The sequence below is a fragment of the Cyprinus carpio genome, chromosome B13, assembly GCF_018340385.1.
Source record: "Cyprinus carpio isolate SPL01 chromosome B13, ASM1834038v1, whole genome shotgun sequence".
Taxonomy (NCBI): domain Eukaryota; kingdom Metazoa; phylum Chordata; class Actinopteri; order Cypriniformes; family Cyprinidae; genus Cyprinus; species Cyprinus carpio.
In genome coordinates, this window is record NC_056609.1 from 30,100,106 (window position 1) to 30,243,649 (window position 143,544).

The window sequence follows — 143,544 nt, forward strand, 5'->3', positions numbered from 1 at the left end:
GTGATTAGACTGGATGTACATGTGACACTGAAGGCTGGAGTAATGATGCTGAAAATTCAGATTTGCATCACAGGAATAAATTATTTTTTAAAAGTATATTCAAATAGAAAACTATTATTTTAAGTTGTAATAATATATCACATTATTACTGTTTTGGGGGGTCTGTATTTTTTGATCAAATAAATGCAGGCTTGATGAGCAGAAGAAACTTCTTTCAAAAACATTAAAAATAGTAATGTTTCCAAACTTTTGACCTGTACTGTATATATATTTACTTTGATAGTCCACTTTAGACATTCTACTAACAGTAAGTAACTTTTTTCATTTTATTTTAAAATAAATGTCAACTAGCAGTCATTAGCGTATTAGTAGACTAGTAGTAGACTGGTAGTCTGCTAAATATCTTCTAACACTTTATTTTTGATAAGTCCACAACATTCTGACTATGAGAAACTTTGCAAGTATATGTCAACTTATTCTACTAACCCTAAACCTAACCTAACAGTCTACTCTGAGAGATAGTAAAACATGTAGCTGCAAATTAATGAGAATTAGTTGAATGTAGTTGCAAAGGTACTTTTAGTAATAGAACGTCTAAAGTGGACTATATCAAAAAAGTGTAACCATATTTTTTATTATAACTGCATATGTTTTCTGCAACATTTTAACTGCTTTATGTTAGACAATAGTTATGTCACTGAAATTAATTAATTCATTAATTATTCATGATTTCCCTAAAACAAAACAAAAAATAAAACTAAATACCCAAAATAAAATAAAATATACCCTAAAATTAAATTAAATTCTCTAAAATAAAAACAAAACACACATACACACAAAAAATTATTTCCTTAAAATGATAAAAAAAAATATTTCCTTGCCCATTGATGAAGCTGTACAGGCTTCTATATAAAGATAATTTGTGTGCTTCAACTTTGTGTATCTTAATTATATTTGTGTGTTATGAATGAGGCCCCAGGTTTTTCGTTCTCTTATTTGTACGATCCCCAGAATAATCCTGTACGATGAATGATGCAGGAAAGAGCTTGTGATGGTACAAAAAAAGTTCCTTTCTTAAATCCTAGCGTTGGAGTTCGGTCGAACTACACGGTAGTTTCGTTTTTCGTTGGTTCTGTGGGTTTATTTGCGTTTATTCCCAGTGCTGTCGGATGGATAAATTCGTTTGATTTCGTTATGATTTTCTGGTTGGTGTGTGAGTGTGTGCAGCTCTATATGCGCGTGATGCAAATCGTCCTCCGCGAGTTTCCCGCACAGAAAGCTCTCACCCGCGTCGAGGAGCTCGTCTTTTGCGCAGCACATGTGATGATGGTGGCAGAGCGTGAGCGCCTCGTGAGGGCAAACTTCGTGAGCTAAGTGGCAAATGTGGGCGTGTGGGCTGTTAGCGCGCGAGCTGTGCACGCTTGAGGCGTCCGCTCCAGAGGGAACGCGCAACGCTAGTTCACGTTGGCGCCTTGTTTTAGTCCTGACGGGTTTGGAGCAGCGGTGCAATCGCACGGCGGGTCGGTAACCATCATGGAGAAGCACATGCGCGCTTGTTTCATCTTCTAGGAGCTGTTGCGTATGCAGAGCGGCGCAACATGGCGAAACCGGCGTCAGGCAGGTCACGTGATTTTGCCCAGCGGCGCGACATGCACAGTGAACAGGTTTCCCACCATCTAGATGGCAGTGGGTGTGGGCGTCGCCGTTTATGTTGAGTTTGTCGGGCGTGGCCGTGATGATGTGGGCGTGGCATGCATTTGAGGGGCGCCGCCCGGGACAGCATGCGCACCAGCAGTGCCAGACATCATCGCGTTTTGCACAATGATGAATCAGTATGAACAACCCGAGTGTGACAGAAAACGCCCCGTATAAACAGCTGAAGATCATATCCAGAAAGTGGCCTTGCGAAACAGCAAGTGCGCCGAACGTCCACGTGGCTGTGAATAAAAACAGCGTGAACGCCGCCGTCCGCAGCTGGGCTTTAAACGAGTGTTCGTTGGCCAGCGTGGATGGGTTGATGAGCCCCGGGCAGCCACCGTGACACTGACCACTCGCCGGCTCCCCCTGGTGGACATCAGAGAGCCGCTGCTGCTCCTCGCTCGCTGCCTTCAGCTCGTATTTCCGCTCGGGGTGTTTGCGCAGCTGGATGATGGTGCACAAGAAGTAGACGCAGGTCACTAGGACGATGAAGGCCACAGGCCATAGAAGGCGCCCAGACTCGGCTCCCATGCCATCCAACAGCTGCAAACACAGGAGATTAACATTACTGAACATGTTTGCATTCATGCTAGGATCATTAAACACAAAGGAAAAATCAGTTTTGTCAGAAATCAGATCAGAGCGATGCGTTAAAACTCAAAGCCAACGCAGAGAAGAAAGGACAAAATTAGAAAAAAGATGAGAAAACATGTATGATATTACTCCAAAATTGCTAGAGTTTTGCTTGAAATGTCTTTGACATTAAACCAGATGTTAGTTAGATCTAAACCTGTTTATAGTGTTAAATATATATAAATATAAAAATAAAATATAAATATAAATTGTTGCTAAATAAGTACTGAAATACTAAAACTAAAATAAAAATACTTTAAAAAAAACTAAACCTGAAAAATAAAAACAAAAGATATTTAAAATTATTAATTAAACTAATTAAATCTGTAATAAACATGCCTTTGATTATTTTATTCAGATTTTTACTGTATTTTACTACTGAAATTAAACCAACTAAAATACAAAGGGACTTTTTAGAAATATATCTGAAAACTAATAGAATGAAAAATTCAAAAACAAATCCTGAACTCATTGCAAAATCTAATTCAAAATATTAGTAAAAACTAACAGCTGCAAACACAGGAAATCAACATTTCTGAACATGTTTTCATGCATGCTATTTTATTGAGGATCATATTCGGGGTGGTTACTCAACATTCCAGATTTTGAGCATTTTGACAGCAGTGACACTGACATCGGATTAGAACAAAACGAACTGAACTGAGATGAATAATGACACTACTGTGATTTGTAGAGCTGCTCAAATCGAATTTGTTTCATAATTGATGAAGTTTGCAACAACTGATACATATACAATCTGCAATGATACAGATAAATTAAATGAATGAAAATGCAAAATAGAGTTGTTATTGTGCTGTTATTGTTAACTTAAACTTAAAAATTGTTTTCTTTAATTGAAATAAAGCTAAAATAAAATAAAATAAAATTTGATGAACTTAACCCTAATGAAAATGAAATAGAAATGTTTCCTTGTCGAGTACCAAAATGATTAAATCGGAAATGAAAATAAAGCTATATAGAATATAAACAACTAATAAAATCACGAAATTACTAAAACGAAAAATGAAGATGAAAACTAACAAATTGAATTGAATTTGTTTCTATAACTGATCAATTTAGCAGATTGTATATTTATCAGGTCACAAAGATGCAAGTGAATTAATTAAGATACAAAATAGAAAAGCGTTCTCAGTTGTTGTTGTTTTTGAACTAAAAACTTAAAAATTGTTTTCAGTAATTGAAATAAAGCAGGGGGAAAAATATTAGATGAAAAAAAAAAAAAAAAAAACAATTCAATTCACACAAAAACTTAACCCTAATGAAAAAAAAGAAATGTTGACTCCACGACTAACTGAAATAAACTTTAATATTAAAGTTGAAATATTAAAATGCCTAAATCTGAAATAAAAATAAAGCTATAGAGAAATAAAAAATAAATAAAAATAAAACGAATAAAAATTACAAAAGCACATAGCAAAATTTTAACAAAAATGAAAATGAAAATTGAACATAAAAAAATAGTACATAAATAACTAAAATCTTCCTAGAGGTATTTTAATGCATGCAAGAATGCAACCAAATATTACATAATAAAAGTTTAAGAATCAGTCATAGTGACTGAGCATTACTCTGAATGGAGGCTCGAGGTTCGGGTTCCATTCAGAGTCTGTGTTGGTTACAGATTTACATGCACGTGTCATTCAATTCATTTGAGCAGTTTGGCCATATTTAATATTTAGTATGATACTTTTGAGTCACTCATATATATATGAAAGAGTGTCAAACACATCGGACTGATTTAGCTGCTACTTGCTCACAGAACGGCGTCAGCCTCCGCTGCTACGTAGTTCTCGTAGTTATCGATGTTGATGGCTGCTGTGATGCCGCAGATGATGAAGGGAACTCCTTCACTCACCTAAATAAAACCTGCAAACACAAACCACACAAAACAAATGATTCACATGCTCTCCTGCTTAATGCGGTTTCATCATGATGATGCTAAAAATACAGCATCGGGTTTCATCAAAACCCTGGAGAAACAGTGATGAGAGCAACGTTTTATGAGGGATTTATTTGACCTGTCAGGAAACTGTTTTTGAGAAGAAGACTTAAACACAAAGGAAAATCAGTTTCTACAGAAATCAGATCAGAGCGATGTGAAAACCCAAAGCCAATGCAGTAGACAGACAAAATTAGAAAAAGATGAGAAAACGTGTGTGAGCAGAAATGCTAGAGTTTGCTTTAAATGTCTGTGACAATAAACTAGATTTTTAAAGTTAGATATAAACATGTTTATAGTGTTAACTAAATATAAATTTTAGATGAAAAAAATTGTTGCCTCTGCTAAATAGTACTAAAAACTAACTGAAATTAAACTGAAACAAAAAACTTTTATTGTCTTATAAAAATATTTTTATTGTTTAAAAAAGAAACCTGAAATATAAAAACAAAATATATTTCAAAATATTAATAAAAAACATTTATTTATTCAAAGAAAAAAATGTGACAAACATGCATTTGATTATTTTTATTCAGATTTTTACTGTATTTAACTACTTGCATTGAAATTAAACAGGCCAAAAAAGTCATGGCCTAATGGTTAGAGAGTTTTGACTCCTAACGCCTAGAGGTTGTGGGTTTGAGTCTCGGGCCGGCAATACCACCACGACTGAGGGCGCCGCAGGAAAAATGATGCCCACTGCTCCGGGTGTGTGTTCACGGTGTGTGTGTGCACTTTGGATGGGTTAAATGCAGAGCACGAATTCTGAACTCTTTACATCTAATGTAAAGAAAAGATGAAATTGATATATGAATATGAATAAAAACTTATAAAATGAATAAATAAAACTTTAATAATAATAATTCATATAAAGTAATTAAAATATGTTTCTTCCTTCCAATCTTTAAGTAGAAAACAGTTTGAAAAAATGCCTTTGATTATTTTAATAAAATTTTACTGTATTTTACTATTTGCATTAAACATTTTGACTGTACTTAACTACAGTTTGGTTAAAAATACAAATACATGAATAGAAAACCTACCAAAATATTATAATTTACTAATAATCTTGTAATCATTTACTTATGTTACTTCAAAACCTGTATGACTTTCGTTCTTGATTTTTCACATGAAGATACTGAGCGATAAATACACAGCTCTTATTCATGTAAACAAATGAAAGCGAATGAGGACCCAGAATGCCGCTCTTCACGCTCCAGGGCTTTTACAAGCACATCTCCATGAATCAGCTGAAAGACATTGAAAAATTGAGGAAGGAAGTACTATGACCTGGCGGAAGGTCGATGCTGATAGGATGCACAAGCTGATGTGATTGTGTGTGTGTGTGTGAAATTGATTTCCATTCACTGCTCCTGTCACAGATGACATTAAAGTCAATCACATGAGATCTGCACAGCAAGCAAAGATACACCAGCATCAGCACAATTATCTACTTTCAGAAACAAACACACACACACACACACAACAACACACACCCACACACCCGGTCTTATGGGAGTGAACTACATGCATGCTCTCCAGAATACTACAAGCAAATGAGTGTAATTTCAGGCGGTGTTATGACATCTCAATAGGATCCCGGCGCTCGTGTTTGGGGAGATTAAACTTGAACGGCCGTCCCTCTGAGCACAGATGCGCGGTTTAGTCCAAACACACTGAATAATTATGAAATTATCCAACGTTTGAAGAAAAAGCTGTCTGCTGTGTGATACAGAATGCTGCCGTTTAGAAAACTGAAAACAAATCTCACACAGTCTCTTCTGCTCACCCAGGCTGATCAAAAACCCAGTAAAAATTGTGAAATATTATCCAATTTTGAAAAAAGCTGTTTTCCTATGTAAATATCTGTTAAAATGGTAATTGATTTATGTGATCAAAGCGGAATTGTCACATCATTAACGGACACCAAGCTGCGGCAGATAGAAACACTGAAGAGGGTCTTCAGGAACCTGAACGAGACGGTATGCAGCACATCACCCGCGATGACGATCATCGTGTCAGGACCGCTTCCCACGTATCGACGAGGACACAAAGGGTTCAGTAGACTTCTCGCTAGAACAGAAACTGCTCTTTGTTAATAATTGGAATCTTTTCTGGGAGCATCCTAGGCTTTTTCGCGCTGATGGCCTGCACCCCAGCAGAGTCGGAGCAGAACTCCTCTCGGACAACATCTCCAGGACGCTGCGCTCCATATGACTAGTAAGCCAATTCTCAAATAACTGCTATGATGGCTTTTGTTCTACCCGCTTAAATGTTAGAAGTACTCTTGCGCTGATCCAAGTCTATTATACTGTGTCTGCTTCCCCCCGAATAGTTGAGGTTCAAAATACAAATTTAATGCAGGATCTAGAAAAAATCTGATTGGGATTAAACCAGAAAAAATGCTAATAAATGCACAAAAAACTATTTTTAAAGTTTGGGCTCCTAACATTAGATCACTCACACCCAAAACAGTTATTGTAAATGAAATATCACAGATAATAGTTTAGACCAATGATTACATTTGGTCTAATTGAGTCTACACTCACCAAACTACTGTTATAAAACATGAGCCCCGGTCAGATTGGTCGTGGGGGAGGTGGTGCAACAATATAATAGGTGATATTCTCAATGTTACCCAGAAAACGGATACAGGGTTAAATCATTCGAAAAATACTTATGGCTTAATGTTAGCACGGTCCCAGATATGCCCCCCAAAGAGAACTCTACTCTATATCTTGGTATGGCTAGTGTGTATAGACCACCAGGGCCATATACCTAATTCCCTAAAAAGAATTTGCAGATTTCCTCTCAGATCTATTGGTAAAATGTTGATAAAGCACTCAATTGTCGGAGATTTGTAAGATGCAGGCTGATAAGAGAAATGAGTTAGGACTTGCATTTACTGATCTAATATCTTTTTTTGAAGTTGAGCAAAAACGTCACCGGGCCACTCATCGTTTTAATCATACGCTAGATTTAATTATATCGCAATGGAATCGATCTTACTGCATATAGATAATCGTTGCCTCAAAGTGATGATTTTACTGAAAACCGTTTCCTCTGTATCGTGCATTTGCGTATTTGATGATCTTAACTATATGGCTTTGGCGTTAATCGTCCGGGCGAAACTATTGTTCCAAACACCAAAGGACAGATTCACATAATAACCTGCGTGATTTATATCAACTGCTCTGTGTACCCATAAAACACACATGAACTAGGATGAACTGACTGGCACCATGGTCACTATACTTCTCATAAGACATTAGACTGTTGTGCCCAAATTAAATTGAAAAAGGTTAGAAAAAAACGTACTGTGCCATGAGTACAACCATTATTACCCACGCTCTCAAGAAAAGGAAATCCGTAGTCTTGAGCGGCAATGGGAAGGAAAAAACGTAACTTGGAAGTGTTGAGAATTGCGTTGAAAACATTATTTCCAGCTATAGGACAGGCTCTAAAAACTGCCCAGGATCCGCGCATATCGCACAACCTCATAGAAATAACAATAACAAGCCCAGGTTGTTATATTAGACACCAGTGGCTAGATCAACAAATAGACCAGACACCACCCGGATCTAAATCTTCCCTCACAGTTTTAATAGTATAATGACTTTATTGAATTTCTCACTGATAAAATAGATAACATCAGAACATTTCTATTCTACAGCGTTCTAGTACCACATTTTCATTCATCGCCACCAAAAATAACACGGCCAGTGCGTTACAACTATTAGACGGAAAAAGAGACTAACTAACTTATCACTGCATCTAAATCCAAAAACATGTTTATTAGATCCTGTACCCACTAAATTACGAAAGAGTTGTTACCTGTAAGCAGAAAACCGACACCTCATTCTCACATATTCACTCATCGTTATCTTGAGGTCCACGTCCCAAAACCAGTCAGCTGGTGGTTATTAAGACTCCTCTTATTACGAAAAACCACACCTAGAATCCTGAGTGAACGGCCAAAATTACAGACCCCTTTCAAAATCGTCCATTTATGTCTAAATTCTAGAGAAAAGTTGTCGGCTCCTTGTTAAAAACAAAAAAAAAAAAAAAAAAAAAAAAAAAAAAAAATAAAAAAAAAAAAAAAAAAAAAAAAAAAAAATAAATATAGATAATTATATATAACTAATATCTATATATATAATATAGATATATATATAGATATATATATATATATTAGATAGATATATATATATATATTAATATATCTATGCAAGATGTTCAGTGGGGGTTCAGGCCCGAACATAGCACATAAACTCACTTGTTTAAAATTACAAATGAATTGCTTTTATGTCGTCGATCAACGGCTGCATTCTCTATTGCGAGTCTTTACTTGAATTTAGTGGATGTGTTTCGACACCAGAGAATCACGACATCCTCATAGGATGATATACCAAACATATACAGGTTCCCAAGCGAGGCTTTTAGATGGTTTAAGATACCTACCTGTCTGATCGCTAACCACTGTGTTTAATCTAAATGGGGGTCATCCTCATTTATCACCACAGTTAAAGTCAATGGAGTGCCACAAGGATCTGTCCTAGATACTCTGCTATTTTCAGTAGACATGTGCGTTTCCCCCTTTTTATATTATTAGAAAAGACGGGATTGTTTCCACTGTTCATGCTGATGATACTCAACTATATATCTCAACACGACCAGGTGAAACCTTATAACTTATCTAAGCTAACAGACGTGTGTTAAAAATTTTAAACGATTGGATGACCAATAATTGTCTCCTATTAAAACTCGATTAGACCAGAGATATTACGTATGCGACCAAAAAACAGTCAGCCACAATCTTTTGGATTACAATCTGCAACTAGATGGAAAAAACATTTTGTTATGTTACTTCCTCTACAGGCAAAATCTGGGTGTTCTATTAGACAGGCAAACTGTCTTTTGAAAAATCAGATTTCCCAGTTACAAAAACAGCATTTTTTTCCATCTTAGAAACCATTACCCCAGCTACGAAACATTGTTACCTGTTTCGGATGCCCCAGAAAAAGCCTAGTTCATGCCATTCTGAACTCTGAGACTGGACCTATTGTAAGGCACTGCTAGCTGGTGTCCTGTATCTTCCAAAACAAGCTAAGGTGTCCAAAATGCAGGTGGCTAGGAGTCCTACCAGGTCAAGGAAATATGATCATTTACCCCAAATTTACGCTCTGCACTGGAAACCTATTAAGTTCCATATCAGTTAAAAATATCTACTTACTATACGGCCCTAATGGTTTAGCTCCTGTGTAACCTAACTATTCGTCTACCACGGCTACACTCCATCACGCTCCCTAAGGTCACAAAAACACTGGACTTTGATGTACCTCGGATAGCAATGTCCACTAAAGGAGGTGGTAGAGCTTTTTCACATTTGGCTCCTAAACTCTGGAATCCTCCTGATAAACACACTTGTCTCGCTAAATCTAGATTAAAGGACACTCTTTGGCCAAGAATTCATAAATGCATCTCATAATCTTGGACTTGCAGTTATATTAAAATAGGTTGATCCATTGATATAAACGACGTTCAGCCACTCTAAAAGCATGAGAAACTTTACAGCTGAAATCATAAACACTAATTTATACAAGCACTTTCACAAAAAAAAACACTTGTCACTGGGATCATAACAAGTGGATGAAAATGGTGCAATAAGACAAAAACAATCATGTAAGCAGAGGAATGAGCTCCAGGATCATGATCACCACCAATCCCACAAATTGGCATGGATGGGTCAAACCGTTACATACAGATGGACTTATTACAGCGCAAACGACTCATGCAATCAGATATCAGCACTTTAGGTGATGTTGAAACAAAATGAAGGTGAAACGATCGGTGTGCCATGACTCTCAGCTCAGTTAAATTACAGATGCACCGCTGCGTCTGCGACTTCATTACACTGGCAGTGTTACACACACGATCTGATGAGTAATGGGCTGAAAAAGGGACTATAATAGCAGAACAAAAACAACGGGTAGCCGTAACACACAAAACTTACACAAAATATGATTTCTGCTGTATTATTGTAGTTTGTTGTTGTTTATTTTGTTTTTGATGCATTTAAAAAGCTTTTTAAATATTTTGAAGTTTTAAATTTTTTTTATTTTAAAATGTAAAAGGCAAGAGGCTCCTCTGGAAAAGCATTGTTGTTTTTTTTTCATGCATTGATCATGGTTTTGCATAACTTGTATTTTTTCAGACTAGTGGAAAGAAACCAACCAAAATACACTTTTGAGTGTTGATTTTATTGAATTATCTATTTCGTCTGTAGATTTTAGCTAAAGGTCATATCTTTAAAAAGTTTTTTCTCCATTTAAGCAGCTCCTGCATACAGAAAGAAACCACCGTTTTATTCCCATCTATATTCTGTAGGTTTTGCTGAAGGGTTTGTCATATATAATTTGCTTGATTTTATTACTGCACTTTATCTGTTTGTTTTCTAAAGATTTCAATACATATCTTTAAAGGAATTTTCTCAAAATGAGTTTCTCCACCACAGTAACGCTTACATACACCAAAACTTACAGTTTTATTCCTGTCTATATTTTGATGGTTTTTTGAGAGTTTTGTTATATAACAATCCGATTTTATACAAAAAAAAAAAATTCCTAAAACATGGAAAAAATGTATTTGTTTCTGTATGTTGACAGTGTTTTCTGATTTATGAAGTGACAAAAAGAGGAATCCCTTCTGTAAAAACCTTTAAATCAAATATGGCAATAAAATAAAACCATTTTAACCTGAATATTCAGATTTCTGTTCTGGAAGTTTATGCAAATGGGTGCTTATTTAAACAACATTTCAGTTATAAAAATTTTAAACAACGTAAAAAATGCACATTTTTTAAAATCCTATTCACCTGTAGTGTCTTGCCTTAAAACACAAAGCTGAAGTGACTAGGGTTAATAAACAACAAGTAACTGTAAATTAAATGATGTTCCATAAGCCTTTAAATGAGGCTGCAACATGAAGTTACATTGGACTAAAAACCCAAATGCAATAAGAAAACTGTCTGCGTCTGAGAGAGAGATGAAAGCGTAAAATAGATGTGCTGATCCCACCAACAATCAAGAAATAAAACAAACCGCAGGGGGCTCGAGCGTGAGAGAATGATTCTGAGACAGATATAAATGAAAAACCATATATGCCGCTTGCAGTCAACCGCAGACAGAATCGCGTTGAAAAGAAAGCGTTCAATCAAACCGGTGTGAAAGGCACATCACAGACGAGAAACAACATTACTGAGCATTGATCAGGGCTCTACGTTCAGAATAGCATACCACTCTTATTTAATACACTATTGTCTGCAATATGACAAACAGTATGCACTCTTACAAGCACGAAATACTAGTGTGCAATGACAGGAAAATGTTGTGAGGGAGACGAGGGTGTCGCATATGAGCCCGATCGATCCCACCCCCCACACACACCAAATAATGTTGACGTTAATATCAGGAGACTTGGGGTGTAAATTTAGACACCATATTTTTGTCCCAACAAAATCATTCCAAAGGAACACAGGTTTTAACATCTCGCTCTAAGCGTCGACTCGGACGTCTTACAAGGCCACATTGTTTTTCGTCCCTGAATGAAAATCATCTTTTTAAATGATTTGGTTCTCAAAAAATCGAATGACTCCGTACCGTGGCTTGCTGCCACCTACTGGGGGTTTAATTTTTAAATTTACAGCACTTCTATGCATTTCGCAAGACCTATTTATCAAAAGCACTTACCAGGTGCATTCAGGGGCTATCAATTTTTTTACGAGCTATCATTTTTGATTTTTACATTTTTCAAAAGAATTTTCAATATCAAGGATTCAACATATTCATGTAAATAATATCAAATCAATTATGTATAATTGTATATTATACATATGTATAACATTTATACCTTAAACATTTTACACTTATTTTGAGGTGTAGTGTGCACACATTAAAACACACACATATTCGAATAAATGTCATCTTAAATGAAATATCATATATAAATATAAAAAAAGAAATAAAAAACTTACTAAATTAACTGAAACTGAAATAATAAAAACTATATAGACATATTTAAAATAACAATTACAACATCATCAACAACAAACAAAGCTAACTAATAAAAATGAAATTAAATAATACTAAAATAAACTTATATAAAACTAATATAAAATACTTTAAAAGTTATTAACAACTTAACATTTAAAACGTATTTCAGCTAGTTGTCAAACCAATTCAAACTCACTTTAATTTAGTATAACTTGATGTACTAAAATAACTGAAATTAAAATATTAATATTTAAAATATTAATAAAACAACTACATCAACAAAATAAAACTAATAAAACTGAAAAATAACAAAACGAATAAAATTTTAAACAAAATGAAAATGAAAAATACAAAAATTAGAACTATTATAAAACATTCAAACGTTCAGAGTGTGTATATTCCTCTAAATTGTTAATTGCGTAAAATTATGTGTGATCAGCATCTGCAAACAGTTAAACTCAACAATTAACTATAAAACATGGAATCTGTGCTTATGTTTCTATAAAAATAGCATTGACAGATTTACGCAGAAAAGGGAATTTCCACGTCCAGAGAAAAGACAATTTAGCACACATTGATTTAGACACAAGCTGTTCTGTGATCGTACATTAATACGCTCTGCAGGAGGTTAATTCACATGTTAAATCTCAGCTCAACACAGATTGATTGGGTTTTAGTTTGAAACAGGAGGTTAACATGAAGGACAGGGCGGATCCTGCAGCGTTCTATGTTTCCCGGGGGGGGATCTTCATGGCTGTTTAATGAACAAATTTTCAATCGACTGAATTAATTATTATTAGTTTGATGAGCACGCCAAGTAAAGAGTTTAAATAAGAGACAGAACGTTTGTCTTCAGTCTAACAGAAGCACAGAGGCCAATTGTTCCCAAGAACACGTAAGGGTAGTTTACTAACGTTTGCGCCACCCCAAACCCATCTTTTGGGTTAAAACTGTACTGTCAGGATTACTAAAATGCGCAGTGATGAATTAGCACGAAAAGGCGTGGAACGTTTTTTTTTGTTGACCTTTGAATACTTTTGTACTAGTTTCCCCCAGATACAAAATTTAAGGAGTAGAGTATCAAATAAATCCAACGCATCTCAAGGTCAATTGTGTTTTTAAAGGTGGCAAATTTCGACGACCTCACCTTTGATTTTGTCGAGTCTAGCATTAGTGAGGGTGGTTTTGGGGGGGCGGAGTCAGGTAGGTCTTTGTAGAAATTCACAAGTAACTTTTTAAAAAATGACAAAGAAAAAAATCGTATGAATTTGTAGATGATGTTTGTAAATTAGCCACCTCGCAAAAAAATGTATGAATTGCGGAAAATCAGTAATGTTTTACAAATATTAATTATTTAATGAAAAAAAAAAAAGATCCTTAAACTTTTTTTCATTAAAATGTTTATTGTTGCAGCAGGGAGAAGCGGGAGGATTTTTCCACACGTTTTAATTCTTTTTGAATGCCAGAAAAAACATTATCTGAAGATATTTGTTTGCCAAGAATGTTTTTTTAAATTTCAAACCTTTATTTTTTTTCCCGGTTCTTTTAAAATACGTGGCTTTTTTATTTCTTTATTTGCGATTACCTAATTTGTCCATTTGGGTAATTGCGTTTTAAATTTTGCATCTGTTTTTTTTTAATTTTGGACTGTTGGTAAAAAAACCCGGAAAATTTCCCCTCCCATCAGCGCTGTTTTAGAATTTGCCCGGTTTAGTAAAACTGGCCCTAAGTGTCATAAACCAGAGAACAACCGGTCGACTACAGGGTGTTTGGGGCGGGGGAGGCGGCGCGGGGTTCCGCCCCGGGGTGGGTTTTTTGGCCCCTGTTTGAGATGTTTGGGGGGGCCCCCCAACCAGGCATCGTGGACAGGACGAGAATGCAAGCGATACCGACCTGAAAACACACCAAAAACACCATTTAAAAGGGCAAAACGCAACACACACTAATACAAATCCAGATAAAAAAAAGTTTCAGCAGCATCTTTGACCATGTAAATACCATGGTAAAATGTTTAGGGTCATAAAACAGCATAAAAATATATCAAAAGTGGGGGTTAAGATTTTTGATGGGTTTTTATTTAAATAAATCTGTTTTTGAACTTTTGTTCATCGGAATCCTAAAAAATAAATTATCATGGTTTTTACAAAAATATTGTGCGCACTACTGTTTTTCTGAACATCGATAATAATAGAAATTTTTTCTTTTGCAGAAATCATCATATTAGAATGATTTCTAAATCATGTGACACGAAGACGGAGTAATGATGTGAAAATACAGCTGCATCCAGAAATAAATTACACTTTAACGAGATTTACATAGAAAACAGCGTTTTTTAAATTTTAATAATATTTCACTTTTTACTGTATTTTTTTCAAAAAAATACAACCCCCGGAAGCAGGAGAGACTTTTAAAAAATTTAAATGCAAACTGAAGAGTAGTGTACTGTATTTAATCAGCATATAATAAAACTTTTAGCAAAAAACACAATTGCCTCTTTAACAGCATTTTCAGTGTAATTTTGCTTTGGTTTCATCATCAAACAACACATGAAAAATATCAGCTTTAAGCTCAAGCTCATGTGAGGAAAGGACCAATATTATGAGGTCGGTGATGGAGCATGAAAAAAGAACATTTTTTAAATATGCATCCAATTGTAAAAAAAAAAAGTTTTGCATTATTGAATTTATTTGGGCCTGTCAAGTATGTGCAGTTTAAAAGTTATGTCAATAATCCCCAAATGGTCATGTGTTTTGGGTCATCAGGCTTTTTTTGACTCATTAGTTTATTTATTGAGAATAAGGAGGAAAAAAAAAGCCAATTTTTATTAGTAAAAAAATATTATATTAATTTGCTGCAGAGCGATATTTTTTGTGAAACCTGCTGTTGTAAGTAACCCGGAGATTTCTAACAGTAGACGATACTGACATAAAGATCTAAATATGAGTCTGTGCCTATATCTGCAGTAAAGGTCTCGGAGATGAGATGTAAAAGATCCAAAATTAAGCAGTGATTGAGAGATGAAGAAATAAAGGCCCCCCGGGAAAATGTGAGGTTCGGGGGCTTGAAAAACATTCCCCGCGAGGAACAGTGAAAGTAAAACTTTGGAAACAAAAGTCCCTAAAAGATCCTGTGATCAGATTTGGATCTAAAAACATGATTTATGGAGAATCAAGTAAAGGAGCTGCTTCATCCCGTAAGGTTCTTGGAGATATTATGCAGTTTTTTTGACCTTTATTGATCCAATATCAAGACTGAACCCAAAGCAGCGCGAAATGATTACACTAGAAAAGCTCTGACTGGAAAAAACACTTAAAGAAATTTGGGAGAAATTTGTGTGAAAAAACCACAGCAAGTTTTTCATTTAGAGCCTTAAAATGGATATTAAATGAAAACCCGTATTTATGTGGTTTAACAGCCAGGTGATATCAGTTCGTAAAGGGAAAAAAAAAAAGATAAATGTTAAGCACACTCACTGAAATAACACTAAATCGCTTTCTTCTCGCTGTCGCATTGTGCTTATTTATTCATCTGTAATCTAAATTAAATGCTGCGCTGTCAAATATTCAGCAGGAATCTAAATATAATTTCTCTCATCCACTTACGAGTCGCTGTGTTTGCAGAGACAGCGAATAGAATAATCAGATTCTCTCTGCGTTTGTCTGGGGCTGTGAACACAACACATGTTCACAAACACTCAGGAGAGAGAGAACAATAACTGGGATCCATATCATCAGGAGAGAACGAGTGACGGTGGATTCCCATCACACAGATTACACTTTCCTGCGCCATCCATCACTCGGCCGAGGCCAATCACAGCCGGCCCTCTGAGATCAAACGCATGAAGACGGAATAAATATAAATTGAGAAAGACTTTGAGCCGGAACCACTGAAAATCCCTGACCGACCCCCCAGAGCGGCTAACAAGTGTTTTTTCAAACCAGCCAACATGAGCAATCCCGAGGATATAGATGACTTGAGGACCTCACATGGCCGAAAACCCTGTGATTTTAGAGCAAATGATGCTAGGATGACTACTAATTAAGGTATACGTCCAAAAATCAAGATTTAAGAGGCAAAAATGCCCCTATATGGGGTTTCGTTCTTATATTTGTATACCATATATATGGTTAGCAATATCATGCAAGCAAAAGTGCGTTTTTTCCAACTAACTTGCCATTACTGCAAAATGGAAAATTGATGTTTATACACGAACTTCGTAAACGAGTTAATCTTGTGTGTAGTTTTAGACACAATATTGTTCAAATCTGAAACAGTTCTGCAACCGAGGCAACACACAGCATTGATTCATCACTGACATGAATCAAATTCTTGAGCAAAAACTGGGTGAAGATCAATGGTTCAGTTTGATTCATTTGTGAATAAATCAGCCGTTGGAACAAAAATAAGTTGAATGAATGAGTCATCAGCCAGCGAGAATTCAATTTAAAAGGCACTCATTTTATTAATGCGTGATTAGCGCGGAATGCACTTTCTGGGTGGGACCGTGGCCTAGCCGTATTTAGAGAAATAGAGATGCAGTGTTGCCCAGCTTCGAAACAACTTATGCAGCTGGGTTTAGCAACTTTTCCAGGTCCCTGTAGGTACCTTTAAAAATTTAAAAAAAAAAAAAAAAAACCTAGGCAACAAATCTGTTTTTCAGCTTAATCTTCATTACTCCAGTCTTCAGTGTCACGTTTTTGTTATTTTTTTTTATTTTATCTTTTTCAATTTATATGTTTTTGTTTTTTATTTTATTTTATTTTGATATTTATTTTTAGTGATTTCAAAGCTGAATTTTTAGCTATTATGTTGAAAACAGCCGAGTAGAAAAGTTCAATTAGAAAGTTCAAAAGAACAGCATTTATCTGAAATTGAAATCTTTTGTAACATTATAAAATGTCTTTATCATCACTTTTGATCAATTTAAAGCATCCTTGCTGAATAAAAGTAGTAATCTATAATCCCCCACCCTCCTCAAAATACGGCCAGTGGCTGATTGCTTTTAAATAATAAACAATCCATTGTTTTGAAAATTAAAATCAAAATAATTAATTTTTTGATGCTAAGATGTAATAACAATAGATGCCAATATCCTGTTTTTCATGTCAAATCGTATTAAAAACTAACCTCCAATAATGTCTGACATTACGACAATTCACAATTTTTAAACAAGTGGCACTCTCTCAAAAAACATGCAAGTGTTATCAATGTTAACAGGAAACGGTTCGTTGGTCTCATGCGTATTGCATAAAAAGGGTTTGTTTTTATGAATTACTGATAGATTCAAACATGCCTTGAGGGTAGCAAAAAGCATACAACCCAATTCTAACTTCCCACTTAAGGAATAGAACTTAGAAAGTAAAATCAAATTCAAGTGTTATTTACAATGCTACTAGTCAGTTCAATTGCTTTACTATTAGAATTAACAATGCCTATTTTGTTTCTCTTTGGCCCTCATTTATTCACTTGACCTGCATGTGGTTAAAAATCAAGAGAGATGTGTGCTGAAATCTGCAGGGGTTCAGAGCCAAATAAAGGAAATTATACTGAGAAACAAACACACAAGCGTCCCACTGAGCCGCTTTAACATGTCTGCTTTATCTTTAGTTTATAATTGTAGGATGAAATGCGGTCAGACAAAACACTACACGGCCCGAAGCTTTTTTAGTGATACTCACAAAGAATGGGAGAGCTTCACCAAAAACACACACGTTTTAGACAAAAGCGCCACTGAGAAGCCCCTAAAGACAAGACAGCATCTTAAGTGCAACTATATGATGCTCTGTATGGATTCATTCAAGTCTACACAGCATTTTCATTAAGGTCAGGGACTGTACGCAGGAGGCAATCAGAAAAACATGCACACCCCAAATTATAATGCTGGCACACATGAATAGTCGATTTAATGCACTGAAAGACAGAATGTGAGCGTCAGAGATGAAGCGAGCGCAGATGAGAGACTCACAGTCTGGCAGATGATTGGGTATTTGATTAAGTTGATGCCTCCGGCGAGGACGGCGAAGACAGCGAACGTCAGAGCCGTGTGGAAGCAGAAGTTGAGAAGCATGTGCCATCCTTTCCGACTGATCCAGATTTTGCTGGAAAAAACACACACACACAACATACAGTCAATGTGTGTGAAGCACGTTAAATATATAAATGTGCCTCTGAGTGCATGAGAGAGAAGAACAGGTCATCATTACACACAACAGAGCAGAGCAGAAACACTGGAGAGAAAACCAATGATGAAAAACAGGACAGACACATCGCATCATAAGAGTTATAGACACATCAAAAAAGTCTGTAAAAGTGTATATTTTTATAGTATTATTATATTGTTTATTTAATTTAATTTTATTTATATTGTTTAATTAAATTTTCTTTAAAATAAAATAATATTAAATAAAACACCATAAACTATTTTTATTTAATATTTTATAAAATATTAAACTATATTAAATACATCATAAAAATATTTTATGTAATTTCATTTTTTAAATATATAAATAAATAACATTAAATAAAAAAATATTTTCTTTTACAGTAGTTATCGGTTTTACGTGATTGTTTAAATGTTTAAGTTAAAATATATCAGAAAATACAAAATAAACAATGTATAACTATAAATAAAATGAATTTTTGTTTTAAATTTTTTTTATTAAAATTTGGAGATAGATTTTTTCTGGTGAAAAAAGTAAAATGAGAATAAACAGATAAAAATTAAAATTAACACATTTATCATAAAATATAAGTGGAATACAATTCTATATGTTTTTTTACATAATTTAGTGTAGATGTTTAATTATTTAAGATAGAGATATTTATTAAACTAGATTATAAAACTTAATGTTATGAACATAAATAAAAATATACAAACAATTAAATAAAAAATAAAAACTAAAAATTTTAATTTGTAATATTAAAAAAAGCAGAATTTACAGAATATATAGTATATGTTTATTTCATTTTAAATTACAGAAAAAATATAACAGTAAATTTTCATTTTTATTTGTATTTGTATTTATATATAGGTTATTTTTATATTTTTAAATAAAATATACATTAAAACATAACTAATTAAAATAGCACCACAGCTTCTTATTTTTGGTGCCGTTGCATAAGATTCACCTTTTAGACGAACCCCTGTGACGTGATTCGACTATCAAACTTTACAATCTGAAATCACCACGCTTGGCTCCTGCCTCTTTTGCTCTCAGGAGTAGAGTGAGAAACCAAGATGGACTGAAGCTTAAAATTAACAAACCAGTACAATAAATCACAGGGGAACCCAGATCAAAGCAGCACACAGGGGGAAAAGAGAAGCCCCGGGGATGCCTCCAAAAAGTTCTGGAGCAGAAACTCCCTCTCAGAGCCATTAATCACTGTCTCTGGGTCAGGAGCTTTAACCTGGCAGTCCTCTATAATGATGTGTGTTTTTGTGTGTGTGTGTGTGTGTGTGTGTGTGTGTGTGTGTGTGTGTGTGAGACTCCGACTCAAGCCTCTCTCTCGAGTCTGCAGAAGGACACGATCTGATGGACTTTAAATGGGTCTCACAGCATTTCCATTTACACTCTTGATAAAGGATCAGCAGCCACATACAGTCACGCTGTGATGGATCGGCTGTCAGACGCACAACTCTGACATTTCCAGCCTAGACATTTCCCTTCATACATTTCCCTTCATAGAGATGATAGATTTAATAAGTACTAAAGTTTGGTAAGATTTTGTGTGTTTCAGAAAGAAGTCTCTTCTGCTCACAGAGGCTGCATTTATTTGATCAAATGCACAGTAAAAATTATTGATTTAATTATTACTGTTTATTTGGTATGTTTTTTTTGTGAATCTCTGTTAAAACGTGTAATTTATTTCTGTGATGTGGCAGCTGTATTTTCAGGCATCATTACTCCAGTCTTCAGTGGTCACATGATCTTCGAAATCATAATAATGCATGATGGATTGCTGCTCAAGAAAACATTTCTGATTATTATCAATGGTAGAAAGAAACAATATTTTTTGTGCTACATTATATTTTTTCCAGGATTCACAGATGAATACGAAAGTTCAAAAGAACCGAGTACCCCCAGGATTATTTTGAGAAAAATAAAATCTAAGAACAGTATTTATTTGAAAAATAAATCTTTTTAACATTAGAAATGTCTATAATGGCACTTTTGATGAAAGAACAGTATTTATTTGAAAAATAAATCTTTTTATATATATATATATATATATATATATATATATATATATATATATATGTGTGTGTGTGTGTGTGTGTGTGTGTGTGTGTGTGTGTGTGTGTTTAAAGTTAAAGGTAAAAAAAAAACTTTAATTTCATTCATTTCAGCTAAAAAAAACCCACCATTTTTTATATTTATAGTTCAAACCATAAAACCATATTTTTTTTTGTAGTTGAGAATGTTAAGTAAAAAATGATAATAAAAATTTAAAAAAAAAAACTAAATTTTATTTATTAGCATACATCTCATATATATCATTATAGTTTAACTCTGATGTAAAAAAAAATATAGAACTAAAAATACTAGAAATTAAAAAAAATAAATGAGCAAATAAAAACTCATAGGCATTTAGTAAAAACTTGATTTAAATAATCTAAGAAATAAAGATTAAAACTGTAAAATTAAAATGAAACATAGCAGCATTGGAATAATGAGAAGAACAAATTGAACTCTCTGAATTTTTTAAATTTATTGACGGCATCGAAATAAAGTCTTATTCTTTCACCAATCCAGTGTGTAATATGAATTTTTTAATTTATTTGAGATCATTAAAATATGTGTATTATTTTTATGAATTAATTTAGTTTTCAGCAAGTAAGTATACTTAGTGGTGCTTTGGTGAACTCTGAAACTCAAAGACTAGTCTGAGATTGACACTGATAGGAGTTTCAGATCTGTGCTGTGTATCTAGAGGCTGGGGTCTGATTTCCCCAAAAAGCCCCTGTCGTCATGAAGAGAAGATGATGATGATGGGACTGATTCATCTCAAAGCAGTCAGAGTGAAGGAATCTACTCACAGCGCTCTAGAAGACGCCAGGTCTGCAGAACCACCAAACCGCATCAACTCAGAACCAAGCTGAGGAGCAGGAGTGTGACAGCATCGTGAAACCTGGACAGACTGAAATCGTTGTTGGGTGGTGTGTTGTGTGTGTGTGTGTGTGTGTGTGTGTGGGGTGTGGTGTGTGGGTGTGGTGTGTGTGTGGTGTGCGAGCGTCTCCTGAAAAGGAGCATTGACAAAGCCTGAGATTACTGAAGTGTGGTGTGATGTGTGGGTGTGTGTGTGTGTGTGTGTGGAGAGGAGAAGATATGACATCACAACAAAGTTCTGCAAAAACAAAACAATAAACCGCTCTAAACAAATAAGTTGCACACAATATCCACGAACTCAGGATAAACCACCGTAGCAACAAGTAACCCGGATTATAGTTAATTAAAACAAAAAAATAAATTGTGAAAACTTTATTAGATAAAACCTATTATTAATGATTTCAAAAATGTACATTACATAATATTTTTAATAAAAAACTATATTATTATTATTATTATTATTTTATTCTTATTTATTATTAGTATTATTATTAATTCTTTTTCAATCTAAGGCGAGGCAAAAATTGTAAGTTAGTTGTAATTTTAGTTATCCTTTTTTATTTTCATTTCTTTGTGTGTGAGTAATTTAAAATGAAAATAAAATTAAAAACATCCTAGTAGACCTTTTAAAGAAATAAAAACTAATAAGCTGACAAAACACCAACACGCACACCACTACCAATAAATATCCTATAATATGGATAATATAAAATAAAAGATAATTTTAAATAATAAATTAAAAAACATTTTATGCAATTTGTTTTGATTTTAGAAAATGCAGTAAAAACATTTTTTTTTTTTTCAGTCATCGAGTTACATTGATTATTTTTTAATTTAGGTGCAATGTAACAATACAATTTAGCATGTCTATAGCTATATATGAAAATAAGGAATAAAAAATAACCTAAAAATAAAATGAAGACAAAAAAATACAACTAATTTCAATATGGTTAATATCCAGTCCGTTTCAAAGGTTTGGGTTGGTAGTTGGTAAATAGTTAAAAATGGTTTGTTAAAAAGTATTATTCTCAATGCACTTTATTTTATGATTTTGTGTATTTCCTCTAATTGCCAAAGCAACATTTATCATTTTAGTTTAACTTAATGTACTTAAATAACTAAAACTGAAAAATTAATCAAAAAAAATCTATAGCCATTTAAAAATGAATTAAGAATGACAAAAACTCACAAAAATGTTTTTTTTTGTTAAAAATATAAATGTGAGAAAAAGGTGTGTGAAAATATCTGAGGTTGTTGTTATGATTTAAGGGGTTAAATGAGAGGGATTTTGTATTTTGGTTTTGTACTATTATGTAGACAAAAACAAGTCATGAATTAAGGAACACTGTGTTAGTGGTGTTTATGTGTGCGTGTGCCCTACCTGTGGTGCACTATGTAGGTGATGATGGAGGCGAACAGGCAGAGCAGCATGACGGCGATGCAGGCGTAAACCCCGAGTGCAGGAACTCTCCCGGATCACGGAGGGAACGACAGCACCTTCTTCAGATCCTGACACACACACACACAGAGAGAGAGAATCAGCATCTGACACACACACACACACACACAGAGAGAAAGAGAGAGAGAGAGAGAGAGAATCAGCATCCGACACACACACACACACACACACACACAGAGAGAGAGAGAGAGAGAGAGAGAGAGAGAGAGAGCAGAGAATCAGCATCCGACACACACACCCACAACACACCACACACAACACACCGATACACACACACACACACAAGACACACCAGAGAGAGAGAGAGAGAGAGAATCAGCATCTGACACACACACACACACACACACAGAGAATCAGCATCCGACACACACACACACACACAGAATCAGCATCACACACAGAATCAGCATCAGACACACACACACACACCACACAACACCCCAGAGAGAATCAGCATCCGACAGACACACACACACACACACACAAAATCAAGCATCATACACAGAATCAGCATCAGACACACACACACACACACAGAGAGAATCAGCATCATACCGACACGACACACACACACACACACACAGAGAATCACCATCTGACACACACACACACAGAATCAGCATCCGACACACACACACACAGAATCAGCATCCGACACACACACACACAGAATCAGGCATCCGAATGACACACACACACACACACAGAATCAGCATCCGACACACACACACACACACAGAATCAGCATCCGACACACACACACACAGAATCAGCATCCGACACACACACACACACACACACAGAATCAGCATGCCGACACACGCACACACCCCACAGAATCAGCATCCGACACACCACACACACACAGAATCAGCATCCCGACACACACACACACACAGAATCAGCCTCACCACACCACAGGGAATCACGCCTCACACACACCACACACACAGAATCAGCATCACAACGAATCAGCCTCACACACACACAGAATCAGCATCCGACACAACACAAAACACAACACAGAGAGAATCAGCAATCCGACACACACCCACACACACACACACACACACCACAGAGAGAGAGAATCAGACATCCGACACACACACACACACACACAATTATCTAGTTTGAATCTCATAAAATGTGTGTTGTATTCATGTAGAGCATGTGTGCTCGCAAAACCAAAGTCATCGGGATGCGATTCTTTACAGAATGCATGAACTGATCAAATGTAAACCTTGAAACGCAATGAAAGTCACTTTGAATAAAAAGCATCCCTGACAAATGCATACATGTGTGATTCAGCTTTGTCACCACACATTTGCAAAATGAAAAGGATGAGAACATTCCATTATCACTGTAAACATTGAACATGAATATTACAATTATATTATATTATTATATATACTATAATTATCTATATAATTATATATCGAATATATATATAGATATATATAATATCTATCTATATATATATTATAATACTAAAATTTGCATTTCCCTGCCACAAACATCACCTGCGAGCAAGTCTAAAGCAGGGATCAAAAAATAATGAGTTCTTTTCAAATCACATTTATTTATTCAACAACAGCATCATAATTTCCCCTGCTGCACCCCACAAACATTCCACATCATTAGGAGACCAACTGAATCAAACAGAACTTGCACATTCTCAGTCACAGACGTCATTTTGGTGTTTTACCAACATCTTACCAAAGATACCACACCATGCATTATAATCATTTGAAGGTTTATTTGTCATGTGTTTTTAATGCATGACACTTGTAAATGTTACAAATAAAAGTATAGATAAGTGTTAGAATGTATTATAAACTGTGGTTACAATTATTCATGAGATTATTATTAATGCATTTTAACGGTGGCATTAATAAGGCATAATTAATGCAATAAAAACCACTTTTAATATGCGTGACTATATTAAAGGCTTTAATGAAAAACTGTTTTACCAAACAAAACAAAACAATAAAAAAAGAAAGCAAATTGAAAACGCTCGCCGGGAAAATGATTTTCTGGTTGTAAAAACCTTGAATAAAGTGATTGAATAATTACACACTACATTCTGGCACAGCCTCAACATATAGAAATGTGAAATAAAAAAGGGGGACTGGATTTTTTTACTCGTTTGGGGACTAAAACGATTATTTTGTAATAATGTAAACCCCTATAGGTTAAAAAAAACATGGGAAAAAGTGTTTCACTATAGAGTCAGTTCACATGGACAAAACAACCAATTTTCATGTTCTGAAACATGTAAAATAGTGATTTGAAAGGCTGATGAAAGCAAATATTAAACATCATGGATGAATATTTACGAAAGTAATCCACTATTTTTGTTGAGGGTTGTTGAGACATTTGGAGCCCAATTTTACAGGAGGGTGTTAAAAATGACCCCTTCAGAAAAGATTGCAGCAATCATTGTATTATTTTTACTCAGCGGGAGATCGGGAGGGTCTATTAATAAAATCTGGTTGGACTTTAGCAACCTTTGTTGCAATTATTGTGCCCAATGGGGGGGGGGGACCGTTTCAAAAATGTAATGGAAAAAAAAAGCCCACTCGTGTGTGTTTTTTTTTCTCCCAAATTTGCCATGCCCTGTAACTCAAGAAAGTATAAACAGATACTAAACTTTTCTGTTCTTCAAGGACATTGCTCTTTAAATACAACACACGTCTCAGCTGCATGCAACGTTACCTACATCTGGTTTACTACCATCAAAAACATTTTACACACAGAGCTGCATTAAACTCCACATATCTCTGGAACAAAAACAAAGGGCCTTAAAAATGAAGATTACAAAAGAAAAGTTTGTCAATAGTTAGAATCTAAAACCTCTGAACCCAATGGCAGAATATGTAAAATGACATGCATGATCTCCAAAAATGCACATTCCCAGGAGCTACAACACACCATTGTTAATAAACGGCATGAAAAAACATTGTTAAATGAGGAAAGCTGAGTCTCAGAGGCATCAACTGTGAAATACCCAGAGGATAATTACAAGCACATCTGTCCGGGAAATTAACCCAACATATAAACACATACGAAGACAGAAGTCAGCTGATTATACTTCCCAGCAGTGCTGTAAAGAAACATGTTTCCTTCCAATATATTACTATTAAAAAACACAAACTAAACTGCACGAATCCTCTCTGGAGAAAGCCTTCTAATCGGACCCCACGGATCTCGCCTCAATCGCTAAAAAAAATGCTGTATGTAAAACCAACTAGAGACAAATATGATGGGGTCGCTTCCTAATCCGTTTTTTAAATGCAAAAATAATCACCATGTTAGATTATACTTCCCAGATCAATGTTTTGAAAGCTGTCACTCTTTAGTATCCACCATCAAAAAAAAAAAACAAAGTGGTATATTTTGAGATGCAGTGTACAGTCGAACACATCATTAACGCTCTGCAGCTGTTTCTTCAGCTGACTTCAGTAGTCTTTCTGACAGTTGTCTCGCAAAGATTCCCATGCAAATATAAGGGTAAATGCTGTTCACTATTAAAAGCAGGGAATTTTGTTTAAAGACCTTTATCATTCAGCTGAACTTGTGCTTGTGTGTTTTTCAAAAACACTTCGCGGGCTCTTATATGTTCTTATTCCATACATGTCATATTCGGACAGTTGTCCTTGAATCCGTGGGCGTGCACGTTACAGCGGTATTTTCTTTAACTTCTCAGCACTAAAAATCAATTGGTGTGACCTACTTCAGATGCGCAGGGCCCAAATCCACAACAACAGGCTTACATACAACATTACCATTTAATAGTTTGATCAGAAGTATTGCTTGGGGACAATACAGTAGTCGCTGGATGTTGGTGGCGACAGCAATGTTCAGCCTGATTGCCCAGCACACTCTCCACAACAGCAACAGCACCACCCACATCACCCTGTGAGAAAAACCAACTGAGGACGCACGACCACTGCCATCTCATCTGAAAAAACATGTGTAGCAATGACCTCAAATAATGTGAAAGACACAGGTGTTCCATCAACAGCAATAAACTAATAAAGTAATGAGAATTTATCACCCCAAAAGCCTCATAAGTAATGATATTTTTTATAAAACAAATTGATTTTGAAGATGATTTGGGTGGGAAAAATGTGCTTTTATGTTTATATAAAATACATGTCACACAATGCAAAAAAAAAAACTAAAGTCAAATAAAATAAATAGCCATTTTTTTATGCATTTTAAATAAATATTGTTTTAGTATGAAATGTGGAAACCGGTCTCATGAAAGGCATATAAATAGTATGCCAAAAAAAAACAATCATATACACATATACCATGTTTTATATACATCCAAAGTTATTTTTGCATAAAAACTTACACAGTATACACCACCCAAGTTTTTTTGTTTTTATTTGGCGTACTATTAATACACACTTTCCTGAGATCGGGTTGGAAATGTGACATGATTTTGTGTGATTTAATCAGTATAATTTGTTTTTATTTGTTGTAATATTGATAGTTATTTTCTTGAGATCGGGTTGGAAATGTGAAATAAAAGTGTCACATTTCGTGTGAAATTGTAACATGACTTTATATTTAATCAGTATAAAAATGGATTTATATAATGATTAATTAAATGTATTCATATACTGCTTAAATACTGAGCTCTATATACTGAATAAAAAAAAATCAAATAAAAAGTGTAACATTTTCGTGAGATTGTAACATTAAAATGCATTTTTATACTGATTAAATAAATGCATTCGTATATGCAATCATAATGCTTAAATGTTCTTGAACGTCTATATACTGAATAAAAAAATAAAATGTAAATAAATTTAAAAATAAAGAGTGACATTTTCATGAGACTGTAACATGACTTTATATTTAATTAGTATAAAAATGCATTTATATATTAATTAAATAAATGCATTTATATACTGGTTAAACACTGAAGCTTATATGCTGAATAAATAAATAAATAATTAAAACAGTGACTTTTTGTGAGGTTCACCTCTAAATCTGATTAATGTGAACGTGATTTAAAGCATATCGGCGAAGCTGCTCCGTTTGTTTGCACGTAATGAAAGCACGAGATTGGATCTAAACGTCTCCAGGCAGAGCGCTGATTAATTTTAATCATTTACACGAGCTCGACGCCATTAATCCTGACAGATCTGAGAGTCACGAGGAACTTGATTGATGACATGCTTGACGCTTTCACGTGCTTCTCGATCGACCGGCGCTCTTCCTCAGTCAGCACACGGGGCTTAAACACCCCACCAAGATGCACGGTGGGTAACAAACGCTGACATTATCAAGCTGCCTTCAGAAAGCCTGGGATGATGGCTGAAAGAGGCAGATGAAAAGCCTTCAGGACCAAACACAGCAGCAGATCTTTTGTGTCTGTTGTCGAGTTAAACAAGCGCCAGACTACTTCTCGTTTCCATGATATGAAACGTGATTACGATCGGACAGCAGGAGCAAACGTCCCAGCAGTATTTGCAACAGGTGCGTCCGCCCTTCAGAGGAATCCATTATTAGACATACCAGCCATAAACCACCAGGAGACCTCCTCACATCTGCTGCTGAACAAAAAAAAAGCACAGCCCAGCTCACATTTCACCAAACAAATCAACAGAAAACAGAGGAAAATTTTATTTGAAATAAAAATTCAAGAATGATTTTTGCACCGTGACATCATTTAAACATATAGGGGATTTTACTGATTCTTTATAGATAATTAAAAAAAGATAATAAAATTAATCAATCTATCTATCAGAATAAATTTATTAGAATAAATACAATTTAAATAAATAAAAATATAATGGTCTGAAAATTTGGCTTTGTTTTTGTGTTTATGTGAGTATATGCAGTTACCAAAATGTTAAAATGTTCCACCTTAACAAATCAAAAGCAAATATATAAGAATTTATATAATAATATATATATATATGAATGGTAAAGTATTCTTTAAGATCATTAAGATTTTTTCTCCTCCGTAACATTGTCCATTAGGTTTTCTCCTAAATATTCGGAAGATGATTTCATAGATTCTCAGTTATGTTATATAATGCTGTGTTTTCTCCTTTAAAACAGCATGAAATTACAAGGCTTTGACACAAATAGACATCCGACCCGCAAAATCAACAAACACGAGACGCTTCTTAACAGGTTTTCCTGAGATTCGCCCGAAATGACCCTCACACAGCTGTAGTGTGTTTTAATTAGACAAAATCCGTCACCAGAGACGGCTCGGAAGGAGAAACAGACTGAACTCCAACCACATTTCCTGCTTTACAGGAGGAGAGAAATGCTCCACTTGCAACAAGAAGCGCCCAGAAACCCTGGTGGAAGGTGCTGCTTATCGTTTCCCGTTAACTAAATTACCCAGAATCCTTTTCATGCAGAGGGAAACACAAAGGCCAGCGATCCGTCAGTTTTCCTGCGTTGCTCTCACCGACGTGGTCACATACAAGCTTTTCATGGTCATCTGTGTCATTAATAAAATTAAATTATTCTGAACTGTTTTTCTGCTCCACTTCAGTTGCACAAGCTTCCCATATTGGACTTTGGGCACATAAAGGACTGATCCATAATGTAGTTTTATCAGCAGCGGAGGAACTCGCTTCATCTGTTGTGCAGGGGAAAACACTGAAGAAGTGAGCAGAAATTCAGTACATTATGACAAGAAAACTGACTGTGAAGACAAAAAACTCTACTTCCATTCGAGTGTGAATTAAAACATTTTGAAACCCAGACCAAACCCCAGTCACATTTTCGCCTTAAATCTAAAATAAAATATAATAAAAATAGATAATTATAAAGTAAAACGCATTAAAAAATTATGGTAAATTTAAAAATATCTAAAAAAAAATAAATCAAAATATAGCACAATATAACAAAAAAACAATTATTTAAATTAATAAGTACTATAGTGAATAAAAACATCTAACAAAAAACACAAGATTAAAATACATATTTAAATAAAATCATGAAAAATAAATGTATATAAATAACATTACAAATAAACAGTCATAAAATAAATACAATTATTTAAAAAATATATAAATAAAATTATTTACAAAATATTATTTAAAAAATAAATGATCAAAATAAATAAATGTATTTCACATCAAACAACAGTCCTGTCCATGATAACTACTTTTATATTTTTTTATGTGATTATACTGCCCCAATAATAATTGTGATTAACGATATATTGTCATTATATCATTAATCTTATCGTTGATCTTTTTTTTGTTTAATCGTCGCGCCAAATGTGAACTACGGGTATACACTCTTGCTCTGACAACTGCTGGAATGTGAACCTAGAAGGACATTGGCGTATTTTAAAAACATACAAATGTTCTGTAACAGTGCGGTTTTATGAAAACGCTACACAAATAAAACTGACTTGCAAACTTTATTGGAAGCAGCAACAAGGCAGGATAAAAAAAAAAAAAAAAAAAAAAAAAAAAAAAAAAAAAAAAAAAAAAAAAAAACCAGGTAAGTGTGTAACATGCATCGCACTGCTAAATGACGTCTGTGGTAAACCCTGACCATGCATCAGCCACTACGATGTTGCGCTTCTGACCTGAAGTGCGGCTGGGTCTAAGACACACAGGACGTTTAAACGCCACAAGCGATGAGGGTCAAAAGGTCAGCAGCCTTTCGAGGTCACAACAGACGTCAAATGCAGCATTGCTCCTGCACATCCAGCACCGACTGAAATATTTATAACCCAACGACAAAATCATACGTCAACACTCCAAGCAAAGTCAGCAGCGAGAGGAACACACCTCCTCACTATCACGCTCACCGATTCAGTCGCTTTTCAGATCATTTGTTGAAACCGCATGCAGTCAGTCAATCATTACTTTGTGAAGGAAACTCCGAAAAGCACAGGGGCTTGATTCATCCTCAAGGGGTATTGTTCCCTGTAATAAGTGAGCAACTGATTGGGACAGAATAAAACAAAACAAACACTAAAGAGGACTATTTAGGTAGGTAAAAACTATTAATGATTTACTCGGGGAACCTAAATGCACCAGAAAAAAAAGAAAACTGCCACATTATGTTCAAGATGAAACCTATAAAAATAAAATAAAAATCTTTGGGTAGTAAAAATACTTTTTTTTTTTTTTAAAGCCACTTTTCCCTCTAAAATGTCCCCTTTTGAATAAAACATGCCACAAAAAGTATCTTTTACCATCGCACCTCAAAAAATAAAATAAAACCCCTAAAATAAAACCCCTAAAATAAAATATCCCACTTCCTCACCTAATAAACTAAATACTCAAAATAAATAAAAAATACAAATACCCAAAGGTAAAATCCCAAAATTATAAAATAAAATACACAATAAAATAAAATAAAATAAAAGGATCCGTCGATATTTAGGTTCTCTTCTTTCCCGTCACAAACCTACATAAAGTGTTTCCCTTAAATGTTTAAATTCAAACAGTGCCAACAAAAGTTTCATGAAATGAAATAAAATAAAATAAAATAATAAAATTAAAATAAATAAAAAAAATAAAATAAAATAAAATAAAATAAAATAAAAACTAAATATAAAAAATAAAGGAATATTTAGGTAGTCAAACTACAATAAAGTGCCCGAAATGTTTATAATAAACATGCCAAAAAGTTTCATGAAATGAAATGAAATAAAATAAAATAAATAAAAATAAAATAAAAGAAAATAAAACTAACAATAAAAACTAATAAAATGAAATAAAATGAAAATAAACATAAAATAAAAATAAAAATAAACATAAAATAAAATAAAAATAAGGGACTTAAGGAAGTCAAACTACTAATGACTATACTCAAAATGGACCCGAAACATTGAAATGAAATTTCAGAAGTATAAATAAATGAAAAATTAAACGAAAAAAAAAAAAAAAATATATATATATATATATATATATATATATAAAATAATCTAAAATAAAACAGAACAAAAGAAATTAATGCTAAAAAATAAAATGCTACTCAATTAGTGACCAAAACATTGAAAAGACTAATAATAATGAAAAACCCTAAAATAAATGTAAATGATATATTTATATATATAACTGTATATACATAAAAAAATAAGGTCAAACTGCTCCTGACTTAAAGTGACCCAAAACATTGAACAGGACATATGGCCAGAAATAGTATCTACAATAAAATAGGTCCATAAAACACAAAACCACCTCCCGTTTAGTGAAAGCCCCCCCCGTCCCAACCGTGATGCAAAATTGGTGCTCTGTATTAACCCGCATCCAACGTGCACAAACAACAGGCAGTGAAAACACAAACACAACACTGCCCCTTCAGGGGACAGTCTAGTCAGGGACTAATGGAATCACTCAAAGTAACATTAAACTGACACCAGGAAAGCTCTCTCTGCCAGTCTCACTCCGTGTCAGAGGATTCAGAAGGTGATTCTGTAGCAACCAGAGAAGATCAACTAGAGCACAAAGCAAACTCGGAGAAGAAACACTAACTCAAGGTCTTTTCATTTGCTTTCATAAGTCAGGGTCTCCGTGGTTTAATGCATCTCTGAGGTGTATGTTTTCAGCTTTTGTCTTATCCAGATGTTAACTGAACTGGAATGGAGTGCTATGGATTACTTGTGGATTATTGTGCTTGTTTTTATCAGCGTTTTGGCACTCTCATTCTGACGGCACCCATTCATGCAGAGGCATCCATTGGTGCTGGACACTGATGCAATGCTACATTTTCTCCAACCTGATGAAAGAAACAAAACTCACTCTAATTCTTGGATGACCTGAGGGTGAAAAGTGAAACATTGGTTATAAAAACTATTCCTTTAAAGAAATTTTTCCCCAAACCACAACTCACATCCGTACTGGCTCTCTACCACAACCAACGAAATCAAACCCAAAACTCGTGTCAGAAAGATTTAGAATCTCTGAAAATGTCACGGTTTCCCGGTCCACGGGGACTGAAGCGCAAAAGCTTGTTTAAACAAAAGCCCTGGTGATAAACACAGTTCAGAACTTAACCATCTGTGGGCGAAGGAAACAAGCAGGTGCTGTGTGGACCCTAAGACTTCAAAGAAAAAGACCAAAATAAAGCACTCGCGATTATTTCAGGCAACGTTGCCAAACAAAAAGAGAGTTCACTGAACTACATTTTAAAGCCACAAAAAACAGCCAATACAATTACATAAGCACAGATATAACATCCACAGGAGGTCATTTCTAACTTACTTGGATCTTTATAGTCACTATACAATTAATTCACTTTCAATACAGCTTTCATGTATAAATTAACAGAAAAAGCTTAAATTTATTCCAGTATAAACTACTCAAATTTCAAAATCGTGGGACCCTTATGTTTTGTGGTCCAGGGTCACATTTTTATTTGAGTAAAAAATAAATTATATTATTTTAACAGCGTCCTTAAGGAAACATTTGCATTGGGCTTTTATTGTTATGAAGATGACATTTACAGCTCGAAATTTCAAACAAATTGTTTTTTTTCTCGTTCATTCTAGGCTGCATTGGATGAACACTAAAGACGGCATGTCGGAGTAACTCTGATGAAACAAGGGAAGCACTAATCAGTGTCTGAGAGTACTGGGATCTCTGGGGTCTGCTCTCTGCACGCACGGGACGCAGGAAGAAATAAGAAGCAGGAATGTGAAATCAATACCGCGGTTTGCAGGTGTTGTAGGACCGGCGGTCAAGGTGACACAGACAGATTGAAATGTGCATTAAAACAAACCTTCAAAGTACGTCTCACGCAGAATCCAGGACAACGCTGTTTCACTATCATTTACCGGCATCGGTCTGACATTTAGAGATGATGTCGTGTACCTTCTTCAGTTATTTACCATTACAAATGTCACACGCTCCCTGGGGGAACTGCAGGGGGACATGCATCTGAAACTAGAGAGACCTCGGGATGCACATTTCGGAATAAAAACGACACAAATTCTACAAAAATGCGTTTCTTGCTACCTCTTCCTCTGGTTGATTCATTATTTTGTATATAGCCTGAGTTCAAGCTGTATATACAAAGCTGCTTCAAATTCTGCCGCTTTAAAGACCCAAAAAGCAGCCATAAATGAACGGAATATAACATGTGCAATCAGAGCTGCCTTAAACTTAGGGCAACCTTTGCCAAGACAGACTGTATTTACAACTTTGTTTCTAAAATTCTTTGTTGTTTTATAAATTTTTTTTGTAAAACACACTTATTCAATTTAACATATATATTTTATTGACCAACTGTTTTGCATGGTTCGAGTACTCATTTTTAACTATTTTAAAATTATCGTAAATTACCACTAGTCATGTCATTCAATTTTCATATTTTATTACACAAATTTGCATGTTTCAGGTTTCTAGATTCATAATATTTCATAAATATATTCATAAAATATTAAAAAATACATTATTTTGTCGACACTATTTTAAAACTATTTACTATTTATTTTTTACACTTTTTTGTATTTCCGTGGTTTTCTACAAACTCAATTTTTACGATTTTAAATTTTCGCACTTCATTCACCAATATTTTGACATATATATATTTTATTTACAGACTGTTATTTTTATTGTTTCTGACGGACTACGTTTGATTATGATCGGCTGCAATTATTAATCTTTGATTTACCTTAGCTGTATATGACAAGTCAGGAATCTAGCATTTAAGAAGATAACAGCCAGTGTTGAGAGAGCAACTGAGAGACAGGGCCCCTGCTCTGGATCATCTGCAGACGGCACACAGGGTTCACAAAACGCGAAAACCAGCAACACAGCAGAGCCAGTTTACAACCCGCCCAACCGCCTCACGCGTTCTAGGAAAGCGTTTAAACGCGTCATGTTCGCACAAAACGGATTGAAAAGGCCTCCTTTTTCTTTCACACACACGCGGGGGGACCTTGCGGGCTGTGGTGACTGCATCAGCTCTCTCTCTTTCACACACACACAACACCGTTCCCGCGCGCATGCACAAGCCTCTAAACGATACACAAACCACGCGGATTGGCAACCGCTTTCTGAAATCCTTTAAAACGCTGTCAAAGTTCAAAGCATCATTTCATTCACTGCAGAAACACACTCAGGTCTCACGCACAGACCAAAGACATCGATCATCTTCCATAATCAGATTGAATCAAAGCTCTTATTATGCGAAAAACAAACAAACACTTAGATTTTTCATGGCACGATAAATAGACCTATTTTCAGGATTGCAAACCCAAACGCTACGCATTTCGCGTTGTCATGTTTGGATGCATCTAAAAACTTTGTGGTGCAACGGGACTGGACATCCCAGTCGATGGAAGCCCACTCGATATGAGAACATTCGAGCTCTCAAAAATTCCACATCAAATCACTCCAACACGGTTTAATCCCCCACTTAAAATCCCCACCACTATCCCCGAGCGGAGAGACACGACTTTAGGAGTCATATTACCGCCAGTCTGTTAGAGCTCGCGCGCTACACTAAAGCGCCACCGCCGCGTCTTCCTGGCTTTCACCATCGCGCTATGCATGAAGACATGCTAATACCGCGGACCCTCCCCGACAATGTGCATCCTTCGCTAATTACTCATTTTACCTGACGGCTGTTCTACGACATGTATTACACAGCTTCACGTCATTCTGGGGTGAGGTCAGGCTGAGAAGCTGGAGGCCGATGGAGGAAACATCCTTAACAAGAGTTACTGCATTTGACGCGCAGCCTGCCAAACCAGCGGTGCGCCTTTAAGGAAAAGAAAAGTGGTGTATAAGGGCTTTCCGAGGATCCTTCCCTAGCCGAATAAATCCTGGGCCGGGATATTTCTGTTGGCGTTTCTATCATAACGTTGGAAGCAGTTCCTAAAACGGGATTTTGAGTCCCCAATCCGTTAAGAACTCACATAAAGATTTCCGGCTGGACCGCGGAGACTCTTTTTAATGTCGCAGTGTTTGGAATGATCGTGAGCTGGAGGATCCTTGTCGATTTGCAGCGCACGGCACGGAGTGAGTAACGCTGCTCCGAGAGTCTGATGGCAACAAAGACCCCAGTGCAGCAAAAGACGCAGGAATAAAACCTGCAGAGGCGGCTCTGATGCGCTTTGTGTAAGTCGAAATTGCGAGGCCACCAGAGCTGCAGAAACAATAAGGCGGTGCACGACAGGTTAATCAATTTTTTATTAAATTGTATATTATATTTATTTTAGGTTATTTTATTAGTTATTGGTATTTAAGTTATTTTAAATATTTTTGTGTTAGCCTAGTGTCTGTGTATGTTTATTAATGTTTATATATATATATATATATATATATATATATATATATATATATATATATATATATATATATATATATATATATAATTTTGTGCACTTAGTAAATTTTTATTTACAACTTTTTATTCTCATGTTTTTAGAATCATATTTAAAAATCATTTTAATTACATTATTTCTGAATTTTAATATTTTTATATATTTTTTTTTTTTTTTATGATTTTTTTTTTTATTGTTTATATAAATAACACTACCGATTACTTATTTATGATTTTTTTTCTTTTTTTTCTTTTTTAATTGTATTTATTTTTAATTATTATATTTCTTTTATAAAAAAAACCATTACTTTAATTTACAGCTTTGTATTTTCATGTTTCTAGATTCATATTTGAACATTCAAATGTCTTAAAGAAATTTATGTGCTTTTATTTTTTCTGGGTAAAAGTGCAGAATGAAACAATAAATCCACTTTAACATGGTACGGCCGCCCCACTTTAACATGGTACATAAGCCGCTTCTGAGCCGGCTTCACTTGCTTCCCATATGTCATACTCCAATAGCAAACCAGCACATCTTTATTGATATTTTGAATACTGGAACTCAATGCAATTATTATCTGAAATGATGACATGCATTGCAAAAAGCGCTACACAAATAAACGTGCACTGAATAAAATTCGCACTGGTCACTTGACATTTATACCATTATCACGTGCGCCCATCCACACCCTCACACCATTCGCCCCTTGCTGCTATTTACATGCATCGCCGTGTTTCTGGCTCTGCGCCTCCACAATAGCCATAATCCGACTTGGTCGAGCGGGAGACTCTTACCATGAGCACGGCGAGGTTGTTGTGGTGCGCGCAGTGGATGGTGGTGTGTGCGCCGAGCCCGTTATGTGGCAGCCTTCCGCGCGCCAGCCGCCGTGTCCATCCAGCAGGTCAAAATCCCAGTATGCCGCGGTGGGGTCTACACCCAACGAGAAGTGCCGGAGAGCGACGGTAACCGGCTGCATCGGGGCTCCCAAAATGGGCCGCTACACCCATCTGTACAGGAGAGCAACACATTGCGTCAAGTAACGACCCGAGTGGAAAGTCCTCGCGTTGCATCCATATGAAAGCTGATGCATGCAATCACGCACATGCACATCGCAGAATTTAACAAATGAGATTAATTGCGCACGCAATTCAACTCGTGCACAATTGCAACGCGACAGATTTCACCATCGTGCAAGCACGCGCGTGCTTTATCATAATTGCATGTGGCGCTAACGACAAAATATTCCATTGCAAACCACAAAGAAGGGATTTAGTGGTGAAACGCAGTGACAAATAGGATGCACGGATGAAATGCATGAGGAAAATCGCAGCCTTACCTATTTTGGTGAACGCAACTGGTGTCGAAACGCTTCTGCGCTTGCCATCGTCCGCAAGATTTGACGAATTCCCCGTGCACGGAAAGAGTTTTCCATTGCGGAAGACGATCAGCTGCAGCTTACAGGTGGAGTTCTGCACAGACCGACGGGTAGCCAGCGGGAAATGTATGGAGGCGAATGGCCACCGTGCTCTGCAAACGGGGAAACACGCATGTGAGAGATGCGCAGACGCGTGTCAGCTCCTGTCTGATTGAGAGAGAAGGGAAAGTGCTGGAGGAAGCAGGGGGTGTTTCTGCTTGTCTGTGGTCTGCCGCAGAGGTGGAAATGATTGTGAGCAGCAAAGCTTGCTACAACATCAGCTTAAGAGCAGTCTGATAACACAGCACAGAAGCACAGGGGTTATCAGCATCATCAGCCTGAGAAGAGCTTCACCTCTTTATCTGTTAGGACAGTGGGGAATATGTCAGTGTCTACTGAAGATGCTGAAGAAAAACATGTTGTTTTTGGCCTCTGAAAACACATTTAGGATTTAAAGCGATAAGTAGATGTTAATGCAGAGACAGTGTATTTGACATTTTAAAAGCAAAAGATGTGCTAAAATTACTAAGTTGAGTTGAAAACCATTTCATTACCAAAACTGGCCAGATAAATTGGAGAAAAAACCCTTTTCTACTCAGCTTGATAAACAACAACAACAATAAAATAGTTCCACTGGATAGTACCATTTAAAAAGTTGGATTGATTTTCATTAACAAAAATAAAATAGTTATATTGGATAGTAGAATTTAAAAATAAATAAATAAATAAAAAAAATCGGTAAAATATTCTAATAATAATTTATAATATAAATAATACACTGGATAATAATTGCAATAAATAAATAGGTAAATATCCCATAATTTTCTGAACATTGTGCAATCCCATAAACATGTATTATAATAAAACATATAATAAAAGAAAAAGCACTAAAAAGAAAATGAAAGAAAAATCTACTTTTATATAATAAAAGTATCACTGGTACCATATTATCATAATAACTTATGATAATAAACATGATTTTTTTTCTTTCAACATTGTGTAATCCCATAAAAATATATTATAACAATAAAGATAAAATAAAATGCATAATATTAATAATAATAATAATAATAATAATAATAATAATAATAATAAAAGCCCACTTGTAAAAATTGGTAAATGAATCATAATACACTTGTGATTTTGTGTAATTCCCATAAAAATATAAAATAACAAAATGTATTATAATAAAAATATCTAAGAAAAGGATATATTCCATTATATTTACAAAAACATATAATTGGTAAACAAATAAATACCAATAACCCATGATTTTTTTCTTTCTTAATTTGAGATTAAGATTTAATCTCAAATTACTCTTGATCATCATCAAAGGACTAAAAAAAGGGCCATGGCATGAGCCGATATAGAGGCCATAAAGCCCAGCTGGAACAGGATGGATGAAATACTCTGGGTTTATTTAAAGAAGTCTTTTCTGTCATCAATATCCCACAGATACCAGTGCTTTCATATGTGCTTTTATGAATCATTCTGAGTCGGACATGATGAAACCAGATGAGTTTCAGCACAGGAACATCATTCAGCACCGTGGATTCCTGGACAAGAGTCTCCGGAGATGCGCTTTCTCCACACCGCTTTAGTATGAATTATCTAGCAGGGATCTCCACAACTACTGAAATCCACTGGCCAGTGGGTAATCTAAATGAATAGTTGGACTTAAGGAAACCCTGATAACCACGCAGGTTTAGAGCCACTAAAAACACAAATCAGATGGATGATAAATGGCTGCGTGATGCCGCAAAGTTTTGACGACAATCGAGAGATAAATATTTTTCCATTTGCTTTGGTTTGTGGTTACAAGGTGTATTTGTTACAAAATACATACTGTTTTCAGCAAAATCAACACTATGGATCAGTGAGATGGAATCAGCTTCCAGAAGAGATCAGATGTGCTAAAAACATGTCACATTTAAATCCAGACTCAAAACTCATCTGTTTAGTTGTGCATTTATTGAATGAGCACTGTGCTACATCCGAACTGATTGCACTGTATTTTATGTACACTCTTTTTCTATTCTTTACTGTTTTATTTCATTTTAAATCAATTTTAGATTATTTTAAAAGTTTTTAATTCTTGTTTAATTGTTGTGACTTTTTTATGATTATTTTATTCCTTTTATGTAAAGCACTTTGAATGACCATTGTGTATGAAATGTGTTATATAAATACTGAAAACATAAAAAATTTTATTAATTCAAAATATTAAGAAAAATAACAAAGACTCTCATAGTTTATCAATTAAACATTTTTGGAAAACTAGTCAACCCCTTACTAATCCATCTCCATGATTTAACCATTTTAAACAGGTAATGCATTGTTAGAATGTTGTTGAATTGACTAGAATAGATTGTGAAACTCCAGCACATCAGAGCAGAAGTGTTTTTCTGGCTGAGCATTAGTGACTACTAAAACAGAACCAATCTTCCAGTTTGTTTCTTCAGTTAAATGTGAGTACAGTTGAGTCTCATTGCCTGAAAAATAAAAAAACTATATCAGATCTGAGGGAATATTCATGCAGGAGTCTTATGATCCTTCACACACACGCTGATCATCTCGGCCGTCTTACACCATCCCATCATGCATCACACACCGTGACAGATTCACTAAACCACCCACACTCTGGTTAGTTCAATTTAACCTTTCTTAGCTAGTTCTCCTGTTCACACTCCTTATGAAGTTATTGGTGAATGTGCATGAACATTTTCTTTTTTCTCACTTTTTTCTCAAAATCAAATAACTAAATAGAAAGAGAAATCACAAATTATTCAATGTTCATGCAGTGCAAGTTCCTATAGTTGCTAGACTGAGGTGAGTCCACTATATACTGATAACATTTTTAATATTTTTTTTTTTTGTTTGTTATGTTTTTTTATCCATGTTAGCATCATCCATACAAAAAAGTTCAGTATCATCCATAAGATTTACATTATATAAAACATTTCAACTTAACATAAAATAGAAAATCTAAAATACATTTAGAATATAGTACATTTTCAAATATTCCATGCAAGCATGTTTCTGAATAAAAGCATTTTCTAGCAGCATCATTAAAATTACAATTCAACAAAATATGCTTAATAGTCAAAGGAACTTTTACATGAAAGACATAAAGGAGGAACTTCTCCTATTAATAAAAAAACCCATGGGTAAGTGTAGAGTACCCTAGCGTCTACACCTAGTGAAGACAACGTGATCATATCTTGATTTAAAATTATAGAAGCTTCACTTCTTTTTATAATTAGGGTTTATTTCATACAGCTTATTATTTTTATTTCCATCCCATTTCTTTTCTCAACCACTTATTAGTTATATATAAATTAATTACTGGTTTAAGGAAATCAGAGAGGTGAAATTGTTGGTAGGTCAAGATATTTCCAGGTCAAGTGTGATCCCTGGCTGGCCGTGTCGCGCTCTGTTTCCAGCATTAAGTCCAATGTGACCCGGAACCCAGCAAAAAATATTATTAAAGTTGTATCTTTCTTTAAAAAGATTCTGAATTTGGTTAAGATTTCCCAACAATTATGGGATGAGGCAGTTTTTAAAAGATTCAAATTGGCGAAGACATGATCTTGAGTCAGAAACACTGAAAAAAGTCCCGCTCTTATTCCCTTCTCAATATTTTCTAGAACAAGAAGTAATGCTCGAGCCTCAGCTGTAAAAATGGCTTCCTTGATCCGAATTCGAATGCTGGTATTGTTCATTTTAAGATTTTTAACAATTGCTAAAAACTATGCATTTTAGTTAGTAATATTACGCACTATGCTGTCAATGACTGCTGTATGTTTTGTATTGTTTGTTTTGATTTGTTTAATAATATAATTTATTTTGATTATTTTATTTTTTTTTTTTATTTTTTTTTCTATTAATGGAAGGTTATTAAATAAAAGGTGAGTGTTGTTGTTTTTTTTTTTTGAGTTTTTTTTATATGGGGTATGTGGCATTGTAAGACAAGAAATCTAGCATTTTTATTTTTTTTTTTACAAGGAGTTATGGCAATGAGTTATGGCAATTTTAAAGACGCTTGTATGTAGTAGTATTTATAATAATACTACTACTACACACACACACACACACATAATAATAATAATAAATTGTAATAAAACATAAAAAATCCACCATTTAACCCATTGGATATATGCAATTAAAACCATATAAAATGAATATATATATAGTAAACTTTAAAATCCTAAAATCTATGTAAATAAAAAAAGAAGAAATGTATAAACTAATAAAATGACAACAACAACAACAACAACAACAACAATAATATATAAAACATAAAAAAAGCTTAATTTTGCATTTACCTTTACTGGATGTACTAAAACTACATGAATAAAACTTTATAGACATATTTGAAAAGTAAATAAATATATAACCTAATAAAATGACAAAAATTACTAACACTTACACTAAAATTGAAATTAAAATGTGAAAAAAACATTATTAATAATAATAATAAACATTTATATTTTTAAATAAATATGTAATAAATATTTATAATATAAATAAAACTATAGGTATCTCTCAATTCTATTATTTCCTATAGCTCAAAAAATTAAGCATCTCACTTGGCATAAACAGGGTCAATGGTTTGACCTACAGATAATGCATGAACAGACTTAAAAATGCATTCACAGTGATTAATGCAGGAGAAACAGTGGGAGCAGTATGACGTGCAAAGAAACTCTTTGTCTTGACACACATAGACAGCGATTTCCTGACGGGCGCGAGGACGAAATGCAGCCGTATGAGAATCAGGAGATCAGTCCCCTCGCTACACTCCTGCTTTTTTTTCACAGCGCCTGGAATTTAACGCCACCAATTATTTATAGTGGTTGTTGTAAACGCCGCCACACATCTCTTTCTATGTGATTACTAGCAGCCCGGCCACATCTCCACCTTGTGATTGAGCTGAAATGCTTATTATTTTCCCGGAGTAGCCTATGATTTCTTTTGGCGCAGTCAGAAAACCCCGAGGAGTCTTGATGAGTTTCCATCAGCAAACTGTTTAACGGCAGAAACTCACGGCTGTGCTACAATAACGCAAATGAACATCTCCTAACGGCAACACAAAATCAAACCCACTCCATTTACTCTAATAATCCATGATTTATCAGTGCATGCTATTCTAAAAGATAAATGATAAAAACACCCCACTGAAATGAGACTAAAATGAGACTTAAAAAAATGCTTAATTTAACACTTTTTTCAGTTACCTTTAATCGTAATTTTTTGCTGTAATATTCCAAATAATGCGTTGTATTTTGTTTTATTTTTTTTTTTTTATTTTTGTTTTTTTTTTATTTTTTTTTTTTTCATATATATTATAACATATACAGATATACATATATACATATACATATACATATACATATATATATATATATATATATATATATATATATACATACATATACAGACATACATATACACACATGCATATATATATATATACATGTACATATGAGTATATATATATATATATATATATATATATATATATATATATATATATATATATATATATATATATATGCTATTAATATATATATAATATATATATATATATATATATATATAGTATATATATATATATATATATATATATATACATACATATATATAGAGTATATACATATATATATACATATATATAGTATACATATATATATATACATACATATATATATAGTTATTAGAGTATATATATGCTATATATATACATATATATATATACACATATATGTACGTATATATATATACACATATGTACATATATATATATACACATAGTAGTATAGTAGTGAGGCAGGCATATATGCATATATATATATTGCAGAGCAGCATATAAGTATATATATATATATATATATATATATATAAATAAAAAAAAGTAAAAGAAATACATTACTTTCTTATTTTTTCAATATGCATTTGCATATGCAGTGATTTCTACATTTATAAAAAATACATTTATGTTAAGATAAAAAACCAACTCTTAAGATATTAATTTAAAATTAAAATATTAAAACAAAATCTAAGCCAAAATATTTCAGTAATCAAGAAAATTAACAGTAAAAAGTAAAATATTTCTGCATGCAAATCATTAATTTAGATTTTTTTTTTTTTAAAGAGCATTTTAGCCATTTTCCAGGCCGTGCATTTATTTGATCAAAAATACAGTAAAAGTAGCAATATTGTACTTTGTACATATTCAGCAGCACAACCGTGAATGAATTCGGAAGATCATGTGACACTCAAACTGGAATAATGATGCTGGAAAATTCAGTTTTGACCACAATTATAAATTATATTTGAACAGATGTTCTCATAGAAAACAGTTATTTTAAATTGCAAAAATATTTCATACCTTTTACTGTATATTTTTGATTAATTAAATGCAGTCTTTGGTGAGCAGAAGAGATTTTCAAATACATTTTTAAAATCATAATTTTTCTAGTAGTCTATGAGCTGTCAATGTTTTTTTAGAGGTTTTATTTTTGAATGTGTCTAAAAAATAAATCCATTAATGCAATGTACATGCATTTTTGCAAAACTTTACAGACATGTGCAAAGACAGAAATCCATTGCAGTCATGATGTAAGCACCTTAATGCAACCTGCGGAGGACATAAACTTGATATTTTGTGTCTGAGAGCAGCCGAGGCCAACAAACACATTACTGAGACTGACACAACCGGCCGACCGAACCGTAACCAAACACAAAAACCAGACCCAAACCATCTGAACCAACAACACAACGCATCAGTGCTTTCCTAATACTCTCTCATGGGTTCATCATCACAATCAAAAATAAATAACAATATACTCCTAATTACTATGGAGACAGATTAGTCTCAAATATAATTCACGCAAAAACACGATTCACATGCGTAAAACAATTTCACATGCATGGAAACCTAATTCACGACACACAAAAAAATTCACGCGGCGTGAAAAAAATATATATTCACCAAAAGCACTACATGCGAAATTATATATCTCATAAACATTTCACAAATGCAAAAACACAATTGTAGATATACAACTGTGCACACAAACCTTTGAATGTTTAAAATGTACGAGGTCTGAACGTACAACTTAATCCACTCGATTTGTGTGTGAGTGTGTTTTGAGACTTTTCCTGGTAGAGCTCTCTCTCTCCCACGTGGGTCTGTCGTAATTTTTAGCCAATCAGATGAGCTACTACTTCATTCAACCAATCATATCATAAGCCACTGAGAGTGCATTCAGAAGCTCGTAAGTACCCTGGGAGACGCCAAGAGAGAAGCCTATAGAAGTTCTGGCGCTACATTTTAAAAATACTATACAAAAATAATTAATCAGAATACTTACTCCCTGCTCACTAATGCCTTAAAGAACTCCCCGCCAAGCCCGGCTCTGCAAGATTAACGATGGCAGTTTGCACGCACAGCTACTACTAGAAGTGATTTACATCTGTCAGACAGGTTGTCTGACAGGATAAACAAATCTTCTAGTTTGCTGTCATGCCAGCAAACGGGAACTTCTACCCGGCATGAGACTGCGCGAGTCTTCAAGCTTGAGTCCTCATGCGGAGTTCCAATTGGAGTAAGTAGTCCATTTCTTTACTGTGTATGGACATTTGTATGATGCAAAGGCTTAAATTCCGCCCTCAATTAATCCATATTGGCTCTGGGGGACAGTACAGAATCGCGGCTCCTTGATGGCACTCTCTCAGCGGCTGGCGATATGATTGGCTGGAATGGTAAGTTCGCGATCTCATTGGCTAAAGAGTACCTACAGACCCATCGTGAGGAAGAGAGTCGCCAGGAAAGTCTCTGCTAAACACACAATAAACTGAAAGTGGATTCCCAGAAAATGACGATGAAAAAATATTCAGACACTCATACATTTTTTAAACATTCAAAGGTTTTGTGCATCAGTTGTGGTTATCTAATAATCAGGCCTTTTGGTATTTCCAGAAATGTGTATTTGTGAATATATAATTTCATTTTCGCGCATGTGACCAAGCTTCTTAGTGAATATATATTTTTTTCACGACGCGGAATTTTTTTTTGTGGTGTGTACGGAATTAGGTTTCATGCATGTGAATTATTGTTCACGCATGTGCGGAATCGTGGTTTTTGCGCGGTAATTATATTTGAAAACAAAAACAAAAAAAAAAAAAATCACCGATTTAAATTTTGTTTTTTTCGGGGGGGGGGGGGGGGGAACTCGTGGGGGGGCAAAAAAAGTGAAAACAAGTCTTTTATCAAAACAGCCTTTAAGCCCCCCAAAAGTAATTTCATGCGGAGATTCTACATTTTTTTTATTAGGGGAACTGACCCTAAAGTGTAAGGGCCCAATGATTCTGTTAAAAGGGGCAAGTGAAGGGGGGGGAAAGGGTTAAGGGCACACAAACATTTTTTTTTTTTTTGTTTATATTTTGATCCTCGGGGCACTATTATTTTGGTTGTGTAAAAACATTCTTTTAACAGGGGGGACGCTGGGGGACTAAAAAAGGGGGGGGGGCCGTTAGGGAATTGCGGAGGGGCCCGACCGTAAAAGGGGGGGGGGGGGAACAAAAAACCATTTTCACAGGCATTATGGAAGGGGGGGGGGGGGGGGGGGGGGGGGGGGGGGGGGGGGGACACAGCGGGTTTGGGGGGGCCCTACTGGGGGGGGGGGGTGAACATTTCCATTGCAGCATTTTTTTCAGCAAACCCTATTCTTTGTGCAACCCCCTTTTTTTGTTGGGAAAAAAAAAAAAAAAAATTTTGTCAGCTTTTTGCTTGGTACCCTTCTTAACTACTTTTAATAAAAAAGAAAGGGGGGACGATCGATCGAAGAGGGGGGGGGGCAAAATGGACCCAAGGGGGGACGGGGAAATGGGGGGGACTACGGTAAAAACCATTTTGACCCCCAAAACATTTCCTACGGGGATCGAGTGGTTTTAATTTGGGGATTTAAAGTTTTCGTACATGGGATGGACAAAAACTTCCCAAAACTGGAAAAAAACAACAAAAACTTCAGGGGGCTTTTCCTGATCCCTGGACATGCACACAATAGGTCCAGCCAATTTAAAGGGGGGGTTCCATTTGGGGGGGGGAAACATGGGACAATATAAACAAGGTGGACCATTGTCTTAGGCTCAACCGGCTATTCTAGCTTGATTTTTCTTCTTACAATTCTGTAACCAAGAAAAATTTCTTTTGAAAAAAACAAAATTTTTCTAACAAACCTAAAAAACTTTCATTTATTTTAAACAAACTTTATTGAACTAAAAAATCAAAATTGTAAACATCAAAAAAAGCCGACCTCTAATTTTTTTCCCCAAAGCTTTGGCTAAGTTTTATTACCAAGCCCAGTTTTTTCGTGCTAAATCTGGAAGCACGATTTTACAGGGGGCCTGATGGGGACCCCCTCAAAAACTGTTAAACTTATGATGTAAAAGGGTAGAGGGGGGGGGGGGGGGGGGGACTATTTGGCCCCACAAAGGGAGAAATTGGGGGCTTTTCTTTTTTTTAAAAAAAAAAATCTATTTTTTTTTAAAAAAAAAAAATATGTACAAAAAACCACATTTTTTGTGGGTCAATGTTTTTAATCCAACGGGGGGCTCCGTTCTTAGACTGGGTGAAAAGTCATACACTCACTGCTCCCCAGCAGTGAAAATTTCGCTGTGCTTTGGTGTTGGTTAACATTTGGGGACGGGTGAATAAGGGGCACGTGATCAAATGCATGACGCTTCAGAAACATTTCTTCTACAAGTTAATCGCCACATTTTAATATACTGCCGAATAAATCTTATCTGTTCAAGAATCAAGTTCAACAAACATATACCCTATTTAAAACTAGTCTATAGTGTTTTGTTGGGGTTGTGGGTATGCAACGTTTTTCCAATATAACATTACACTACATGCAAAATTATAAAAAAAGCTTTTTTTTGTTCTAGAAATTTTTTTTGTTTTTAGTATTGAATTTAAGATGTTAGAAACACATCAAAATCTTCCTGTGGGGGGTTTGGCAAGACGTGAAACATTTGTGTCATCATCAGACGTTCTTTGTCGCTTCTCCAAAACTACAGCTGTCAGCCGGGGCGGTCCTGAAAGGCCATTCGAGTACTTTGAAGCCAGCACGACGGTGTGACTGCGGCAGCCGCTCGGGTTCAAGTCAGACATTCACTTATTGGGGGCTATGTACTGCTTCAGGTCAGTTGGCGGACCGGTCTCCAAAAGAGTGCTGAATGGTCAAAAAGCATCACCACCGGTCTTGTCAATTATTTGCCCACCAGGTCTACATCACCGCCTTTTTAGGCCCCGCCTCCACCAATATTTACAACCCCGTAATTTTTTTTTAAAAAACCCACACTTTTTGCAAAAAACATGCCTGCTGTTTAGCCAGGGGCTCTACTGGAAAATTACACATCAATCGCCAGTTTACCACCACCCACCAAAAAGCCCATTGGGGAACAAGGTTTAGAAGGCCCCAAATTAGTTATGGCTTTGGACTGACCGCTCATTTAGCCCTGCCCACCAAGCTCCACAGCCGCCTGAATTAAAAAAAAATACGAACCACAGACTCTTCATCACTGCTTGTAAAAAAATGCAATTCCAAAAAAAAAGCCGTCTGTTTAGCTCCACCAACCAAGTCTCCAGCTGCTTCCACTGTTTAACACAAACCACTGATTCCTTTTACACCGTCTGTTTAACACCTACCACCGGGAACATCACTGGCAATTTAGCCCCTGGCCTACTGATTGCGCACGGTCAGCTTAGGATAGCTTAGTTGGAGCCAAGAGCATATTTATTTAAGTCAAATATCTGGGCTAACAAGAAACTTGTTACTGATCTCAAACATTTCTTTGAACTATGGTTTCGGGAGACACCTGAAATACCATACCCATGCTGCTGGTAACGACAGAACTTCATGCCCCATAGCGCTGGCTAAAAATACTTTTGGGAAACGACCCTGTCTGTTTGTAAAACTACCACTTTTTCCATGCATGCAGTTTAAATAATGAGAGAGGCAAACACAGGTCTACAGCAACCAAACTAGAGCTGCACGAAACATCAATGCTATGCGGTTAAAAAAACAAGGCACCATTTGATGCTTTTTTCGAAATATTGATACTAAAGACGGCGCTGTGCTAATGGTGTCAATAGATTCACAGTACGTCACAACAAGTGGGAGTAAAAATTTGTATTACATCGCCAGCCTACTTACGGAGCCTTTGATATGTACTGAGTTATCTTATGAAGTCAACTTCTGAGTTCAATCCCGCCACACCCCAAACAGAGCGCCTGCTGAAGGGGAATAGACAAAACAGGACAGGATTTTTTTTTTTTTCTTTTTTTTGTGCTTGTTTTTTTTTGCTGGGCATGGGTTACAGATTGAAGCTTTGAAAAGGCGAAAATTTTGCATCTCTGGGGTCAATGAGCGCGGCCCGGGGCCCATGGTTGCACTCAAACTGAGGTGCATGAGTTCCACCCCCACAAACGGGGGGGGATCAATCAAAGTTGGGGAACCAAACCCAAAAGCAAAGTAACAAGTTGGCATTCCAATGGCCATTTTTGGGGGGGAGGCCAGCCATGTTTTTTTGGAAATACCTTAACGCCTTTGCAGTTTTTCTGCGGACGCCCCTTCTCCCCACTTTAGACCCAGTTTTGGGTAGACCTGGTTATTTTGTACTTCAGATTCTGCTAGGTTGGTGGGATCATAGGGGCCTATCATGAAAGCTGCCCTCTCATTCGTATTTTATTTGTTTTTTAGGGTCTGTATTTTTTTTTGTTGTTTTGTTTTTCACCAATATGTTGGAGGGCCCCCAATGTCAAGCGAAAAAATGCAAACCCAAAGTATTTTACGAGTAAACCGTGATGCAACAGTTACTTTCGCTTCCGCGTTCGAAATTTCTACGGCTCACTGCTCATGCTCAACTTTGGGTGCATTGGGGGGGATTAAAATGTTTAAATTACTCTTCTGCAATGGAAGCTTTTAGATTAAATTTGCATCTTTTAGGAAACACCCCACAATGTTTCTTTTTCAAGCGCTTACAAACAATATGTGTTTTTTAGGCTTTCTAAAATAGAGCACAGAAAACATTCGACAAGCAATTATTTTAACCAAATGACACAAAAAAGAAAGTCGGATTTTTTTTGAAATTAAATATTGTTTTGTTGTTAAAAAAATAAATCAGGCTATGCCAAATGGCGCCCCAGTGTCCCAGGCATCTCTGGGAATGTGTGTAAAGACAAGTAAGCTTTTATTTTTTTACGTAGTCATTATTGTATATAAACCTTTAATTTATTTAACATTCTCACCATACATTGGTTCCCCAGTTCATGTTTGTTGTTTGGGGGCATGGGTTTTTTTTTTTTTTCGCGCCACAATGGAATTTGTATCTTTTGCACCTGACAAATGAGATTTGTCAGTTAACATTCATTCTATAAAAAATAATTTTATTGCTTTATAATTTGGGTTCACTCTACCATATACTTGGCCCTCAAAAAAAAAAAAATAAAAAAAATAAAAAAGTTTCTTGTACCTCAAATGCAAAAAATACCCAACCACCCCAAAAATAAAATAAACCCAATAATAATAATAATCCTCCCAGTGAACCTAAAGTACCAAAAGCTTGGGTAAAAGGTTATTGGCCATGGTTTATAGCCATATTAAAATAGGGTAATAAATGGTTGTACTGTATATGGGCATTCAGGCATTTATTTTGAAAGAAAGTTAGAAAAGAAAGTCAAGAAAAGAAAAGAAAAGAAAGAAAAGAAAAGACAAGAAAAGAAAAGAAAAAGAAAAGAAAGAAAAGAAAGAAAAAGAAAAGGTGGGCTTTGCAAGAAAGAGAAAGAGCCAGAGAAAAGAGAAAGAGAAAGAAAGAAAGAAAGAAAACCAACCAACCAAACAAACAAACAAACAAAACAAAACAACAAACAAACAAACAAACAAACAAACAAACAAAATAACAAAAACAAACCAGAAAACAAATCAAAAAAGAAAAAATAACCTAAATAAAAAATATGTTAAATGAGGGAATTCAGTTTCTAAGTGTGTAGAAATCTTTCAGTTTCATTTCAGTCACTGCAGCCTGAGGACTGCATGGCTTCTTTCACACCGTCTACCGGGAATCACCACCGCTCACGGTGATCTGCTGCCCTTCAGCCTGGATGAAGGTAAGGGGGCCAGTTTTTCGCGAAACTGGCCCCCCGGGCCTCCATTTTTTTCACCGAAAAACCCCAATTTTTGCTTTTTTCTACACCCTTCCTGCATCCTTCATCTCTCTTCCTCATTTCCCGTCTATTACCGATGCCTTCCTCGCTTTGAATACATTTTCATCAAAAAAAACCAAAAAACCTCTTTCCCTATCTCTTTCTAAACCCTAATATTTACCACAATATTTAAAAAAGATATAATCAAAAAGTCATGGCAACAATTTTTTTGCATTATTTTAAAATCGGGTTTCCAAAATGGAGGTTTCAATTGACAAAAAATAAAAAAATCATATTTTAAAAAAAAACTAAAAAAAATTGGGGGCAAAAAAATAGGATATATTTTTGGCTTTTTTTATTTAAAAATGAATTATAACTTGAAAAAATTTCTTTTTTAAAAAATTTTTTTTTTTTAAATTAAAATTTTTAATTTATTTTTTAAATATTTAATAATAATTTTTTATATTTTAAAATATTTTAAAAATAATAATAATAATAAATTTAAAAATAATTATTTATTTTTAATAGATGTGTTAAAGAAAAATTATTAAAATATAAAATTTCTGTATTAAAATTAATATTTTTTAAAAAAAAAATAATAATTTTAATAATAAAAATTTAAATAAAAATTAATAAAATTTTTATACAGTAAAAAATTTTTAAAATAAGGTTTTTAAAAAATAAAATAAGAAAATTTAAAAATTTAAAACAATTTATAAAACGTTGGGAAAACAAAAAAAAAAGAAAATTTTTTTTTTTAATTCAAAATGTTTTAAAAAAAAAAAAAAATTTAAAAAAAAAAAAAAATAAAAAAAATGTTTGGAAAAAAGTTTTTGGGGGGGGGGTTTTTTTGGGGGGGGGTTTTGGGGGGGGGAAAAAAAAAAAAAAAAAAAAACAAACCACAAAAAAAATCCCAAACAAATTTTTCTGTAAAATTCAAATTAAAAAAAAAATTTAAAAAGATTTGCAAAATGTATACATAATTTTTTTGTAAGGAAAAAGGGTTAGGGTTTGGATTCAAAAAGATGCAAAGAAGCAAAAGCAAAAACCTTTTTTTTAAAACCTTTTTAAATAAAACCCACCCACCCAATTTTCCCCCGTGCTTTATAGGCAACTTTTAACACTAAATTTTAAACCCCTCATAAAGCCTAAACCTTTTTTTTCTTTTTCCTGTCTCTTTTCAAACAAGCAAGGCCCGGAAAGGGGGGAAAACCCCTTTTAAACAGCCCCGTTTAAAATTTTATTTATCAAAGGAGCCCAAAAAACCTCCCATCCCTCATTAAAACGCTTCCACTAAAAATTCTTTCCGTTTTTCTCAAACACAAAAGGCCAAACACCGGGCAACACGCTCCCGTCTTTAAGAGGTGTGGATTTACAAGACCAAAAAACTGGATTTAAAGAATTAATCTCAAAAAATAAAAGTTAAAATTCTTGACAAGAAAAAAAAATAAAATTTCAGTGGAAATGCCCTTGTTTAAAAATTTTACGAATAAGAAATAAAAACCCTTTTAAAAAAAAAAACATTATCGGAACTTGAATAAAAATTTTTAATTTAATATAAATGAAACTTTTAAATAGAAAATATAAAATTTTTTTTTACTTCAGCTATTGGGGAAACTTCTCATTTTAAGATTTTACCTTGAAAATCATAAGTGATGTCCACTAGGCTGCATGATTAATTGAATGCTTTGTCTGCAAATTTTGTCAGTAAAGCCGATTCTGTGATTAGTAGTAAATCTCCATCACCTGCTTTCAGACAGAGCAGCATTTACTACACAGAGCATAGTTCCTGACAAGCTACCCCAAAAAAAAAAATAATAATTATTGACGATATAGCAGAGTTATGTAATCAAGAAATCATTCACGTGATATCATATTTTTTTAATAGTTTCTCCGGGATATATGGCTCTGTGTAGTAAATGCTGCTCCATCTGAAAGCGTGAAAATACCACATTTAATAACGTTTTTTCTCCAAAATCACTTCATAACGTAAATCAAGTGTTTGAAATAAATCCTTTTGTGAATGATTGGCTTCTTACACAGAATAAGGAATGCAAAACATTTCATATTATTCTAAGCAGTGATAATGGCTATGTTGATTAGCATTGCATTATAGATATACTTCATTATAATGAAAACTGTAATAATATGAACCTGATAAACCACATATGCTGTCAGAATGTGGTGTTTATTAGTCACACTGAATCAATGAAAGCATTTAAATTAGTGCCGCCAAACGACACACGCAGAATAAAAAGTTTTCAAGCATAATATTTGTGTGGTAATCGCGATATTTATTAAGTATATATAAAGACACACACATGCATGTGGTTATTGTTTAAGAAAAAAAATGATAATCACAGCTTCGTCTAACTCCAATTTCGATTTCATTTTGAACATCAGAACTAAAAATCAGAACTTTATAGTGTATAGTGAATCATTCAATTCACAAAATGATTTTGCAAACTCATCCTAAGTCCCCATCTGAACTGTAAAATGATTCACCTCTAGGTGATTTGAAGTTCCGACTGAATCAAATGATTCACCTAGGTGATTTGGAAGTCCCCATCTGAATCAAATGAGCTCACGCTTAGGTGATTTGAAGTCCCGATCTGAATCAAATGATTCACTCTAGGTGGATTTGAGTCCTGATCTGAACAAATGATTCACCTAGCACCAGTCCACCAACGTCATCCACTCTAGGTGATTTGAAGTCCTCAACATCTGAATCAAATGATTCACTCTAGGTGATTTCCAGAAGTCCCGATCTGAATCAACAAATGATCTACTCTTGCGGGGTGATTTAGCCCATCTGAATCAAATGAGTCACGCCAGGTAAGATTTAAGTCCCGATCTGAATCAAAATGATTCACTCTAGGTGATTTGAATCCTGATCTGAATCAAAATGACCACTCTAGGTGATTTTGAAGTCCATCTGAATCAAATGATCTCACTCTAGGTGATTTGTAAGTCCGACCAATCAAAATGATTTGCAATACGCCGCATCCACTCAGAGTGCTTTGAAAGAGTGAATCGCTTTACATGCAGTGGTTTTAACCGATTTAGAGTTTCAAAGCTCCACTTCTCACTTCATCACTGTAATGCGGCTTTTTAAAATCATTACAAGCGCTGCATGTCGAAAAATCAAAAAATGAATGGCCTTTGAACGTTTTTTGCTAGTGAATCATCACTTCTGAACTGTCAAGTCACAAGTTTGAATGAATCGGTATGTCTGTAAAACGACCAACTGAATCGGTTCGCTTTTTTCAGATCTTCAGTCATGCTTACACTAATAATCGTCAGCACTTTTCTACTGGCTCAGCTCGCTAATTTTATGATACATTAACTGAAATAAGCAGAAAAAAAAAAAGTATAAATAAAATATCAGTATTTCCACTCCAAATATAACTTTAACACACAAATCTATGAACATATTCATATCTACAACTAGTGAAACTTCATTACGAGCTTTCGCAGCTCAAAATACATGTTAGATGGAAACATTGTGCATTATGATGGAGTTTGTAGATTAATTTACTATATTTGAAATAGTTTGAGCTGCAGTTCAATAGAAAATCAGTTGAAAGCATCCAGACTGTCAGACCATTGAAGTGAATCTTCAATTTATCAGTATATATTCTAATAAATATTTGAGAAATGATTGCTGGTGATTTGTATTAGTCTGTATAGAGTGATCAATGTGAAAAGATAAATTGGAGAAGGGATAAATACAAAATAGTAGAATAAATAAATCCTAAAGAGGGTAAACTTTATCATACCATACAAACTTTATGAATCTCATAGCCGCCTCTACTAAATTCTTAAACTAAACTTAAACTAACATTATAAGTATCAGAAAAAAAACAGAAGCCAGAAACCAGAAGAAAAGCTATTAATGAGCAATCAATGAGGCAGATGGGCTTCAGGAGGACAGAGATCTGACTCATGGACAAAACTAACCACAGAGCACTGAAATATTGACTCATCACACCATTAAACACAACACACGGAGTTGAATCAAGTTGCCGTTAACAATCCAGATCGCAACAGTCAAGATCAGAAGAAAATGCTAAACACAGGAACATTTCTAAATAAATCTCACAAAAACCTCCTTCAAATAATGATTCACAAAATGGCTCCAAAAAAATATGGTTTTACAATAAGTGAAACAAAACAGTATCAAGGAAAAATGCCACTAACATACTTTCAAAAGGGAGAGCGCTAGCAATCAACTAATGTTAAAATAAGACAAATGTACTTATGAGTTTCACCAACAGCTTTACTATGAAGATCATTCTGATATCAGAAATAATCCACACTACAGATTCAGAAACACTGTAACAGATATACAAATATCTAAATCCACTCATTAAATTCATACACCATTATTAGATACTTGACTGATGACTTGAGATTCTCATAAATCATTAACAATCACAAACACATTCAATCCTGAAATCAAGAATCAAAACTGGCCAACTCAACACAAGCAGCTGGCATCAGCGGAAAAAAGTGAAAATATGTACACAGACTGACCTCATCATGTGCTTATTCCCCTTGTCCTGAAATCCCCCAGTTTACTGCCAGATGAATGAACAATTGTCCCACAAAAAGATGCACATGAAAATACATTTAGGAAAAAAACACAGGGACTTGCATTATTTAAGAGAAGCTGAACTACCAAGGCCGGCAAACGGGCCTCTGGGCCAAGATGAACTAAAGGCCTGAAAGGTGTATCAAATTAAAAGTTGGTGTATCTGTACATGTTTAGGTTGTTGATTGGTTAAAGTATAGTAAAGTAAGCAAAGAGTTAAAATAAAATAAAAAATAATAAAAAAATAAAAATAAAATAAAATAAAAACAACAAAACTAACATAAGCGTACCATAAATATAATATATTTAAATTTTGTTTTAATTACACACACACACACACACATGACAAACACACACACACACACACACACATATATATACACATATATATATATATATATAGGATGCTATTTTTGAATGAAATTAATCGCTTGATATATTATATATACAAACAGTAAATGTGCACTTAATATTATGCAAACAAAAACTTTTATTTTGGATGTGATTACTGTTATTAATCAGTTTGACAGCACTTCAAAATAATGCTTGTGGCTGGCGACCTTGAACTGAAAGTGTTGTTTACCTCTGATGATTTGTGAATATAAATCTTATCGGTCCACACACACACACAGACACACAGGGACACAGACAACAGACAACACACACACACACACACAACACACAACACACACATCACACACACACACACACACACACACACACACACACACAATACCACACACACAGTAATAGTCTTCGTCCTGTACAGACCTACTGAAACACTAGAAAAACTATCAATCAAGCTAATTAAAAGAGAGCAGTTACCTCGAGCAGATGGCTCTAGTCATGCACGTGGGTAAACATGTTAAAAATAATCGTGTACTCGGCTATTCACCCCCATATGCTTAAAATCCATATTTAATCATTGTCATGTGTCGTAGAGCTCTAAAATGATCGCGAATCTAAAGATGCAACATACGAATTATAAAACGGCACAGCAGAAATCCTCTTTACACACCTGTCTCTTGGCATTGTGTGCATTTTCTATAAATTCCCACAGAAGCAGTAAATGTCATATATAAAGCTTGGCATATGAGTTTGTAGACTGATTATGGGTCATATGTACAGCAAAAACCGAATCCTCTCTATAAAACTTCAGAGTATAGATAGGAATAAATCTTAAATTCGGTGTGCAGTTGATGTTTATTTTTGTGTCTGTTTATTTTTGTTTTGGTGTAATGATGATTTGGAGGAAAAAAACTTTAAAGACATGTGTAATAAAAATTCTGATAGCACAAATCTGAAAAAATCACCAGTGCATGAAAAAACAATGGCTTTGCCTGTAAATTGAAAAGTTATTGATGACTCTGTCCTTGAATACAGATGGCATCTGAAGGCATTGCTTTAACATCAAGCACCTACAAATCACAACAATCACGAGCGATTCTTCTACAAAGCCTGGAAATAAATCCAGCTCGGACCTGTTGGATCTACAGCCTGCCAACCAATAAATGTTGAGTGAATGAAGCTGAGATCTTCAGGAGAGAAAAAAAAAGCCATCTTATGACTGGCTGTCCTATATGCTCTTATAAACAGAGCGTATAGGAACGTGAGATCGGTGCTCGGGAGCAGGAAAGTCTGATGGGAATGAAGCCGGACGAAGAGGTCTTTGCGCAGGAAAAGCCTCTCTCGCTTGAACCTGCATTTACGCTTATTTGTTTATCTGTTACCATTAAGGGGCTGTAATAGCACAAGTAGCAACACGACGGCTAAAACTGATGTGAAAACAATGAGTTTTAGACTATGATGTCTTTGTAGCTGGTTAGTCGTGTAATCTGACTCGAGATCAGAGCTTAGTCAAGAATCCGTCTCTTTCCAACAGATGAATGCTTTTGTAATATCTATTTCTACATCTGTGGCTGTTACGGATGATCTCATTGGTCCTCGCGTCTATTCTGCTGTCCTAGCGATGGGGTCATTTAAATATGAAAAGAAGAGAGAGAGAGGAGAGTAGCAGGCGATGAGGAGAATGCTTTTGCGTCTGTAATTACAGATAGGAAGTTCAGAAGTTCTTCTTCGCAATGAAGTCTGTCAGAGAAATCAGATGAAAAAGATGCAAAGGATGTGAAGAATGAATCAGGGATGATGTGTCGGATCCATATTAAATTCTGTTTTATCTCTACAGTGATTATTCTCTATCTCGTGTCTTATTGTTGTATCTCCTCCACACAGTATGAGCTCGGCGCTTCGTCTGGACGCTGTCGACAGGATGATTCAGTGCTCCAGTATCACAGTGATTTGAGCTTCAAGAGACACACAGTTAACTAGTGTTTCATTTTCAGTTCATGAGGGTGAATCTCAATTCAATTTCTTACGATGTACAGAATCTAAACTGAAATGACAGAAAAAAGAGTTTACTGAATTGAGATTCAAAAATGTACAGAATATTAGATGAGATTAGGTGAAAAAAGTTTATTATTTATACAAACTAAAATATTTAGGTGGCATCTACCCATCTAGATAGATAGACAGATAGACAGATAGATATAAATTAGCTATATATGATTATATTTTATATACTGTATGGTTTTTAACAATGACATTTTTTTAGTGTTTTTGAAAGAACAAACTCCTCAAGGTGGCTTTTTTTAAAATGTGGCATCTACCCTAAAAAACAGTAATATTGTGAAAAAGATATAACATTTTAGTATAACATTTTTATTTATTTATTCGCACAAATATTGTGAAGCACAACTTTTTTCAACACTGATAATAATCAGAAATGTTTCTTGAGCAGCAAATCATCATATTAGAATGATTTCTGAAGATCATGTGACACTAACGATGCTGAAAATTCAGATTTGATCACAGAAATAAATTACAGTTTAACAGAGATTCACATAGAAAACAGTTATTTTAAATTGTAAAAATATTTCATAATTTTTACTGTACTTTTTCATCAAATAAATGCAGCCTTGTTGAGCAGAAGAGACTTCTTTCAAATATTTAAAAATCATAATGTTATCAAATTTTTGACAATTACTGCAGATTCAATTTTCAAACTACTACAATTTGAGTGTCTTCAAGTATTTAATTATTTATTCGTTCTTACTTACTTTCTTTCTTGTTTATAAGATGATTATTTGTACCATCAATTTATATTTGCAGTGAAATCGGGGCTAGAGATGTGATGCAAATTCATTTAGAGTAAAACACCATGTGCATGTGTATAAGTATTAAAGTCCTGCATGATTTGGTTTGCCCAGCTGGTACTCATGTCATGAGTGAGTGTGTGTGTGTGTGTGTGTGTGTGTGTGTGGTGTGTGTGTGTGTGTGTGTGTGTGTGTGAAGAAGATTAAACGGTCTCCGGTTGTATCTGGAATCTTGTAGTGACCAGCGGCAGGCCATATGGCGACACTCATAGAGCCGAGAACAGACAGATACATCTATCAGTGAAAACCTCAAAATCAGCCCAAAACACGCTCATGAAGGCATGTTGAGATGAGTGCCTCTCCATTTGTCAAACACGGCATGTTCAGCCCGGGTTAATCCAGCACTATGAAAGTACATTAATGTTTATTGGGTTTGGGTTTGGCAAACGAGACGAATTTAGGTCAAAACACACTAATCTTTAGTGAAATCATCTTTAGAAGTGCAGATATTTCTGATTTTGTTACAGTGTCTTCACAACAGACACGAGTATGAGCGCATTTCACATTAGATACAAAGGTTTGATGTTATTTTTTTTTTTACTGTACTGCGCTTAATAATAATCATTTTACAAATGCTTTTATCCAAAAAGAATAAAAACATACTCAAAGCCAGAAAAAAAAAATGTGTTAAATATCAATTTTAACTAAAACTAAAGCTATTAAAAATAATTTTTGTTAAAACAAAATATAAATATTAGATGAAAAATGTAAACTTAAAATAATAATAATGTTGCTTTGGCAAGTTACTGAACGAAAAAACTGATAATAAAACTGAAATAATGTTTCAGTAGCCCGAGTTTTCAACATGTTCAGTAGAAAGATTTTTAAAAAATTGACACGTTGTAAAATTACTAAAACATTTGTTCAGTAGATATAATAGTTTTATTTTTTTTTTTTTTTAAAAAAAAAAAATACTATTTTGTTAATTGAAACAAAGTGCATGCACACACATTACTGCACAGGGCAATTAGTGAACGTCCTTCCTCTTTCTTGGGCTATAGATGAGAACAAGGTTGAACTGTCTTGGCTGCGATGACGACGGACGACTGCGGCTGAGGATTTCATTCACTGACTGCAGGAATTAGCACATTGATTGCTTTGGGTTTTTTAACCGCAAGCCATTAGCGGGAAAATAAGAAACAGATGTGTGTGAGTCACTGTGAGTGTGTGTGAAAGCATCTGTTTTTCTGAGAGAACTGTGTGTGGTGTGTGTGTGTGTGTGTGTGTGTGGTGTGGTGGTGGTGTGTGTGCTGTGAGTGTGTGTGGGTGTGTGTGTGAGTGAGGTGAGTGTGTGCTGTGTGTGTGCTGTGTGTGGTGTGTGTGGTGTGAGTGTGTGTGTGGTGGTGTGTGTGTGTGTCTGTGTGTGTATGTGTGTGTTGTGTGTGTGTGTGGTGTGTGTGTGTGCTGTGTGTGTTTCATTAACTGTATTTATTGTTATATTAGGATTGATAAGCTTTGATCAAAAGTGAGACTAGTTTCTCTCTCTTAAGGGATAGTTCACCCCAAAAGTCATCATCTACCCACCCTCATGTTGTCCAAACCTGTAATGATTTTCTAAAGAATATATTTTGTATAATGTGGGTAACCAAACTCTTTTCTGATCCCCAACGGACTTCCATTTTTATTTATTTTTTCTCATAATATGGAAGTCATATCAGTCAGTATCTTATTAGGTTCTCTCAAAATATATGTCAGTGTCTTGTTTAATCTTAAAAAAAAATGGTTTTAATTATTTTGATGCGTTAAAACAATGGAAAAAAAGCGAAGAAAACAATTTACAATAAGGTTTCTATTTGTTAACATTAGTTAACAAACTAAAGTATGAATGATGCTAAATAATGACTGTGAACCGTCCCTGATGTGAATAATCTATTTTTGTTAATTAGTAATTGTCCTTTGTTAATCTATTAGTATTCGTAGTATTTTAATATATTTAAATGTTATGTTTTTATACTGTCTGTAGTTATCTATGTGTATGTACAGTATGTGAGTGTATTTATATATTAATCATTTATTTATTTTTTTATATTTTATTTATTTTTATTTTTGTACTTGTTTATCATTATATATTTTATCATATATATATATATATATATATATATTTTTTTTACCCCTTTATCTATTTATTTACTTATTTATTTAAACTTTATTGTATGTGTGGTAAATAATTGTTTTGTATTTTGTATTGCTGTTCTTTTGGATTTTTTTTTTTTTTTACGTTTTGCGCAGATCACAGAAACACACTGAAGCAAACGCTCACAGACACAGCAAACCAAAGCCTGAACTGCTCAGCTCAAACTTCTCTGAATATGGAAATGACAATATCGGTAATATGAAGACTACAGCACATTTCCATACTCAAATGGACGGGCGTTCGGCTGTATAATTATCAGTGAAAATGAAACCAGCAGACTGTGACCCGGACAAAATGATGAACGACGCAGAGCTGCATCTTGGAAAACAATTATGCTGATTTCCAAAAATGGCCTAGTATTATCTGATTTGTTGATTCTGAATTCAAAAAATATCAATAAAAACTTTCCATCACAACGTTTTTTTTCACAAAACAAGAATGTATATAGAAGATGTGCTTGAATGCACTTATTAAAATAACAAAAGGAATCAAATGTCAAACATTTTGGTTATGATAAAAAGTCACTCTAAAAGAGTAGAGGGAAAAAATCCATTCACAGCTTATACTAATATATTTCATGTCAAATAAGGCCTTACAAAATGGTCATGCATGTCAAAAAGTGCTGAGAATGGATTCAAAACAGGTGGGATCATAAGTAGATTCAGACAGGAATTCATGTGTTTGTGATGTTTTTCTGCTGATTAAGGGAAATATTTCAAGGACTAATTCACCACACAAAGTGTCAATGAATGCAAAAATGCTATGAAATGCATCATATTATTTAGTGAGAAAGCGTGACGTGAAAGAGCAAAACACACAGTGTTTATGGAATCAGCAGATCAAAAGATGAGTAAGAAACAAGTGTTGGATTTGTTTGGTCAGATATGTGTGATGATAACAGAGGAGCTCAGAGTTTCAGACTCTGCAGTCACCGCCTCAGATACTGTTTCATTTGCTCTTTGGTGTCTGTACTTTGCTTTTATTCAGAGTGTTAATGATACCGTGTATTTCAACACACTCAGATCTCTCTCTCTCGCTCGTCTCTCTCTCTCTCTCTCTCTGTCTTCATCTCTCTCCTCTCACTGTCTCTCAGTCCTCTCCATCTCTCTCTCTCAGTCTCTCTCTCTCTCTCTCATCTAATCTCTCTAGCGCAGTGGAAGATGAAACACTTCTATTGCTTCAGCATTCAGAAGCATTTCTCTGTTTGCTCTTCAGGTGAGTGAGAGGAGGACACATCTATAATGCAGCTCTGCAGATGAGACACACGGCACACACACACACACACACACACACACTCACACGCTACACACACCACACCCACACACACACACACACACACACAAGCACACACACACACACAACTCACACACACACCCACACACACACACACACACACGACACACACACCACACACACACAACACACAACACAAACTCAAAGACACACACACACACACACACACACACTCATAGATTCACACACACACACACACACACACACACACACACACACCACACACATGCACACACATACACTCACTCAAACACACACACACACACACACACACACACACACACACACACACACACACTCACTCCGTAACACACACACACACACCACACAACACAACACACACACACACACCACACGGCTACAAATAGAGGAGATCAACACCATGCAGCTGCAAATCTCCAATCATTTACACACATCAAGGAAAAAAAACAACAACAAACAAGACAGCAAAATAATTTTTCCCCCGGCCAGAATATATTACAATAAATAAATAAAATACATGCTTACATATATTATTTTTAAACGGTACAGAAATATATGTAGTACATTAAAAAAGATCTATCTTTTTCTTCATTTTTATTTTTGCCCCTATAATATATATATTATTTAAAACATTTGAAAAATATATTGTTAATGTAAATTTAGGATATAACATATATATATATATAATATATTGTGGTGTGTGTGTCTATATATATGTATATATATATATATAGACAAAATTGTGATTTGTTTCTGTTTCTGTGAGGACAGAAGATGACAGAATGGACTTGTAATATTTGAATCTGTGTGAGTGATGTGATCAGATTTATGATAATTCTCTAAATCTCCCAGAGACTGACAACACGGCAGGCAAATGAAGTCCGGATCAAAATCCATCTCAGACCGGAAGTCAGCGGTTCGTTCAGGGGGGTCGTTAGTGTGCGTCAGGGCAGACACGAGAATCAGCCGCTGTCTGTTTTTGTACTCAGGGTTCACCCGTGCTCCTCATTAAAGCGAGGTCCTGCATTACAGTCTCTACTGAACACAAACCTCAAGCAGAAACACAATGTGTTCATTCACACACAAATGGATTATTAGAGAGCCAAGAACTACCGGGGCGGGGCTGGCAATGCCATAAATCTGACAACCCCTGCTACCACAAACTTAATTTCACTAGCTCCAGTGGTCAACACTAGATGCTTTTAGTAAAAGGATGACTGGATCTTTTAAGTGAACGGTGGACTTTATTTAAAATAATAGTCTCTAAAATAATAGTCACATGACATGCAAGTAAAACAAATACAATATTTCATATTTTTTTAGTAAGCATTTAAATGTTTAATACATTATTTTGATTTTTTAAAAATAGTTTATTATAATAATATATTACATTTATTACATTTAAATGTACGTTTTTATATTTAATTTAATTTAATTTAATTTACTTTAATTTAATTTAATTTAATTTAATTTAATTTAATTTAATTTAATTTAATTTTCAGTAATGCCATTTTTTCTTAGATTTAGTTTACAATAATAACCCTGCAACAAACGTCTACTATGAGGAAATATTCTATTCTATTCTATTCTATTCTATTCTATTCTATTCTATTCTATGATTATATTATATATTCTATGATTTAATTAACTAGCTTTTCAATCACATGTTGCAACAAAGAGTTATTTTTGTATCACTGACACTATTAGTTTTTGATAATACTTTGAATTAGATAATTTTTTTCTTTCTGTTTTGACTTTGTTTTTATGCGTTTTTGTCATTTTTATAAGTTTTTATTTTTTAAACGTCTATATAGCATCTACTGATTTTTATTTATTAGTTTTAGTGTACTTCTTTTAAGTTATTTTAGTACTTTAAATGAAATGGGACAAAAATACATTAACAATCTAGAAATACTATATATAATAGATTTAAATGATACTGTATCATATATTTATATAATACAATAACAAATTAACCATAAAATACATTAACAATCTAGACATAAATTTTACTGTAGAAGATTATTTCATAAATTTCTTAATTTTTCTCTTATGTAAAGCACTTTGTGACACTTGCTCTAATAATAAATGAAGTACTTACAACTAAATGTTAAAAAAAAATTTTTTTCAAATTATACAAATGTATTTTATTTTATAAAAATATTTTAAATGGTTTTAAAATGATAAAAAAATATATTTATAATTTAACATTTAGAATAATGCAATTGTTTAATAACATTTGTATAAAATATTTCAGAATTATATTATATCTTTTATTTTTTATTATTAAATGTTCTGAAATTGTAAAATATTTATAATTTAAAACATTTACAATTATACAACTGTAAACTGCAACACTTAAATATTTAAAATAATAAAATAAAAGTCTACATAAAAATATAAAATATTTTATAATTACGCAAAATATCATAGAATTATAACAAATATTTTATTTTTAATTATAAACTAAGTTCATATATATGTTAAATATAATTATACAACTGTAAAATTTAAATATTTAAAACAAAAATTAAATATAAAATATTTTTGAATTATAAACATATTTTACTTTATAAAAAATATGAAATAATTCAAATAAATTTTTATAATTTGAAACACTTACAATTATAAAATTGTAAAAGTACAACATTTTAATAAAATGTTAAATCACAGAATAAAAAGGTAAACCTAACACATTTAAATGTAATTTTAATCAAAGTAAGAAGCAGAGAATGTGTGTTTGAATGGGTTTTGGACTCGTGGGCCGGTTAGTGACGAGCCTCACCTGGCTGAGCTGACCCACAGGTGACCCGGAGACGTTGAGCGTGTGGCATCTGAAGTTGAGGAGGGTGTTGTGCTGTGAAGAGTCGGCCAGCGGGGGCAGCAGAGGCAAACGCTGCTCCACCGTACACAATAAACCCATGAGAGCGTCCGGCCGAAGCAGCAGAGCCTCCAGAGCGATGTTCACCGAAACCTGCCACAAACACACACACTAATCACTCGCTGGAAAATCAGCAGCATTCACTGTTCGAGGTTCTGCTGAGTGAGTCAAGGACTGATTATGCAAACATCAAAAGACTAAACAAAGACTCCATTAACGATCCCAGTCTGTGACCTACATTATCAGAATAACGACGTTACGTCAAGATTTACTCAGTTAGACGCAAAATAGCCATCATGTCCCGATCTACAGGAATAGACCTCAGATTCACAAACGCAAGATTCAGGGAAAAAATCAACCCTTCACATCAGTGTTTAACCTGCAAAATCTCAAGAGAAATGCATGCCAGTTATTAGAGCCAATTAAAACTACAATTAAGACTAGATAAAGAAGGGTTACTTAAAATAAAATAAACATTAACAAAAATAAAATAATCAATTAAAATAAAACTAACATCAAATAAAACAAAATAAAAATAAAAAACTTTTATTTTCATATATAACGACATTTCTTCTTTTTTTAATGTAGTTTAACCTGATCTAAATTTATAAATTATAATTATAAAAATTATAAAATTACAAAACTAACTTAAAAAAGACATTACTAAGACTTACTAACACAAAATTACTAACACTTTAACTAAACTTAAAAATAAAAACAGAAAATATATAAAAAATCTTAATGATTCTAAATATTAATAAAAACTATAATAGTCTCTCAATGATACTAAAATTACACCGCAATTTACATTTTTACAATTTCTTTCCTTTTCCATTCCATGTACAATATTGGTTTTGCAGTGAAATTAAATTGCATATAAAATATCCTGCACTCTTTTTAAGTGCACCTTTTGACAACATATATATTTTTTTCTTTCTCAAATCAGTCGTTACATACAAATTTGGTATACAGATTATAATAATTACATCTTACGTACATTTTTCCCCCTCATATACATGAAAGACTCTTTGCACTGTGCGTTTGGTGTTTGTACTATGTTTATTCTTGTTTTTTTATTTTTGTATTTTCTATAAATAAAATAAAAAAATAAAAAATTAAATAAAATAAAATAAAATAAAATAAAATAAAATAAAATAAAATAAAATAAAATAAAATAAAATATTTTCCGATACTATTTAGAAAAAAAAAAGTTTCAAAAAATTTCAGGAAAAGAAATCATGGTCTCTAATGAATTGTGTTATAAGGTGACCTTTGAGATGCCGGTGGTGTTTGCGCTGAGCGTGAGGTCTGCGATCCGCTCCACACACTGGACGATCCGTGTACACGCTCGAGCCTCGCTCTGAGCCATCCACAGAACATGTTCCTCCACCGCCATCATGTTACTGGCCACGTCCAACACGTGATCGGCCAACTATACACACACACACACACCATCACAGATCTCGGTCAGACCCACACTGTGCAGGTATGAACTTCACTGGCCTCAGTCACTGATCATCTATCATTAGTTTCACTAGATTTACTCTTACGCAAGGAACATAGATTTCCTTAGATATTCACAATATATTAAATTATTTAATACAAATAGAAAATATACAGAATAATATATGTTTTTTCAATATATTACAATATATTGAAGAGCAAATAAATATTTAAACAAATATATTAAATAATATACAAAATTATAAATTATATATCATATTATGATATTTGTATGGTAAGCAATAAATAAATGTCAGTGTAAAAAAAGCATGCATGCATACATAAATAAATGATTGAATGAATGAACTGACATACTTATTTTTAGTAAACACCTCTTTCTTAAATACAGTACTATGACATATTTTCAAATAATAAATGGGCTACCCATAAATTGAAATGTTTATGAATATGTGTAAATCCATGCATTAACTCATAAGAGACATATTAATAAATATTATATATATATATTATATATACTATATATATATATATATATATATATATATATATATATATATATATATATATATATATATATATATATATATAGATATATATATAATTTTAATATGTATTTATTTTTATTTATATATTTATTTGTTTGTTTGTTTGGTTCATTTTGCTGTATACTGACTTACATCCTCGTTTAATGGAAGAAAACAGGCTGTTTTTACTGAGTTCAAATTAATTATTTTTTTATATTATTACACTATTAAAGTAATTAATTAATTTGTATTTATTTATATTATTTTTTTGATTATAATTCATTAAATACTATTATGATATTTAATAATACATAAATCTATTAAAATATTGCATTTATCTATGCAACCTAAATACACAGTAAAAGTAGCATTTAAACACATATTAAACTCAGAAACTGCTAGTAAAAATAAAGCATGAAATTTTGATGTACAAAGACTGAAACTCTATTTTCTTTTAAAATGTACTTTAAAAAATATATATTTATTTACAACATTTTAAAAAATCTAATTTTTACTGTGCATATATATACATATGTTTTTATATTTTACTGTGCATATATATTATATATATAATGTTGATAGCCTATATCAAAACTTGATTTATAATGATTTAATAATGTTTGATTTTTTTATATACAGTATTGTTTTTTTTTTTTTGTTTTTTTTTTATTTTCTCTCTATTATAAATTGACTCGTATTGTATTGCATGGTTGCTTTCCATGAGGTTCATTTCCCAGTGAAAACACATACTCATAAAATGTAAACCTTGAATGCACAGTCAATTAAACGTGAATAAGAGCCTCTTCCAAATGAGTGTAAATGTTTGCATACTTAGCATGTAGTGTGTGTCTGGCCTGAAGGTAATATATGGCAGCACGGGTTATGTAATTAATACCAATTTCCCCAAAGCGAGCGAGTGAGTTTTCTCCTCATTCACACATAAACAGCCTCCTAGAGCTCTTGTGGTGGAGTGTGAGCGTCTGCCGGTGTTATTAAAATGCTAAACGTGTTGACTGAACATGTGCACATAACACTTAAAGCTGAAAATAGCTGATAACAATGTGCATCTAAATTACTGAGCAGCAGAAGAAGAGACTGAGTCACGCATCAGAGCGTGATACATACGACAGAGCAGACATCACTTCCAAACATCACAGTCTTTGAAGTTAAACTAATTTAATAAAAGTACACTTAAGTTTTTCTGTTTATATTTTATTTTAAGTAATAAAAATGTTAATATATATATATATTTACTATAATAACCCTGTTTATATTTATATATTTTTGTTTTTGCAGTTTTTTTTTTTTTATTTTTTGTATTTTTTTTTTTGATTTCTTTGTTTTTTTTATTAATTTTATTTTTATTTCATTATATATATATATATATATATATATATATATATATATATATATATATTATATATATATATTATATCTATATATATATATATATATATATATATATATATATATATATATAAATTAGTTTAAGTATTTTTTTTTTGTTTTAGGGTTTCCTTAACTATAATGCTTGTAACAAGATATTTTTGGCGGATATTATATTTATAAATTTTTATTTCAGTTTTAAAATACACAAACACACACACACACACACACACACACACACACACATAATACATATATATATATATATATATATTATTTCCAGTAATTACCTTAATTAATTAATTCCAGTTTGGAAAGCTATAATAACCCTGCACATAAAAATATATTTTTGTCAGATATTTTTTCTTCTTTTAAGCATAAACTCACTTTATTTTGACACGTTTCCCAGAAATGTGTCTTAATGAGGTTTTAAATCTCTCAACTGTTTGTGCAAAGACAAGATCATCTTCAAAAATATCTTGTTTTCTGGGAAACTGATCAAAATGAAGTGAGCTTATGCTTCAATGAGAAAAGAATATCTGCCAGTGGAATCAGAAAAATAAACTTGTTTTCCCTCTGAATTACATTTTTATGACTCAACTACCAGATATCTTTATTCTTGTTTTAATCATAAACACTTCATTTTGACCTTCATGTTCAGTTTCTCAACAACAAAAAAAAAAAACAACAACCAAATTTTTTTCAAACTTTGCATCTCCAGTAAATGTATTTTGATTTAAGGATGTTTAGATATTTCTACTAGAAAATCAGACACAAATACTGAAGAAGAACTGCACATTTCATTAGGTGCAAAACTAGGAAAAAGAAGATCAAGACAACCTTGCTTTTCTTAAACAGCAGTTTATTACATGAGGAATGCATGATTGGATTTGAGTTGAAGAAATACTGATGGCATGTGATTCTGACCTCTCTGACGTGATCCACCAGACGTGTGAGTCTCTCTACCAGATGAGTGACGAATATCACATCCATCACGTCTCCAAACAGCGCCGCTGAGGTGGCTTGAAGAGACGAGAGCTGCTGCGCCAACATCAGAGCACTGGAGACGTTCACCGACAGCTGAGAGAAAACCAGATCACAATCATTTCAGCATGCATCTATATATATATATATATATATATATATATATAACCTTGCTCTGTGTACTGCGTTATGAGACTTTTTGTGAAATATCAAGACTATACTTCATTATATTTACTTTATCTGTTAGTGATGTCTTAATTATTTATGTGCAAATAAATATACATTTTTATGATTTAAATTATCATATTTAAACAACAAATAGAAATTGTATAATTTAGAGGACATTTTTGAGGACAGTGTTGATTATATAGTTAAATATAAATAATAATTGAATTTAAATTTGGGCTCTGCTGTTAATTGTAACCTTATAGTGATGCAAAAAGTCTTCCTATAGTTTAGAGAAAAGCTGAGGTAGATTTTTATCCCTGAGAAACTTCTGGTTTTGTTGGTTTTGATTGCTTCTATTGTCCTCATTTGTAAGTCGCTTTGGATAAAAGCGTCTGCTAAATGACTAAATGTAAATGTATAATCAGGTGTGTCATGCCAGAAGCGATTCCAGCAGCGGCATTCACTCTGAGACTGCAATAAAACACTCGCTCTTCCTGATGATGATGATGATGATGATGAAGGTGCAGACCTGTGTGAGCTCATGCAGGCTGCGGGTGAACTGGCTGGTGTATGAGCACTGGTTGTAGTCGTGCTCCGCCCAGCGGCCCGTGTGGTCACACCTGCGCCACGCCCTTTTCTCCTGAGGGGCGGAGTCAGGTCGGGACCACGCCCTTTTCACTTGAGGGGCGGAGCCAGAGCTGGACTTGGCACACGGCAGGAAGGCCATGAAACCGGCCAACGTCTTCGGCCACCTGTGAACATCATTCATCACATCAAGAGTCTGTTTGCTCTTCACTAATGTCACTTTTCTTCATTTCTTTGACATCTATGTGTGGTTTGAATCACCTGGTGATTTTTAGAGGATAGTTTTATGCAATATATATACATATATATATATAGTACAGACCAAAGGTATGGAAACATTACTATTTTTAATGTTTTTGAAAGAAGTCTCTTCTGCTCATCAAGCCTGCATTTATTTGATCAAAAATACAGAAAAAAACAGTAATATTGTGAATATATTATTTACAACTTAAAATAATAGTTTTCTATTTGAATATACTTATCAAAAAAAATAATTTATTCCTGTGATGCAAAGCTGAATTTTCAGCATCATTACTCCAGCCTTCAGTGTCACATGTAACATCCAGTCTATCACATGATCATTTAGAAATCATTCTAATATTCTGATTTATTATGAGTGTTGGAAACAGTTCTGCTGTCTACTATATGTGATGAATAAAAGGTTAAAAGAACTGCATTTTAAATAAAAAAAAAAATAAATTCTAATAATTTTATATTCTAATAATATATTTTCTTTACTATCACTTTTTATCAATTTTAACACATCCGTTGCTGAATAAAAAGTATTGATTTTATTTAAAAAAAAAAGAAAGAAAAAAAAAAAATGACTGACCCCCCAAATTACAGGACCAGTAGTGTATATTGTTATTACAAAATATTTATATTTTAAAAACATAGCTTTTTATTCATCAAAGTATCCTAAAAAAGGTATCACATGTTCTGAAAAAATATTAAGCAGCAGAACTGTTTCCAACTTTGATAATGAATCATCATATTAGAATGATTTCTAAAGGATCATGTGATAATGATCCTAAAAATTCAGCTTTGCATCACAGAAATAAATGATCATTTAAAGTATAATACATTTAAAAACAATTATTTTAAATTGTAATAATATATCAAAATATTAATTTTGAATTTTGTATAAAAATATGTATTTTTGATCAAATAAATGCAGGCTTGATGAGCAGAAGAAACTTCTTTCAAAACATTAGAAGGAAAAACTAGTACAGAGAAAAGAAGAGAAGAAGCAAAGAAGAAAGGAATGTTTCCAAACTTTTGGTCTGTACTGTATATATATATATATTACGGGTGTATTGATACACATATTCGTATTGAACCATTCAGTGCTAGGCTTTTGGTTTTCAACGTAATTTTCAACGTGCTCTCTTTACGCGATAACTTCCTCTTGCTGGAGTGTGTCAAAAGACGATGATCTTGAGATACCTTATCATTTCTCACATGATAAGGTTTGTGAACATGAACAGAGTCCGTTTGTTGTAGTCAGTAATGCACAGATGACACTAATTCCTCTGCTAACAAGAGGCTCATTTTCCAGCCCATTACAGTCATGTGCTGCATAAACACAGAATGAACATGGAGCTATAAAAGCAGCAATAAGAGATCTGATGTTAAAATACAACAGACGCACTGAAGCACCACAATTACACAATCTGTGATTAAAGAGACAGTTCACTCAAAAATGGAAATTCTCTTATCATTTACTCACCCACACGTTGTTCCGAACCTGTATGAGTTTCTTTCTTCTGTTGAACACAAAAGAGGATATTTTGAAAAATGTTGGCAACCAAACAGTCGATGGTAGCCATTGACTTCAATAGTATTTTTTCCCATACTAAGGAAGTCAATGGCTTCCGTCAACTGGTTGCCAACATTCTTCAAAATATCTTCTTTTGTGTGTTGACGGTAGCCATTGACTTCCCTTGAATGGCAAAAAAAAGTCAATGGCTACCGTCAGCAATTCTTCAAAATATCTTATTTTGTGTTCAACAGAAGAAAGAAACTCACTCAGGTTTGGGACAACATGAGGGTGAGAAACTGGGTGAACTGTCCCTTTAAGCCTACGCTCTGGTGAATGGCGTCTGTGTCTGTGTGTGATGTTGCTGACGGGCGTCTGAAGCTGCAGACACACCTGAATTAACGTTTGTTTTTTTTGTACTTATCGTCTCGGCTGTGCAGCGCCGTCGCCTCCAGCACCACAATCTCCATTCCGATTGAGCTGTTGCCACGGGAACTGGTCACGTGACACTGCCAATTACCGGAAACGCCGGCGTCAATGTTGGACAGGATGAGTTCGCTGCGAAACAAGGGTGAGACGACACTGAGTTTAACAGAACATGAGCATTTGTGTTTAATTATCATGAAAAAGGCTTTTTTTCTTTATGAGCTGTACATTATTTTTCATCTGATCAAATACTAAATGATGCACGTTTTCTATGTTTGAGTGGCTGTTTAATTAAAAGCAAATCCATCAATGTGATACTGAGCACCAGCAAATACAAGACTAAGGTTATCCAGACCCATTCATATTCAGCTTTGCATTATTAAAACACTGTAGAATTTCCAACAGCTTTTGTTCCTGCATTTCTACAACATTTTCGAGGGAAACATTGAGGGACGTGAACGATTCATGCATGCAAACGCTGGCTGTGGAATAGTAAGTGGCTCAGTGAACGCGCACAAATCTTTCACAGTAAAAATGATTAGAGGCTCAGAGAGAGACGGTGACTGCTCAGGCCCGTAATCCCTCACACACACACACACACACACACACGCGCGCACACTCTCTCTCACACACACACACACACACACACACTATCTCTCTCACACACACACACACTATCTCTCTCACACACACACTCTCTCAAACACACACTCAAGCGCGCGCACGCACATACACACACACACGCTCTCTCACACTCAAAACACACACACACACACACACACTTGCACTCACACACCCATACACACTCACTCACTCACTCATGCACACACACACACACTCACACACTCACACACACACACACACACACACACTCTCTCACACTCAAAACACACACACACACAAAACACACACCCGCTCTCTCACATACACACACACACACACACACACACTTGCACTCACACACACACACTCACTCACTCACTCATGCACACACACACTCACACACACACTCGCACACACACTCGCACACACACTTGCTCACTCATGCACACATACACACGCGCACATGCACACACACACACACACACACACACACACACACGCGCGCACACTCTCTCTCACACACACACTCTCTCAAACACACACTCAAGCGCACGCTCGCACATACACACACACACACACGCTCTCTCACACTCAAAACACATACACACACACACACACACACACACTTGCACTCACACACACATACACACTCACTCACTCACTCACTCATGCACACACACACACACACACTCACACACACACACACACTCGCACACACACACACACACACACGCTCCGGCTCTCCTCAGGAAATATTGACTCTCCTGATATAATGACTGTCAGTTTTCATTCTGCGCTCGAGTGTGTGGAGGCTGATGTTTGGATCTTTAACCACAGATTAAACGCTTTCAGAGCAGACTGTTCTTCAACTTTAGTAGTCAATTTTGTAGTCGACTATTAGATTTACATTTGGCTCAAACCAGCGTTACATCAGCTGTGTGTAATTCTGCACCTTTAAAACATCAGAATAACAGAAACAACCACATTTGCAAATTTTCTGAAAATGTGACTTATTACCAAGGTGTTGCTATGAAGTTGCTGGGATGTTGCTAGGTGGTTGCTGGGATGTTGCTAAGTGGTTGCCGGACTGTTTCTGTGTAGTTGCTAAGGTGGTTGCTAGGGTGTTCCTAAGTGGATGCCAGGGTATTGCTGTGTAGTTCATAATTGGTGGCTGGACTGTTTCTGTGTAGTTGCTAAGGTGTTGCTAAGTGGATGCCAGGGTGTTGCTATGCGGTTGATATAATGTGATTAGGTGTAGCTAGGATTTTCAAAGTGGTTCCAAGTGTGTTGTTAAGTGGTTGCTAAAATGGTCCAGGTGGTTGCGTACTGGCCCAGCAAATTATGAGTCCAGTACTGAGTCTCTACAATATAACTCAGGTCCCTTCAGTCAAAAAAGGGGAAAAATACACACTTCGCCATTAAAAGCAGTTTACAAATAGCATGTCATAATTAGATGCATGCTTCAGGAGAAATTATAAAAAGAGAAAGAATAAAAAACATCTCCTGCTGTGTTACAAAAAATAAAATAAATAAATAAATAAAATGTCACACAGGTTTAGAACAACATGAGGAATTACATTAAATGTGTGGATTTAACAAACACTTCTATCCAAAGTGGCTTGCAGTTGAGGAACAAAAGCAACTTGTCACAGAACCAACAATATTTGAAATAACATCTTTAATATCTCAACTATTGCTCTTAGACAAGAGCGAGACTGAGACTTTGCTGAAGCCTCCTGACGGAGGTGTTTCTTCTGAGAAAAATACATTAGTAGTTAATTTATATTTTTGGATTTAACAAACACTTCTATCAATGTTTTATTGCATTTTATGATTTGCTAAGATCCCAAAGTCTACCCCTATCAATTTGTGAATTCATTTTATAGCTCTATACTGATACTGTATGACAACTATTCACTCTTTTCTCCAATGTAATTTCAGTAAACCACAAAAAACGTTAACGAAACATAACTGAGATCTCCATTAATGTGAGCTATGAAAAAGCAATGCTTGATCAGTTAAGTATGAACCTTTTTTGATTCGATTTTATGGATTTAAAGACGTTTTTAGTCAAACTACTCATTTAAACATCTGCCACATCATCTCTCCTCTTCTCTCAGTCTTTGTGAGATATAATGAGTTGTTGCTGCTCTAAAGTCTGTGGGGAAGGAGTTTGTGGTTGGTCTGTGAGCATGTTTACAGCTGCAGCGATTCCCTCTCATGAGTTTAGACTAAATGAGAGACTTACATCATTCTGAACCAAGTCCAAACCAGCCCAGAGTCTCCATCATACACATCATAATCATCATCATCCTTGTGAAAATGAACTTTATTTACTTTCTACTAGATGTTTTTGGTTTAATATCCTGATGTACTCATTCATGTGGATTTTAGCAACCATCCAGAACAGCCTAGCCTAGGAACACCCACAACACATCAACTGCATAGCAACAACCCCGGCAACCACCCACAAAGCATTAGCAACACCCTGAAAATCACACACAACACATTAGCAACCTCATAGCAATACCTAGGCATCCATACACAATGCATTACCAACTGCATCACAATACCCTGGCAACTACCCACAACACATTAGCAACTGCATAGCAACACCCTGGCAACCACCCACAACACACTGATAACAAGCAACCACATAGCAACAGCCTGGCAGCCACCCACAACACATTAGCAACTGCATAGGAACATCCTGACATCCACTTATAGCACATGAGCAACAAACAACTGCAGAGCAACACTCTGGCAACCACCCACAACACATTAAAAACAAACAACCACATAGCAACACCCTGGCAACCACACACAACACATTAGCAACCGCAAAGCAACACCTAGGCATCCACACATGACGCATTACCAACCACACAGCAACACCCTGGCAACTACCCACAACAGATTTAAAAAAAGCAACCAAACAGCAACACCCTGGCAACCACCCACAGCACATTAGCAACTGCATAGCAACACCCTGGCATCCACCCACAGCACATTAGTAACAAGCAACCACATAGCAACACCCTGGCAACCACCCACAACACATTAGCAACTGCATAGCAACACCCTGGCAACCACCCACAAAACATTAGCAACTGCATAGCAACAACCTGGCAACCACCCAATTAGCATTTGCATATGAATATCATTGTATTGGCATTCAGCACATTAGCAACAAGCAACCTCATAGCAACACCCTGGCAACCACCCATATCAAGTTTTGCATGCATTACTCACATTTTCTCCAAAATAAAATACATGCTGTATGCGCCCAAACAAGGGTAAAAAAACAAGCATCAATGAGAACACAAACACACACAGTGACCTACATTCCCACAACAGAGCTCTGTTGTCCAGCCATCCACAATTGTCTCCAAAGCACATCATTAGCAGCATTTACTCTCATGCACTGATATTTCACAATCTGAGGATAATAACAGGCCTGTGAGTGTTGAAGTCGGGGGGCTCCACTGATGAATATTTCAAAACCCAGAGCATGAAAATAGTTCTGCCCACCATAGAGATGCTCTTCAGTTCAGTATTGCTGAAGCATGAACAAGAACAGGTAAATAAATGTGAATTATTAATGAAATGTTGAATATTAAAAGACTAACAAAAGCACACAAACACATTAAGGAACACTCTTTCATCACTATGGTGTTTAATTAAAACATATCAATTTAGTAGATCCAAAAGCGGCTTACAGTGCATTCATGCTATACATCTTAGCACGATTTTCTCTAGGGAATAAAACTCGTGACTTTAGTGTTGCGAGCTCCATAATCTGAGACACATGAACAGTAAAAGGTTGAAAGTTGCAAGATTGATCTTCATTTTACATTACACCCAGATTATTCAGATAAAAAAAAAATCAATGAAAATATTTTAAAATCAATGAACAATCAAACAAGATATATATATATATATATATATATATATATATATATAGTATATTAATATATATATATTATATATATATATAGATATATATATATATAAATACACAAAAATACTGTGATTTTATTATGCATGTGACATTAGTCATTGCATGGAGCCGATTATAAAATAAGCCCAGATTCTCCATCACAGACCTTAGCAACCACTCAGAACACTCTAGCAACCACCTATAAACACCCTGACAACCCATTACTAACTGCATAGCAACACCTTGGCGTATGGCAACCACCCACAATGCATCAGCAATTGCAGAGCAACACCTTGGCAACCACCCAAAACACATTAGCAACCACATAGCAACAACCTGGCAACCACTTACAACACATTACTGCATAGCAACACCCTTGCAACCACCCATAATGCATTATCGGCTAGCAACACCTTGACAACAACCCACAACACATCATCGCATAGCAACCCCTTGGCAGCCACCTACAAAACATTACTGCATAGCAACACATTACCGTATATCAACACCTTGGCAACCACCCACAACTCATCAGCAATTGCATAGCAACAACCTGGCAACCACTAACAACACATTATCACATAGCAACCCCTTGGCAACCACCCAAACACATTACTGCATAGCAACACCCTGGCAACCAACCACAATGCATTATTGCATAACAACTTCTTGGCAGCTAACTACAACACATTACTGCATAGCAACACCTTGGCAACTATCCACAAGACATTAGCAACTCAATTTCAGTACCTTGGCAACCACTCACATAGCAACAACCTGGCAACCACTAACAACACATTATCACATAGCAACCCCTTGGCAACCACCCAAACACATTACTGCATAGCAACACCCTGGCAACCAACCACAATGCATTATTGCATAACAACTTCTTGGCAGCTAACTACAACACATTACTGCATAGCAACACCTTGGAAACCACCCACAACACATTACCACATAAAAACATCTTGGCAATTATTCCATGCAGCTCATAATGCATTTAACATTTCCTTTATCAACAGTTTCAATGACAAAGCAGACAAGATTTTTTCAGGTTGATCTAAAGTTTGTCTCGGGTTTCAGCCCAAAGCATGAGACACTGACTATTTGATCATGAAATTAACCAAGTACCTCTAAAGGTCGAGCAAATGTTGGCCGTTTATTAGAGTCTCTGCTCACCTCTGAGGCTCCATTAGATCATGATGATGAACCGAGCACTGGCTTTATGGGATTACGGATGAGTTACACACTTGTGTGCACTATATAAACAGCAGGCTATGAGACAGTCAAGAGAACAGAAGACAAAGACTGGGAAAACAATGAACATGACAGCAGTTTATTTGAAAGGTTTTACTCATAGAAACAGAAAAAACAAACATATTAATGCACCGAATGAATATATTCACTAGAAAAACAAAGTTTGCTGCAAATGAAATTACTAACTGATTTTTGTGTGTCCAGCAGGTCACTCAGCGTGTCTGTCTGCTGTCAGTCTTCCTCTCTTCTGTCTGTCCTCAAACCCGAGAGACAGACACAAACCCTCATCAGATAAACGGAGCCATGATGAGAGAATTAAACTTTAGTCGCCATGGTTACCAAATCACCCGAGAGCCAATCAGCCCAGAGAGGCAAAAGTCATCAGAGAGAACAGAGATTGTGTAAGTGTAAGTGAAACAGAGAGAGTCAAAAGAAATATTTATCCTAATGTCAAGATGAACCCAAATTCAATTCCATTTGCTTTTTTTTTTTTTTTGTCAAGCCAGACATATGAAAAAAAAAAAAGAAATCAGAAAAATGTATTTTTGTTTTAAATGAAACAGTTTATTGAATCTTAAAAAGTTTGCATATGTGTATCATATTTGATGCATCAGGTTTCCATGGCTCATATAGTGTTATATATAGTGAGAATATGGAGGAAAAACAGCTTAATTTTAGTCAGAGACTCAAACTGAGCAACAATATGCAATTTGCTGCACATCCTGATATTTCTATAATGACATTCTGCTGCTTATAATGTAAATCAATGAGATCTTTATAACAGTACAGCAGACACTGATCTAAATATCAGATGATTGAGAGATAAAGAAACAAACGCTCCTCAAAAGATCCTGAGGATCAGATTTGAGACTCTAAAACATGATTGATGGAGAATCAAGTAAAGCTGAGCTGCTTCAGTCCAGTAAGAGTTCATCTGGAGATATTACTGCAGTTATTCTGACCTTTACTTGATCAAAATCACTCAAGATCTGACACCAGAAGCAGCAGCTGAAGCTGATTACACTAAAAGAGCTGTGACTGGATAAACACTCTAAACTATCAATCAGAGACAGAAAACATGCAGGAGATCGAGTGAGACAGATTCAACAGAAACGTTTGATCATTTAGAGGCTTTGCATATCAAACGTGATACAATAGACATTTCTGAACTTACTGTGAATGATTCATTTCAATTCATTAAATATTACTGGAAAAAAGGGTATATAACAACAAGCAGATTCATAAACGTATAACCTGCAAAGGGTCCGACCACAATCTGCTCTTAAATCAAACAATTAGAGCTCTGGAAAGATCTGTGTGTAGTTTCCTCAGACGCATGTCATTTACGCTGACACTTTAATAGCAGAGTAGAGCAGAACATAACGAAGGCTGTATATTTTTACTATAGTACAGCGTCCTGCGGGATCTACCGCACTAACTCACTCCTTCAGCTGTGTGTGTGTGTGTGTGTGTGTGTGTGTGTGTGTGTGTGTGTGTGTGTGTGTGTGTGTGTGTGTGTTTTAGTTGGCCGGTGGAGTCAGACGGGGCTGTTCCCGTCTCTCTCTCTCTCTCCGTCTCTCTGGCCAGACGATCTCTGCTCTGCCAAGAGCAACATCACCGTGTATAGGTTCCACTCGTAAAGCAGAGCAGCACCGTTTGTATGTACAAGGAGAGAGCAGTGATTAATTGAGGCCCTAATCAGAAGGAGAACGTCAAGTAATCCATCACAAGCCTGCAGGAGCGACTCTTGGAATGAGCGACGGATATTAGAGAGGAGGAACGAGAGCCAGTCCTGACACACTGTGACAGCTGTCAATCAAACACATCACACGAGCAAATACAGCGCAGAAAGAACCACGAGTCCAGAGTTTAAAAGTCCTCGAGCACTTTAAGAACTGCTTTATATATGCACTGTACAATCTGTATATGTATTGTACGTGTTAACATGATTTTTCATACGGTATTATATGTAGTAACCATATATGTCAACAATGACAGATAGTTAGAAAATAAACAATGCCATAACTTTTTGTGCAGAAATTTGACCTTTTCATTTATGTAGGACTGTCAAATATGCATCCCATCAAGCTTATTAATTTATGTTAAAATCTAAATTCATGGATAATTTGCATGCAATTCAAATACATAAATCTCAAGTATTTTGTTTGAATGTATATAATTGTGGCTGTCATTTCTGCTGTGGTTTGAATTTTGACACTGAATACCTCTGGAATATATTAAAGAATATCTGATTATGGAAGCATAAAGCTGGATCCGTTCAATTTGAAATGTAATATGCAAAGTGTCATTATAATATGTAAAGTGCCTATGGCAGGTGAAGACATGAATGTTAATGCAATCACTTAAAACAATTTCAATACAAATACAACTTAAGTGTGAGTGTAAGTGCATTTGAAGGAAAATGCATTCAAAAAAACAAAAAAAAAAACAATCTTAAAATATTCATATTTAAAATCTAAAATATTCCTCCATTTCTACAAATGCATTTCCATTTTAATTTTGCTAATTACAATGCATTCAGCTGTTTATTTAATTTAAATGTTAATTCTAGTAAAGGAAATGACAAATGCTAATTAAATTATTAAATTAGAATTTTTAATTTTGCACCATATGTCACACAAACAGCTATGATAAATATAAAATCAAATACACAAATTGTTCATATAATATCGATATTTTGCATACTGCATTTGAAATGTAATTTTAAGAGTAATTCTAGCTAAAATTGTTTTATATCCAGTGAGGCTTTTAAACACAACATTAAACTGGATGTAGAGTAGTGTTTAACTAATCTATCTGCTTCAGCTCACTTTCTAATCGAACTTCAGAAACGACGCGCTCAGCCAGTCCTGAGATTATGAGTGAAATCCGAGAGGGAATTTAGTGTGAACAGAACGAGGCCGGACTGCAGAGCAGATGATTCATATCTTCTCTGAATGAGTCAGTGTCTTCTCTGCATACTAATAATCATACCAGTTTACTAACGAAGGCAAACTAGCGCTGGTGAGAAGTTAAGGAAAAACACCAGCGCTCCGGCCCGCGCAGAAAACTGCTTGTTGACACTGGGAACAGATTTCTGCCGGCACTTCATCAATATTTATGCTCAGACGTTTCTGCATGGTGAGAGCTAGTTGAAGTAATTAACCGCCACATGGTTCACTTTCACACAAACTGACTCACTCCCACTGTAACTGTGTGTGTGTGTGTGTGTGTGTGTGTGTGTGTGTGTGTGTGTGTGTGTGTGTGTGTGTGATGGGAAATGGAGAGAGCCGGAGGAAGAGGCACGGTGGTCTGTCAAGTGCTTGAGAGTCAGCATGTGGCGCATTATCGCCCTTATTACCACGCAGCATATGTTTCATTAAATGCGCTAAATCTACCGAACTCTAGACGACTGTTTGCACACTACTGCCAAACCTCTGCATGGACGCATGGAGCCTCTGGAACCCAGCCAGCGCAATTCACTCATGTCCTTTCAGATCACTATCAAGGGCGCTGCTCACAAAAGGTAAAGGAAAAGGTGTGTGTCCCATTTTTAGATTTGTGTTATTTCATATGAAAAGGTTACGGCTGAAATCATATTTTTCCACTTCATGCCTAAAGTAGCAGACCATAACCGTCATAGAAACACATTTCCAATAGCTGACTCTTAACTATTACTGTACCAACCATAGGGTACAGGACTCTTTGCACACCACACAGGAAGAAAACACCTGGCAACCACACATACACCCTTGCAACACCCTAATAACCACACAGAACACACACACACACACACACACACACACACACACACACACACATATATGCTCATCAAGGCTGTATTGATTTGATCAAAAATACAGAAAGACAATAATACTTGCAATTTCTAATATTGGTTTCCTATTTTAATAAACTTTTAAAATATAATTTATTTCTGTGACGGCGCGCTGAATTTTCATCAGCCATTACTACAGTCTTCAGTGTCACACGATGCTTCAGAAAACTGCATTTATGGAGTAGTTGCCTTGCATCATATTTGTCAACAGTCAACTGTATGATGACATACAGGTCTGGGGGTTGGGCCAGTGTGTTAAAATATTTTAATCACGTTTTTATATATATATATATATATATATATATATATATATATATATATATATATATATATATATATAAATAAAACTAATTAAATAAGTTAACGTGTTGAACTGATAGCCCTAATTTATATACAGTACAGGTCAAAAGTTTGGAAACATTACTATTTTTAATGTTTTTGAAAGAAGTTTCTTCTGCTCATCAAGCCTGCATTTATTTGATTAAAAAATACAGAAAAAAAATGTAATATTGTGATATATTATTACAATTTAAAATAATTGTTTTTAAATTTATTATACTTTAAATTATCATTTATTTCTGTGATGCAAAGCTGAATTTTTAGGATCATTATCACATAATCCTTTAGAAATCATTCTAATATGATGATTCATTATCAAAGTTGGGAAACAGTTCTGCTGCTTAATATTTTTTCAGAACATGTGATACTTTTTTAGGATACTTTGATGAATAAAAAAAAAAGAATAAAAAAAAAAGAAGCTGTTTTTAAAATATAAATATTTTGTAATAACAATATACACTACTGGTCAGTAATTTGGGGTCAGTAATTTTTTCTTTCTTTTTTTTAAATAAAATCAATACTTTTATTCAGCAAGGATGTGTTAAATTGATAAAAAGTGATAGTAAAGAAAATAATTTATTAGAATATATATTATTAGAATTTATTTTTTATTTTGAATAAATGCAGTTCTTTTTAACCTTTTATTCATCAAATATATTAGACAGCAGAACTGTTTCCAACACTCATAATAAATCAGAATATTAGAATGATTTCTAAATGATCATGTGATAGACTGGATGTTACATGTGACACTGAAGGCTGGATATATATATATATATATATATAATTGACTGCTTTTATGAATGCATCATTGACTCATTCATTCATTGATTCACTCAACCCATTCCTGACAGTGTTGCCAAGTCCACGGTTTTCTTTAGATGTTTTGCAAATGTCTAAAGATAGATATATTTACTTGAAATATATATTTACTTGACTAAAATAAGAACAAATATCTGCCAATGGGCTCAGAAAAATGTTCTTAATTCAAAGTGAACACTAGTTTTCATTCCCCATCGACAGATATTGGTTTCTGTTTTAAGCATAACATAATTTTGTTCAAATTCTCAGAAAACAAGATTTCATGAGTTCAGTTTGCATCTCAAGTAAATGCATCTTGTTTTTTTAAGTGTTGCACGTTTATTGGTGCAAAGATGAGTAGCGGTGATATTTTTTATCACTTAACTAGAAGCACCACAGATTAAATTGTGTCATGTAATAGGGACTACTGAACAGACATTTAGAAGTTGATTTTAAAATATAAAGTATTTAAAATAAAAAAATAATGCTATGTAAACCCTTGCATTTTTACAACACTAAGTGTGTCCCATCAGGTAATGAAAAGTTCGACACACACTTGTGTTCTTCATCCTCACTTCAACACTTTTGCCAAACACAGGAAATACGTCAAATAAGTAGTCAAGTGGTCAAAGACTGCAAGTGTGGGTATTTGGACAAAGGCATGATTCTTTCACGAAACAAGCGAGCGAGTCATTGATTTAATCACTCAACTGTTCATTCCAAAACTGACCGAAAAAACAAATGCCTTTATAAATGATTCATTGATTCATTCACTCAAATGATTCATTCAAAGAAACTCAGAGTGTTGCCAAGATTTGGGCTACTTTTACACTGCTTCCCCGGGTTGTAGTGACACAAATGGGCTGATCTTTTTAAACAGACCTGGCGGCAAATTTTTTAGGGTCGTTACTGTTTTTTGCATTTAATTCACAATGGTCTGTTGGAAACTATTTCAGAAGTTGGCGCAAAAACAGACTAATGAATGTGGTATTATTGTGTCTAGAATAAAGAGATAAGAGATTCATAAGAGATTCCATTGATGTGTGGTTTGTTAGGAGGACAATATTTGTCTGAGATACAACTATTTGAAAATCTGGAATCTGAGGGTGCAAAAAAATCTAAATATTGAGAAAATCGCCTTTAAAGTTGTCCAAATTAAGTTCTTGGCAATGCAAATTACTAATCAAAAAATAGCATTGGATATATTATATTTTATTATATTATATTTATCCTAATGATTTTTGGCATAAAAGAAAAATCAATACTTTTGACCCATACAATGTATTGTTGTCTATTGCTACAAATATACCTGTGCTACTGATGCAGGGTCAGATATGCTGATGTCCCTCTCACCTGGTAATGAGGCAGCAGTCGTGAATGATGCTGTCCTCCACGTACAGCCCTCTGTGCTCCAGCGTGTGGACGGGACGCTGCTCGTGGCTCCAGGACAGTCTGACGGACGGGTCGAGGAACGAGGCGGTGCACTGCAGCGGCAGACGGTCCCCGCGAAACACCAGCTGCCGCTGGGTCGGGATGAGCTGCAGGACGGGGAGCTCCAGCGGGCCGTCTGAAACACGGATCACGGAGACGCAGGTGCAGAATCAGATGGGCAGCTCACAGGAAATAGTTTTGAATGCAGTGACATACCAATCCACTCTGAACAGCATCTCTTTCTGAAAAGCCATCTACTGCATCTTTGCTTTGATCATATTACTGAATATGATCCAGATGTAGTATTTAACAAAAATGCAATTTTCTCAGGTTTTTGCTCAAAATGTTGATGTTGTTGTTTTCAAGATTTTTATATAAAAAAACAATGCTTGAAGCTAGAATAAAAAACATTTTTTACATTTATTTATTTTTGTTTGTTTGTTTAAACGTAGAGGGTCTGTTCCTTATGTTGATGTATTGCATGTTCAGATATTCATACAACAAAATATTCTGGAGGCCATGGCATTTTAGTGAAAATCAGATACAAGAGCAAAATCAGTGGACATGATGTAGTTTGTGAACAGTGTGACATATTAAACTCCACCTGAAATGATTTTTAACCATTTTTAAGATTTTTTTTCTATAACATAATTTCAATTTTTCTTATCATGTTTTTCATGGTGAAGGGGGTGTGGATTTTGTTATATTCTATTTTGTGTTAGTGATGTTGTAAACTCTGTCACATTAAGTTCCATAAACTTCCATAAAATCATAACTACCATAACTATATGGACTTATTTTATACAGCATTTATTCTGTACTAATTATACATGCAGATTCATAAAGACAGTAAAGAATGTTTTGTATGGAAGTTTTTTTTTTTTTTTTTTTTTTTTTTTTTTTTTAAATAGTATATAAACAATATTGAAATTACACTGGACTGGTAAAGCTACTCTAAAACTGCATTAGACAAGATGAGCGTTTGAGGTTAAAAAGTATATAAATTGTATTTTTTTAGAAAATGTTTGGTTGTTTCGCTAGATAAGACCCTTCTTCCTCATCTGGGATCATGTGGACCTTCCACCCAGTGAACCCCACTGAAGTCCACTATATACAGGTCCTTCTCAAAAAATTAGCATATTGTGAAAAAGTTCATTATTTTCCATAATGTAATGATAAAAATTAAACTTTCATATATTTTAGATTCATTGCACACCAACTGAAATATTTCAGGTCTTTTTATTGTTTTAATAATGATGATTTTGGCATACAGCTCATGAAAACCCAAAATTCCTATCTCAAAAATTAGCATATTTCATCCGACCAATAAAAGAAAAGTGTTTTTAATACAAAAAAAGTCAACCTTCAAATAATTATGTTCAGTTATGCACTCAATACTTGGTCGGGAATCCTTTTGCAGAAATGACTGCTTCAATGCGGCGTGGCATGGAGGCAATCAGCCTGTGGCACTGCTGAGGTGTTATGGAGGCCCAGGATGCTTCGATAGCGGCCTTAAGCTCATCCAGAGTGTTGGGTCTTGCGTCTCTCAACTTTCTCTTCACAATATCCCACAGATTCTCTATGGGGTTCAGGTCAGGAGAGTTGGCAGGCCAATTGAGCACAGTAATACCATGGTCAGTAAAACCATTTACCAGTGGTTTTGGCACTGTGAGCAGGTGCCAGGTCGTGCTGAAAAACGAAATCTTCATCTCCATAAAGCTTTTCAGCAGATGGAAGCATGAAGTGCTCCAAAATCTCCTGATAGCTAGCTGCATTGACCCTGCCCTTGATAAAACACAGTGGACCAACACCAGCAGCTGACATGGCACCCCAGACCATCACTGACTGTGGGTACTTGACACTGGACTTCAGGCATTTTGGCATTTCCTTCTCCCCAGTCTTCCTCCAGACTCTGGCACCTTGATTTCCGAATGACATGCAAAATTTGCTTTCATCCGAAAAAAGTACTTTGGACCACTAAGAACAGTCCAGTGCTGCTTCTCTGTAGCCCAGGTCAGGCGCTTCTGCCGCTGTTTCTGGTTCAAAAGCACACGCCTGTGCACGGTGGCTCTGGATGTTTCTACTCCAGACTCAGTCCACTGCTTCCGCAGGTCCCCCAAGGTTTGGAATCGGTCCTTCTCCACAATCTTCCTCAGGGTCCGGTCACCTATTCTCGTAGTGCAGCGTTTTTTGCCACACTTTTTCCTTCCCACAGACTTCCCACTGAGGTGCCTTGATACAGCACTCTGGGAACAGCCTATTTGTTCAGAAATTTCTTTCTGTGTCTTACCCTCTCGCTTGAGGGTGTCAATGATGGCCTTCTGGACAGCAGTCAGGTCGGAATTGTTTATTATTTTTGTTGTTTTTGAGTAATGAACCAGGCTGGGAGTTTTTAAAAGCCTCAGGAATCTTTTGCAGGTGTTTAGAGTTAATTAGTTGATTCAGATGATTAGGTTAATAGCTCGTTTAGAGAACCTTTTCATGATATGCTAATTTTTTGAGATAGGAATTTTGGGTTTTCATGAGCTGTATGCCAAAATCATCAGTATTAAAACAATAAAAGACCTGAAATATTTCAGTTGGTGTGCAATGAATCTAAAATATATGAAAGTTTAAGTTTTTATCATTACATTATGGAAAATAATGAACTTTTTCACAATATGCTAATTTTTTGAGAAGGACCTGTAGAGAAAAACCCTGGAATGTTTTCCTCAAAAACCTTAATTTCTTTTCGTCTGAAGAAAGAAAGACATGAACATCTTGGATGACATGGGGGTGAGAAAATTATGAGGAAATTTTAATTCAGAAGTGAACTATTCTTTAATGTGTACAGCGATATTTGTTGCCTTATCACCTGTCTTTTCAGATTTAGTGATTTTATTGATCTGATGTTTCAGATAATACTTCACACGCAGTTCATCCAAACACACAGATATGCAGAAATGACTCCCAAAAGTCATTGAGCAGAGCCTCAGGACAGTGTACCCACTGGAGGAGTGAATTTAAGTGAGCTGCTGAAGTTAAAGCTGTGAAAATAACCACTGTAATGCTATAAAAGACGACCCAGCTGCTCCACAAATCACTCTCCAATTCACCTCCAAATAACACACTCAAACCACACGTTACAGCGTTATGAGCTCTTCTGCTGACATTAAATAAAGCAATAAGCCACCAGAGGCCATGAGATACAGAACTGTTACTTAAGAGCACTTAAGAAGAGTCGGCACACTGAATGTAACGCTACAGCACTGTAATAAAACATCCATGTGTGTTTTTCTAGAAATAATTACATGCATCTACAGCTAATGTGCAGTTGGCGATATATTTTACAATGACTGTGCACAAGGCTCATCCAAAAACACCCAAAAATTTTTTTTTATTCATCAATGGAAATGTAACTATGCAAATGAGGCTTATTATGTATTGAAAGGATCTGAAAAAATGTGGGCGTGTTTGTGCAATATAGTTGCTTTTTTTATATATATTCCAAAAATGAAAAATGTGAAAAAATTAAGGTTTGCAAAAGTAAAATAACATATTTTTATTTAATTCATAAATAAATATTCTATGTAAACAAGGCCATTCTATTAATACTAATTTACATTTTCAGAAGATGCATGTAGTATCTGCAACACTTTAACTGTTGTGTTGCAAAAAAAAGATGTGTTTGTGCGGCAGCTGATTTTTCTGAATTCCTTTACTGAATTTGAGTGAATTGCATGCTAAAAAAATGCACACAACACATGCAAGTACAGATTCATCAGGAGGCAAAAATTCATTCTTACTGAATATATTCTCACTCAAAAATGTGGGCATGTCTGTGCAATAATATATCTTTTTTAATTGTACAAGTGCAAAATGTGGAAAAAAAATAAAGGGTTGCAACAGCAAAATAAATAATAAAAAAAATTCCTTTAGTGTATTGCACGCTAAAATAATGCACACAGCACATGTGAATATAATGTCATCAGTGTGCGTAACTTATTCTCACTAAATAAATTTTTACAGAAAAATGGGGGTATGTTTGTGCAATAATAGTTTTTTTCTTCTTCTAAACAGTAACAGTACTGCAACAGTAAAATTCAAATAAATACATTTTTTAATTTAATTTAATTTATCAAAATGTTTTTTTCTGCATTCTATATAAACAAGGCTAATTTAATGCCATTTATTTTCACTTCAGAGAAGATGCATGCAGCGCTTTAACTGGGAAAATGATTTTAGGGTTAAATTTATGTCCATTTGTCAATGCAAACTCCTGCGATGCAAATGAAGCTTATTATGAATTGTGTTGATTTCCATTAATGAATTTGAGTGAATTGGATGCAAAAATACACACACAACACATGCAAACACAACGTCATCAGTGTAAATCATTAATTCTTACTGAATTCTCTCCTATTTTGATCCCTGGAGATAACAGAACAGATATTTGTTTAATGTTTTTTCACGAGGGCTGGTGAACATCAGTGAAGTCTTACCGCAGGTGAGCTGCTGCTCCTGAAGACTGTGCAGCTGCAGTCCGTGAAGACGAGTCGGATACACGCACACGGATTCATTCCCCACACGCACCGCCTGAGATCTGACCCACGACAACATCCAGCGCAGCTGACAATCACAGAACAGATAGTCTGTGCCTACGTGCCTGAAAAACCCATTCGCCACACCCGCTGCCTGACTCACGTTAACTAATGGCGAAGTTGATGGAAAACACATAACCACAACATCTGAATAATCACCCTACACTCTAAAAATTGCTGGGTTCAGCTTGCTGGGTCATTTTATTGGGTTGTTCTTAATATTTTTAACCAGGTGATGGGTAGTTTTCTGTAACTAAGTTGCTGGGTCATTTTCATCTTTAGATTTTTGCTGTTGCTTCTAGTAATTCTGTGTGTGATTTTTAATTTCCAGCCCATTTTTAGCCAGCAATATAATAATATTTAAACAATAGTTGACTTAAATAAAACAACCCAGCATGGTGGGTAAAAACATTTAACCCAACCAGTTGGACCAAAATAACCCAGCATGTGTTCTGTCCAGTATTTACCCAGTGCTGGGTTGCCAAATAACCCAAGTTGTGTTGTTTTTAATGCAGCATTTTTTAGAGTGTACTGTCTTCTGTAGAGCTGCATTACTTTTATTCTCATTAATTCTTCTGCTGTTTATAAATAACACTCTAGTTAGGCATTGTATGCAATGGAAATGCACATTTTTTAATGCAAATAATAATAATAATAATAATAATAATAATAATAAAAATTAATGTCATAAACCAATTATGAATACAGCAGTTTCCATTCCATGTGTCCAAAAAAAAAAAAAAAAATGTAATAAATTGCTTGTGGTTTAGAGACAACAGATTCTGAATTAATGTAATAGTTACTACAACTTCAGATAAAATGAATGTGAAAACGATTCAAATGATTGACAAAACCATGAAAATATCTATCACTTTAACTAAAGCTAAAGAGAAAACATAAAAAATATCTAAAATCAGATCGCGAATCATGAAATGATTTGCAAACCCGCTTGAAAATTCTGTTCCGAAACAAATGATTCACGATATGTGAAGTTCTAATCTGAATCAAATTATTCTCGAACCAGCTCCAAAGATCTGAACAAATGATTCACAATACACAAAGTTCTGATCTGAATCAAATGATTTGTGATCCGCACTACAAAATCCTGATCTGAACAATGATTTGCGAATCATTTCAGATCAGAACTCAGAGCACAGACTGTGAATCATTCAATTCACGAAATGATTGGCGAACCCACTCAGATGTTCTGATCTAAACTAAATGATTTGTGAACCTGCTGAAAGGTCCAATCTAAATTAAATTATTTTAAGGACTGTGAGTAATTCAATTCACGAAATGAAATTTTCACAAACCCACTCTGGAGTTACAATCTAAGTTAAATTATATGCCAACCTGCTCCGATGTTCCGATCTAAATTAAATTATTTTCTCAAACCTGCACCGAAATTCTGATTTAATTTAAATTATTCGCAAACCCGCTCCGAAGTTCTGATCTAAATTAAATGATTGGCGAACCCACTCCAAAGTTACTAACAAAACAAAAGTACACATAGCAAGGTTTTGTTGTTGTTGTTTTAAGTAGATAGAACAGAAAAATGATAGAGAACATTAGTGTTAGAGGGTCTCTTTTTTTTTTTTTTACAAAGAAAGAAAAGTCAGAAGAATAGGAAAAGACCTGTGAACGTTAGTATTGGAGGATCATTTTTTTTTATTAAAAAGAAAGCAAGTATTGCAAAGAGTGCAAGAGTTAAAGGATCAAGTGTTTTGTTTATTTGAATAAATAAAAAGAAAACGAGTAGATACAATAGAATTAGAATAGAGAGTACTAGATTTAGAGGTCAAATAGAGATGGAAGAGATGTGTTTTTAGTTGAGCAGCTCATTCCAGCAGGAGGGAACAGTTAGTGTAAAAGTCTGTGAAAGTGATTTTGTGCCTCTTTGAGATGAACAATAAAGTGACGTTCACTTGCAGAACGCAAGCTTCTAGAGGCACATAAGTCTGAAGGAATTAATTTAGTTGAAGGGGTGCAGAGTCAATGTAAACGAAAAGTGAAGGAACTAGGGATGGGAAGATTAACCGATATGTATCGATACGCGGTCATGCGCGTTCACGATGCGAGTGCATCGGTAGAGCAGCAGAGGATGAGTGAAATTTTGGAAGCAAATCGAGATGCATCGGTTTTTGCGAGACGCATCGGTTTTTCCGAGATACAGCTTATCCTTTTAATACAGAAGTGTTGTCAACCTGTTTTTTGCGCATAATTTAATCGACCTACATAAAGTAGGCCTAAGCAACGGACTTGCGGATGTGTGTACTGTACACTACAACTCAATGTATCAGCTGCGCGGATGAAGCCAGTGATGCGCCCAAAGGTAGTTGTCAGAAAGCGCGAGGAGTAAGCAAAACAAACATGTCGGACGCCGAGATAATTTATCCTCCACTGAATTTTAAATCTAAAGTTTGGGAACACTATGGATTGTACAAGAAAGACGGACGACTTGACAAGACAGATGCAATTTGTAAAATGTGCCGCGCATCTGTAAAATACACGGGCAGTACGACTAATCTGATATCTCACTTGAAGCGGCGCCACGGTGTTGTTGTGGAAGCGTCTGCCAGTGCCCCAGCATCCCCTGCCTCCAGCTCTGACTCACCTGTAGCTACCAGCTCCAAAAGTGGTGAGAAAAGTAGCATAACACTGCTAGTTTATGACTTTAAGTTTTGAATATTCAGTGTCAAAATATATCTTTGTAAAACTTATTTTCATAGTTGAAAAGTGAAATCACAATTCTTGTGCAATGGTAAGCCTTCTTTCTGTTGAAAGAGTGCAAAGATTTTTTTTTAGTATATATTGCACTTATACGTTCTGTTTATCTTGGAAATACTTAAATAATATGTGCCATGTGTTCTAAAATGGCCCTCTACTGTAAACCGACACTCGGGCTCTGAGAGAAAACCCAGTTTGTAAAAAAGTATTGGTTTTACTTGGTTAATAAATAATCAAACTAATTCAATGGCACCGCATCCTCTTTCACATAACCACATAAACTTGATCTAATTAGCTAGTGCTGAATTATTGCATCGTATCGTGATATGGGTGTGAATCGTATTGTATTGCATCGCAAAATGCCACACATGTATCGTTAATATATCGGATCGGATACTTTGTATCGAGATGCGTATCGGATCGGCATTATACCTTAGATGCCCAACCCTAGAAGGAACACAAAACAGCATAAAGTTAACATTATAAACTGAACTGTGCTCGTATGTTTTAAACACTTCTGCTACCTTATATGAGTGTTTGTGTGAACCAAATCATTTGTGTGACTTCATGAAGTTGCATAGATAGTTTTTGCAGTTTAGCTTCAATAAATGCTCTTTTTAGATTGAAAAAGTAAGTTTTTGAGCTCTGATATGTAGTTTTCCACAGTACAGTGTTCCTCATATTATGACCCATTTAAACAGTAGAAAACAGTGCAGAGATCTTACAGCGCTTTGAGAGACGGGACATGTGCGAACAAACCCTCCGGCAGCGTGGAAAAGATATTCCCAGACAAATTCCTGAAAAACACATAGACGTTACACACAAACCTATCCCACAATTCAAAACTCATAGCATTAAAACGCAGCTAGAACTTGAATTATTCGTGATAAGCAGTTCCCTGTGCTCTATAAAGATATATAAACACAGAGAGAGAGACTCACAGTTTGGAGAGACGGCCAAGATCAAGAAACATATCAGCAGAGAAACAGCCAATCCTGTTGTTGGAAAGATCCCTGAGGAAACACACACACACACACACACACACACACACACACACACACACACACACACACACACACACACACACACACACACACACACACACACACAGTCTGTCAGCTGAGATAAATGATCTGACATCAAACACCAAAACCTTCAAACTAACTTCAAGCATTTGATATAAAAACATTTATTCCTGATTATCACGTGACTGAATAAGCTACTCAGATGACTCTTTACTCTTCATTTTTATTTATTTATTTATGTATGTATGTATGTATGTATGTATGTATGTATGTATGTATGTATGTATGTTAACTGAAATAAAGTATATAAATGTAAGATTAAAAGCTTAAACAGAAATGAGAAATTTTGCTTTGGCAACCCAATAAGTGTATGTTGAAGTACTAAAACTGCTAAAACTAAAACTGAAATTTAAACAAATTAAAGCTATTTAAAATAAAAAAATAAAGGTATTTTAAAAAAAGCACATAAACTAATCAAACTTAAATTGTAGTATGGTTATTATAGATCACTTTAATTTTAAATGTAATCTATATCAGTATAGGCTGTATGTGAAGACCTGTGTGAAAACTCTAAATTACTAAAACGTTACTAAAATGAAAGTGAAAACAGAAAATAAAAAGAAAGTGCAATTTAAAACATTAACTACAATAGTATCTCATATCAAACTAAAATAACATTGTTTAGCAATTTAAGTTTTAGTCATTTTAGTAATAATTCACATGCATTTGTAATTTTTATTATTTTATTTATTTATTAACTATATGAACTATTAACTCACTTCTGTTTATTTTAATTCTCCTGTTGAATTATAAAAAGAAATATCTGAGAGATTCAGGCCCAATCCCAATTCTATTTTATACCCCTTCCCCTTGTCCCCTGAAACAGAGTGTCAAAGGGGACACCACTACTATACCGTCACACGTCATCAAACGTCCTCTAGCTCCTACAATACACACACCTATACTGGTGTGCATTAGAGCCTTTAGTTACCGTTCTATATTAATGTGCTGCTTACACACACACACACACACACACATCAGATATCGCGCAGCTCACACATCCAGGAGCAAAGAAACTTCTCAACGCTGCACCACGAATTTTATTAATAACAGTTTAAAAACTGAATTGTTACATTGTATTTTCCAGCAAAGAGAGGATAAAATCACTGTTTTTGAAATAAACTCTATGAAAAGAGAAATGCATGATTGAATGTGACATAAAACCATTGATGCTTTTCTTTAAAATCTTTTTTAATGCCAAAAATGCTTACATTTATGTGTCTTTTTGTTTGCTCGGGCAGCCATGATGCCGCTGAAGGGCTATCTGGCCCTTCCCTTTACCCCTACCCCTCCAACCAAAAGAGAATCCAGACACCCCTTCACGTGAACGAAAGGGGAAAGGGGAAGGGCTGAGGTGTAGAATTGGGATTGGGCCTAAATCACTCGAATAATGAAATTTCAGAGCCGTTCACTGTGGTAACGAGACCCTTGAGGAAAATAAGGGTTAAGTGCTTTAATCTAAGTAACTCTCCAATTACTCCTCATTCAGACTGAAGCTGCAATCAGTGTGTGTGTGTGTGTGTGTGTGTGTGTGTGTGTGTGTGTGTGTGTGTGTGTGTGTGTGTGTGTGTGTGTGTGTGTGTGTGTTGTAATGAGAAACATGCGCTGCTGTGGTGCAGTGGGAGCGGCTCGGTTCGGTTCAAAGCTGTAATCATGGGTTGGGAACTCTTAAATTAGCGATGAGACCTGCTGCTTAAATTATACGCGTCCAGCAGCCTGGCACACGCACATCCACAATCAGCCGCTCAAATACAGCAATCAGTGTCACATTAAAGGTCTGCATGGCTCCTGCGTCTGTACGTCTAAACGCTGAAAGCCTCTTCACTGCAGAATGAGCCTCAGATCGGCTGCAGCTCTCATTCTCAAGGGTGCTGCATAAAGATCTGAGCTAATATACAAGACCGGGGATCCAATGTAGAAGTTTAAAAACACTAAACAATTAAAAACTCTTTTTTTCCAGAGTAGAGCAATGACCATATCCCAGATTTCATAACTCAAAATGTAATTTCCAATTAACGCACAGAAAGTCCCAATCTATAGCAAATGATTTGCAATACGCAATCCATTGGAGCACTTTGAAACAGTGAATCATTTTGTGACGCAATGGTTTAACTGATTCCGTTTCACCCGTCACTATACATGCTTTTTAAAATCGTTACAAGCGATGTCTTCATACTGTAACACATATTTGCAGTGTGTGTTTGAAAACGAACGTAATCGTTCTCTGATTTTTTCTGGGGTGCATTGCAGAATCTATAAAACATGCTGATTTGGGTTTTCACGCACATTTCCAAGGTTATAATCATACTTACAGTCTCCTCAGAGCCGTCAGGCCATGAAACGCGCCGGGGGCAACTCTGCTAATGAGATTACTGCTGAGATCCCTGAAGACAGACAGAGAAAGACAAACTAACGCTGAACTTTCTATTCATCTGTGAATCCTGAAAAAATTAAATGTATCACAGTTTCCACAAAAATATTGTGTAGCACAACTGTGTTCAACATTGATAATGATCAGAAATGTTTCTTGAGCAGCAAATCATCATATTAGAATGATTTCTGAAGATCATGTGACACTGAAGACTGGAGTAATGATGCTGAAAATACAGCTGCACATCACAGAAATAAATTACACTTTAACAGATATTCACATAGAAAACAGCTGTTTTAAGTTGTAATAATATTTCGCAATTTTACTGTATTTTTGATCAAATAAATGCAGCCTTGGTGAGCAGAAGAGACTTCTTTCAAAAATATTAAATAAAATCTGACCAACCCCGAACGTTTTTACATTTATTTTAACAAATTATTTGGTAGTATTTGTACAACAGATGAAAAAGAAAATTGTTAAAAATGAGAGAGAGATATTTGATCTATAACTATGAAATAATTATGAAATCCACACTTTCAAACATACAGAAACACAACAAACACAAAAAATGGAAACCTTATTTTACCACAAATATTATATAAAATAATATGTTTTCTTGCAATTCTAAGTTTATGTCTCACAATTCTGACTTTGTTTCAGAACAAAAAATAAAACATGGCAAATGTGACTTTTTACCAGCAGTTGCGATATCTCACAATTTATATCACACAATGACTTTTTTCTCAGAATAGTGAGTTTTATTCTTGCAATTCTGACTTTTTTCTCCTTAAAATTCTGAGTTTATATTTCACAGTTCTGTTTCCACCACAGAATAAAAATTTAAAAAGGTAATTGCAATTCTGACTTTTTTTTCCCCGCAGTTTTGAGAAAAAAAGAATTGTGAGATAAAAAAGTTGCAATTATATATATATTTTATGTTGTGGTGGAACTGGTCTTCTGTACAAAGCTCAATGCGTTCAGCTCTGACCGACTGTCTCAGACCAAGTGCACTAAAAATAAATGAAGCTATATCAAATTGTGACTCCTGACTTTCCTCTGAGGCCAAAACAAACTTCCTGAAATTGTGTCCCTGTGCTTCCTGTGTCTGAAGGGAGTGACAGGAATCTGAAGGAGGACGACATCTGCAGACCGTCAGAACCAGCAGGAAAAATGTCACGAGACAGACTGACCTTCCATAATCCATCTTTCTTGGAAGATCGGACGCTTCTTCTCTCCGGTTTTAGTTGTTTGTAAAGCCAGAAGGAACAAGGAGGAGCTTTCAGGAGCTTCTCAAGAACAAAAATACCCTTAATATGTATTTCAAATCACTCATCTGGTTATAAATCACAGTTCTCTGGGCTTCTGGATTGATTAAATGTGGTTAATGTGAAATATTTAAGGCTCAAGTGTGACGGTCATTACTGCTGATAAATGGCTTCTGTCCGGCTCTAATGGTGTGTGACTCCAGAAACACTTCTGTTCAGCGCCATTAAACTTTTCCGTTCATCCCACTTGTTTCCAGAGCTTGAAGAAAAAGAGTTTGCATGCCATCTTTCATAAGAGTTTAAGGCATTAAAAGTGCCATCAGTTGATTGATCATAATGCAAACTAATGTATAATGCTTGTGTCATGCATGTAGTGTTTTAGACACTTGGATGTCTAATTTAAACTATTTATTTCTTCTTGAAATTTGGTGTGTCTTTCTCATATTTGGTCATTAATGTGCATGTGAAGTTTCAATGCACAGATGTGTTTGGGAAAGGCTGTACACACTTGGTTACATCAATGGTGTAACCCATTTGCTCATATTATTTAGTTGTGTTTATGAAGGATGTAACTTTTTTTTAACACATGCAAAGTTCATATTTTATCATACTTCATTTTTTGACAAGCTAAAATAGAGGTTTTCTGTTCCTTTATGTTTTTTTTTTCTCTCTCTTTAGTGTCGATTTTGTGTGAATTGCATGGAAACCAATGGGGTTCAATCTGACCCCAAGGCAACAGCAGTACACAGATTTCAACATAATAAGGGAGTTAAAATGATTTGCTTTAATAGTGTTCCTTTAATTCCTTTAACTCATAATAAACAGGAGAAATTCCTAAGAGACTCGGCTTCGTGTTATGAGTCTCCAGCTCAATTACTGCTGTAAAGCTTCTCAAATTAAAGCCTGTTTGACATCTAGATGTTTTCTTCCTGTCTGCACTGACTTTGTAGAGAGTTAAACTCCTGACAAACTTCACCAGTCACACCTATTATTTCCCCAGCTGAACATCTACAGGAGAATCCATTCATCCTGACCTAAAGGTGGCAGCAGCACACAACACTAATGTGTAGATTTACATATTCTTTCTTCTTCTGGTAATAGTTTCTTCCAGATCGTCCCACAGGGGGAAGGCGATCAATGGAGCAAAAGAGCAGATTACCCGAAACGAACAAATAGTAGACTGGAGAGCACTCTCATTAGTGAGCATCCAGCAGTGTTTTAATGACACTTCTGAGGGGCTGATGTCACTAAAACAGCATGTCATGTTGAGAAAGCACTACATGTTTAAACTAGCTGCTGGGAAAGATGTTCAGAGTTCACAGCGACTCTAGATGTGCTTCTGTAGAGCGTCAAGACCTGTCAAACATTGCAGAACACAAAGAGAAAACTGTAGGAAATGAAGATCTCAGAGTGGGCGGGGCATCATGAGCCAGACGAAATCTGATTGGCTCCTTCAGTGGTCCTGATCTGTAAAATGATTGGTCATGGAAACAGACTTTTTCATCGTCCGCATTATAGACATTAATTATTAAATGTCTCGCAATGGGCAGATTAACAGTATTTTTATCCAATATTTTAATAACTGACTGACAAAAGTTCAAATGATTTTTATTCTTAAATTAAGGGTGTGATTTCTGAAGAATCATGTGACACTGAAGACTGGAGTAATGATGCTGAAAATACAGCTGCGCATCACCGAAATAAATTACAGTTTAGCAGATTTTCACATAGAAAACAGCTATTTTAAATTGTAATAATATTTCATGATTTATCCTGTTTTTGACCCTCGGGAAGCAGAAGACACTTCCTTTAAAAAACTTTTTAAAAATGGTATTTTATTAATTAATTTAAAAACTCTTAGATGTAGTAGCAATAAGATTACGTGAAGAACAAGTGGAGTTTTTCTCAGATGTTTCTTCTCTAAAGTTTCAGCTCTCAACAATCTTTCAAAAGTCTTAATATGAACTCAAAACACTTCTCATCAAGTTCTCCTGAAATCACATGATCTGAGCTGCTGTCCACAGCTGTAAACCTTCCCTGCATCGCTTCAGTGGAGAATTTCAGAAGAGACAAAGTTCATGCATGATGTTTTCTAAGCTGAACGAGCAAGCGAACAATAAAGCTTTCCTTTGGGAGTGTGAACTAAAGCACTGAATGGGCTGTTATTGTGTAATGAGTTACTGGAAACGACGGTGACGGGGTCAGAGCGCTTCGGTGTGTGTCCTACAAACCTGGCCAGTTCTCATCAGCCTAATTGTGACTGTAAATAACGATGCTATTCAGAGACAAAGAGGAACACACTTGGACTGTAGCTGCTGTTTTGAGTTGGGACGGGTGTAAAAAGGTCACCTATGCATCCGCTGTGACATCACCGTCTGGAAGTGCACTTCCTCCGGCCGTTTCCTGCAGTAACAGACTCAGTCATTATGAAGAGTGATGTATGCTGGACTGATGATATACAGTATCTGAGCTTTTCACTGCTAACTGAAGATGAGAAATCATGTACAGCATTACGTGTGATCGTGTGATCGCAGTCTGACAGCTTTTTCTGTTGTTGACTTTTATAATTAAGTTCAGGGTTAAAGCTCTGAGCTAACGTCCCCATGCTGAGAGCGACAGCAAACACTGGAAAGATCCTGGCGAATTTTGAATTATTTTGTTGGAATTAATGCTAATGATTCTAATGAAATATAATGTGCATTGCGAGGTTTGACTAAATTACAAGCAGAACAAACAAATATCTGCATTCACTTTAGAGATCTTATAAATTCATCTTTAGTGGCTATCTATCTCTCTATCTATCTATCTATCCATCCATCCATCCATCCATCCATCCATCCATCCATCCATCCATCCATCCATCCATCCATCTATCTATCTGTCCGTCCGTCCATCCATCCATCCATCCATCCATCCATCTATCTGTCCGTCCATCCATCCATCCATCTGTCCGTCCATCCATCCATCCATCCATCCATCCATCCATCCATCCATCCATCTGTCCATCCATCCATCCATCCATCTGTCCGTCCATCCATCCATCCATCCCTCCATCCATCTGTCCGTCCATCCATCCATCAATCCATCCATCCATCTGTCCGTCCATCCATCCATCAATCTGTCCGTCCATCCATCCATCCATCCATCCACCCATCCATTCTTCCATCCATCCATCTGTCCGTCCTTCCATCCATCCATCCATCCATCCATCCATCTATCCATCCGTCCGTCCATCCATCCATCTATCTGTCCGTCCATCCATCCATCCATCCATCCATCTATCTGTCCGTTGCCCATCTATTTATCCATCCATCTATCTATCATCCATCCATCCATCTGTCCATCCATCTGTCCGTTTGTCCATCCATCTATCTGTTCATCCATCCATCCTTCCATCCATCTATCTGTCCGTCCATCCATCCATCTGTCCATCCATCTATCTATCTATCCATCCATCCATCTATCTGTCCATCCATCCATCCATCCATCTATGTTTATATATATCTGTCTGTCTATCTATCTACCATCTATCCATCCATCTATCAGCAAAAAATACATTTATTTTTTTTTATTGTTGCTGTCAATTTAGCAAATTGTTAGTATATTACTAGTAAATTAAGTATAATTAAGGGAAAATCTCCCAAGCATTAGACTTACAATAAAAAATCTCAAAGACAGAAATCACCCTTTGTTTATATTAATTTATTATTATTATTTTTGTTATTATTATTTTTGTTATTTATTAAAGTCTTTAAATTATTTATTAATAAATACAATTTATTTACAAATGTATGAATTTATTCATTTATTATTCTTATCTGCATTTTATTTTTTATTTTTATTTTTTGGTTCAGGAATGTTAATATCAATATACTCATATCGAAATTAGTGCAGTTAAAGCTTCACTATTTGCAATCACTTTAGAGATTGTATCATAAATTCATCTTTGGCGGCTCTGCTATGATTAAACTGACCTTTAAAAACTAAACCGGGTGCTTTTCAGTATAATTAACAATTTGCCAATGACCCAATTAAGTGATTTAAATGTTAATAAATAAAGACACGTTTTTGCTCAGTGAATCCATTCATCATTTCCTCAGTTTGCGAAGCGTTAAACCAGCAGCTGCTCTCAAAGAAAGCATCAAGATAAAAACCACCAGAGCACTTATCAAATGGTTCGGTCAAGGGACGGAAATCATGGAGATTTCCAGACAGACGAACCTCCGTGAGCCATTTGAAATGTAATTAAAACAAAGTTTACAAAAACAACCATGAAAACCACTTCATGTTTCTGTAACAATGAGATCATTTGAGTCTCTTTGGTGTTACTAGATTGAATCAGCACGAGTAACACACAATCTAATGCAATCATATCTAAATCACTGCATTAATAAAGTGCCGACTAGCCTTAAAAGCCTGCAATAAATCAAATACACTTCCAAACAGAAATTTCAGTTCATGAAGAATATCCGCTAAATTTTTTGGTAACACTTTATAATAACTGCACACTATTGATCATTAATTAAGCATTAGTAAACAGATAATTCATCATTTATAAAGCATTAATAGACATAAATAAGCAGTTTATAAATACAGATATAAATGCTTTATTCTTGATTTAAAAGCATATCTATAATGTGTCTAATAATTGTATTATCATACTTTATTCATGATCAATTTATCATTTCTCAATGAAGTATAGCATTATTTAGAAACCAGTTATTTAGGAGTTGCCAGTGATTCATAAGTTCACAAGAAATTGTAAGTAAATGTAGTAAATTCAGGTATTTATAAAGCATTTAGTAATGGTCAGTTAACTATTTATGTGAGCTCATCTAAAGTGAGGACTAGTTATGCCTTGTAAAGCATTTATAAAGGATATTTAAAGGCTCAGTTATCTTCTAAACAGGAAAAGGAAACAAACACAACACAGTGATACAGAACATAGAAATATTAACAGCCTTTAAATCTCATTTGTAAAAGCTTTACAAGGCATAAATAGTCCTCACTTTAGATGAGCTCACATAAATAGTTAAGTAACAACTACATATGTTTTATAACTACCTGAATTAACCCTGAATTACAGTAGAAAAACATGTTAATAAACCATTTATTAACACTCTAAGTAACTATAACTATATGTCTGAATAATAAGATGTATGAATGCACATTTAAATAGTTTATTAATCATTTACTTAGAATTTCTAAGTGATCTTATGAACCACTGACAACTCCTTAATAACTGGTGTGTAAATAATGTTATACTTCATTTAGAAATGATAAATTGATCATTAATAAAGTATGAAAAAACAATTATTAAATACATTATATATATGCTTTTAAATCAAGTATAAAACATTTATATCTGTATTTATAAACTGCTTATTAATGTCTATTAATGCTTTATAAATGATGAATTAACTGTTTTCTAATGCTTAACTAATGATTAATAGCATGCAGTTATTATAAAGTGTTACCAATTTTTTTTATGGGGAGTAACTAGTTACATGTAACAGAATTACATCATTTAATTACAAAATAAGGTAATAGATTATTTTAAGGTGTCCTTGTTACACACGTTATATGTACATGTACATATATACATATACATATATATATATATATATATATATATATATATATATAGGGGTGTGGTCCTATAAGAGTTTATTTGCAAAAACAGATAACTTTTTTTTTTTTTTAATTTTCAAAAATCATGTTTTTTTATTATGTTATCATGTTTTTATTGTGTTAGTTAGCTGTTTTTTTTTTTTTTTTTTTTAGTTTTTTTTTTTTTACCCAGTCAAAATAACCCAACTGCAGTTTGATTGAGAATAACTGGAATGCACAAGGAAAAAACATGATTTCTGAGAATTGTTAAAAACGGACTTATCTGTTTTTGCAAATTAACTCTTCATATATGCATTATTAAATAAATTGGAATATATTATGTTAATATTAATTTAATATATTAAATATAGTGGAAAACTGTTCCAGCAGCTACTTTGACAAATGCTGTAAATACTGTATGCTGGAATCACACATATCCAAATGCATGAACGTGTCTGACACAAAATAACCTGCTGATCTGAGGATCTGAGTTTGGTGTGACTCTGACTGAAGGCAGAACATCAGCAGCTCAATGCAGAGCGCGTCTGGAGCGACGATAAGAGCTCGATTAAAGGACGAATCAATCGCTGAACTCAGTCAGGGTCAAAGGAAAGACTTCTTCACCTCCCCACAGACAGAATCAACACACCTCTATCTGATCATCATGTGCTCAAACACCAAATCATTCACTGATCGCACCATTGCAGAAACTACAATATATTACATTAATATAACTATAATTAAAAACACTCATTTCACCAGAAAACTGTCGCTACTATATATTATTAATATTATTAATATTACTTTAATATATTACATACTCATCCCACCATAAAAAAAAAATTATATTATATATATATATATATATATATATATATATTATATATATATATATATATATATATATATATATATATATATATATATATTATTATTAAATTAATTGTAATATATAAACATACTAAAATACATTTATCCAACCAGAACAAAAATGTTGCTATTACATTATTAATATTAAAATATTTTTTTAATATATATTTAATATACTCATACTACTAGAAACATGTTGCTATTATATATTATTAACATCAATATTACCATATCAATAATACAAATTATATTAATATAACTTTAATATATTAAGCATACTCATTTCATTTCTAAACTGTTGCTATTATATATTATTAATATATTAATTGTAATATTGCATATTAGTAAAACTTATATAACCATATTAATATATTTAATATATTCTGATTTAACCACAAAACTGTTTCTGGATGTACAGTAAGTGTGCAGAAACACAGACTTTATACCTGATAATCACCTGGAAACAGAAAACACATATTTCTGCTGATGGATGGGCCTCATTTCATGTACTTATTGAAATATACGTATATATGGTTTCTACATGACTAGGAGCCAATTCTCCTCTGTTTTATCATCTCTACACAGTATATAACCAGATGGAAATGGCACTGCACTCACAGTCTCTCCAGAGCTCGCAGGCCGAGGAAAGAGTTATTGTTCAGCGCCGAGATCTTATTGTTGCTCAGGATCCTGAGGAGACACAACAACACAAACCATAAATACAGAGCAGGAGGATTTACACACAAACCCTCATCTTTACAGCCAGCAGCAGATCTATACGGCTCGAAATCTCCCATTTGTGGTCCGGATGGAGACAACAAAACTTCTCCAGCAACACTTTCTCTGGATATTAACTTGCTGAAGGGTTATTAAGGCATTATATTTACATTTATGCATTTGCAGACATTTTTTTTTTTTTTGTAAAGCAACTAACATTATATTTAGGTGGACATTTAATTAATTCATTTATTTGGTAATTTAATTAATTCATGTATTGCCTAACAATGACCTATGATAATTATTTTTTGTGAAAAGTTTTAATGTAAGTGTCAGAGAGAAAGTGGAACATTGAGAGAGAAAAAAATATTGAAAGATATATTTAAAAAAAATATTTTTTTATGTTTCTTTTTCCCCATTTGTTTTAAATCACAATATAAAAAATGCTACAATATGTATCAATGTATAGCGACAATATTTTGATTGAGTGTGTATAAAAGTGTTGAGTGTTTATTTTTATGTAATTTAGGCTTTTATTTACATATAAACATTGGTTAATTACTGTGTTATTATAGTTAACTAAAACTAAAAACATTAAATATTTTATTGATTGATTTATAAATGATTTTTTTGAATTTTTTAAAAAAAAATTAACTGAAATCAAATAAATTAAAATATGAAAAACAAACTTATTTTAGCTTGTTGCCAAGGCAACATTTCTAAGTTGTACTAAAATAACTAAAACTGAAATAATTAATAAAAAAAAAATACATAGACAAAACTAATAAAAAAATGACAAAAACCCACAAAATGTCTAAAACTTAAGTAAAATTTACATGAAATCTGATAATAAAAAATAAAATCTAATTCAAAATATTAAGAAAAACTACAATAGTATTTCAAAGATACTAAAATACCAACACACATAAAAGCACACAAATATGGTGACCCTGAAAGCTTTTAATCTTTATAGTTTTATTAATTATTATCCCAGTTCTAGACATTTTAGTTCAAGTTAAAGTAAATGAAAATGAGAAATTGTGTCTTGGAAAACCAGCTGAAATAAGTTATAAATCATATAATATAAATATTTTATAATATATATTTTTTTATTTCAAGTAACTAAAGTGATTTAACAATATTCTGGTTTTCTTTGAACTATTGTGATAGTATTGTATCATGTGTTGAACCGAATTGTGACACGAGTGTATAGATACAGAAGATTATTTCCACACATTCACCAGCCAAATCTTTCTAGAGTATGAACCTCAAATTCATGTTCACATGTATAGTTCCTCTTTGAAATGCACTGACTGAACAATCACGTTTCTGATCTAAACCACAACAGAAATAAAGCAGAGCAACATCTCTTATCGTTAAATGTTTAAACATTACTATCAATGCACACTCACACTATAAATATGACGTCTACCTGCAACCGTGTGCAAAGGATTCGTATCATGTAAAGCGTGTCTGATATAATGCCCTGTTTGTGATTAATGATCCAGCAAACAGAACATTATATCAGATCTGCTTTACATGCGTGACGAGACACTTGTGTCATTCACACACACACACACACACACACACACACACACACACACACATAATGAAGGTCATGCGTCAGAGGTGATCGTGTGTGAATGTGAATGGAGTTCATGCGGTAATGCAGCACACATGCAATCAAGCCACTGATCAGACAGTTTCAGACGCACACAGCCTTCAGGACACGCCAATCACACACATGATGAAGACAACACGCTTACAAAACCCCCTGCAGTACAGATGGACACACATTATACAGGCGCTGGGAACTATTTATTTTAGGAATAATCACATCAGGGTTATTACCGGTAGGTTAAAATGAAAATCATAAAGTAAGACAAACAAACTAACATAAATAAATAAAAATAAGCTAGTTGGCAAGGCAACCTTTTTGTTTAGTTTAACTCAAAGTACTAAAACAAGCAAAACTAAATAAACTAAAACTTAGGAATAAAATGAATAAAAACTATTTTGAAAAAATGACAAAATACAATTTAAATGTACTCAAATTTAAAATTAAATGTTAAAAATAAATTTAAAATTACCAAAACTTAAAGTGAAAAAAAAAAAAATCTTATTGAAAATTTTAAGAAAAAATAAAACTATAAATTTTCAAGACGTTTTGAGTGTTTTTGTTTGCTGACATCTGATTGTGTTGACATGTCTGTGGAGGGCCGGGCTTTGGCCTGAGGAAATGTGATACAAAAACCATTAGTCTTGATTTCCAGAAACAAAAAAAGCATAAACCTTTACAAATTTATTCATAAAATAAGAAAAAAAATCAATTTCCCAATGAGGTATATGTAATTAATATTTTTTCATTTTATATATATATATATATATATATATATATATATATATATATATATATATATATATATATATATATATATATATATATTGCTTTTTAATGAATTAATTATCTATTAATTAATTATTTTTATTTACGGCTGTAATTGGCTTCAGTATGCACAACCTTTTGCTAAATCAATGGTAGCATATTTCATGACCTATTAAAATTAGAATAATTCATATGATTAATGTTATATGATACTTTTTAATATTTGGTTTATTTTTTCCTTTTTTCTGCTATTTTAATTGGCTACAGATTCGAAATGCATGCAGATACTGACCTATTGGTTAATCAATGAATTAACATATTACTAATTAAGACACTTCCTGAAGCACTGAAATTAGTCTAGAGAAATGAGGTCATGTGGGAAGAATGTCGTGATTTGCACTAATCATTTCCAGAAGATGACTTGTTAAAATATCATTTTTGTATAGTGTGTGCAAGCTGTTGTGACAATGAGACATCTGCAATGTTATATTTTTATATTGTGTGTGTGTGTGTGTGTGTGTGGGTGTGTGTGTGTGTTGTGTGTTAAGGGTGTTATGTGTGTGTCACAAGGTCGTTCCCCACCACACGCCTGTTTCAGGCCTCTGTATAACATCCAGGAAATGGCAGGCAAAACATAATTGTACATTATGTAAACAGTGCATGCCGAAACTCCAGCGACCTTCCAACTTCCTATTTACAATATCAATTATGTTCTTCAAGGGTAAGCAGAGAGAGAGAAAGAGGGACAAATTAAATATTGTCTTTCTCGGACCGCCAGAGCAAATGGTCTGTGTCATTGAGTGTGATTTAATCCAGCAGCTAAAGGTTATGAGTCCACACACACACACACACACACACACACACACACACACGCACGCACACATATTCAGACACACACACACATACTCAAATGCACACACACACACATACTCAAATGCACACACACACACACACACACACACACACACACACACACACACACACACACGTGCACAAAAATACATATTTGGCGAAACATGCATTTGACTAGCATTTCATCACTGATGAATGAACCTGTAATTAAACTTTCAGATTTTAAAGAGCTCTGTATTGATTTCTTATCTTGACCGTATTCAAATATTTTGACACTAAATTAAAAACGCAAAAACCACTGATTGCATTCTGGCGCTCTATGCAATGATAACATTTATTATAATGCATAGTGTTTTACAGGCTGATATTACTGACATACTGTAACTGTGGAAGCTTGTTTTTTTACAGGAACTAAAAGTGTAAGTTTTATTAAAAGTGTAAGTTTTATTAAAAAACTTCTTTATCTCACAATTCTGACTTTTTATATCTGAAAAATTCTGATATAAACTCGGAAATATTGAGATATAAACTCGGGGATATTGTGATATAAACTCCGAAATACTGAGATATAAACTCGGAAATACTGAGATATAAACTCCGAAATACTGAGATATAAACTCCGAAATACTGAGATATAAACTCCGAAATACTGAGATATAAACTCGGAAACACTGAGATATAAACTCCGAAACACTGAGATATAAACTCCGAAACACTGAGATATAAACTCCGAAACACTGAGATATATTGTGATATAAATTGGGGTATATTCTCCGAAACACTGAGATATAAACTCCGAAACACTGAGATATAAACTCCGAAACACTGAGATATAAACTCCGAAACACTGAGATATAAACTCGGAAACACTGAGATATAAACTCGGGGATATTGTGACATAAACTCGGAAAAATTCAGATATAAACTCGGAAACACTGAGATATAAACTCGGAAACACTGAGATATAAACTCCGAAATACTGAGATATAAACTCCGAAACACTGAGATATAAACTCGGAAATACTGAGATATAAACTCGGAAATACTGAGATATAAACTCGGAAATACTGAGATATAAACTCGGAAATACTGAGATATAAACTCGGAAATACTGAGATATAAACTCGGAAATACTGAGATATAAACTCGGAAATACTGAGATATAAACTCGGAAATACTGAGATATAAACTCGGAAATACTGAGATATAAACTCCGAAATACTGAGATATAAACTCCGAAACACTGAGATATAAACTCCGAAACACTGAGATATAAACTCCGAAACACTGAGATATAAACTCGGAAATACTGAGATATAAACTCCGAAACACTGAGATATAAACTCCGAAACACTGAGATATAAACTCCGAAACACTGAGATATAAACTCCGAAACACTGAGATATTAACTCCGAAACATTGAGATATAAAACTCCGGAAACACTGAGATATAAACTCCGAAACAAACCCTGAGATATAAACTCCGAAACACTGAGATATAAACTCCGAAAACACTGAGATATAAACTCGGAAACACTGAGATATAAACTCCGAAACACTGAGATATAAACTCCGAAATACTGAGATATAAACTCGGGGATATTGTGACATAAACTCGGAAAAATTCAGATATAAACTCGGAAATACTGAGATATAAACTCGGAAATACTGAGATATAAACTCCGAAACACTGAGATATAAACTCCGAAATACTGAGATATAAACTCCGAAACACTGAGATATAAACTCGGAAAAATTCAGATATAAACTCGGAAATACTGAGATATAAACTCGGAAACACTGAGATATAAACTCCGAAACACTGAGATATAAACTCCGAAACACTGAGATATAAACTCCGAAACACTGAGATATAAACTCCGAAACACTGAGATATAAACTCCGAAACACTGAGATATAAACTACGAAAAAATTGAGATATAAACTCCGAAACACTGAGATATAAACTCCGAAAACACTGAGATATAAACTCCGAAACACTGAGATATAAACTCCGAAACACTGAGATATAAACCTCCGAAACACTGAGATATAAACTCCGAAACACTGAGATATAACTCCGGAAACACTGAGATATAAACTCCGAAACACTGAGATATAAACTCGGAAACACTGAGATATAAACTCGAAAATATTGCAATATAAACTCAGAAAAATTCCGATAAAAACTCGAAAATATTGAGATATAAACTCGGAAACACTGAGATATAAACTCACAAATATTGCGATATAAACTCGAAAATATTGAGATATAAACTCGGAAAAATTCCGATATAAACTCGGAAATATTGCGATATAAACCTTTTTTTTAAATATAATAATATAATACTTTAATATAATATTTTAATATAATATAATACTGCGATATAAACTCTGAAATATTGCGATATAAACTCGGAAATATTGCGATATAAACTCGGAATTACGAGATATAAATTGCAGAATTACAGAATTGCAGATAACAGAAGTCAGAAGTCAGAAAGAGCTTAATTACCAAGTATGTTTACACAAACAAGGAATGTGACTTGGTGACAGTGCAGAAGAAAGTACAGACATAGTGTAGACATACACAGTAATTACACAGTAGAGATGGAATATAACTCTAATATAAGAAAAACAGAAAATCAAAAAGCGCACTATAAAGAAGTAAATTAAATTACGAGATACATACTCAGAATTATGAGATATAAACTCAACTGTGAGATATGAACTCAGAATTATGAGATATAAATTCATAGCTGAGAAATACAAAGTTTGAATTGTGAGAGAAATGTCACCTTTTTCTTTTTTTTCATTCAGTACTGGTAACAAGCTTCGATACAAAACAATATGACTTCCTGTAGATTGCGTTGAAACGATGCATATTCTGAAAAGCACTTTACAAATAAATTTAATTTGATTTGACTATTTCTAATGAATCTGTAGGCAGTTAATTCTGATTAAAATTCAATTAGCAATGAACTAGTATTTTATTGTGAAGGCAGTGAGTGATTTTTTGCCATCATTCACACACGCAGTACTCCCTCGACGCTCCCTCCAGCAATCCGAAGTCCTTCTGTGCCACTCTGTTATTACAAGATCGAAAGAATAAAAATACGCTGAATTACGGCGGTCCACAGGCCCCAATCACAGATCACAATCTCAACTATTACAAACATCCCGAGCAGACGGTGCAATGATTTCCAACCTCCACGGCCGAAACGCTGCGGGCCCAGTGTTTTTCTATAATATCAGATTACTAGGAACAGCTAACCAAAATAACATATTTCATATCGACTAACATTGACCTTGGACACGAAGCAGATTTAGCTGTGGCGAGTCCTGAAGGACAACGGGCGGCTACACGCCACAATTACACCAAAACCGGTCTGAAACCAACAGCAGCATGAATGCAAAAACAATACAGATCCACAGAGCTTCAGACACTACTACAGCAGGACCGGGACTTTCTCTGAGATGCTTTAAAGTACCATATAAACATCACGCTACAGTAGTAGCCTACTACAGTACACAGCAAGTCACCAGTGTATTTCAGCACAAAAACAAACAGACCACCCACAGCAGGTTTAGTGCTGCTCCACACAGATCAAGTCAGTGTTTTCTACGAGCTCGGTCCAGTTACATACAACGATAAAATCCCTTACGAACAAGTTTCTTATCTGTGATGATACCAACAACCTCCTGGAGACCTTACATGCAATATACACCAAAATACAGAGTATAAAGAGTATCAACATTCTACTCGAGAAACACTTCTGATTATTATCAGTGTTGAAAACAGTTGTGCTGCCCAATGTTTTTGTGGAAACTGTGATACATTTTATTTTTTTCAGGATTCACAGATGAATAGAAAGTTCAAAAGAACTGCATTATCTGAAATAGAAATCTTTATAAAATTATAAATGCCTTTACTGTCACTTTTGAATTTAATGTATCCTTATAGTTTTTATTTTTTTCATTATCTGAATTTGTATTTTTTTTGATTATTTTATTTTCTCATTATCAATTACATATGTGATATGTTACCTTTTTAGATTTAATAAAACATTATATAAAATATTGTGCATTTTGCTGATGCTTTTATAAAAAAAAAAAAGGAAATTATGGTAAGAACACTTCATTTCCCAGAATGCATTTAATTTATTGAAATCCTTACCTATTGCTCTTTCTGTCGATACAAAAACTAGTTCAGCGTTCTGTGTGGTGTAGCTCACTTTAGCATTTAAAAGAGTGGTAAAGTCTCAGATCCGAACTATAAATTACAATCAGTCCTAATGATGTGGGCGTGTTTGTAGCATTGGCTGATTTGCATAATTCCATGAATCAGGTGCTAAAACTGCTTCATTCTGAGCGAATCCCTCACTGTTTATTTCACACATGAAGCGGGTCGCTGCTACACGATCATCAATATCCATCTAAACAAGTGTGAAACCAGACACAGCTAAAGCTCTCAACACGCTCTCAGCTCCACGACCCTTCAGGGGCCCCGTTAACACACGTTCACCAGATCAGACAGAAGCTGTTTTATGATATTTAGCAGAGCTGGAACGCTAGCGGGGAGACGCTTTAAATAACCCCAGCGTTCAGCGGCCGGTGAGAGAGACCGCTAATGTATCCTTGGCAGACGCGCTGTTTTCCTTTCTTAACATTTTTAGGCAGTGGACCCTCCAGACGCACTCAGACACATTCTTGGGTTTTCTGCACAGCTCAGACGGATTCATTAGTGTATCAGAGTATTATTCATTTACTGCTCCATCTGAGGCGTGACTGACCGCAAACGCTGAGATAAAACAATCAACAACACTCTCTGCAAGATGAGAAAAGAAAAACCCGAGGTTTAAAGGAGCGGTCCACTCACAGCTTTGTTAACTTTGTCATGCATATTCATTTTAACTAGAAAAACAATGTTCAAAGGTCTTGAAATTGTATTATTTTATCTTGACGACCATAAACGACCAGAAGGAAATGCTGCTGATTAAAATAGTAATTAAAAATGGGGTCAGTCAGATTTTAAATTACTTTTTTTATTTATTTACTGGAAGAAATTAGTTTTGTTTTTTTCAGCAACGATGCATTAAATTGATCAAAGGTGATTCTTATTAAGTATTTTTGTCTTTTTCAGGAAAACTTCTTAAAGCAACTTGTTTTCTGAAACAAACAAATAAATTAAAGCAAACTCAACTTAAAACAAAAACAAATATCTGCCAGTGGATGGAGTCAGAAAAATTCACTAAATTCAAAGGGAAAACACTTTTATTTTTCTGATCCCACTGGAAGATTTTTGTTTTAAGCATAAACTCATTTCTCAGGAGACAAGACTTAATATCTTATGTCAGTATTTTGAATTTATTAAATTAAAAGGGATGTATTTTTATTTTATATTTTTTTTTCATTTGTATTGGAAAGCATAACATTTTTATAAAACTTTTTTTCAGTGTATAATGTTACAAAAGATTTCTATTTCAAATAAATTTTGTTCTTTTGAACTTTCTGTTCATCTGTGAATCCTGAAAAATAAAATGCATCACGGTTTCCACAAAAATATTGTGCAGCACAACTGTTTTCAACATTGATAATAATCAGAAATGTTTCTTGAGCAGTAAATCATCATATTAGAATGATTTCTGAAGATCATGTGACACTGAAGACTGGCGTAATGATGCTAAAAAAAAATTTTTTTTGATCACAGAAATAAATTATATTTTAACAGATATTAACAGAGAAAACAGCTATTTGAAACTGTAATAATATTTCACTTTTTTTTTTTTTTTTTTTTTTATTAATCAGATAAATGCGGATTTGGTGAGCAGAAGGGGCTTATTTAAAAAAAACATTCTTACCAATCCTATACTTTTGTATGTGCACTAAATTTTTATATTTCCTAAAAATTTTGAAACAACAAGAAGGTGAGTAAATAATGAACTTCACACTGTATTACACTCAGATTTCATTAATAGAGCTGTGTGTCTTCATCTGATGAGAGGAAATCTGCACTGATTTCTGTGAAACCAGAGGAAACATATCACACACTGATATAACCCACCTCTTGCCTCTTAATATCAGAGCTTATGCAAAACTCACAATGTGTTTCCTCTCTGTCTCAGGCTAGAGTACAGTATGAGATCACAGTTATTTCCATCTGTTACTCCACTGCCCTGCAGGTCTTCAGACTGTCATTCCACATTAATGATGACAGATATTTCAGCGTGTTCGACTGACGTCCTTCAGTCACTCTTTCCAAAAACTAAACACAGAACATCGAGAGAGTGATGTGAAATATTGATGAAGAAGCAGCGCTGAGTTCAGTGAGAGACCGGACTGAAAACTGCAGCGATGCACTGATGGAGTATTGCACAATCACTGCTGTTTATCTTACCGTACTTCAGAGTTACATTTAGAGGAATCCTTTCATCCGTCAAACACACATGGAAATGTTTAGTATAATGTTTATGCTGTTCTTTTCTATAAAACAACAACAACAAAAAACACTTACATTATCATAAGTTACTTCTAAATTTGTATGAAATCATATTTTATTATATTGTCAGGTGGTGACAAATATAAACTTAGCTCTTAAGTCTTTCTTAAGTAAAATTAATAAATAATTAAAAATTAAGATTTTTTAAATGTTTTTTGAAAAGTGTCTCCTGCTCACTGCATTTATTTAATCAAATATACAGTTAAAATGTGAAATATTATTACAATTTAAAAAAAAGCTGTTTTCTATGTGAATAGATGTTAAAATGTAATTTATTTCTATAATCAATGCTGAATATTCAGCACCCAACCTCTAGCCCCATTGTACTGCTTCGGTTCATAGGTCTCGATACTTCAGCCTTTTATGTTGATTTGCTTCACCACTTGCAGCCTCCCGTGGGATAGTTAGTTCCACGATGAGCGAGGACTTTTGTGAGGTTGACCACAGTATTGTGTGTGGTGTGGTTAGTTTTGTTTTTAATTTCAGTGTCGGGCAGTGTCCAGCAGGGGTGTTTCCATTTTTGTAGTTGGCTTTACTGGAAGCTGTCCTGCTCTTTGGTATTGCGGTGGCTTTTGGGTTTTGAGGATTTGGGCGTTGGTGGAGGGAGAGCAATGGTGGTGATTCTCCTTCCCTCCGGGATAATCGCCAGCTTTCTCAGAACCAGATTGTGTCTCCAGGTGTAATGTCCTTGGGAAACACTGTTTCTGCAGCTGAAGAGGGTATGCCTTAGCGTTGCTGGGGCTTGACAGAGTGGACATGATGGATCTTTTCCAATCCATTGGTTTAGGTCAGGGGTGCCCAAACTCGGTCCTGCAGAGTTTAGATCCAACCACAATCAGACACACCTGAACCAGCTAATCAAGCTCTTACTAGGCATACTAGAAACTACTACTACTACTACCTACTCCTGTTAGGTGTGTTGAAGCAGGTTGGAGCTAAACTCTGCAGGACATCGGTCCTCTAGGACTGAGTTTGGGCACCCCTGGTTTAGGTTCTTGGGTGTGGGGAGAACATCGTAGTTGGCTCTGATGATGAAGCTCAATCTGCCTTTTTTTTAGAATTTTGTTCTAATATTTAGAGAAAACTAACTTAGCAGATCAGTTTGTCTTTTGTGTGACTGATATCAGACTGAAATCAGTCCTCAATTCATATATCTGAGAATTCAAGTCAAGATGTAATTTCGTCTCAGAGACTCCTGCTATGAAAACTGACTCTGAATCACTGAATCATACAAACTGACTCTGAATCACTGAATTGTACATAATGAATATTGATTATTGATTACTGTATAATATGAATTTGATTTGATTAATTGTTTAAACTGACTCTGAATCACTGAATCATACAAACTGACTCTGAATCACTGAATCATTCAAACTGACTCTGAATCACTGAATCATACAAACTGACTCCGAACCAATGAATCATACAAACTGACTCCGAACCACTGAATCATACAAACTGACTCCGAATCACTGAATCATACAAACTGACTCTGAATCACTGAATCATTCAAACTGACTCTGAACCACTGAATCATACAAACTGACTCTGAACCACTGAATCATACAAACTGACTCTGAATCACTGAATCATACAAACTGACTCTGAATCACTGAATCATACCAACCTTTGTCAAAAAAAAAAAGAAAAGAAAAAAAAACTGAATAAAATTTTTGATTTCAAACTTTTGACTTTTAGTGTAATTTGACATCAAGGTGGAGTTAAAATTAGGGTTTGAGGGTTTGTCTTAATTCTAAAAAAATAAATAAATTAATAAGTAAATAGAACATTATTTTCCAGCACCTGACCAATTAATACTAGCATTCTATTCTATTCTATTCTATTCTATTCTATTCTATTCTATTCTATTCTATTCTATTCTTTTTTTTAAACACCTTTCTGTGCTAGACTAACAGACTTGTCAAAGCACTTGTATTCTGTTGTTCTCTCGCTGGTCTGATTGCTTTTATTGTTCTCCTCATTTGTAAGTTGCTTTGGATAAAAGCGTCGCTAAATTATTAAATGTATTTGGAAAATAAAACCAATTTTTGGTGGATATATAAGCAAACCTACTGTTTTTAATGTTTGCAAAAATGCATGCAGAGTTATATAAAGAGAAGATGTATGCGTTTGAAATCAATTTAGAAATACAGTAAAACCTACAACTCTAAAGACGAAATAAAAGAGAAGCGCGCTGGAGAACATCCTAAATCGATTCACATAAAAGAGGTTTTCTACTGAATAAATCGACTTGAATTAAACATGAATATCTGCTCCGTCTGTTGCTCGAGATGTTTAACGGAGTAACGACGGCAGAATGATAACGAGGGACTACTCTAAAAACGTCTGAGGAGAAGAGAGGAGGCGTATGTGAGCTCCTGCCGTTTATTTATCCTCGACTCAGAAACAAAAGTCAGACGAGGGAAGTCCGTGCAGAATCATGAATGTCACGCTTCCTAGAGCAGGAAAAAGACTTCCCGAGCAAAACAAGCCACGGGTCCCAGCTCAGGAGTATTTCTGTAGGTTCACATCACTCAACAGAAACCCCACTGAGGCCTTTCTAACAGATTATTTGCTGATATTTGGATTATTTATAAAATTTTAAGTCAGAAACCGTGACTATAAATCAACTACAGTAGTCACATGACTCCAACGTCACCAAACATTATTGTTTTTTCAGAATCTTATATTATATAAATATTTTTTTTCGTGTGTTTTGGTTTAATAGTTTGTTTGAGAGAGCAATATTATAAACACACTGAGGCTGTGATAGCGACTAGTTAGTAGATGAGTTCATCTGGTTAATGTCCAAACAACATGTGATCACATTTAGACGTTTGTTTGCCTTTTTTAAGACAAATAAAACATCCTTGTTCTTCTAAATATTACTGATGTATTTTGTCACTGAACACAAGAATATACAGAAACTTCACAGCAACCTGACAGAATAAAAGTTCGGTTTTACTTGAAATTGTGACAGCATAATTTTTTTTTTAATTTTAAATAAAATAATTCTAAAAAAATATAAATAATTAGGATGATCAATTGTAATAAAATAATTATTAAAATGTATGTGAATAATCACACTATTATTCTTCCATGTTTTAATTTTAACAGTAAACCTTCGTTTATGCAGCACTTTGCAAAAAAAAAAAAAAAAAAAAAAAAAACTAAACGATAAAAGATAAATTAAATAATGTTCTGCCTTCATTTGATTACTAGAAAAACTTGCATCATTACCACCCAAACAACAGAGGAATTCTGATAAAAAAAACAACGGACAGTAAACAAACCAAAAAATTAAGCAGGGCACTGCTATTATACTAACTAGAATTGTTTTTATTAATACAATTAATTAAACATGCTTTTTGATTATTAAAACTTTAGTTATCCATTGAAATAGAATACAGAATAATTTTAACAGAAAACACAGATTTTGGTAAAATAAATAAATAAAACAGTATTTGAGAAAAAAAAACAAAAAAAAAACATTAAATGTACTTTATTGGGCCCTAAACTTTTTGTTTTGTTTTGTTTGGATAAACTTTTAATAAATTGTTGTAAAAATTTACAACAACAAAAACTAGACATGCTTTAGGATTATTGAAAATCTATAAAAATAAAAAAGGGGAAAAACGGAATAAAGTAAAATTGAAATAGATTAAAAAAATAATAATAAAATAAAACATTTAAAAAAAAAAAACTTACAAAACCCACTGACTTCAAGATAATGACGCTGGAAATGTTAAAATACATTTCATTTCCAGGTTTTGGTCTAAAAAACCATCATCCCTGCTGCACTCTATGATGAGTAGAATTATAGTGAAGTGATGAAACTCTGACGTTACAGTACTGGAGGTCTGGGAAAGATGCTGTGATCAAAAGATGTGACACAAACGAAATCTCTCTAATATTTGAGCTTCTTCTTGTCTAGACTCCAGCTCTTCTCGCTCTGGAGACTCAAGACGTGCATCATGGAACGCTTTTGAACACTAGTGAGAAGTGTGAGAAGCGATTTAAAGTGCATTTCCTTACAGTTACATTCATGATTGATTCTTGTGAGAAGGAGTTAATTTAGGGTGCATTTATTTAAAGTTAAATTTTTGAGTGTATTTAATTGAATTTAAGTTGGTGCATCTATTAATGAGACTTAAAGAATTAGTTATAACACACACTGCTAGGTTTATAACAAAGAACCATCACTACCTTCACTAGTCCTTCAATATACTTTTAGGAGATACTCAGACAGTGTCTTGATGAAGATATGAGAAATGATTAGTGAAGTGTCTTTGGTCTTGTAGTTTTAGTTTATTTCTCTTGGTTTTTGGTAAGATGACTGAATGGACTCAGAGGATAAACATAGCTTTACGATATTTGGCTCTTGAGCATCTGAGAACTAAACGACACGTTTCTGAAGAGAGCTGTAAAAACACAAAAGCAAAAGAGGGGGAAAGAAAGAAAAAAAGGAAATAGCAATTGTTTTTTGTCATTTTTTTTATAACATTAATACGTTTTATATATGTTTATTTGTAATTTTTTTGGGTTTTTTTTCGGTTTTATATTCGCTATACTCTAGAAGTAATGAGAGTGATGAATTTGTATGAATTTTTTTTTTGTCACAAACAACAAGTTACAGTTCTTTTATTCTGAGAAGAAAAAACAGTCTGAATTTTGAGAATACAAGTCTGAATGGTTTTTTAAAAGGTTAAGTTTATTTTTATATTTAAAATTGTTTTTATTTGGTTTGGGATAAGTGAGATTTTTTATTATTTGTGAAATACTGCATGATACCATTTTTTCGTTATTTTTTATTTTAATACTTTTATTCAGCAAGGATGTGTTAAATTTCTAATATATATATATATATATATATATATATATATATATATATATATAGTAAAGACTTTAATTGATAGAAAGGAATTCTATTTTAAATAAATGTTGTTGTTTTTAACTTTTTTTATAAATCAAAGAATCCAGAAAAGGTATCACAGGTTCAATAAATAAATAAATAAATAAATATATATATATATAAAATTAAGCAGCACAACTCTTGACGTAAACATGCTTATATAAGTGTTTCTCTGACACTGGGTTTAATTGTGACATTGTTTATTGTTTGTAAGACTGCACTCTTCCAGTACTGTAGTGTTTCTTGCATGACCTTATTCCTTGGATTAATCACTTCTGCTCTCTCACTACGGATAAAAGCTTTTGCTTAATAAGTAAATGGAAATGGAAAAATTATTTTGCAGTATCTAAGGGATTCGTCTCTGATTTGTGCTCGAGACATACTGAATACTGATGAGCAAAATAACATGACAGGGCAAAACCAATGCATCAGTGCATGATCATCTTCACAAACCACTTACTGTATGAAACTTCTGATCATAAAATATCAGCGACTGAATCACTCACACTATTTTAGTTGTCTATGTTGCATAAAGACACATATACACTTAGAAAATTAATTATAAAAATAATAAAATATTACAATAAATTTTAAATATTTTTTCCAGTTCTTTATTTTAGTTGTTTATGTTTTATGTTATTTAAATTTTTCAATGTAATTATTTTTGAATTAAGATTTTTTTATTTTAAATGATTTATTTTTTTTTTTAGGTTTCTTTTATTTTAGATATTTTATTTTTTTTTTAAAGCATTTTTTTAAATAAAAATTTTTTTTTTTCTAGTTTCCCCAGTCATGATTACTGCAATAAGAAAATAAATAAATAAATAAATAAATAAATAAATAAATAAATAAATAAATAAAATCACAAAACGCAATTTCTAGTCGATTTAATTGTAATGTTGAGCCTAACTGGAACTTTGAATGAGTTTAGTCCATGACTTTTATATGAAGATTTGGTTGAGTTTAATACCACTGATACTGAGAACATGAAATAAAATATTAACCAAGTCACAGGACAAGATCACTAAAGTAAAGGGTTAGTTCACTGAGAGTAAGTAGTTTTTGGTAGAGAGATGGTCTTGTTGGTTTACGTGATGGTCCTGATTGTTTTCCGCATAAGGTTCGCGTCGTACGCTCTGAACTGTTGAACTGCTTTGATCTCTCCGCGGTGCAGTGACAGCTGTCAATCATCCGCTCGGGGCAGTATCTGCTGCCGCGCGCTACTGCGAGCGCCACGCACAGCGCGAGCAGCACGTTCATCGCGAGTTGCACTGTCACGTTACTTCCAGCCAGTCTAGGATCAAATGACCGATCATCTCAGGGATGATCAAACACAGAGGACTAGAGCTCCCCAATCATCAGAGATGATGATGACGATGATGCGCAAAACAAAACACAGTATTCCCAATTCAAAGCCAGTCCTGCATTATACGCATGTTTAGATTAGGTTTGCATCCTCACTGCAAGCGCTTCTTATTTATCCTTAGTATCCAAAAGTGAAGGAAAGTTCATTTGGGCAGTTTGCGTGACTTGTGCAAGCGCGCGCTGCTGTCAACAGGTTGCTGTTGCTGGATGAAGTAACTTCTAGCGATGCGCGTCAAGTCTCACGCGTCCCTCCTCCAGGCGTCGCGTCCTATTACGCTGAAGGCCTGCCTTATGAATAACAATGTAACGTTTCTCAATAGGGTGACCTGATTGGCTGACAGCGGACGCTGGTGGGCGTGAGCTAGTCAGCTGGCCAATTATTGAACTGTGTGGCTGGTTCATGAATATGAATTAGGCTGAGCGCTCCAGAAAGAATTCTAGTCAACGTCAGCACGCTCTCATTAATATTCATAAGCAGTTTCTTCGCCATAGTAGGATTTAAAACTGTACAAACTTTTCATTGGCTCAAAACTCCACATGACATGATTATTTATCCTAAAGAGGCCTGGAGATGTGAAATATAACACTATTTAACCATGCATAAGTTAGATGATTTATTTATTTTACCTATGGATTTAGAAAATCGATCATTTTTTTTCTTTTTATGATTAAAAATCTATCTATAAATCTATATTTTAACATAACATAAGCACTCCAGTAAATTCTTGTACGGTTTTGTCCCTCGTACAAAAGTTATTCTGTATTTAAGCTGCTCTTTTCTTAAATGATGGAACTTGCAGTTTTCCTGTAAAGAAGAAAAATAAATAATAAGAGGTTTTCTTCTAGAACTGTCTCTTTCTGTTACTAAATTACCGTCTGAAAAAGCCTTAACTAGGTGCTTATTATGGATTACAGACTCTATGTATTTTAGTTAAAAACGTCTTAACGCTGGATGTGTTTCATCTTTTGTCTTCTCCAGATGTTAACTGATGGACTGGAGTGCTGTGGATGACTTGTGGATTATTGTGATGTTTTTATCAGCTGTTTGGACTCTCATTCTGACGGCACCCATTCACTGCAGAGCATCCATTGCTGAGACACTGATGCAGTGCTACATTTCTACAAACCTGATGAAGAAACAAACTGATCTACATCTCTGATTGCCTGAGGATGAGCACATTTTCAGGTTTGTGTGTACTATTCCTTTAAGGCTGTTGAACTTGTATCTATATAACGTCAGGAGCTGGTGCAGCTGCTTCTTCTCTTACAGAGCCGAGACGCACTGAATGGACTCTCATTATTCACACTGAAGGAGACGGAGAGAGCGAGCGACCAGCCCGGAGTCTCCTGTATTTCACTGCATAACAGCTAAACATGAGGCAGCTCTTTTCCCTTCAACCGCTGACAATCTCATATCTTCTCTCCCTTCTTCTCTCTCTGGATCTCTGGGGAAAGGCAAGAATGGGTTTTGCGTTCCTTTCAGGTTGCTGCTGCAGAGCTTGTTTAGACAGATGTAGCTTCACCTCGGCGCTGGAACGAGAATCTTCCCTCGTGACACCCTTCTGACATCATCATCTGAAATGATGAATCTCTAGATGGAGAATAGAAAGCAGGCGAGCAGATGCAGTCCGTCTCTGCTGTAATGAGAAGCAGAAAACCTCAGCAGCCTCTTGATACTGAGTAAATATTTTCTCAGTGGTAAAGAAAGAGCGCTCAAGCCTCCCTAAACACCGGAGCGATAAATAAACGCTCGGAGGATTGCAGACTGTGAGTCGTGTCTCAGATTAAACACATGTGGAGATTCACATCTGAGAAGCTGAAGCAGAAACTGCGTCATCATGAAGATTATGAACCGTTACCTGCACCCCGGGTCACACTGAACACTCCTCAACTAAAAATCTGACTAAGGATTGGTATTATTGGTCAAACAGTGACATACATTTACACATGCATACAACAATATAGCTACTGTATGTGTGTGTGTGTGTGTGTGTGTGTGTGTATAGCATATATATACAGTCCTGGTCAGAATTATTGGCATCCTTGGTAAATATGATCAAAGGTTGTGAAAATAAATCTACTTTGTTAATCATTTTGATCTTTTATTATATAAAAAAAAATCACATAAATCTTACCTTTCATTGGAATAATATATATATATATATATATATATATATATATATATTAAAATATATGAAAATAATATATATGATATATGTGAATATTATTTATTTATGTTATTATAAATATTTATTTAATTTTTTAAATTTAAAATTAAAACAAAAATCACATATATTATATTTATTGTCATATATATTTATATATATAATATATATATATATATATATATATATATATATATATATTTTTTTATGTATATATTATATTTATGTATATATATATTATATTATTGTCATATATATTTTTTTTATATATATATCTCACCTTGGGTTTAAAAAATAAAAGAGCCATGTTTTGATATGCCAGCAGCATTTGCTAGTGACTGATGTGAAATGTTTCTGTCTTGTAAAGAAGCCCTTGTTTCGAGCTCTTGACTGAAGTCAGCTGCTGCTGTGATGTGATGTACAGGAGGATCAGTGTGTGTAAATCTATACACATATTTGTGTAGTTCAAATCTATAGTTCACCTGGAAATTGTTCTGTCAAACATAAAAGATGATGTACAGCACAGTGCTCACATTGTTTTTCCTGTACAATAGAATGAATAAAGATGGTGTTGAGCTCCAAAACAGACATAAAGCACCACAGAAGCATCATAACACTGCTGCATATGACTCATGCAATATATTATGAGGTCTTCAGAAGTCATGATAGATTTGCGATGAACAGAACCAGATTTAATTAAATTATTATCAGTCATGTGCTCAAATCTCATCTGCACAAATTTGCATTGTCATGATTTGTTAAAATACTAGTTTTGTTTAGATTTTATGTAATTAATTCTTATTTAATTAACATTCAATAATTTTAAACATTTAGATGTTTGCTGAAGCTGGTTAGTGGTCTGTTATTTGTTGTTTATTTATTATTTGTGGTACCATTTTTAGTGTTCAACTTAACACTTTAATTACGCAGTTCATGACATTAAGTATAAAAGTATAAAATGAAGATTATTGGAGTATGTTTTACAAGGAAAAGTCTTTCTGAAATAAAACGTAATGTTTAATTCAGTGTGCTGCTTGATGATTCTTTGTAATTTGTGAAATTAAGCAACAATTTCTGAGTGAAAAATTCAGTGCATGTTCCACTGTAATAAAATTAACACTCATTAAACTGAACTGCATATATTTCAGCAGCAATTATTCCAGTCTTCTAATCATACTGCTGTTTTCTGAATTAATTGTTTCTGTTTGTATTATTCTTATCTGTGAGTCACTTCAGATAAAGTGAAGCAAGCTATTTAAAAAAAAAAAAACATAAAAACCTACTGAATAAAAGTTCTGTGGTGACTTATTTTACTTTAATGAAAAAAAAAAATGACCTTGATTTGTTGACTTTGGATATTTCTACTGTATCTGCAGGGACTCCTACACAAAAATAAGAGGAACTACTGTCTTGTACTAATAATTTCCTTCCTTTTCAGCACTAGAATTATTTTTTTATCACGACAAACTGTACAAGTGTCATGTGTTGTGTAGCTCTGTTGTGTGTTTACTCTGGTGTGTCATGAGCATTCGCTGCGTCCCAGTGCTGCTTTCACACACACAGCTGCAGTCTGTCAAGAGTCCCTCTGAACCTCCAGCACCACAGTAAACACCTGAACACAGCCGGCCTCGCAATCCCATAATGCAGCGCTGCTACTATAAACACACACACACACACACACACACACACACACACACACACACACACACACACACACACACACACACACACACACACACACCACACAAACACACACTAACACACACACACACACACACACACACACACACACACACACACCAACACACAGACACACACACACACACACACACACACACACACACACACTGACAAACACTGACACACGCACACACACACACACACACACACACTCTCACACACACTGTATCTCTCTCTCTCTCTCTCTCACACACACACACACATACACACACACACAGACAAACACATAATCATATACAGACGCACACACACACACACACACACACACACACACGCACACACAGACACACACACGCAGACAAACACACACAAACACACACACACACACACACAAACACACACACACACACTTTACCTCACACTCTCTCACGCACTTTATCTCTCTCTCTCTCTCTCTCTCTCTCTCTCTCTCTCTCACACACACACACACACACACACACACACTCAGCAGCTCTAGAGCACACTGTAATAAACAGGGTGTGTGAGAGACAGAATCAAAACAAGTGAAAGAAATGTGGAAGAAATGTGCAAAGCAAACAGACTGAGCAGCAGCAGCAGCAGCAGCAGCAGCAGCGCCGGAGGAAAGAGCAACTCCAGTGTGTTTGTGCTGAAATGCACCTGCTGCACCACCAAAACTAACACTCACACAGCATTATTATAATTTTTTTTTTGTACAAATATTTTGTTATTATTTGTGTCACTTTGTATATAAGCATAAACAAATACATGTAAATTTAGTTTAAATACATGTAAAAAAAAATTTTTACAAACAAAATCTTTACTTTGACAGAATTTCTATAAGCTGACACTCAAACAGCAGAAGCACACACCAAATCTGCAGAACCATACATTGATTCTTGGCCTTCGACAGTTTTTACAAAACACAACACACAATTCTCTAAGAAACACACAAAACCTAACAGGAATAAATATTATGGCAAAGGTGTTTGCAAATGTTTGTTTTTGAGATGTGTTTGTGATATTTTGAATGCAGTGCTTAATTTTGTGACAGATTTGAGACATTTGCATTTTGTGTGTGCAATTCTTGGATTTGTGTGTAAAGTTTTGAAAATGTAAGCAGTTAAATTGTAATAAAAATGAAAACACTGTCAATAATGGCTAAAACACCATTTATTTCAAGGGGTCACTTTACTATAAAGTAAAGTAAAATAAATGCACATTTCAAAAAACACATTTTATTTTTTGACCCTCTAACTCTAGCACTAATTCTATTCTTAAAAAAAATAAAAATAAAAATAACACTAGCTTTTCAATTTTTTTTATTATTATACAATAATCAAAAGCAAAAAAAAGGCCTCTAACACACAAAACACACACACACACACACACACAAACCTTCTGAATAAAAGTTCTATGGTGACTTTCCTTTTACTTGGAAAATGAAAAGAAAAAATGAAAGTAGACAAATGGAAAGTTATTATGGTCACTCTGGACAATTCTACCAGCAGAGGATGGGGAAAAATAGTCCCATTAACCAAAACAAAACTGCGTGATGTCTGGTGTTTTGCACTCAGTTTCGCTCAGAAATGGAGACTGAATCATTTCATATACTACATACTTTTATTTTACCTGACAAGGAAAAATAATCATAAACACATTGGTTCGTAGTGCAAATACTTTCACAATGTACTGCACCTTGTTATTTTTCTAGTTAATTACTAGTTAATTACCTCAGCTAACGAATGAGAAGACTCACACATTCAAAGAAAAGCTCATCTCCGTGCTGCAAGATAAGATGATGAAGCCTCAGATCATCTATTTCTGCAGTATATAGTGTGCATACTGTGACAAGAGCCAAGCCGACTGAATACCACAATAACACACTTCATCTACCAAAACCCCAGCTCTCAGTATCCCATAATGCAATGCTTTCCTGTCCATCCTGAGTCCGGCTATCTCTAATCACCTGGACGGACACAGAGGCATCATGGGTCATCAATCAGCTGCCAGTTCACAGCCGAAGGTATGTCTGTGTGAATCACTCTGATTCATATTTATTCATCTGGCACAAAAAAAAAACACTCGAATAAGGAAGAAAAATAATCAAATATAGTAGCGATGCAAGTTTGATTTTTGATAAAGTGATTCAGTTCCGAGTCTGTCATGTGCATTTATATGCATATACTCCATCCAGTCTAATTTAAAACTGCTGCAAGTGACTTTTTAAGAAAAATTATGCATAAAATAAATCGAGTAGCTGACAGATAGACTGAAATAGGTGCACAGAGACAGACCTGAACTAATGAAATCCCTCAGACAGACACTGAAGGACAAATCAGGGACAACCTCTCACTTACACCAGAAAACTGTTATCGCAAAATCTAATAATATTTCACAGTATTACTGCATTTACAACACATTACAACAAATGCAGCTTTAATGAGCAGAAGAGACTTCATTAAAACATTTAAAAATCTTGTCAACAATCTATATATTATCTATATATGCAACTTTATTAAAACTATATATATATATATATATATATATATACAAAATCTGTATGTTAAAATGTTTACACTTCTTCGCTGCTTTTACTATTTCTTGAATCCCTGTTTAGTTTTAGCTTGTATAGATGATGTTTGAAATGTTTAATTGCACGCACCTTTGTGTTATCGCCTCTTTAAGATGAATCGCTTGTAGTATTTCTCATTTGCAAGTCGATAAACGTCTGCTAAATGAATAAATGTAAAATACTGCACATCAGGGACTGGAAGAGGTGTATGCTTTAAGGAATTGATTCATTTAAATGAACTTTCTGAACAAACTGACTCAGCCTTTGAAATGAAACAGAAAAAAACAGTGAGTGCATTATAATGTGTCTGAAATTGTTTCTGTGGAGCATAATTATAACCTTAATTCAATGCAAGTCACTTTAAATGAAAACAGCAAATTAATAAATGTTCCCAATGTTCTTTGTTAGAAAAAGTAGCTTATACTGCAAGAAACTGTTTTCTTCCTCAGTATTTTTGACTTGTTTTTAAGTTCAAATACCTTAATATTCTTAAATTAAGATATATTTACCTGAAACACAAAAAGACTACATTACATCTTGTTTTCAGAACAATGAGTCAAAATTAAGTGAGTTTATATAAAACATAAATCTGCAAATAAGCTCAGAAAGATAATTTTTTTTTCTGACCCCACTGGTAGATATTTAATTCATTTGTGCGGAAAAAGAAAAGGAAAAAAATGATTGAAGACTTACTGAGATATTAAGGTAATATTTCAATTAACACACACACACACACACACACACACACACGCACACACAATAAACACGCACAAATAAAATATTTATTAAATATCTATTTGTTTTATTAATTATTAATACTATAGATTTTTATTTTACATTTAAGTAGTTTTGATTTAACTTGATGTAATTAGTTTTAATTTAATTGATATTCAATAATTGAACAACATTTACATGTTTATTAAAGTTGGTCAATGTCACATGACAGGTAAACAAATAAAACATTAATTGATTTTTTTTTTTAAATAATATTTTATAATTTTATAGTGTTTTTTTTAACTTAAGACTTTGTATGTCGTTCATCACATTAAGTAAAAAATTTATAAAAAAACAGTATAAAATGAAGATTATTGGATTGTTTCCTGAAAAATAATAATAATAATAATAATTTAAAAAGAAAAAATTTTTTTTCTGACCCCATTGGCAGATCACTTAATTTCAATATTTTATTTATTGCATTATTTATTTACTTTAGAAAACAAGACTTAATATTTCATGCCATTTCACTTCTCAAGTAAATGCATCTTGATTTAAGAATGTTTAGAAAATTTAATGAAAAACAAAACAGTAAGAATCAGATATCATGCATTTTTAAATGCATCTAAAAAGCAGAAGAAACCCTCAGACTGAATAAGAAACAGAAGCAATGAGAATCCCTTCTCTCTTGGGTTTCTAGCGTCGATGATGCACTGAAGGAACTAAACGCTGTGTTTCTTTCCTCTTCCTCTCTGGCGGTTTGGCCGTGTGCCTGCTGAATGTTGACCTGATGCTGCAGACGTCTGGTTTGAGCTCAGCACAGCAGGTGTAGGATCTGATGGTCATCGCTTCACTGTAATAACACAACAGCTAACGTCCCGAGCACCAGCTCAATGTCAGGACTAAAGCCCAGGGTCACAGTGAGGCTGGACGTCATGCACTAGTTAGAAAGTCTAAAGTAGGCTGTTTAAAAATAGCATTGTTTTCCATACCTGCATCATTTCAGACTCACAAAATTGTATATACAGTAATGCATCAAAACGTTTTGTTGCATGCACATGTATTTGCAGCATTCACTGATGCTTTCACGAACCCTAAACGTGTTTATATTTAGATTGGTGTGCATGGGCTTTTAGTGCACTGTCATTCTTCATCGGGGTCACGCAGCCGTATACAAACACGGCATGCTGGGATATTTTTATCAGGAGACGTGCTTTCTGTCAGAGTGCTTCTTTCCTGAGCACTTTCACTTTTACAGAAGAACAGACAAAAGCTTCGGATAAAAGAGAGTAGGGTAATATGAGAATGGCTTCATTCCGAAACCTAACGAGCTGCCTACATATAGAGCATCCGACTATTGTTCAAAAGTTTGGGATTTAAAATAATAATAATAATAATAATACTTTTATTTAGCAAGGATGCATAAAATTGATCAAAAGTGACAATAAAGACATTGATAATGTTACAAAAGATTTCTATATTAAATAAGTGCTGTTATTTTGAACTTTCTGTTCATCTGTGAATCCTGAAAAATAAAATGTATCACAGTTTCCACAAAAATCTCATATGTTTTCAACATTGATAATAATCAGAAATGTTTCTTGAGCAGCAAATCATCATATTAGAATGATTTCTGAAGATCATGTGACACTGAAGACTGGAGTAATGATGCTGAAAATACAGCTGCACATCACAGGAATACATTACAGTTTAACAGATATTCACATAGAAAACAGACATTTTAAACTGTAATAATATTTCACAATTTTACTGTATTTTTAATCAAATAAATGCAAATCTTTGTGAGCAGTAGATACTTATTAAAAAAAAAAAAAAAAAAAAAAAAAACATTAAATAATCTCACAGACCCAGTGTATTTGTAATCAACATTTGAAAGTTGTCTTGGGTTTCACTGAGTTCATCACAATGCATTTTGTTTTCTAATAATGCATCATTATTTTGTGATCGTCACATTATTACATGCTGTCTATGTAGGGCACTCACTAGGTTTTGTGATTTACACATTATGAGTAAGTGCTGATAAGCCATAACATAATGCTCCAAACATCAGTTTACCTTCATCTATAAATATTAATTCTGTCTGTCTGGTTTCCTCAATCACTTTTAAGATACCCATGCGGTGCTTCCGCTCGGTGAATCACTGGATGTTCAGACGGAAGAGTAAACACACATCTATTACGCACCTCCAGAGCCGCTCTGAATTCAAATGAACATCTCAAACTGAATCACTCAGACTGTAGAGATGTTCACAGCCGACTAATGACTTTCTGTTGTGAACATGATCACACTCCTTCATGTGTGGGAAAGATCTGAATATTTAATGAGCTTTCAGAACCGCCCATTTAGACAGGAGCAATTTTAAAGCAGCCAATCAGAGCTCACGTGGTTTTTGCACGAGGTTTAGGGACGGGAACATCTGAAATATATAAAACTCTGCAAATAGTTATTGATTTCAGCAGAATAAATGCAGCAATACAGCAGAATTTATAAAGTACCGTCTAAAGATACATTGATAATAATCAGAAATATTTCTTGAGCAGCAAATCATCAAATCTGAATGATTTCTGAAGATCATGTGACACTGAAGACTGAAGTAATGATGCTGAAAATACAGCTGCGCATCACAGAAATAAATTACACTTTAACAGAGATTCACACAGAAAACAGCTGTTTTAAATTATAATAATATTTCAAAATTTTACTGTATTTTTGTTAAAATAAATGCAGCCTTTGTGAGCTTCTCAAGGTCAAACCAGGCAGCATGGGAGGTCACCAAAAGGTCACAGTATTAAACAAAAGTCTGAAAAACTTGTCATGGCACTAAACTAGTTTACTGTTAAAGAGACAGTTCACCCAGAAAGCTGGGCTTCCTAAGTTTAATGAAAAGCTAATAGTTAATTAAATCATTAAAATGTAAAAAATAAATAAATAAATACAACACTTTATTATACCTGTTTATCTGCATGTCATGTGACTAACATGCAATCATGTAATCAGTAAAAAAGTAACTGTATTCTGATTACAAGAAATTAAAAATGAATACAATCTAATTGTAAGCACTTAAATTTTGGAATCTGATTATATAATCCAGATGACATGTAATCAGTTATTACCCAGCTCTGATTACAGCATATAGAATAGTTAAATTCATATGCGCATATATGTATAATGTAGTATTTAAACATACAATATTTAAATACTATATGAAATAGTTAAACAGTAATTTTTTGACTGCATCCTATATAGATTGGTTATATTTGTCCTCACTAGCTGAAATATATTTAAAATGCATTTGTGTGATTAGTAGTGTTTTTTGTTAAAAAATATTATCAAGTTTTGAATTTTGTAATATTTTATGCCTAAACGGGTGAAAAAAAGTAATAAATTATGAATATCAGTGGTTGGATCTCTGAGGGGTATTTTCTAAAAGGTTTTGCATGAAATAAAATTAAAAAATAAATAAATGAAAAAAAAATATTAAAGATTTAGAAGAGCCTCTAAATGACTCTTACAAACCCAGTGCACTGTGATTGGTTACTTCACAGGTCAGAATAAGCTGTGATGTTTGTGGATGTGTGTGCACTGGTGTGTTTCTCTGCGTGTGTAACATCATGTATGACTCATCAGTGTGTGATGTCACACGGATCAAAGACGCGTCGATGATTTAGTGAAAGCAGCAGAGGTTCACACACTGTTTTCATGCTCTGAACTGTTTTATAACCACCTGCAGTGTGCTTTAGGCACAAACCCATCATCTTCATCAGCGTCATCCTCAGCACTGACCTCACGCTTCTTCAGCGCTGAAATCCGCTTCTCCACAGAGACACTCTTAAATAAATAGCTGTAAGCCTTGAACCGAATCATTTGAAGAAAAACTGAAAAACAAGAAGAACGTCATCAAATGCATTATTGGACAATATAAAACTTTGTATTGTGTATGTTACCTTTTAAGTTGTTATTCCATGAATTGTCTGTAATGTTGAGATTTCACAGCCGTTCACAGATTAAAATGACAGCAGATTCCTACTGTGACAACTTACCCCACACACCTGTAGTGTGACAACATGCCCCTGCTTTGTGTTCATTCGCTGTTAGAATGCAGAGTGTGAGTATACTGATTTACTAAAAATACACCTTATTCAGAAAATATTCAGTGTTGTAAAACTAACCGATTCATACAGACAGAAAAATCCTGAATTTTGATAAAAATAACATTATTATTATTATTATTAATAACACAAAATACTAAAAATTATAATAATAATTAGATATGAAATAATAATAATTATAATTACTTACTACTAACAAATTATTATTATTATCATTATTATTATTATTATTATACATTATTGATCCATTCATAGCATTCATGTTCATCAGAGACATGGATTATTAAATATATTAAACAACAATAATAATAACAATAATAATTACTATTATTCGGTTTAATGCAGAATTATCATTATTATTATTTAAAGTTGACTTATGATTGTTATTATTTTGTGTGTGTATATACATTATGTTATATATTAACATGTATATGATATATTATTATTATTACATATATTAAATGAAATTAATAGCAATAATAATTACTATTATTAATATATGTTGACTTATTGTTATTTTGTGTGTATATATATAATATTAATATCTACAGTATATTATTATTTTATACATTGTTGTATTAATATTATTATTATTTAATATCTAAGTGTGATTAATATTATTATCATTATTTAATATCTAATTTTTGTTGTTGATATTGTTATTATTATTATTTATTATTATTATTATTGTTGTTATAATTATTGATCCATCCACAGTGCAGCAGTGACTGGACGTCGCTCTCTGGTCATTTCTCATTATATTGAGTGAATCTGCATGTACAGGTTTTCTGAAGAGGATCTGAAAGCTTCTGCAGGATCCACAAAGAAACAGAAACGCAGCACAGACCTGCAGCATACGCTTCATAATCCACACAGACGTGTCCAATAATCCAAACACGGCGTTTAAGCAGCTTAAAATGTTAAAAATGTTATCGGTGCTGTTTCTCATCATCTGTCTGACTGCAGCATGTACAGTACAATCATGATTCATAACAGCTTTACTGAAGCCTGAGTGAACAGCGCCGCCTGCTGGCCGCAGCAAACACTCGCTCTGGATGAATGTTTCTGTGTTAGTGAGGTTAATTGTCTATTGATTTCATTTTCTGACCTGACTGCCGTCCAGAAACACGTTTAAGCGCTTTGGCTGCTTTTCATTTAGTCCTACAGAGGCCTGAACAGATTAAACACGAGCTGCTGAGATGAAGCTCCTGCTATCATCAGACGTACAAAACCGACCATAAAACAAACAGTTCATCAACTTTACTAAACAAGAAGACAGAAAATCATCAGTGACACCTCTTTTATATCTCGGTTTCTCCAAGACAAAACAAACCTCTGCATCCAATAGGTTTCTTTGAAGAAAACCCTCAGTAATCTCAATAATATCTCGAACTCTGCTCATATCTGACAGGTCTGCAATCAAAAGCCAGATATGTAATCTCTCATAAATGATCTGAGCTGCTTTCCATATCATCTGTACAGTGCTGTAAATCACCGGAGTTATAAAAGAGCAATTAAACGAGCGTCCACACATCTGAGGGCCACATTAATGATAATCTCCATAAGCAGGATCATCTGTCTTTATTAATTTCAGCGATGCTCACAGACAGATTCATAATTAAAATCCAGTAGAGGAATGATTCTTCCGGTGATGTTTGTCTACAATGTAATTAGGGCATCAATAAATATCAACACTGAAGAATATCAAGAGTTTTCTGCTCATTATCAGGATGGTTATTCAATCTGTTAGTGTTTAATTAGGTCTAATGAGTGATGCTGCAGTCATGTTCATCCCATTACAGTACACTGACACTCAAGATCTGACGAGAGACTAAACTCAACAAATCATTCTGTGCTCAGAGACGCGGAAACACACACACACACACGCACACACACACACACGCACGCACGCACGCACGCACACACACACACACACTCCCGTTAACCCATAAAAAACAGAATAGACTTTCTTGTTTTTATATAAATCTTTATATAATTATGTATAATAAACATAATGCAAACTAACCTAAACGTTGTAAAATATAATTTAGGTTTTATAGAATAATTTTGTTTTTTTCTTACTATAAGTTATGAAAAATAACCACATGAAAGATGGAGTTAAATTGATGTTGTTTGCCAAGTTATTAAAATTGTTGTGCTGTATTTCAGTAATATTAATTTGTTAACGACAGAACTCATATTAGACGGCTACATGTAAATCTTCTGTCATTTATATGTTTTATTACAGTTTTTCTCGATTGCTTAAACACATTTGCCCAATCTGACATCACATTTTCAAAACCGTTAACACACAGGATAAAATTGAAGCTCAATGGCCAAAATGACTCATTTTGTTAGCAAAATGCTCTAACACTCACAAAACATTAAAAACATGCAACATAAGCAAATATTTCCATCAAACACCACAACTTGTGGTCAAATTACTTTATTCTTTCAATCAATCATTACACAATGGACAGCAAAATACAAAATGCAGCCATCAATATGAAATATGATACTTTACAAACTCAAATGGATACTGGAAAAAAAAAGCTACCAAAGGAAACTTATGGTGGAAATACCTTTAATTTAAAAAAAAAAAAAAGAAAGAAAGATATATACATTTTATCTTTCACATTTAGTCCATTCGTTCTTGACGATTATGCCACAGGTTCTCATCAACATCGCATTGAATGTTTTCCCTTGCAATGCACCGAGGGAAATACCTCCTTGCATGGCGTATCCATCCCTGGCAGTCCTCTGCACCTATTGCCAGGCAACCAGCATTCATTGCCTCCAGGAGGGGCATCTGCTCATATGGCCGGTGATCATACACCTTCCACCTCCAAGCAGAGAAGAACTCCTCGATTGGGTTCAGAAAAGGCGAGTATGCAGGGAGGAATTGTATCATAATACGAGGCTGTGCTGCAAACCATTCATTCACAAGGCGAGAGTGGTGGAAAGCCACATTGTCCCAAATTATGACATACAGAGTCATGCCAGGCCTCAACAGCCCTCTCTCTTCGGGTGGAATCAGTAATTCTTTCAATGCATCAAGAAATGTGATGAGGCGTTCTGTATTGTATGGGTCAATAGTTGGTATGTGGCAAAGGACTCCATCATTGGAGATGGCAGCACACATGGTGATATTGGCACCCCTCTGACCTGGCACTGTGACAGTGGCCCTCTGCCCAATGATGTTCCTCCCACGTTGCCTCACTTTACAGAGGTTGAAGCCGGCTTCATCCACAAAAATGAATTTGTGATGTGCCCCTTCAGCTTCAAGCTCCATTATTCTCTAAGAGAAAGAGCAAATTCATAAAGCAAATTATTCCAGTCGCATGTAACTATGGTAAACAAGGTATTACAAAAAAAATCTGTACGTGCACATACTGGAATCGTGCCTCCTTTACGATGTCAGAGTTTTCTTTGAAATGGAACTCTGTACAGCTGCTTCATTCTGACATGGTTTTTCGTTTAAGGACTCGATCTATAGTTGCCAAACTCACACTGTTTATATTTCTAAATGCTCCCTGATCTGCAATTACTGCTGCCTGGATTTCACGCAGTCTGATTGCATTGTTTGCCACTACCATATCTACAATGGCAGACTCCTGTTCAATACTAAATATCTTTCCTCTGCCACCAGTGTGTGGCAATGTGTGGATTCTATAAAGTAAAATCAAAAAGTATGTCAAAATTGACATTACTGTATCACAGTCACATAAATGGGATTGATAAAAATCTGCTTTACTGTAGACACAGTTTGTTCTGCTAACAGGGCAATACAGTAAAGCTGAAATACACAGTGGTATACATTACAGTAACACTGTGAATTACCTGTTCTCATTCCGAAAAAGCCTGACAATAGATGCCACAGTGCTCCGACTCAGAATGGGGCTGGACCCTTTGTCCAGCATTTCTAAAGGACAAGCCATGATTGATGACATGGTCAATAATTGTTGCCCGAATTTCATTTGAAAACTTGAGCTCGATTTTGTCCTCTTGCTGCTGCAGCTCCTCCACAACGCATACAAACTCCTCTTCCTCGGGCCCCTCTGCCATGGCCTCTTACTCTCCTTCCGTGCCTATGGCCTCTTTGATCCATGCTTGCAAATAGCAACACAGAGGTGGCATCTTTTATAGATGGATGAGGACTGATTGCTGATTGAAGAGTTGTGCAAATGAGTTTCACACAGGTGCATAGAGATTTATAATTATGCAAGTAGTTTCTATCAGCTGTGAATAGATTTTTTTTCTTTTGTTCAACACAGTGAATCCAATAGAGTTTGGGGCCTTTCAATGAGATCTGTGGTAACTGTTTTGAAAAAGGGTGTGAAAATTGTGTGAAACAAATGAAAAAGTGTTAAAACATTTGCAAGAGAAGACTTCTGCTGTGCTAATAATGTGATGATGAAGATCAAGCGGATCCCAGTTTCATTTAGTGTGTCTTAGCAAATGAGAAAAACTGTAATATTCATATAAATATTTGTTATTGTTCTATTTTCACTGTGATTTTAGTATAATGTTTTGTAATTTTATGTGCTTTTATAATTTTTATTAGTTTTTTTAAAAAATATTATTTAGGTTTCATTTATGTTTACTTCAGTTGAAGTTTTTATTTATTTCAAGTTAGTAATTTTATTGCTTTAACTTTCTAATTCTTGTTTGGTTTAAGTTATTTCAGCTAGTATTTTGTATTTTATTTCAGCTATATGTATTCAATTAACAAAACTTATTTAGATTTATTTTTATGTAACAATTATAAACCCCGTTCCAATGTTCCATTGTATATAAATAATGAGAAAGGTATTTTGCATTATATATATATATATATATATATATATATATATATATATATATATATATATATTTTTTTTTTTTTTCAGAGATAAATATAAAAATAATTCTTCATTTTTTTTACTTCAGATGTTGTACAAAATATAGTTTTTTTTAAATAAAAAACAACAACATTGTGCAAGCTCTTCAAATCAGTGTTGTTTTAGTATTAGTTATTTATATAAAAAATATTATTTTTACTATTTAGTTTTCATTAATATTTTTAATCAGCTTTTTTGGCAAATTTTCTATGATTTTGTCATTATTTATTTATTTATTAAATTTTAGTGTATGTAAATAATACTATTTAGGTTTCATTTATTATTATTATTATTATTATTATTATTATTATTATTATTATTATTATTCCCCAGTTTTAATTAAATTGTAGTTGTTATTTATTTCCCTTTGGTAATATTAATGCTGTAACTTATACCATTTAATTTTCATTCAGTTTAAGTTTTTCATCTGATATTTATATTTTATTTTAGTTTTATTTCAGCTTTATTCCAATTAACAAACATGCTTTGGTTTTAGCTTTAGTTAACGATAATAACTCAACTTCACATGTTTCAATGTGAATGAGAATCCCAGGTATTCTGGATAGCAAAACAAAAATACAACGTTACTTTATTTTATAAAACTTAAAAAAATCATACAATTTCATCAATATATTGTGAAATATATTTAAACAATTTTACAGAATCAGTATGGAAATCAAAGTATATGGCAATATGTTTTGTTTTTAAGCGAACCATCCCTTTAAAATGTTAGATGGCTGCATATATTCAAATAACTTTGGCTTTATGTTTTATTTCTGTGATTCATTTAATAAGGAACCTTACAAGAAGACAGTATCTTACCTAATAAGGTCTAAAGTTTCTGAAGGGAGTGATCTGTTAGCATTCACATTCATCTCAAAGGAAGTTTCTCGGCTTCTTCATGAAGTAAAAAACATGTTTTTCATGAGAAAAATTTGTTCATTTCACAGCCTCAAAAACAAATGTTCACTGCTAAAACATCTACTGTAATATATCAAAATACTCACAGTTTATATTTTGCTTTAAAACTAGTTTATTTAATCAAAATACATGTTTATTTCATCTTACAAACTACTTTTGACTGGCCATAATAACAGTGTAGTTCTGGCTTGTGAGCCAGTTCCTGACCTTTGACCTTACCATTCCTGAAGAGGTCAGAGGTCAAGCCATAGGCCAGCTGCATATACTGCCATGCAACTGTAATGCAATGTTGAAATCAAAAAACAAAGGCTTGAGAAAATGAATATCAGAATCACACAATAAACTGTTGCCTACTTCAAGCTTGAGAAAGAGCACAATGAAAGCAAATGAATAATTGCTAGAGGCGCTCTGAACAAACACTCAATTCATTTGTCAAATTAATTGTTTATTCATGTATATTTATACAAAGCCATTGTGGCCTGGTTGACACGAAACAGACTGTTGCATTTTCTCTCTGCTCTTGGGTTTTGTTAGCGTATAGTCGTTAAAATATGAAGACGAGCTTATTATAGCTCTGTCATGATCTTCTTCTGACTGTGAAACAGAGGTTTATGTTCTTTAATGATTTATTGTATGCACAATTTCCGTCCATTATTGATTCACACTTTAAGCAGGAAGAAAAATATCATTCAGAGACTCTTATGTATGTCTTTTTTATTTGAATAATTATTATTATTAGTATAAGCTTACAGTAAGTATACATCAAGTAAACATGCAATATTTACAGTTGTTCTTTAATTCCCCTCCATCATCTTTATGCAAATGTTACATTATACACACATCGGGATGATCGAGAGCTTCAGAAATCAACATAAACAGTCTGGATCTGTGAGATCAGCGTCTGAAAATCACTCGGATCGATAACGTGACGATGATGGAAAGGAGAAAGTAAGGGAACTATATGAATCATGGGAAAGTAAGGGAAGACATGGACAGCCTTGCCATCAAATACGGGTCAGATTGCAGGTTATAATTGTGATAGAAGAGCTAAACAAACAGGTTATTGATCAGGTAACTGTGGTCTGTTTTAGGTGGAGTTCTAGACATGAAGTCTTTGGCTTATATGTGTGGCACTGTCTTCATCATTCTCTCATCGTCCTGTTCACTGGAACAGAGATTATTTATTAAAAATGCATGAAGATTTCACATGGAGTGTGTTCTAATATTTGTGTAAATATAATTAAACCTTACAGGGATGCTAATAAAATCTAAATTGACGTATCATACAATGGGAATCATTAAAGAAAAATGTGATCTATTAATTCTGAAAATGCATCAGTTATTTTAGTATCAATGAGATACTATTATATTTTTAATAATATTCAGAATTTGTTTTTATATTTTTAATTTTAATTTTAGCTAAACTTCTAGTAATTTTATTGATTTTTAATAATTTTATTGTTTTTTTATGTCTATACAGATTTTTTTATTTTTTATTTTAAGACATCAAGTCAAACTAAATGAAAATGAGAAATGTTTTTAGCATTTAACTTTTTTTGTATTTATTTATTTTTTATTTTACCGTTTATTTCAAGTAATGAAACTGTTTTTCTTTTTTAAATGGTTTTAGCTTTAGTTAATGGCAATAAGCCTATAGCATATACAGTAAATGACGAGTTATTGCATTAATTCTCAACGTGGCAAATTAAAAACAACCTAAGAATAAACACAGTCCCATAAATATAAATTTACATGTCAATATTAATGTATTATTACACTAAACATTACCTTAAAGTGGTAAAGAAACATGCATCAAATTGAAAATCAAGCACTTTGTAGTTTTAAATTTTGAACGGAAGGCATTCGACGTGAAATTAAGGATCCGACTGCATGCCCACGGCAAATGCTCAAAACATCGAAATTAAGCCAGTTAAAATGTACAAAAATAGCAGATCCATCTGAAAGCATCAACAACCCCAATTGAAAACAGTTTCAAAAACCTAAACAAGGTCCAGAAAGGAAAATCCATCCATCCATCTGATCATTATGACATCAAACGCTAATAAAAACCCAACTGAAAATAAAAGATGAGAATCACAGCTTAGAAAAGAGATCTGGATCATGTCAGAAGGGGGCAAGAGTGTGGCACTGCCTGTGCTTATTAAACTTGTTTTAAACAAAACAAAAGCGTAATTTCATATTATCTATCAGTTTAATACTATAGTTAAAACCACAACCCAAAGTGTCCAATCCAGTTTAGCATGGGCTGTAATCCATCCGACTAGAGCTTTAAATCGCAGATGCACATCCCAAAGAAATTCAATGTATTCCAGATAGTTTAGCTTCAGTCGCCACATGCAGTCCATGGCCTTTGGTCCGGTCCGTATCCATCCCTTACAGAGTCCACAAACACTTCTGAATCATTAAAGCCAAGTCGCATAAAGAGTTTACATGGCCCCTGCGATCCACCGATCCCATAATGTGCAAGAAAGTGGCCGAGGCCGAAGAATTTATGAAAGCAATAAATGGGAAGCGATGGCTTCTGTCTGCCCTCAACACCGTAACTCAAACTCGAGAACCACAGATACACGAGGAAGCCGCGTTAGAGGCATTACAGTGTGGAAAACACAGACACGAGTGAAGGAAAACAGACTGTGATGGACTAAAGGAGAGCAGTTGGTGTGCTTAAAGGGATAGTTCACCTAAAAATCACTATTTACTAGCCCTCATGTATCCAGCAGCTCTTGAATCTCATTCACACTTGTGCATAATTCAAATATGACATGTTGTGCCCGATTGAATGCCAACTAGGGCTGCAACACACACTTATTTTGCTACTTGATAAATCATATGATTATTAGAACGGTTAATTATTGATTATTTCACCAATTAATCAATAGGCTTTGATCGATTATTCACTAAAATATTGAGTTTTACTGTACATATTAATATACATATCGAGCTGCTTGATAGCAGAAAATCAAGTTTTAATTGTAACTGAAATCAACACTGATACTGTTTTTTCAAATTTAATACTGTAAAGCTGCTTGCTTTAAAGCAGTCTATTGTAAGTGTCATAAATAAAGGCGTAATAAACTATAAAAGTGCACAACAATCAGATGCTTTCTTAACCGCTGTTTTCTCATGGCTGTAATTTTTGCTGTGCATTTTTTATTTTGTTATTGAAAGGAAATGCGCAGCATATATTTACATTTTCATCTAAACACCGCTCTCAGCAAACAATAAACTACAGTAAAGTACAGTTGTGTATATAAAATTCATTTTTACAACTAAGTTAAGAATGCTAAATAACTTGGGGCCTTTACACATGACATCATTTTTTGTTTGCAGTTTTGTAAAACATTTCCACACTCTACTGGTTCCATTTCAATTGAACATCTCACAAGCGTGTCTTCTTCTATTGGACTGATGAACTACAGCGCCACACTGGTCAAACTGCGCTATTACAGGCCCTTATATTAGGTCATGAGTTTAAATGACTATTCCACAACAAAAATATTTTACTGTCGATGTTGTCGATAATATCATCCAATCACTTTAGCCCTTCAGGATGAGACACAGATTATGTAAAACCTGCTGTCATATTTGAACTGACTGCAAACGGAAGTGAGATTCGAACAGTCATACAGGTTTTCAGTGGACGTGAGGGTGAGTAAACAACATTGGTTTCCTCTTTGAACGAACTACACCTTTAGGATAACTTGTTAGGCCCTTTTTGATAATATTTTACTGCATTGTACTGTTTCAATGACTCCCAGCCAATGATGATGAACACTCACACACAAATGCACATAAAAGATGAGAAAACTGACAGTTTCTAACAATCACATTCATACACCTTCAAATACTGAAATTATCCTAGTTTTTTCCCTTGTGATAAAACCTACAGTGTTTTGGGGATGTTAAAGTCAACAAAGTCCCAGCGATGGTGCTTCTTTATCAAATCTATCATTATTTGCTATTATTGCTGTAAGCTCTATTACATTAACATTTACCAGCATTAAATGACTCTGTTAATTATGGCCAATATTTCAGAAAGGGTGCATTAGCTACAACAGCAGTCTTAAACAATGACTAAATAGTTACTTGACTACTAGTTAAAGGAGTCACCGGATACCCATCTTCCACAAGTTGATATGATTCTTTAGGGTCTTAATGAAAAGTCTATAACATACTTTAGTTTAAAATTTCTCAATGGTAGTGTAAAACAACACCCTTTTTACCCTGTCAAAAACAGCTCTGTTCACAGTAACCCGTTTCAGTGCGTGTCCCTTTAAATGCTAATGAGCTCTACTCACCCCGCCCCTCTCTTCTGTTGGGTGACGAGCCATACTGTATACTGCAATACCACATTATCAGGAAAGGCAATTTGCAAAGATTAAAAAAAAAAAAAAAAAAACCTTATACTCACTTCTTCTGTAGGTGAAGCTGGATCACGAATGATTTGAGCAAACTTAGACATATTTAGGTAGATCGGGGGAGCATTCCCTTCAAAAACAAACGTAATCCACTATATCTTCAGCGGCTCAGATGTAGGGAGTAAATGACGACTGCTGTGTTCATTCTTACATGCAACAACAAAACACCCCAATCGCTTAGGAGACATTCTTGTCTGCTCCTGCTCCGACATCGAAAAAAATAGTGGACTGATGGCAGCTCACTCAGGGCGGGTCAGTGCTAAAAACACTTGTATCAATCAACAGTTGTGGGAGGGGCCTGGGTCTGTGTGATGTCACACAGGCAAGAATCTGAGAACGGCTTGATTTGAGAAAGGGGATATTATTTATAGGGATTAAAAACACTGGGTGGATTTTTATCATTATAAGGTGGATGTGTACAAACAATGCCAACAGACATTTATGTTCAAACAACATGTAAAAGTGAATTTTGCATTCGATGACCCCTTTAAGATTAATATTATCTAATAGCCCACAGCCAAGATGATTTCAGTGGAAAAGTTTACTGACTTTTGATTTAATGTTGATTTTAAGATCTAGTCTGGTCATCCTCCTTAGCCACATGTGAAGCCAAACTCAGATTTCCAGTAAACTGATGATAAAATTCACATGCATTTTCCCTTAATTTATCTTTGGTTATTCAGAGGATTTAATCATGGGAACCACAACAAACGCCAAACCTGTTGCTGACACTATCAGTGAGATGCATATATGGGACACTACGTATACGTAACACGTCTCCTCACTATTTTACAGGTTGTGTTCAATGCAAGTTTATCTCTGTCAACAGCATCTGTAGCACATTAAAGCTGGTAAACACTCCAAATTTACACAATAAACAGACAGAACATTTTCCATGCAGAAAAAGCGACTCACAGGAATTATGTTCCTAGTTTTATCCACCTAGAAAAGTAATCCACTGCAAGAATGACAATAACATGGATTTACTGAATAATTCAAAAAGCTGACATTTCTGCTTTTATATGCTGCTCTGTTTACTGCCATTGTAAGTAATATAGTAAATGTAGTAATGGAAATTATAGCATAAATGATAATTATAGATCTGTAGTATTAGCAGATATCATTCTGAATAATCGGTATCAGTATTTGTATCGGTATCAGCAGATAACATTTTGAATAATTTGGCTGTCAGTATCTGTATAGCCAGGTATCATTCTGAACAATCTGTTAGTGGTATCATTGTGAATAATCTGCTATCGGTATCGGCAGATATCATTCTAAATAATCATATCGGCATTTATCATTCTGAATAATCTGGTATCAGTATCGGCAGATATTCTTAATAATCATATCGGCAGATATCATTGTGAATAATCTGCTATCAATATCGGCAAATATTCGGAATAGTCATATCGGCAGATATTGTGAATAATCTGCTATCGGTATCGGCAGATATTCTGAATAATCATATTGGCACATATCATTATGGATAATTGGTATCGACAGATATCACTCTGAATTATCGCCAAACCTTATCGGCAGATATTATTCTGAATAATCACTATTGGTATCAGCAAATGTCATTCTGAATAATCGGCAGATTTATTTATTTTTTTGAATAATCACTATAGGTATCAGAAGATTTTATTCTAAATAATCACTATTGGTATCGGCAGATATTATTCTGAATAATCACTATTTGTATCGGCAGATATTATTCTGAATAATCACTATTTGTATCGGCAGATATTATTCTGAATAATCACTACTGGTGTTGGCAAATATTATTCTGAATAATCACTATTTGTATCGGCAGATATTATTCTGAATAATCACTATTTGTATCGGCAGATATTATTCTGAATAATCACTATTTGAATCGCCAGATATTATTCTGAATAATCACTACTGGTGTTGGCAAATATTATTCTGAATAATCACTATTGGTATCGGCAGATATTATTCTGAATAATCACTATTTGTATCGGCAGATATTATTCTGAATAATCACTATTGGTATCGGCAGATATTATTCTGAATAATCACTATTTGTATCGGCAGATATTATTCTGAATAATCACTATTTGTATCGGCAGATATTATTCTGAATAATCACTATTGGTTTCGGCAGATATTATTCTGAATAATCACTATTTGTATCGGCAGATATTATTCTGAATAATCACTACTGGTGTTGGCAAATATTATTCTGAATAATCACTATTTGTATCGGCAGATATTATTCTGAATAATCACTGTTTGTATCGGCAGATATTATTCTAAATAATCACTATTGGTATCGGCAGATATTATTCTGAATAATCACTATTTTTATCGGCAGATATTATTCGGAATAATCACTATTGGT

The 143,544-nt window shown here is 34.4% G+C and overlaps 2 protein-coding genes and 1 pseudogene across 2 annotated transcripts; all 3 read right to left on the minus strand.

The window, feature by feature from the left end:
* Positions 1-1,140: 1,140 nt before the first annotated feature.
* On the minus strand, positions 1,141-18,409 carry LOC122139339 (annotated as a pseudogene).
* A 19,121-nt stretch (positions 18,410-37,530) lies between these two features.
* On the minus strand, positions 37,531-70,289 carry LOC109050048 (adhesion G protein-coupled receptor A3-like). Its single transcript, XM_042737608.1, has 5 exons — positions 69,963-70,289; positions 69,209-69,361; positions 66,178-66,339; positions 64,812-65,000; positions 37,531-37,711 (listed from the first exon to the last, which is right to left on the minus strand). Exons 1-5 carry the CDS (start codon positions 70,200-70,202, stop codon positions 37,640-37,642), a joined length of 816 nt encoding a protein of 271 aa, XP_042593542.1. The 5' UTR covers positions 70,203-70,289; the 3' UTR covers positions 37,531-37,639.
* Positions 70,290-72,175: 1,886 nt separating this feature from the next.
* On the minus strand, positions 72,176-111,144 carry LOC122139340 (adhesion G protein-coupled receptor A2-like). Its single transcript, XM_042736143.1, has 8 exons — positions 111,053-111,144; positions 103,539-103,610; positions 95,117-95,188; positions 92,661-92,732; positions 92,445-92,516; positions 88,894-89,057; positions 84,335-84,548; positions 72,176-72,335 (listed from the first exon to the last, which is right to left on the minus strand). Exons 4-8 carry the CDS (start codon positions 92,690-92,692, stop codon positions 72,176-72,178), a joined length of 642 nt encoding a protein of 213 aa, XP_042592077.1. The 5' UTR covers positions 92,693-92,732; positions 95,117-95,188; positions 103,539-103,610; positions 111,053-111,144.
* Positions 111,145-143,544: the final 32,400 nt, after the last annotated feature.

What these genes read in the sequence shown, in the direction of transcription:
- LOC109050048 (XM_042737608.1), bottom strand. Translation starts at nt 70,202, where the DNA reads ATGAATGATGTTCACAGGTGGCCGAAGACGTTGGCCGGTTTCATGGCC. An exon ending in TGGTGGATCACGTCAGAGAG is followed by an intron (nt 66,340 to 69,208) that starts GTCAGAATCACA and finishes GTGTGTGTATAG; the next exon opens with TTGGCCGATCACGTGTTGGA. An exon ending in ACACCACCGGCATCTCAAAG is followed by an intron (nt 65,001 to 66,177) that starts GTCACCTTATAA and finishes TGTTTGTGGCAG; the next exon opens with GTTTCGGTGAACATCGCTCT.
- LOC122139340 (XM_042736143.1), bottom strand. Translation starts at nt 92,692, where the DNA reads ATGTTTCTTGATCTTGGCCGTCTCTCCAAACT. An exon ending in CTTGGCCGTCTCTCCAAACT is followed by an intron (nt 92,517 to 92,660) that starts GTGAGTCTCTCT and finishes TGTGTTTTTCAG; the next exon opens with GAATTTGTCTGGGAATATCT. An exon ending in GTCCCGTCTCTCAAAGCGCT is followed by an intron (nt 89,058 to 92,444) that starts GTAAGATCTCTG and finishes TGGGTTTTTCAG; the next exon opens with GCACGTAGGCACAGACTATC.